The following is a 106163-nucleotide window of genomic DNA, read 5'->3' as shown; positions in this document are numbered from 1 at the left end:
GAAACTGGTTCTGCAGACCAGGATAACCCTTTTTTTTTAAAAAAAAAAAATTTATTTATTTATTATGTATACAATATTCTATATGTGTGTATGTCTGCAGACCAGAAGAGGGCAGCAGACCTCGTTACAGATGGTTGTGAGCCACCATGTGGTTGCCGGGAATTGAACTCATGGAAGAGCAGGCAATGCTCTTAACCACTGAACCATCTCTCCAGCCCCCTGACCAGGATAACCTTGAACTCAGAGATCTCTGTTTCTTGCCTCCTGTGTGCTGGGAGACATCACACCCTGCTAACCCCACTCACCTGCTGACACAGGAGAGGCCCCATCTAGTCCTCACGGCCACCAGTCAGTGGCAGAGCCAGCACAGAAATACCGGGCATCCTTCCCAAGTCCAGAACTCGTGATGTGTAAACTCACAATTTGAATTCCGCTCCACTAGCCCCAACAGTAGTGCTTGGCGGTGGACAGCCCCATTCCTTTGGGAGGAATGACCCTCCATGTCGTTTCTAGGAAGTCACTTCCAGACTCTGGCACTAACAGGAAACCACATCTGAAACACTCGAGACACAGTGAGATGTGCCTGCTGCCCACAGTGCTCAGAATGGGCAAAATGCCCTGCTCAGGGTTTTCAGGTATTAGAATCCGAAGGTCTTGCCACAGTTCCTGCATGTTCTGTCTTAAGAGGTGTCCCCATATTCTGCTTGCCAAGGCCCAGAGTTACCAGATCTTTTCTATCAACCACTCCCCTACCTCCGTTCCATCAGGTGGCAGGGTCCTGAGGCTACAAACCTGCAGTCGGTTTGGGAGCCATTAGCATCATTCTCCTCTAAGGCCCACTAGTGAGCCAGAATTGAGAAACTGTTCACTGTTTAGGGAAACACTGCTTCATGAGTCACCTCTTGCCGTTGCCCCCAGAAGACCTCAGATGCCAACACAGTCAGACCTCATTCTATGTAGAGGCTGTCCCTGTCTTAGGATGTCAGCAGGTCCCATTGTCGATTCCCCTTCACATTCCTGGAAAACAAGAGGCCAACCAACCTCCCACTTCCCCCTCTCCTTCCATTGGCAATTTAAAATGGGGAGCAAATAGAGCCATCACCTGCTTGCCAGAGATTGTGCTGGGCACTCCCTCACCCCAAATGACTTCCCAATAGCCCTGACTGCTGTGCCTAGGTGCTCCCAGGACTAAAAGCTAAGCCTCTGGCAGGAGAGCCACCTAGCACACAGGCGTGCACCTACAAACTGGCTGACAGCAAGCAACGGAACAAAGGCACAACCATGTAACTATGGTGACAGTGAGCAATGTACAACCATGTAACTATGGTGACAGTGAGCAATGTAGAGCAGCCAAGGATCACCAGGACCTGAGGTCCTGATTCAGAGACCTTGAGTATGAGGAGTGGAAGAGCGGGGGAGCCGGCTCATAGGTGAAGTGTCTGCTGTACATGAAGGTTTGAGTTTGAATTCCTGCCACCTAAATAAAAGCCAGGCATAGTGGTTCGGGCCTGTGACTTCAGGGTGGGAAGCGGGTGCTGGGGACAGATCCTCTGAGCTCACTGGCCAGCCACCTTATCCAAGAGGTGAATTCCAGATCCAATGAGAGACCCTGCCTCAAAAAAGAGGTTAGAGAACAAAAGGAAGACACCTACTTCCAGCCTCTGTATATGTGTGAATGAGCACAGACCCATAACACTAACAGACAACTTTAAAAAGTGAATCACTCCCAATAAAGGTGGGTCTCTGTGAGTTCAAGGCCAGCCTGGTACACACAGCAAATTCCAGACTGCCAGGGTTATATAGTGAGGTCGTCAAAAATAACCCAAAACAAGAGCAGTAACAGAGGAGTGGGGCTGGGAATGGGGAGCATGTTCGCCATCCCAACACCTGAAAAGTGAGAGCAGAAGGAATTAAAGTCAGACCGAGCTACACTGAATTGGAGGCCAGTCTGGGATACAGGAGACCCTGTCTCAAAATCAAACAAGAACTGAGAAGTGGCTTAGCAGGTAAAAGTGGAACCCACCCACATGGTGGAAGGATTGCACCACCTCCTGCAAGCTGTCTTCTGTCACATATGTACGGTGACCCGCCCCAATAAAATATGTAAATCAATAAATTAATAACATGTACAAAAAGTGGGTAGTGTGCCTACACACCCAGCCGCCGGGGGTGGGGCATGCTTGCTGTCAGGAACTTGGAGTGATAGAGCCAGTCTGCATTATAGAGAGACCTCTTCCCAAATAAAATTGGACAAGGCTCACACCTGTAATCCCCGTACTTGATGCAGGTGGATTACCTTGAGTTAGAAGTCTGGGTTATGGTGTGGGATTCTGTCTCAATAAAATTAACTGACCAACCAAACAGCCAAATAGATGAGTCACTGTGGAGCTGATAACTGGAGTCCTAGGCAGGGCGGGGGGGGGGGGGGAGTAGCCTCTGGGTTCTAGGAAATAAAATCCAAGTAGCTCCAGGCGGGGACAGTCAGGGAGATGGGCAGGGTCATGGGCCAGGAACAAGAAGCTGCGAATGGCAAGTGATGGGGGGGGGGGTCTTACATTTTTCCATTTTATTTTTAATTAAGTGTGTATGTTGGGGTGGGGAGAGTGGAATACACGAGTGAAGGCTCTTGACGAGACTAGAAGAGGGCATTGGATCCCCTGGAACAGGACAGGTTGTGAGCTGCCTACGCGGATGCAGGGAAACTGAGCACTGGCCCTCTGCAGGAGCAATATACTCCAATAGGAAAGTGTCCAAGACCTGCCCAGTTGCTGCAGAGATGGCTTCTGTTGCAGCTTTCACAGCTGCAGGTGACAATCCAGTGTCTCGGGAGAAGAGAATGAAGTGCCAGGTTCTTGGCAGTGACACTAAATGGTCCAGAATGAAACCCAAATTCCAGTGGGCGCTCTCCCTGACCCCTGGTCACTCATCTGACTGCTTTAGTTGGGCCAGATAACCACAATCCTGTCCTCACCAATGCCAGAAAAGTGGTAGTTGTGTGTGTGTGCGCACACACACACACGTGCACTCATTTGTGTGTGGGTGTGAGTGGGTGTATGCACATGGGGGGGCACCCTCAACACTAACAGAATTGGAGTTTTTCTTCCTCTTATTTTTGGTTTTTAGAGACAGGGTTTCTCTGTGGAACAGCCCCAGCTATCCTGGAACTAGCTCTCTAGACAGGCTACCCTAGAACTCACAGAGATCCACCTGCCTCTGCCTCCCGAGTGCTGCAATTAAAGGCGAGTACTACCACCTGGCTTTCGTTCTTTTCTTTCTTTTCCTTCCTGCCTTCTTTCCTTCCTTCCTTTCTTCCTTTTTCTTTCTCTTTTCCTTTTCTTGTTGTTTTGTTTTTTTTTGAGACAGGGTTTCTCTGTGTAGCTCTTGCTGTTCTGGAACTCACTCTGTAGCCCAGGCTAGCCTTGAGTTTGGAGATCCACCTGCCTCAGCCTCTTGAGAGCTGGTATTAAAGCATGAGCCACAAGGCCCAGCTTGTCTCAGGTCAACTTTAAAGAGTGGTTTTCAGCCAGGTGGGCGTGGCAGTGCACATCTTTAATCCCAGCACTCAGGAGGCAGAGGCAGGTGGATCTCTGTGAGTTCAAGGCCAGCCTGGTCTATAGAGTGAGTTCCAGGACAGCCAGGGCTGCACAGAGAAACCCTATCTTGAAAAACAGAACAAACAAAAAGGGTGGTTCTCTTTCCACGTAGTGGGTTCCAGAGATCAAACTCAGGTTGTAAGGTTTGGTAGCAAGCACCCTTGGCCAATGAGCCGTCTCATTGGCTCCAACCTCTTTTTTTTTTTTTTTTTAAAGATTTATTTATTTATTATGGGTACAGTATTCTAAGTATTCTGTCTGCATATATGCCTACAGGCCAGAAGAGGGCACCAGACCTCATGACAGATGGTTGTGAGCCACCATGTGGTTGCTGGGAATTGAACTCAGGACCTTTGGAAGAGCAGGTAATGCTCTTAACCTCTGAGCCATCTCTCCAGCCCTGGCTCCAACCTCTTAATTTCTGACTTAATCCCATTGTGGTTGAGAACAAGAGTGTCTGATTTCTCTCCTTTGACATGCATGGGGATTTGCTTAAGGCCTACTATATGGACTGGCCAGAGAGTGTTCCACATGTGCCTGAGAAAGACGTGTTGTCCTTTGGAGTGTTCTTCAGAATCCTTGAGTCCAGCTGGTTTGCAGAAGTCGGGCTTTCTTCCTTGTGGTTAGTCTGTTCACCACTGAGTACGGGATGTTGAAGTTCTCCAACTAGCATAGAAAATTGTGTAGTTTTCCTTCAAGCTTGTTAGACTCCCTGTATCCGGACTGTCCTTGGGAACATACCTGCTTTTATCTTCTGATTGGCTGGCTTCTAGACTGTTAAAAAATATCCTTGTTCCTAGTTAGAAACAAGATGTCCTTGTCCCTCCTTAGCATTTCTGTCTTGTACTTAGAATAGTTACCCTAGCTCTCCCCATACGTTCTCACATGGTTTCTTATTCTAAACTTCCATTTTCAAATTTTATTCTATTTATTGCTTTTACCAAATTATCTCACAGAATCGACTTAATAAATAAAAGATTTATTTTTGCATCACACGTTCAAGGGAGTTTCGATCCATCTTGGGGAGAACACATTGTTGCTGGACGAGGACAGGAAGATCCTGCTGGAATGAGGGCAGTATGACCTTCAAAGGTTTGCTCTTGCGACCTACTTCTGCCAGCCAGACCCACAGACTTCAAAATAGTGCTACGAGGGAGTTGGGGACAATTGAGGTCACCATCTGAGCCTATCGGGGGGACAGTTTAGATTCAAATCATAAACCAGGCATGGTGGCACACATGTGTAGTTCCCAGCACTCAGGAGGCTGAGACAGGAGGATTGTCATAGTTTGAGACTAGCTTGGTCTACACTGCGACTTCCGGGTCAGCCAGGGTTAAACAGTGAGACCCTGACTAAAACAAAACAACAACCAGAAACAAAACTTTGCTGTAATGTAGATCTGTCCCCTACCTATCCCTTCATGCAGTTAGAGTCCTACAGATCATACCTTCATGGACAAGTTTTGCAATTATTGCTTTGTGCAGTGAGTTTTTTTTCTTTTTCAAGAGTTTCTCTGTGTAGACCAGACTGGCTTCAAACCCAGAGATCCACCTGCCTCTGTCTCCCCAGCACTGGGATTAGTATGTGCGCCACACTGCCCAGCTGTGCTTCTCTTATCTAGAAATGTCTTCGTTTGACTGTGAGGAGGGGTCCCACCCTCCCCTACTCCACCCCAACCATACTGTGTGTCTTTTCCTGGCTCCATAGCTCATTAATGGGGCGACCTCGGCATGGTACACCCTGTCCCATGCCTTGGTTTTCTCACATCCAGACAGGACCTAATGACAGCCCTGAGCTTGATGGCTGCAGGTGGGATCTAGGCAAAGCTCTCAAGGGGGGTTCTGAGCTCTCTCAAGTAGCAGCAGCCACAGAGCTATCCTGAGGGTTACATATATGAGAAAATGGCCAAGTCCCACACTGTCCTTTGGTAATGCTACTGGGTCTGAGATGCCTACGGTGGCAGCTGGCTAAGTCTCCTGGCTGTAGTACCTGAGGCCACTCTGAAGGCTTGAAAAACAGGGGCCTCTGCAGATGCTGCTCTGTGGGAGTCTGGAGGCCTCTTGCTGATGTAGGGATGGAGGTGTAGGGGCAACACCACCCACTTTGTGTGACTGTCTCTGCCCATACCAGTCTCCTAAGACACAAGAAGCCACCAGAGAGGAGGCTTCCTCTACCCTGTCACTCACCCTGGCCACCCTTCTTGCAGGGACATGAACCTCACCTGTCTCCATCCCAGAGCTGTTATGTCCCTTTCCCCATCTGAAACAAGTGAGACTCTGGTTCACGCCCAAGAAAGGCCATTTATTTCCAAGATATAGACTGTACTTTGAAGACAGGGCTTTCAGAAGCAGGAATCTTAGTTATCGCCTAGAGAGGTGAGTGTCAGGGACACAGTAGGAGGAGCCATGCAGATGTAGGGGCTTTATCCAACACTGTTACAACACTTTTTAAAATGAGCAAAACATCTTTAAAAATCCTTATAAATTCTTTATAATATGTTACACATTAGAGACAATATTTACAGTAAAAGGGAGAGGGGGAGACTTTACAGCAAACCTTTGCATAAACCAAAGAGATTGAGGAAGGACTTGGGCAGCAGGGCTGGCAACCCCACTGGGACTTCCCTGGAATGAGTGAGGACCGGTGGAGGCAGGACAGGTGCTCCAAGGTTTATTTACAATGTGGGGGTGGGAAGCTGGATCCCACCCATCCTGCAGGAATAGCCCAGCTGAGACCCTAGAAATCAACAGGTTCTTCCTGCCGGTTCCCCTAGAAGGAGAAGGGGGGTCTGCATGCTGAGCCATGGAAGCAAGATCAAAAGGAGGAAGACGCCAGATCCTGGACACTCCAAAAAACTGGGGAGCAGGCAGGTCCGCAGGTCAAAGAATTTAGAGGGGTGACTAAGATTGGCAAAGGGTGTGAGGAGTGACTTGGTGGTTGTGGGGTTCAGTCCTGCCTCTGGAAGCGGCCTCAACTCAGCCTTGGGCTCTGACAAGATAGGGATAAGGTGCCTGTGTACACCAAAAGCAGGGCCCTGGCTGGGGGACAAGTGGGGAGATGAAGGGGTTGGGGCAGAAGTGGCGACTGGAAACACCTTTGCACAGTGACTAACACACACTCACACACACACAAGCCCCCTCTCCCATGGACACCCAACCCTATACAACCGCTCCCCAGGCATTCATCTTCCCCTAATTGGGGTGGGAGGAAGGCAGAGGACAGAGGCAAAAATCCAGCCTGTAGATTTCCTTCAGTATGAAGCTTGGGCGGTCCGCCCACACTCCATTCTCAACAAGGGTCCCTAAGTGGACTCACGGAAATGGGCCACTCAGTCCTTTATCCAAGGGACATGAACCCCAGCAGCCCCTTCCCTCTCCTGAAGACTCCCCCATCTGCCCATCACATCAAACTCCAGCCGGCGGCACCAGCACGGCCCTATCTCCCCACTCGATACCCGGATAGGGAAGGGTGTCACAGACACTGGTGGAGGCGGGCGGCAGTCGAGCGGCGCGTGGGCAGTCCCTGTAGGTTCCCTAGGTCTCCCGATGGCAGCGAGGCGGCGGATGAAGCCCGTGCCTTGGTAGACTCCAGGCTGCTGAGGCCAGAGTCCTTGTTGTCGCTGTGCGGTCGAGCGCCGGCTGGCTCCGGGGCGCCCCCTCCGCCCAGCTCCTTCCACTCGTTGAAGTTGAGGTCGGTCAGCGGGCTCTGCACCACCACCGTGTGGCGGCGCCAGCTGCTCCGGCGGCGCCGGGTCTCAGGCGACAGCGGGCGCCGAAGCCGCACCGCCAGCATGTCGTCGGCGGTGCCGCGGAGACGCAGCCGCAGGGCTTCCACGCGCGAGGGTCGTGATCCGAGCGCCGAGGCGGCCGCTGGGGGCCGCAGCGACTCCTGGCTGCTGGACGACGCCGAGCCCAGCGGCTCGGGACCGCGGGGACCCGCCCGGGCCGTGCCCGCGCCCGGACTCTCTCCATCCGCGCGGCTGCGAGACAGGCGACGGCGCGCCAGCGTGTCGCACGGCATAAGATGGTGTGAGCTGAAGGACGGCCGGCGCGCCAGACGCCCCCCGGGGCCCGCGCTGCCCTCCGTGTCCGTCTCCACGTGGCTCAGCTCGCTGCGCTCGTCGTCCGCCTCGTCGCCCGCGCCCGCGCGCCGCCCGCCGGTGCCCGAGCACACGCTTCGGTCCATGGTGGACAGGGTGGAGTAGCCCGAGACGATGGAGCGCGTGTCCGCCGCGGGCCGCTCGTCGGGTGCCGTCGGGGGGCTGAGGCGACCCGGGACCTCCACAGCTGTAGGGCCCGGCAGCTGCTCCTCGGGTGGCTCCTGCGTCCCCGCCGCAGCCTTGTGTGCCTCCTGCTCGGAGTCATCATCGGTGCTGCTGCCCAGGCCCCGCGCCTCCCGCCGCTTTTTCCTTTTGCGGTTGACCGCAGAGATGAAGGAGATCGCCAGCATCTCCCGGGCGTAAGGCTCTTTCTTGGGAACCAACGAACCCTGTGAGAGGAGACAAGGAGGGTAAGGAAGGACTCATCCATCACCTTGCACATTCCTACTCCCCTCCCAAAACGATGGCATCCAATGAGCCATGTCCAAAACAAACCAGTCCCCCACACCAGTAGGCCAAAAGTTTCCCATCCACTCGGTGACTCTGGAGTGTCATCATCACCTAAGGATCACCACCGCGCGCTCCTATCCATAACTCGGCATCATCTCTGATCTGGGAGCTGGCGGGAGTCTTCTCCAGCCACTTCCAGATAAATTCTTCAGACATACAAGTGACAGTCCTTGACAGTGTCTGGTATGGGATCCCCGGTATAAATGCTAATGCTTCGGGCATACTACTCCTCAGCTGGTCTTTCCTTGGTCACAAGCATCTACCCTTCTCCCTCTCCACTCATCCCACTTGAGAAGCCTTCCTCTCCAGGGTAGCACCCTGGTCATATCTCCCTTGTCACCTGTCAATCCCCAGCCCTGAATTAACTCAATGACTTCTGTGTTGTTCTTGCTGACCTCACTCCACAGACCAGGCTGGCTTAGAACTCAGAGATCTCCTCCTGCCTCTGCCTCTCCAGTGTCGGGATTAAAGGCATGTGCCATCATGCCCAGCTTCCAATTCTTGATTTCCCTTTTCATTTGTATTTATCTTTTTATTTTTAATTGTGTGTGTGTGTGTGCGTGTACAGCGTGCACAGCTGAGCGCAGGGGCTTGAGGCCAGAGGCAGGCGTCGTCCTGGAGCTGGACCTGTGGGTGTTTGCTGGCCCCACAATATTGCTCTTTCCAGATTCTTTTTCTTAATTTTTTTTTTTTTTAGATTTGTTCGTTTTCTGTGTTTGAGTGTTCTGCCTGTGTGTGTATGTGAACCATCCATGTCTATTGCTGTAGAGGTCAGAGGAAAGCACTGCATCCCCTGGGTCTGGAGTTACAGTGGGAGCTGCCATGTGGTTGCTGGGAATTAAACCCCGGTCCTCTGCAAGCGTAGCCAGTGCTCTAAACCACTGAGCAGTCTCCCCAGCCCGGCTCTCCCACACCCTACTCCAGCTCTCGCTTCTTTAGACGCACATGCTCACAAAGAGCACCGGAGTGCTTAGACAGCGGCGGCAATAGGCCACCGTGGTTGGGTATTTTAAACACAGACATCCACGGCAACAGGAGGAAGCGCTGAGAACTGAACTTCCGCTTCAGCGGACAGGGAAATCACCAGCCACAGCCTCCACACAAGGGCTCTGATTGGGGCCTGGCGGGGCATGGGCGCTGAGCCTCAATGTTTGCTGCAGGAGTTTTGAGCATACCTTCTGGAACAAGACTACATAGCTGTCTCTGGATTTATTCATTCGTTTATTTCTTTATTATATAGGTGCTTTGCCTGAATGCACATCTGTACAACTCAAGGGGGCATCGAATTCCATTACAGATGGTTGTGAGCCACCATGTGGTTGCTGGGAATTGAACTCAGGACCTCCGGAAGAGCAGCCAGTGCTCTTAACCTCTGAGTCATTTCTCCGGCCCTGTCATCTGATTTTTGAAGGGGTCTCTGACTGAGAGTGTGAGGAGAGAAACTCTCTTTCCAGTGTTTGTGATTTCCATGTGGCCAGATAATTTTCCCTTGCAGCTTTGGATGGGCCACGGGGCTAAGGAACCTGTGGTGAAATGGGATAAGGCCACGCTGGATCAGACAGACCCGCTGGGGACCAGGGGGTCTTGGGCAGGTTACTGCAGACTGTATGGAGAGGAGTGAGGGGCCATCCAAGAAGTAAAAAGGGACCCTTCCCTCAAACATGAACTTCTAATGTTAAACTAGCATGCTTAGCTGAGCTTGTGGTGCCAGTGCACTCCAGTAAGGAAGAGCCGAAAGGGAGGAGCCACCGGAGTGTGACTGTAAGTTTGGCCGGGTGTGGATCCACATGAGTGTCCTGCCCCTGGCCTGAGGGAAAGGCTAGGACAATGGCTGTGACAGGACCAGAACTCTTCTGTCCCATTAGAAGCCTCTGAAAAACCTGCTGCATGAAAGAAGACAGAGCAGGCCACCCTGCGGCCTCCGTACACTGCTGTGTGACTACCCCAGCATTGCTTTGGGGAACACAGCTGACAATCACTGGCCTGGATTTCAGAGTCAGAGGCTGGCAATGGTAAGTCTCAGCACTCAGCAGATGTAGCCCCTACCCTTGGGAACTCAAGGCTGGCTGGGGGCCTAGGCCTTGATGCTGCAGACACAGGTTCCTGGGGCCTCTTCTTTTCTCTCCTTTTAAAGATTTGTTTATTTATTATGTATCAGTGTTCTACCTGCAAGTATGCCTGACCACCAGAAGAGGGCACCAGGTCTCACTATAGATGGCTGTGAGCTGTGGGCCACCATATGGTGCTGGGAATTGAAACTCAGGTCCTCTGGAGAAGCAGTCAGTGCTCTTAACCACTGAGCCAGCTTTCCACCTCCTAGGCTCCTTGTATCCTTAGCATTCAGTACAGTGAGGCCATATAGGGGAGGTTCGGCTGAGATCTGAGGCATGACTCAATGACTATCCCTGTATCTGGAGACACTGGCAGCCTTAGATATTGGGGGATGCGGGTATCACATATGGGGTTGAGTATTCCCGCCTCTTCTACCTCCTGGAAGAGCTTCTGAAGAATTTGTAGTAGTTTTGTGTGTGTGCGTGTTTCTTTTTTATAATTTATTTTTTATTTTATGTGTAATATGCAAGTATGTTCAACATTGAGTGCAGTGCCCAAAGAGACATCAGATCTCCCAGGACTGGAGTCACAGGCAGTTGTGAGATGCCATGTGGGTTCTGGGAACCAAACCCAGGTCCTCTGCAAGAGCAGTCAGTACTTTTAATCTCTGAGACAATCTCTCTCCAACCCCTGAGGTAGTATTTCTATGTAAGCACTTAAATAACATTCTTTTAGATTTATTTTTATTTTTGAGTGTGTGGGTATATGTGTGCACACGTGCACATAAGAATAGGTGTGTGTGTTTACATGGGCATGCATTCAGGCCAAAAGAGGGTGCCAGATTCCCTGGAGCTGGAATTAGTGGTGATTGTGAACTATCAAATGTAAGTGCTAAAAACTGAACTCTGGTCCTCTGCAAGAGCGGTACGTGTTCAACAGCTGGGCCATCCTTCCAGTCCCCAAGTATACTTCAAATAAGTATTTATATTTTAGACAACTATAGTTCTGGGTCACTTCCTAGTGGAAATGAATTCTAAGAAACATGTCATGAAGTGATTTCATCACTGTGTGAACACTGTAGTGTGTACTTATATAAACTGGACAGTATTAATTAACCTACCACACACATAAGGCTGTAAGGGGCCACTTTCATGTATGTGGCCCACTGCTGTCTAAAATGTCACTGTGAAGTGGGAGACTTTTTGTTGTTTGAGTTTTTGTTGTTGATGTTTGCTTGTTTGTTTGTTTGAGATAGGGTTTCACTGTGTAACAGCCTTGGCTGTCCTGGGACTAGCTCTGTAGACCAGGCTGGCCTCAAACTCACAAAGATCCCTCTGACCCTGCCTCCCGAGTGCTGGGATTAAAGGCCTGTGTTACTACTGACTTTTTTTTTTAATCATATTATTGTGGTGATTTGAATAAGAATGGCTCTGTTAGCTCATGTATATTTGAATGTTAAATCATCAGGAAGTGGCATTATTTGAAAGGATTAGAAGGATTAAGAGGTGTGGCCTTGTTAGAGTACCTGTGTCACTGAGGGTGGGTTTCCAAAGCCCATACCAGAGTTTCTCTCTTTCTGCCTGTGGATCAGGACACAATTCTTAGCTACTGTTCCAGTGTCTGTCTACATGCAGCCATGCTCCCTGCCACGGTGATAATGGACTAAACTTTTTTTTTTTTCGAGACAGGGTTTCTCTGTAGCTTTTTTTTGGTGCTGGTTCCGGAACTAGCTCTTGTAGACCAGGTTGGCCTCGGACTCCCAGAGATCTGCCTGCCTCTGCCTCCCGAGTGCTAGGATTAAAGGCGTGCACCACCACCGCCCGGCTTGGACTAAACTTTTGAGACTGTAAGCCAGCCCCCAGTTGAATGCTTTCTCTTATAATAGTTGCCTTGGTCATAATGTCTCTTCACAGCAATGGAACAGAGACAAAGACAACTATTTTATATAACTAAGATTCTATAAAGTTGGACAAATAGATGAATTATTTAAAAATTAAAAAATAAGCCAGGTGAAATGGCACACACCTGTAATGCCACTACTTAGGAAAAAGGAAGGAATTTGGACTATATAGAGAGATCCTGTCTCAAAAATGAATGAATGAATAATTTGACAGGTAAAGGAAGTTGCCACCAAGCCCGAGGACCTGAGTTCAATCCCCCAGGACCCACATAGTGAAAGACAATAACTCATTTTCAAAAGTTGCCCTCTGGCCAGATGATGGTGGTACATGCCTTTGTCACAGAACTCGGGACAGGTGGATCTCTATGAGTTTTGGGCCAGCCTACTCTACAGAACAAGTTCCAGGACAGGCTCCAAAGCTACAGAGAAACCCTGTCTTGAACCCCCCACCAAAAAAAAAAAAAAAGCTGTCCTCTGACCTACACACACACACACACACACACACACACACGATGGCATGTACATTGGAATACTCAAGTGTGCATTGGAATACTTAGTGTCTGTGTGGTCTGTACTGATGTCCCCGTGTTAGTGTCTGTGTGGTCTGTACTGATGTCCCCATGTTAGTGTCTGTGTGGTCTATACTGATGTCCCCGTGTTAGTGTCTGTGTGGTCTGTATTGATGTCCCCGTGTTAGTGTCTGTGTGTGTGGTCTGTACTGATGTCCCTATGTTAATAATGTCTGTGTGGTCTGTACTGATGTCCCTGTGTTAGTGTCTGTGTGGTCTTTAGAAACACTTGTGTCATCCTTAGCACTGGTAATTTATGCCATCTCTTATTCTGTCAGTCTGGTGACAAGTCTATCAATTTTACTGATTTTTACCCACAGAGACAGTTTGTAGTTTCATTGATTTTTCTTAATTGTTTTCAATTTCACTCATTTGTCTTCTTTCCTTTCTTTTCCTCTGTTAAGCCCTTCCAGATAGCCTTTTTTTTTTTTTTTTTTTTTTGGGTTTGGTTTTGCTATGAAGGCCTGGCTTATCTGGAATTCAGCATGTAGCCCAGGCTGTACCTACCAAGTGGTGGAATTACAGGTATGAGCCACCACATTCAGCTTCCCCTAGAAACCCTAAATCATGTTTATCACAGCAGATACTTGCTGTTACTTCTTTTTACAGAGAAGGAAGCTGCAAATATAAAGAATTACCCCAACATCCTAAAACTAAGTGGCAAAGCTAGGACTCAGACCCAGGATTTTCTACCCCTAGAGTCTGTTCTGAGGATACACTGCCTCTCAGCTATCCAACTCCAAGGGCAGCCCTTCTTCTACAGCGGACACCCCTCCAAGCACCACTAAGGTCGATGTCTCGGATTCCCCTGGACACTCAGTATTTCCCACTTTCCTTCACATGGGACCCTCAACTTCCCCTGAGTTCAACTACCATTCTAATTCTCTTGACCAAAACAAAGTGTCCAGGCAGAACACATTTAGGAAGCCTCGGCACTAACCTTGGACTTGGCTGAACTACAGGTGGTGGAATCTGTTGACAGAAGAAAGAAAACTGGATGTTAGATCAGGAAGGATAAGCGGGGTCATATGAACACATTTTCCTTGTCTCAAAAGTTCAGGGATGAAGGTGTTCTCCCTAGGCCCTAAGAGGGCCATTGTTCCTGCTGGCATTTTCTATGGGATGGCCCAGAGCACAAGGTGATGTTAGCCACCACTTCTTTAGAGGCAGGAAGTGACATCAAGCTGTGGACCACTGAGTCTTCACTTGCCCAGGGTTAAGGACAAAGGGGGCTTTTCTTTGGTCTTGGCTCCCCTCCCCTCCCCCTCCTGCCCCGTGACTCTGAAGCACTGGAGAGAAAATGCCAGTACCGGATGCAGTCCACAGAAATCACAGCGGTGCAACATAGCACATCACAGATACTCTGGAGAACATGGAGACCACACAGTGCAGAGAGAGGTGTGCACCCCACCCCCACCACATGAGAGAAGAAGGGACCACACTAAGTGATCACGTAAAAGAGCAGAAATGAGGTGGATAAGACACAGGGGGGCAGTGGACTGGTGATAGAGCCAACATCAACCTGCCCTTAAGGGGCATGGTCCCTTTTAAAACCAGTCAAAACCGGTACATCTGAGGGACTAGAGTCCCACTCTTTAGTGTCTCCAGATGGAGAAGGAACCAGATAACAAGACCAGGCAGTGTCCTCTCCATGCTGGAGAGGGAGCAGGTTGGCTCAAAGGCCTGGGACGAGCAAGTGCAGTTAATCCACACTCTCTGGCAGGCAGGTTAGAGGCCCCTCCCCAGCCCCCTCCCCAGCAAATGGTGAGAAGAGCAAGAATGGCGGACCACACTCAACACACATGGGGCAGGCGGCAGCAGGTGATTAGAAGAGACAGGGGGCTCTTCCCCAACCCACCCCCAGACGGTATCTCATAACTAGGGCTGCTGCGGGCAAGAACTGGACATGCCAGGGCAGAATAGTCAGACATGAGAAGAGCTGGTGGCTGGGACCAAGAAAAAAGGAGCCATTCATTTGCCTCTGGGCACAGAAGCCACCCGCCTCTGGAACAGGACTTCCAGCATCAGCGTCCAGGGCTGACCTAAAGTAGGAGCTGTCATTTTAGAATGGCATCTGGGGGTGGTATCGCTGGTCCCGGCAGAGGCGGGGTCCACAGACAAGGTTCCCTCATCTTGGTCAACCTGAAGTGCTTGCTCTGCACAGGGAAGGCCACAGAGCTGGGGGCTGGGAAGGCAAGCTAGCCATCTGGTGGCAGGGCAAGGGGTCCTGGCTTCCTTCCAAGAAGAGAACACAGGGATAGGAGGAGGCAGGATGGGGCCATGGGTAAATCGTGGACCAGTACCACCAGCTGCTGCGAAGCTGGGGTGCTCACTGCTGGGGACGTGTCTACCACTCGGGCCTGCCCTGCCTTCTTATAATCACCCGCCACTGTTAGTGACTGAGGCCGCGACACCGCACTGTACCCTTTAAATCTCCAACAGGTCCGCTGGAGGAGGAGGGCAGGAGAAGAAGAGGGAAGGGAGGATGGAGGAGGTGGGAGGAGATTGAAAGGAGAAGAGGAGGGAGGGACAAGGTGCAAGGAGAGAAGGAAGAGAAATTAAAAAGAGGAATCTGCACCCAGAATAAAGCCCTCAGCTGCGGAAACCAAAGGCATAGGAGAGGACCAGAGAAGACGGTCAAGCACAGCCCCGCCCAGTCCTGGGGATGCTGAACACACAGCTGGATTTTTCCAGAGAGCAAGAAAGCCCACTATGGCCGATCTTGGGGTACGGCCAGGCCAGGTGCCTGGGGAAGGGAAGATAAACATCTACCAGGCATTTGGGACCCTCAGGAAGGCAGAGCCCCCCATCTCTCCCCTCCCAGGTCCCTGTACTCACCTGAGCCTGGATCACTGGGGGGCATTGTCCTGCCAATGTTAGGCAAGAGGTACTCGATGTTGGGCACTGACTGTGGCTCCTTGTCATCAACAGGGGTCTGCAACAGGAGAGGGGGTCAGCCAGGAGTCTCACAGATGGCTAGCCCTCAGGCTCCTCACAACATGGTGGGCTGTCTCCTCAATGGGAGCATCCTGAGACTAGATCTGAGGTGCTGTTGGGTGCCACCCCACCAGGACAGAACCCTAAAGGCTCCCTCAGCTGAGAACAAGGGCCTCGTCTCTCCCATCAGACTGGGTATGCTACATGCTACATAGTGGGTCTCCTCGGAGTTTGATCTGTATCCCCCAACACACCGCTGCTCCTGAAGGGAAGGATTGTCTCCTCGGTCACACTGCAGGCGCCTAGGGCTAAGGATTCTCCTCTGCTTCAATCTTTTTTTTTTTTTTAATTTTATTTTTATTTTAACCTTTTTATATGTCTGGGTAGTCTGACTGTATGTATATGTGTGCACCAGATACCACTGGAACTGGAGTACAGACAGATGGCTATGGGACTCCGGCCTGGGTCCTCTAGGAGAGAACCAAGTAATTTTAACCAATGTGTCATTTCTCCAGCCCCATTTTATTTATTTATTTATTTATTTATTTATTTATTTATTCTTGAGACAGGATTTCTTTGTGTAGCCTTGGCTGTCCTTTAATTAGCTCCTGTAACCACAAAGGCCTTGAACTCACAGAGATCTGCCTGCTTCTGACTCCCAAGTGCTGGTATTAAATCTATGCACCATCACCAGCTGCCTCTTTTACTTTTAACTGCATGATTATCTGTGTCTGAGTGTGGGCTTGTGCACTTGAGTTTAGTGTCCATGGAGGTTGGGGGTGTGTGTGGGGGTGCATCAGAAGTTCTAGAATTGTAGGTGGTTGTGAGAACTGAATGTAGGTGCTGGAAACCACATTTGGGTCCTCTGCAGGAACAGTGGGTGTCCTTAACCTCTGAGCCATCTCTCCACTGCCACACCCACACCCACCCTTCAGAAAAAGGGGTCACCTTAGACCATACCCCACCCCTCCTCTCATCACTTACTCTCTCTCCTTTGTCCTCGTCATCACTGAAGAACCAGTCTGACTGCAGAAGAGACAAAGGACAGGGGTGGAATTAGCGTGGGGAGAGGGAAGATGGGGCTCCTCAACCTTCGGGCCAAAGGACTCACAGTCCTGATGGTGACCCCTCCTAAGTCCTAGGAGAAAGGGTTCAGACAGCTCCACAGCTAGGAGAAAACCTTAGGGGAAGACAAAGTGGGACCACCATGTGGGAGAGAAACAGACCAGAGCTAGGCAGAGCCCACCACAAGCAGGTTACAGGTTTTTCACAAATTGGTCCTGGGTGCCTCACTATGGTATATGCCCCCAGAGCCAGCTGGGACCCCTGGGCGACAGCGCCCTCTAGTGGACAGTAGGTGGACTGACAGTGTGGGGACGCCACCTCGTAGCTGGAGCTGAGCCTGTTAGGGCAGCATTTCCCACCATTGGACCCTGGCTCCATAGTGACACCTGGGGCAGCACACTCCATCCAGTGAAGGAAAATACCTGGAAACAGGTCTTAGCTTCCCCCAGGACAGACAGGCAAGAGCTTTCTAAAAAATGCCAAATACACTGAGCCTTGTGGCTCATGCCTGGAGGGAGCTGGGGCTAGAGACTTGGGTTCAAGGGCAGCCCAGGCTACGATGTGAATTCCAGTCTGGCCTGGATACAGAAGTCCTGGTCAAACAAAACAAAATGGGTTAAAAGATAAAGCTGAAAAATCCTAGATTTTATAATCCAGAGGCTCAGACTACTTAGAAATGACCGAGTTACATGGACCTTCCAGCAGCAGAATATGAGAGAAATCAAATAACATTTCCTATCTGTGCTGAAGGAATACCATTTTGAGACCAGAATTTCTAGTTCTTATTATTTTTTTTTTGTTTTGTTTTGTTAAGACTGGATTTATCTGTGTAGCCCTGGCTACACTGAGATCTGTCAGCCTTTGCTTCCCAAGTGCCGGGATTAAAAGTGTGCACCACCACTACCTTATTGAAACCAGACACTATATCCTGCTAAACTCTCATTTAAAATTAAGGGCAAACCCAAGCATACTGGTACATACCTACAATCCAGTACTAGGGAGGCAGAGGCAGGAGGATTGCCACAAGTTTGAGGCCAGGCTCATGAGGCAAACTAGGACTACATGAGACCTTGTCTCAAAAAAAAAAAATTGTAGCATATATGTTTTTATTTTTTGAGGCAAGGTATCATGTAACCCCAACTTGCCTTGAACCTCTGATCTCTCTGCCTCCACCTCCCAAGTGAGATTATAGGTGTGAACCACCACACCTGGCTCTAAGATATCTTAAAATATTTTGCCAGGTGGTGGTGGTGCATGCCTTTAATCACAGCACTCTGGAGGCAGAGGCAGGTGGATCTCTGTAAATTTGAGGCCAGCTTGGTCTACAGAGCTAGGTTCAGGACAGTCAGGGGTACACAGAGAAACTCTGTATTGAAAACCAATGTGCGTGTGTGTGTGTGTGTGTGTGTGTGTAAAGGACAATTGGGGACTGCAGAGACGGCTCTGTAGATAAAGTGCTTGTGGCACAAGAATGAACGAAGAACAGAGCTTAGATCCCAGCACCTAAGTAAAACAGGCAGGCACTGGAAAGCAAAGACGGTGGATATGAGGGCTTTGCTAACCAGCCAGTCTCGCTGACACAGTGTTATTAATAATAATATGGAAAGCGGCAGAGGAATATACTGTATGTCTGCCAACTTCTGGTCTCCAGATGTGCACACATAAGGCAACTGCATCAGCACATACAGATAACAAGTCATAGTCCTGCAGGAGACTAGAAAAATCCAAGCAGGGGCTAGAGAGGTGGCTCAGAGGTTAAGAGCACTGGCTGCTCTTCCAGAGGTCCTGAGTTCAATTCGCAGCAGGCTCACAACCATCTGTAATGAGATCTAGTGCCCTCTTCTGGCCTGCAGGCATACATGCAGACAGAACAAAATAAATCTTTAATGGAAAAAAAAAAAAAAGAAAAATCCAAGCAGGGGTTGGAGAGATGCTCAGTGGTTAAAAGCACTGGCTGTGCTTCACAAGGCTGACCATCTGCTCTAACTCCAGTTCAAGAGAATCTGGTGACCTCTTCTGGCCTCTGAAGGCACTGCAACACTCATGGGTACACCGACACTCCTGCAGGTAAACACCATACATGTAAAATATTAAAATATACATGTAAAAATATTGATTCCTTTAGCAACTCAATAGACAAATCTGAACTGGTCAACATATTTGGAACCTTGCCCTCGGCCATTAGAGAAAATAAATTCTGAAACATACACAAATCATTCAAAAGTCAAGCCCTCCCTGGGCCACCGTGGGATGCCAGTGGCTCTTTGGCCACAGTCCCTGGCCTCCCCCACATGGAGTAAAGTGAGAACTAGCGATGGTGGTGTTCTGTCTGTGCGCTAACAATGCTCGCCTGAGGAGCAGAGTGCGGAGCTGGTCACTAGATAGCCAAAGAGGCCGGGCAGCACTCGAGAGGCAGAGGGATCTCGGTGAGTTCAAGGCCACCTTGGGCCACCTGAGATTGAACCAATCTAAAAGAGAAACCAAGTCAGGCAGTGGTGGCTCACGTCTCCAATCCCAGTACTTGGAGTCACAGGCCTTTAAGCCCAGAACTAGGAAGGTGGAGACAGGAAGAGATATGGCTGGGCGGAGAGAGGAATATAAGGCGGGAGGAGACAGGAACTGAAGGATACCCCATTTGGTCTGAGGACTTCCCCTTAGCACTGGGAGTATCACTGGGGGAGCCTTAAAAGGTAGAAGACAGGCATCCACCTATGCAGATCTCTGCATCACGGTTACCTCCCATACCCCCAACACATCTGGGAGATCCCCCACCCTACGGGTCTCAAGAAGGCTAGAAAAATCTGCCCATCCTACAGGCGGCAGCCCCCGGCACACACAGAAGGGAGGCCACTAAAGTGAAGCCATGCTCTGGCAAGAGTTTGTCCAACACAGATCCGACACCAGCATAAACCACCTGCCCAGTACAGAAAACCAGGAAGTGCTCAGGCACCTCAGTTTTTCTTTTTACCCCTTTTGTGCTCCTTACCACACTCCTCATCCCCCACTCTTTAAAAAACAAACAAACAAACAAACAGAACCAAAAATTGAAACACAAAGTCAAAACACTACTAAAAACATAGGAGAGAGGAAAACAACAAAGGGAAAAGAAGAAAGGACAAAGAACTCATAGTAAAAAGGAAATGTGCAAACAAAATTAGAAGAATGTACGACAAAAAGATAACAGCATTATTTTTAAACATAGTGAAGTCTAAACACAGCCGCAAGTGCAGTCGGAGAAGGGGGGTGGGGGGCAGCAGCACCCTGGCTACCGCCCAGTTCACAGCTCCCTTGCAGAGGCAGTGAACTCAGAAATCTGTTCTCATGCTGAAAAGAAGACATCTTGCCTGAAAAAAGTCTTGGGAGAGGGCCTAGGGTGGCGGCTCAGCCCTCCGAGAGAACAAAGCAGCGGATTCACTGCAAGCCTGAGGCCAGCCTGCTCTGTACCGCCAGGATACACAGCAAGACCCTGGCTTTTTGTTTGCTTGTTTGGTTGGCTGCTTTTGGTTTTGGTTTTTCAAGACAGGGTTTCTCTGTGTAACCCTGGCTGTCCTGGAACTCAATGTAGACCAGCCTGGCCTCAAACTCAGAGATTTGCTTGCCTCTATCTCCCGAGTGCTGGGATTAAAGATGCGTGACCACTGCCCGGCTTCTAGCATGGTGCGACACTGTTGTTGTTGTTGTTTTTATAGTCGTTTGTTTTCTCTTCTCTGAGTAGAGCTGGGGACTGAGCCCTCAAGAGTGGGCTGCTCAATAGGCAGATCTCCAAATAACACAGCAAGTGACGTCCAAACCGCAGAACAGAAAGAAACCAAGAAACAACGGAAAAGTTGCCAAGCCACTCTTCCCAAATCAGAGATTCTGGAACAGGGCTGGAGAGATGGCTCAGTGGTGGACGGCACTTGCTGTTCTTGCAGAGGATCCGGGTTCAGTTCCCAGCACCAACATGACTCACACCTCTGTAGTTCTAGTTCCAGAAGCTCCTTCTGCAGGCATGTGGTGCACATACATACATGCACACAAAACATACACAAAACATATATGTGTGTATGCATTCAGACATATGAATGAGATAACATATATGTGTGTATGCATTCAGACATATGAATGAGATAACATATGTGTGTATGCATTCAGACATATGAATGAGATACTGTGATAGTAAAATGCTAGATGAAGATTTCAAAAGTTTACTAGTACAAATAATCAATATTGAAAGAAGATGAATAACAGGCAGATAAATTAAATTTAGGATCTGGTGAGAAAAGTCAGCAAAGTAGAAGAAAAGATCAGCCCCCAAAAAAAACAGATTTGGGGAAAAAATAGAAATCTTGGAAATGAAAAATTCAGTGACTTGGGGCTGGAGAGATGGCTCAGAGGTTAAGAGCACTGCCTGCTCTTCCAAAGGTCCCTGAGTTCAATTCCCGGCAACAACATAGTGGCTCACAACCATCTGTAATGAGGTCTGGTGCCCTCTTCTGGCCTGCAGGCATACACACAGACAAAATATTTTTAAAAATTCAGCGACTCTAATAAAAATACACAGAAGGAAGCGCGCGGACAGACTTAATGCAGCAGAGAAGGGTGTCAGCAATGGAAGAGGTGCTACCTAGTTTTATGCGAACAGATACAAACTGGAAGGACTCTCAACTGAGAAAATGCCTACACAAGATTGGTCTATAGGCAAATCTGTTGGGCATTTTTTTGATGAATGATTGATGTGGGAAGGCATAGCCCATTTCTATAAGAAAGCAGTGGTTAAGAGCACTGGCTGCTCTCCCAGAGGTCCTGAGTTCAACTCCCAACAACCACATGGTGGCTCACTACCATCGGTAATAAGATCTGGTGCCCTCTTCTGGCATGCTGGTTACATGGAGTACAGAATACTGTATACATTATAAATAAATAAGTCTTTTCAAAGAAGAAAGAAAGAAAGAAAGAAAGAAAGAAAGAAAGAAAGAAAGAAAGAAAGAAAGAAAGAAAGTCTGAAATCCGGCAGTGGTGGTACACACCTTTAATCACAGCACTCAGGAGGCAGAGGCAGGCAGATCTCTATGATCTATGATCTATAGAGCAAGTTCCAGTACAGGTTCAAAACAAACAAACAAACAAACAAACAAACAAACAAAAAAGAAAAGAAAAGAAAAGAAATAAAGAAAGCAGACTGAGCAGGCCATGGGAGCAAGCCAGTAAGCAGCTTCCTACATGGCCTCTGCTTCAGCTCCCGCTTTGACTTCCTACCATGATGGACTGGAAGTGGGAATGTCAGCACAGCGAGCCCTTTCCTCCCCAGGTTGGTCATGGTGCTTCATCAGAGCAACTAAGACAGAGGGCACGGTGGACAAATACAACAGCCTAACAATAGAGAAAAAACGTGAGCACGACCACAACGGCCAGGAACTCTGTCTCAGTCACAGGACAGAGGGAACCGAGGTTAAAGTAAAGGCATTCAGACTCTCTTCTATGAATATAACAGAAAATTAGATCTAGAGAACAAATGGACACCCAAAGAGAACCCCAAGCAAGCGTGAAGGCAGATCACAGGTGGAGTGTGAAGATAAACAGAAGCACTCCTATCCACCATAGGGCAATGTGGACACAGCTACACACAAAGGCTCTCAGCTAGCCAGAGCCAGCAGAGCACGGGACTGTGTATGCCAAACCTGAGAAGTACGGAAATAACTGCGAGCCAGGGCCCAGAAGAGACTGACAGAAACCTGAGCACCAACGAGGGCAGTTCTTGACAAAGGAAGCCAGCACTGTAGGAGCTGTTACCAGATTCCTCCATCTTGAGAACGCACCAAAGAGTAAATCTTATGAGGAAGAAGAGATAGACAAAGGTCCAGCGATAAACCTGAAAACTCCTTAATACTACTGGGGAGAAAAGGACAAACAATACCCAAGCTGCCAAATGACAGGCGTTAAGTAAATAACACTTGGTTGTAGTCTTTCATGTACATGATCTCAGACCATCAATAAAGAGACACAGATTAGCTGGCTGGATTTAAAAAAAAAAAAAAGACCTAGTTATCTGTTTCCAAGAAACATACACTTCACCAGCACAGACAGAGCCAAAGGATGGAAGTCAGTGTGCAAGCAAACGGGAGCTGAGAACACACGGGTGCACCAATTCTAGTATATGCTAAGTAAACTTCAAAACAGACTTAGAAGAAATAAAGAATGGGTACACACAGTGAAAGGTACAGGCTGGGCATATGAATCCGTAGGCAGCGCTAATCTAGCAAGCACAGGCTCTGAACTCATTGCTCAGCATGGAAAAAAGCCACCTTTATTCTACTACTGATAAAAATGGTCTGAGCTGAGGATGCAGCTCACTTGGCACTGCTTGCTGGTTTGGTGTCATCCTGGCTATAGAGTGAATTTGAGAGTAGCCTGGGCTACATTTCCAAGGGTTTCAACACTCTTCTGACCTCATGGGTGCACAGATATGCATGCAGGCATAACACCCATACACACACACAAAAAAAAAATTAATTAAAAATGATAGTCTAGCCAGGCAGTAGTGATGTATACCTTAAATCCCAGCACGTGGGAGGCAGAGGCAGGTAGATCTCTGTGACTTCGAGGCCAGCTCTGGTCTACAAGAGCTAGTTCCAGGACAGGCTCCAAAGCTACAGAGAAACCCTGTCTCGAAAAAAAAATTATAGCCAAGCAGTGGTGGCACACACCTTTAATCCCAGCATTCAGGAGGCAGAGGCAGGCGGATCTCTGTGAGTTCGAGGCCAGCCTGATCTACAAGAGCTAGTTCCAGGACAGGTTCCAAAACTACAGAGAAACCCTGTCTCGAAAAAACAAAACAGCAATAATAAATATTCACTAAAAATAAGATGTCAGGAAAACGGCTCAGTTGGTTAAGCTGCTTGCCATGCGGGCCTAATAACCTGAGTTCAATCCATGGAAGCCACATAAAGAGGGAAAGAAGGGAACTGACGCTGCAAAATAGCACTCTGACCTCCACACACGTGCACGCGCCGCGCGCGCACACACACACACACTCACACACAAGCAGTAATATTTTTCTAATTTAAACAGATCTCAGCTAGGCAGTGGTGGTGCACACCTTTAATCCCAGCACTAGGAAGGTGGAGTCAGGATCTCTGTGAGTTCAAGGCCAGCCTGGTCTACAGAGCAAGTGCCAGGACAGGCTACACACAGAAAGCATGTCTTGAAAAAACAAAACAAGGGATGGAGAGATGGCTCAGAGGTTAAGAGCACTGACTGCTCTTCTGGAGGTCCTGAGTTCAATTTCCCAGCAACCACTGGCCTGTAGGCAGACATACAGGCAGAATATTGTACACACAATAAATCTTAAAAAAAAATCAAATTAAAAAAATAAAAAGCAAAACAACAACAAAAAGCAGATCTCAGATAATCATCTAATGACACGCCTCAAGGTCTTACACAAGCAAGAATAAGCCACACACCAAGCAGGAGATGCCAACGAATGAAGTAGAGACTAAAAGAATAAAGGGATCGAACAATTAAAAAGCTGGTTCTGTGAAAAGAAAAATTAGCCTGGTATGGATTACACCTGTAACCCCACCTCCTTTGGGAGGTGGGAACAAGAGAATCAAGACTTCAAGGCTAGGGGTTGAAGAGATGGCTCAGCAGTTTAAGAGCACTGGCGGCTCTTCCTTCCAGAGGACCCGGGTTCAATTCCCAGTACTCACATGGCAGCTCACAACTGTTTGTAATTCCAGTTCTAGGGGAACCAACACCCTCACACAGAATATATACAGGCACAACACCAGTGTACATTAAATAAATAAATCTTAAAAAAAAAAAAAAAAAGAGTTCAAAGCTAGCCCTAGTCATATAACCTGGGCTACATAATGCCCTCCTTAGGGGTGAGAGGGAAGTAGAATTTACACAATTAGAGGAAACTAGAAGAGCATTGGGAATACCTTTGAAAACTTATATTCAAACAAACTGGGAAGCCAAAAGATGGTACAAACAGACCCATAAGAACAATCAGATTGAAGAGACAATTGTCAAGCACTCCTGAAACCGTTCCCCAATAGAAAGGGGAGAGTTCTGCTGACGTCACCTATCCTGACACCAAAATGAGGCAAAGATCCAGCAGAGAAGACAACCACAGACCAGGCTCCCCAATGAGCAGACACAAAAGTTCTCAACAAAATACTTACAAGCCAAACTCCAGACTGCATTAAGATCACACACCATGGCCGGGCGGTGGTGGCGCACGCCTTTAATCCCAGCACTCGGGAGGCAGAGACAGGCGGATCTCTGTGAGTTCGAGACCAGCCTGGTCTACAAGAGCTAGTTCCAGGACAGGCTCCAAAACCACAGAGAAACCCTGTCTCAAAAAACCAAAAAAAAAAAAAAAAAAAAAAAAGATCACACACCATGGCCAAGATGGTTTCATATAGGTGTGCAAGGTTCAACATGTGGAAATCAAGAAATGTAATACGACGTGTAAATATATATTACAGAGAAAATGATGTGATCACCTCAATAGACGCAGAGGAGGCCTCTAACGAAGTTCAAGATCCTTCGTGACCAAAGCACAGAACAAACTATCAACATAAGGAACACATATCAACACGGTAAGTCCGTATGTTACAGAGACAACCTTATACTACATGAGAAAAGCTGAAAGTTCCCCCATAACATCAGGAATGCGATGGAGTGGCCATTTTCATCCTTCTCATTCAATACAAAGGTTCAAGTTTTCATCTGAGCAGTGAAAGAAAGAGACGAAAGGATGCAAACATGAACGGGAGATGTCAGTCTTCCTACTTACAGACAACACGAGCCTATGCTTAGAACCCCCAAAAGACTCCACCAGACAACTCATGGATCCAGCGAACACTTGTAGCAAATAACAAAATCAACAGACAAAAATCAAGAAAATCAAGTCATTCTATATACCAGAAACAAACTTGCTGAGAGGAAACCAAAAAAAAAAAAATTCACAACAGCAAACTAAATAAAATAAGAAAACTAAATCACCAAAAAACAAACAAACAAACAAACAAAAAACCCAAAACCAATCCTAGGAGAGCCAGTGAGATGATTCAGAGGGTGCGGTCCCAGGGACCCAGCTGGTGGCGGAGAGGGCTGACCCCTGTGCGCTCTCTTCTAACCTCTATAAGCACGCAGTGGCACACACGCCATCCCCTGCCCTGACACACACAAGTAACAATAAACAAAAGAATAAGTAAACAAATGAAAAAATATTGGGGGAAAAACACCCTAGGAATTGGAGCCCGTGAGATGGCACAGGTGCCTGCTACCAAGCCTGACAACTTGGGTCCCACACGGTGGAAAGAGAGGGCAGATTCCTTCAAGCTGTCCTCTGCCTTCTGTACACACATGCTGTGGCACATGTGTGCCCACTGCACACACATGCGTGTGCAAACACACACAATTTTCTAGAAAGAGAACAAAATTCACATAGAGAAAACCGAAAATACCCAACTAAAGGCCATTAAGTGTACTGAAATCAGTCAGGTGGCAGTGGGGCACACCTTTAATCCCAGCACTCGGGAGGCAGAGGCAGGCGGATCTATGTGAGTTCGAGGCCAGCCTGGTCTAGAGTGAGTTCCAGGACAGCCAGGGCTACACAAGGAAACCCTGTCCTGAAAAACAAACAAGCCAAAAACCAAAACAAAACAAACAAAATGTGCTGAAATTATTGTCAAGCACAGTGTCCCAGCCTAGTCCTTCCTCTGCATTGGACTTCCTCACAGTCTAAGGAACATACAACATAAAGTGTATTACAAATTGCTGCAAATGTGGAACGGGGAGAAAACTGCCAAGTGCAATTGGGAGCTGGAAATAGGCCTTGCCCTGCCACTGCGGCTGTTCTCAAACTCTATGAAGTCCAGGCAGGCTGCGCTTCCTGCCTGGCACAGGCAAATTTTCTATTGTCACAACTGATGAGACAGCCTGGCACTGAGGGCTAGGGGCCAGCATTGGTGTCAAATACCTCCCAAGACACAGGAGGGCGCAGTCAGGGCTGTGGCTCAGTGCTAGAAGATTGGCCTAGGGCTCCCCAGGCCCTGGACGCCAACCCTAACAGGAAAAAGAAAAAAACGCCAAAGCTGTGAAGTGGTGGGGTCCCCCACCGTGGGCGCTGGATGCCAGCCACCAGTCAACTTGGGGGACACAGTGACTTCCGCCAAGTGCCTGGGCCTACACTCCTTTCTGCTCAGCACGGTCTTGTTCCCACATCACTCTCCACCCTTTACCTTATGAAGTCTGGTTTGGATGCCTGGGGACTCCTCCCTGCGGCCGCCCTAGGCGTCCCTTTGTGACAGGAACCCCTGTTGGAAGCCATTTGGGCTGAAATCCCAGGAGTTAATGTTACCAATGGTCATTGTCTGGCCAGGCCTGACTGGTCTCTATAACCTACCCCTGCTGGTTCTACCACCCCTGTAGAGAAGCCCCTGGACTCTTAGGTGGGCAGCCTGGGGCTGCAGAGGGTGGCACCTACTCAGTGTTAAAGATGTCCCCAGGCCTTGGAGGCTGAGAAGCGAAGGTCTCCATCTCAGCTCTCTGTCAGAAATGAATCCCTGAGTGGAAAGCCCAGGCTGCTCAGCCTCAGCCACTCACTCACTGCTGACTCATTCAGCTTAGTAAACACAGCGTGTTCACCACACACACCCTGGGCTAGGCACTGAGACAGACAGGCACACCTGTAACACCCCCACCCCCCAGGACCAGACACGGCCTCTGGGAAAACTGACTTGGTAAGGGCCTGCTCTCTCTCAAGGCTGCTGGTCCAGTCCTGCGATGACCACAGACCTCAGGCCTAGCAGCTTCTCCAGAAACCACACAGGCAGAAGCCCTCCTTCCCAACCATGGCTTCACTTATGGGAGCCTCTTGGGATCCTGGTGCTTGAGAACAAAACCCGACAGGAGATATTGGTACTGCCAGCAATTTTATCATCCAGGGGACGGGTCCCATGCTGGGTGGAGAACAGGCACCAATGCTCCCTTCTGCAGCCATGGCCCTGACTGGGCGGAGGCGGAGGGGGGAGTAAAGGACGGATGAGCTGGCAAGAGAATCAACATGATCCACTGTTGCCTCCGCTTCCTGTCACTCCCTGCCCTGAAGCTGCCTTCTGTGCAGTTGGCCCTGGCAGGGAGGAGAGGCGATAGGGAGGGGGGCACAGGCTTGAGCAGGTGGACACGTCTGAAATCCTAGAGACGCCATCTTTTGGTGTGTGACCTTCTGTCAGTCAGCATCTCTCTGCATCCCGATTTCCTCATCTATAAAGTGGGGGTAACGGGGCTTCCTTCCTTGGACCAATGGCTACCCTTACTCCCTCTGCAGAAGAAGACTCTGGGTCCACACTTTGTGGCTATCACAGATTGGTAAGTAGAAAATCTTTTGATTTATAAAATCATCCCTGAGCCCCTGGAAGAAGGAACTGCCTTTTGGGAGAGAGCTTCAGAAGAGAGAGGCCTCTATCACTCTCTGTTGGCCACTATGGTTTCTTCATCCTTCCCAGACAAAAGCAAGAACCTAGCACAGGGGTTCTCAACCTATGGGGCACAAGCCTTTCATGGGGGTGGTCACCTAAGACCAACAGGAAACACACATACTCACATTATGATTCATAACACTAGCAAAATTATAGTTATGAAGAAATAACAGAAATAATTTTATAGTTGGGGGTCACCACAACACAGGAACTGTATTAAAGAGTTGCAGCGTTAGGAAGGCTAGACCAGTGACCTAGAATACAGGGGCTCCTTGGCCCCTGCAGGAGTCAGAAGGAAGGGGAAGCAGTGGCTTGCACCAGAGCACCATGGAGGATGAGGCCTTGGTTTCTACTCCATTCCCCATACCATCTGTGACCCCTGACCCAAGAGTCTGTGGGTTTTGGAGCCCAGATCTCCTGACACTCAAATCACATACTTGTGTGCCCAGTTCTGCAGGCTACCTCTACTGGATCAACCTCCTGAGGACCCTCTGCAGCCAGCCTCCAGCCCCGTGTTCCTCCCTGACTCTCCTTCCGCTCTTGTTCCCCTGCTAAGGACTTGGATGCACTGCTATTTGGCCGTAGTGGCAGCCTGTCACGGCTGAAGACCGTGCACCCCCCCACAGTATCCTCTCAGGCTGCAGGTGCTGTTACAAGCATCCTGGGGCACCCAGGCTAGGCTAGGCACTCAGGCTTCAATCTTACGACGGGCACTTACATGCTGGATCAGTGTCTCCACGATTTTGTAGCGGTCTGGCATGTGTGTCACCATGTCTGCCATGTTGTCTTCAGATGTCCTTACCAACGTTGGCCCGAAGACCAGAGCCAGGTTCCGGGGCTCCATCTGGGTTGGGGAGGGGAAAAAATCCCAGGATCATCACTTTGAGCATGCTCACCAGTACCCTCACTCTGCCTTCACTCCACCATCCCCAACCCTGACGTGTCCCTAGATTAGGGGCTGAATATCCCACGCGGGCACAGAGAGTTTTGTCAAGTAACGTGTAAGGCAGATGTTTAACATCTTCCATTTCCAGGCCTGGCAGCCATGATCAGTGCCCACCTCACACACACCCGGGGCAGCTATGGAGGCCAGAGAGAGCAGTGGGAGTCCTGGAGTGGGAGGCATGCTGGAGATTCTAGCGTCGGTTAGAATAAAGAGGAACCCATCATGCCTCTCTTTTTCTCCACTGCAGAACCAAAAGACAGAAAGAACTGGATGAGAAGGTATTGGAGCCGGATCAGAGGACAGATGCTACCTTGCAGGGGACTGCGGCTCTTGGCCTCTACATGGCCCTCAGCAGCTCAGGCGCTGGTTCTGAGGGAATAGCACTGGCCCTGCTGCAGGCTGGGCACCGGCCTGCTGTGGTAGAAGTGGAACAGCCTTGGGAAGAGGGAGGCCTTAATGGGTCCCAAATCACGCTGAGGAAGCGCGAATCCCATGCACCCTGTGCTTCCAGACTCCACCAGGGAGCTACACACACCTTGTTTTTCTCTGAGTGGTCAGCAATGGTCTTGAGATGGCCCACAAGGAATTTAAGCGTTTCATAGTAGTGTCCTGGGAGATCCCGAATCTAGGGGACAGGAGGAGGAAAAAGGGACGAGGCTGTGGCGATCTCTCCCATTCAACCTCCCACCACGCTCCGAAGAGACTCCCACTGCCACAGTGCAGGGAGCTGGAATCCACTTTCCAACTCCCTTCCTTGGTACAGATGGGGAAACTGAGGCTCTCAGTGCAGGAAGCCTCTGGGGGGATGGCACCAGGCTGCCCTCCCGTCCAACGGGGTTTCCGTCCTCACCAGCTTCCGCAGAGTCTTCATCCTCTCTCTTGAGTCTTCTATCCGATTGGCCTCGATGAAGTCATTGTATTTGTCTGGAACACAGGAGAGATCCTCAGTGGTGGGAGGCAGTCCCTCCCCCACTCAGGAGCGCTAGAGTCCCAGCCAGGGGGGAAGGCATTGCTGCAGCCTGAGTGTTTGTGTGGGAAGGCCAGAGCAAAGGCCTCATCTTCAGGCCAAGGATCGCAGGGCTCAGTAGATCAGAACAAAGGAGAAGGGCCTTCAGACACCTCGCCTGCCTCAACAGTCCCCGATCCCTAGGTTCCCAAGCATGTACCAGGGAACTTCAGTACTGCAGGTAATAAACCCTTTTTCCCATGCTCCTTAGGGCTGCAGCTTCCATCAGGTTATTTTGGATGCAACTTCCAGCAAATAGGACTTTAGCATGCCCAGGCCCCAGTACCATCCCCAACACCCCAACACATAAAACACAGTCCATCCAGATGAGTCATGCACAAGGACTGACAAGGATATGTTTTGGGACTGGGGACATGGCTCAGGGGGAAGTGCCATCACGAGGACCAGGATTTTGGATGCACAGCACCACATAAAAAGCTTACTGTGGTGGGGCTGGAGAGATGGGTCAGAGGTTTAGAGCACTGGCTGCTCTTCCAGAGGTCCTGAGTTCAATTCCCAGCACCCACATGGCAGCTCACAACTGTCTATAATGGAATCTGATGCCCTCTTCTGGTGTATAAGAATGCATGCAGACAAAGCACCCATATTCATAAAATTAAACAAACAAACAACAAAAAAAGTTTGTCGTGGTAGCACGCCTCGTCATCCCAATACTGGGGAAGGAGCCAGGAGGAGTCCTGGAGCTCACTGGCCAGTCAGTCTAGCTAACTGCCAAGTCCCGGACTCGATGAGAGACCCTGTCTCTGAAAATAAGGTGTAGAGTGATATAGGACAACACCGGATGTCAGTGCTGGCTTCAAGATGTGCTCACGGGGCAGTGAGAAGAACTGCGATTCCCCTACAGGACAAAGGCCGTGGGGAGGCATGCAGCACGCAGGCCTGGGACCAGTGAGAGAATGCCCTCACCTCATACAACGCAAGCTAGCTTAGCTGTATGACAAAGACTAATATGTAAATCAAAATCAAAGGTGAGGGCCTATGAAGTGGCTCTGTGGTAAAGGTGCTTGCTGCCAAGTCTAACAACCTGAGTTAAACTCCCGGGTCCCACATAGTGGAAAGCGAAAATTAAATCCTCCACGCTGTCCTCTGACCTCAACACAAATAACTAGGCATGTTTGTGTACTACTTCCCCATACTAAATACATAAATAAATGTAATCATATTTTTATATTTTTATATGTTGGCTCATGCCTATAATCTCAACACTCAGGAGCCTGAGGAAGGAAGATTTCCCTAAATCTGAGACCAGCCTCAATTAGAGTAAGACTCTATCTCAAGATGGGCAGTGGTGGTGGTGCACACCTTTAATCCCAGCACTTGGGAGGCAGAGGCAGGCGGATCTCTGTGAGTTCGAGACCAGCCTGGTCTACAAGAGCTAGTTCCAGGACAGGCTCCAAAACTACAGAGAAACCCTGTCTCAAAAAACCAAAAAAAAAAAAAAAAAAAAAAAAAAAAAATCTGTTCCCACAAATCAAGAGAAAAAAGATAGATCAATAGAAATGAAGGTGCAGAGAATGAAGTACCAATTACAGAGGGAATGGAAAGAGGCTGACCCTCCTAGTGACGAGGGCAACACCGAACAAGATACCATCCCCTACTGATCAGCAGAAGCTTCACACTCTAATAAAGCTGGGGCTGTCGTCCAGGGGTAGAGTGCAAGGCCCTGCATTTGACGCCCAGACTGCAAAAAAGGAAAATACTAAACAAGGTGTGGTGGACCTGCCTGTATTTCCACATACCCAGGAGGCTGAGGTAAGAGACAATCAGACATTCAAAGCCAATCTGAGTAACTTATTGTTGTCTCAAAGGAAACGATAAGGGATGAAGAGATGGCTGCTCTTACAGAGGACCCAAGTTCTATCCCCAGCACCCACTTTGTAACTTCAGTTCCAGGGGATCTAGAGCCCTCTTCGAACCTCCTCAGGCACCAGGCACATACACACGTACAGGCAAACACCCATATATGTAAAATAAATGAATAAACCAATAGAAAAGAAAAGTAAAATAAAGTAAGAAGACTCATGAGATGGCTCAGTGGGTAAAACATCTGCTGCCAAGTCTGAATACCCGAGTTCAATCCCTGAGACTGACAGGTTGGAAGCAGAGAACCAACACCTGCGAAGTTGTCCTCCGACCTCCACATGTGGCACGTGCACACCTGCCCCACATCCCAAAAAAGAAATAAAATGTAAAAATAAAGCAACAAAATTGAATAAAACTCTTCTGAAAACTATATCACCAATGCGCTTGCTTGTGGTAAGAATGAGAGTGTGAACCTGGCCTCCCCGTGTACAGTTCACAGCAGCTCTCGCAGGGAGACACTGGCCCCACCACTCCATGTCTAAGCATCCACTACAGAACAGATCCAGTCTTGTGAGGACGGATTCAAGGAAGGTTCAAAGGTCATCTAAATACCCACCAGTAAAGGAGCGACTAGAAGAAGCACAGGCTGGAGACTTATTTTTATTTTATGTGTATAAGTGTTTTGCCTGCATGTATGTCTGGACACCACGTGTGCACCTGGTGCTCAGGGAGGCCAGAGGAGAAAACTGAATCCCCTGGAAGTGGACTATAGATGGTTGTGAGCCACTATGTAGGTTTTAGGAATCAAACTGGGGTCCTCCGGAAGAGCAACAAGTGCTCTTACCTTTTGAGCCGTCTCTCCAGCCCTGAGAACTGGCTACTGTTCAGAACAACTCAACAGTAAACCCACAGCCTGTCCACACTGGCTCCGCAGATACAAACATGTGTCTCTTTCCTATTCTGTGTTGGGGAACACCATGCCAGTGGCTTGAAATAAGTCCCAGCAAGATTATTTACACCATGGAAATTGGAAAATGCAACAAAACTGGAACTTTTTCTCCTTTTTTCTCACCCACCAGCACACCACTTAATGAAACCCACCCAGTCCACCCCGTGTTGGCCAGGTGTCTCACTCATAGCATAAAGGTCAGGAAAGTAACACAGCAGCATGGTAGAATTGGTTTGTCTGTCTGATTTTGGTTTTGAGTTTTGAAACAGGGTCTCTCTACACAGCCCGGGCTGTCCTGGAACTATGTAGACCAGGCTGGCCTCAAACTCACAGAGATCCACCTGCCTTTGTCTTCTGAGGGCTGGGACTAAAGGTGTGTGCCACCAAGCCTACTTTGTGGTTTTGTTTTTGAGGCAGGCTTCTGTTTTATAGGTTCTATGTAGCGAGGCTAGCCTTAAAAGCATCATTCCCCTGCCCCAGGCTCCCGAGTGCTGGGGTTAAAGGCATGCTCTGCTCTATCCACTCAAGCAGCTAATAACATGCAGCTGAGTACATGGGCTAGAGACAGGTTTATGGCCAGAAGCCGAGGAGGAATCCTGGCTGTGTCACTTACAGGCTGGGTAACCTTAGCAAGTCACTTTCCTTCTCTGAGCCCCCCTGTCTTGGCCCAGGAAGGAGTCTGATAATAGCCCTATCTGGGGGACTGTTACAGGGAGCAGTGCTGGCTATAATAAAAACTCAGAGGGTAGCCATGACCTCAGGAGGAAGAACGGAGCGACAGAACTGACATACAGCTGCACAGACTCCATGTTTTACATGCACAAATATCTTTGGTGTTTTAAAAAATATAATAAAAATAAATACATATAAAGTAAAACTCAAAATTAAAACCAACAACCAAGAGTGAGGAGAGAGGGAGAGAGTATGCGTTCGGCAGGGGTGGTGAGGAATGGATGGATGGTGTGTCCTCTCTCTCACCTCCCCTCTGCCCGCTACTCACCATCAGTGAAGAGCGGCTCCGGCAGCTTGCGGAAGAAAGCCTTGAGCAGGCTGCTGATCACGTTGAGGTCCTGCCAGCGCTAAGGAAGATCAGAGAGATCAGGACACATGCGTGCTCATCCCAGGAGCCACGGCCCCATGTCCCATACCAGGCCTAGGGGTAGCCAGGTCACCCCAGTGCCCAGGCCTCCATGCATGTCCAGAACACAACCTTGACTCCAGTTAGCCCAGTGGGTTCAATACTGCCTACCACAAAAAGCAAAAGGACCCAAATTTGGGGGGCAGAAATGAGGGAAGCTACCCCACATAAGAGTGCCCTGGACATCTCCAGTATATCTACAAGTGCCAGGGTCAGTCCTGCCTCCAGATGCTCTCCATCCAGCTAAGTTTGACCCTTTACACCCACAGACTAAGTGCCCACAGCACAGGCCTCACATACTGCCCCCTTCCTATGTGTGCCTACTACCCACAGACTAAGTGCCCCTTCCTATCCTGGGCCCTTCTGCACATCTGCCTCCACTGCACTCTCCACCTCTGCCCTTCACAGGATTGGCCCCTCACCCTGCCTCACTCCCAAAGTCCAAGCAGCCACGGATGCTGCCACCCAGCCATCGGCCTCACACTCCGACTTTCTCCTGGGTGCTTGTTTTGTCTGTTTCCTTGTTTGTCATTATCTCCTGGGAGGCTGTGCTCTGTGACAGGCAGGGATCCAAATGTCCTAAGTGACGGTTGATTTTGTCCCCCAGGAGTGTATCTGGCAGTATCTGGGTTCTTTTTCTATTTTCATATGCATGTATATACATGTATGTGTGTGGGAGGGTACATGTTCATGTATGTGGAGGCTTGATTCTCTATTGCTCTTCCACTTTATTCAATGAAGCAGGGTCTTTTAATCAAACTCACACCTTTAATTCCAGCACTAGGGAGGTAGAGGCAGGCAGATCTCTGAGTTTAAGGCCAACCTGGTCTACAGAGTGAGTTCCAGGACAGTCAGGGCTACACAGAGAAACACTATCCCCCCACAAAGAAAGAAAAACAAAACAAAACACACATACATCAATACATAATTTGTCCAAATGGCCACTGAGCTTGAGTACAGAAACTGCTCTACTAGAGAAGAAACCACAAGGCACAAGGCCATTCTGTCCACCAGGGGGCACCAACATGCCGTAGCTAGGAGGAGCTAGGCTTAGCTACTCTGCTGGGAACCACTCAGAAAAGAAGTGCCTAGAAAGCCAGGGAACGTGGTCAGCAGGAGACACAATGCTATGCACACTCATCACAAAGAGCCGCAGCCTAGTTCAGACAGTCCCCAGCATCACTCTCCCCGGGCCCCACACAGAGCCCTGACTTCCTGCACACTCCGAAGCAGCTTGTGCGAGTAATGCCTGCTACCAAACAGCAGAGCCAGCACACTGGACAAGCCCGCTTGACCCCGGCTCAGGCCAGCCGTCCCTCCGACTCTGCCCCTATTCTCCCTGGCTAAGTGAACTGACTGGCTTCACTGCAGGCGGACCCCGTGGAGTAGCTCCTACGCCTCTCTCCATTCCGACCTCCTCCTGGCCCTGGGGGCTGAGCGCTTCTCATCTCCCAGCTGCCAAACCTGAGACCCCTCAGCTCAGCCTTGGTCTCCTGTGACAGTATCTGCTCCCAGCCCCGCTTCCTAAGAACCCTGTCCTGCCCTTCCAAGCTGGTGTCAGTCTGCCTTTTCCCAGACAGCAGCCCCTTGGTTCCAGGCTGTCACATGACCCCACTTAGTCAGGGGCTGAGGATGCTGTCAACCCATAGAGGTGAGGTACCATCACGCCAAACCCAGTGGGGCCACACTCTTGACTCGTTCCCCACTTCAGCCCCTCTTCAAGCCACCCTCTGCCTCATGCAGCCACCAGCTCTCCCTTCTGGTCTCTCTGCCCTGCCTTCCCTTCCGTCCTCTTGCTGCCTCCACTTACCCAGGGCCCACTTCCTGACCTTCATGGACCCCAACACTTCAGGGTTCTCTTCCCTCCCCCTCCACTCACAGCTGCCACTAAGCCTCGGCATCTCATACTCTCGGCTGTGCTTCCCCGGGGTAAGGCACCAAAAGCTCCCCGCTGCCCACTGGCTCCAGGTCAAAGGGTCCAGGAACCCATCACATGTCCTGGGCCTTAGTGTTCCCACCCCCAAAGAAGATGTATCCACATTCTGTCCAACCCTCAAACCCCTCCATGAGTTTTGAACAACGTTGTCACTCCCTACTAGGGCTACCCCCTGGCTGTCCTACACATTCAGGACTCTGCCCCTGCTCCAGCCTCAGCAGTTTCTCCCTTGATGGCAGACCACTCTTCTTTGTCCTGGATATCTATTTGTCTTCTCTTCCCATCACAAAGACACAAATACTCTGGGCCACCGGGTCTATGGATGCTTTACTTGGCAGATTTATGGCTTCTACCCAACGCTTCTTTGGTCAAATAAATTCTTACATAGAAATCCAGGGTGGGCTCGTGAGAGATGGCTCAACAGGATAAGATACTGGCTGCCAAGCCTGATGACCTGAGCCCAATCCCCAGGCCCCACATGGTGGACGGAGGAACCCAACTCCCAGAGCTGCCCTCTGCCCTCTGTGCGTGTGCCATGGCACACACCGCGCATGTGGGCCCCTCAACAAATAAATCAATAGATGTGAAAAAACTCAAGATAAGATTCAGAACAAAGTAGGGTGACCCCTGTCCTAGCAAAGGAAGCGGGTCTTGGCCTGCGTGTGGCTCCTCAAAGCTCCTCTGGAAACCCTCGGACTCAGCAATCACTTGGGAACTGCCAGCCATGCTACAAGCTCTTTGGTGTGACATCACCACCTCTAGAGGCTGCTCCCAGCTTCAGCCTCCCTTTCCAGGCTACGGCCTTGGTGGCTGGCCACCCTGAGAGCATGACACATCCCTTCCCCCAGGCGAGGGCTCTGCGGGCCTCAGTGGCCTATGGACTCCAGCCAGCACCCCATTTTTTGCCTAGCCTGGTGCTAGAGGACTGTTGAGGTGGGAGGCAGGATGAGGAGTGAGGGGGAGACATTTGATTGCGGGACCTAAAATGTGCACTGGTCGGCATTCTTGGAAGTTTAATTCTCAGCAAGTGTTCAGTCTCCCTCTGCCCGTACCTGACTTTAACTGAGTGAACTCAGCCATCCTAAGTGTTCATGTAAAACTGTCATCCAGCCAGGAGGACAGCTGCCCTGCCGGTGGCACAAATCTATAGTCTTAACACTTGGAAGCCAGAGGCAGAAAGATCAACCTGGGTTACAGAGAAGACTGGAGAAAAACAAACAAACAAACAAAAATACCTGCCTCTGTCTCAGTACCCATCAGCCCAGGGCTTCATTCCTTTTTGGGCCATCCTTGGGGAGATGCCACTAAGGCTGACTGACCAGGCAGGTTTTCTCCTGCCATCTGGACACTCTGGCCCAAGGACGAGCATATAGTAGCGTGCGGTGAGTGCAACATGACAGTCCCCGGACCTCTGCTAACAGCCGTGCCACACCTGCCACACCCACCTCGTCCTGCAGGTTGATGTCACTAGGCCCACGGTTGAGCTGCTCCTGCAGGCTAGACACCACTGCGTTGTTGCCAGGTACCCGGTAAATGCCAGTGGATTCTAACCCCCGTGCCTCCACAATACGACAACAGGCAGCCACGATCAGGGGGACACGCTGTGGGCACAGACAGGGCAGAGGAGTTAGGGCTATTGGAGGAGCTGATGTGGGGACAGCGCAGAGGCCAGGGCTGCTGTAAGGACACAGAAGGAGACGAAGCCCTTCCTGCCTCCCTTCTAAGGGTCAGAACTAGTGTGACCATTTCATCACTGACTGAGAAGGTACAAGCCAGGGTGGGTCTCAGTTCAGGTGGGCCCTCTGCAGGACTTGGGGATCTCCTCTTTGAGATGGCCATCAGGTTGTATGTAGGAGGAATGGCTGGTGCCATACTCCGACAGCTCTGGGTCCCTGGCACTGCCTTCCATGTACTGCCTACTGCTAGCACTGCAGGGACCCACCTGGTTCTCAGTGGCAGGCTGGCACTCCTCCAACCGGATCCCAAATGCCCTTGGGGCAGCCTTCTTGTTCTTCTTGATAATGTTGATACCCCAGGGGGTTCTGGGAGCTGCAGCACTGTCTTCTGGGATGAACAGTAGCAAAGAGAACTCGAATCAGCTGGAGGAGTCCAGAGGGTCGCTCACATTCAAAGCCACATACACACACTAGGACTCGGGGACTTTATCAAAGAACTAGAGGTTGAAAATTACATCCAGCGAGAGATGGTTTAAAAGATAAGGTTCTTAGTCCCCAGGAAGATGATGGCTTTGAAAAGGTTGTTGGTGGCCTTAAGGACCCACCCATGAAGTGGCAGTGTGTTGTATATTTTGGCATGATCAAAAGAAATGCTTTCTTTAAAAAAAAAAAAAAAAAAAAAAAAAGCTTTTAAAATTTAAAAAATTCTATGAGATTAAGGTCAATCTCAGCCACAAAGTGAGTCCCAGGACAGCTAAGACTGTTACACAGAGAAGCCCTGTCTCAAAAAACTAGAAGAAAAAAAAATCACAAAAACACATCACCATGGCTGGGAAAGAAAGAAAGAAAGAGAGAGAGAGAGAGAGAGAGAGAGAGAGAGAGAGAGAGAGAGAGAGAGAGAGAGAGGCTGGAGAGATGGCTCAGAGGTTGGGAGCATGGACTGCTCTTCCTGAGGTCCTGAGTTCAGTTCCCGGTGACCACATGGTGGCTCACAACCATCTGTGGTGAGATCTTGTGCCCTCTTCTGGCCTGCAGGCAGACATGGAGGCTGAACACTGTGTACATAATGAATAAATAAAATCTTTGAAAGAAAGAAAGAAAGAAAGAAAGAAAGAAAGAAAGAAAGAAAGAAAGAAAAGAGGAAAGGAAGGAAATTATGTGTGTAAGTGTGGATGTGTGGGTGTGTGAGTTTGTGGGTGTGTGAATATGTACAAGTGTACGAGTGCAGGTGCCCATAGATGTCAGAAATGTTGACTCTCCCGAAACTGGAGCTACAGGTAGTTATGAATTCTGGGAACCCAACTCAGGCCCTCTGGAGGAGCAGGAAGTGCTCTTACCCACTGAGCCATCTCTCCAGCCCAGGAAATGCTTCCCAGTAGCCCAGAGTATAAAGATGGACGCTACCTGCAGAATGACCCTCTCATTCCCAAAGGACACAAACAGACACCAGAGGCCCATCCAACAAGGATGCTGTGGAAGGCAACTGGGATCCAGTGTCTGAAACCCTGAGGCTACAGACCCTCGTCTGTAGGGCACACACTGCCTGCACAAACACACACAATGCACCCTGCCCTCCTACCCTTGCTTCCTGCAGGCTGGTCCTGAGTCCTGAGGCCGCGGACTGCAGTCTGCTTGAGGAATTCAGACTTGAGGCCTCCCAGGCCCCGAGAGCCTTTAGGGGAGGAATCGGCTTTGGGCCCAGAGCTATGGCTGCAGAGAGAAAAATGAAGGGGGGGTGTCTTCATTTGGGGTGACCCAGCATGCCATTCTCACTGGCCTCCACCCCCTCCCACTAGAGACAATTCCCCCAGGCCTGTCTGAGGACTAGAGCTCTGGGAGCCTGTAGGATTCCCTCCCCACGGACGGCCCCCAGAGAACAGGCCTCACCTCACTTTTCGATAATCATTAAGCTTCTTGCTGATCAGAGCTTGATTGGCACAGCCGGGGTCCTGCAACGAGGGAGGAGAGAAGCCACATCAGTGCCCAGAGCCACCTCCACCGGGGCTCCTCCCTGGCCCCTGCCTCAGCCTTGCCTCACCCCACCAGGTGGACATTATAGACCCTGGATGGACAAAGGCCAGGGCTGGACATCCTGGGCAGCTGTGTGACTTTGGGTAAGCCACCTAACATCTCTGAGCCTCAGTCACCTCAGCAATAAGCACAGCGGGGTAGACAAAGCAGCCCCGTGTAGTGTTCCTCTCAGGTCCGCCAGGTATGCAGGGCACAACCAAGACGGGTGGCTACTACAGTAACTAAGGAGAAATTTGGCCAGGTCTCCAGAACAGGGGACCCAGGATCCTCAAGTAGGGAGGACCCCAACAGTGAAAGGGCTTGTCCTTAGAAAGAGAGCTGGCCGGGTACCACCTGGGCGGAGCCTAGGCACACCACTCTTGGTGGATGCAACCCCCCAAGCCCAGGACTGTGTCTTCCTCTGCACAGGTATGACAAATGACTTCTGGGCAGATCAGACCAGCAGGAACCATCAGTGACTCCCAAGAGATGCCATTTCTTTTTTTTTTTTTTTTTTTTAAGCTGTCTCCAAATCCCCACCAAATAACTTAGCTTAACCCCTGCCCGCCTGCTGCCAAAGGCTAAGCCTAAGCCTCTGGGTAAGGTCAGTGTGACTGTCCCCAGACTTAGTATATCTGGACACGACAGCTCATTCTACAACACGGTCCATGGGAGATTGTCCACTGTCCGTCCAGAGGCTACGGCTGGCCTGGAGCTGACCTCTCTGAGCCAGAGCTTGCCCAAGGCAGTCCCCACAATAACAGTAATTACTGTGTGACTGCAACTGTTATTGTGTCTGCTGGTCCCTGGACCCTGAGGATGCCAGCTGCCCTGCTGCCACTGTGTGTGTCCGTCCTCACACCCAAACCCAGGTAGGCCGTGCCAAGGTGGACTTTTAATAGCTCTGTTTTTTAGAAGAGGGAGTGAGGCTCAGAGTGGCCACCCCAGGTCATAGCAGCTGAGAGGAGACCTGCCCTGCCCTGCCCCTGCCTTGCCCTGGTGGCCCGATGGGCATACGCCCAGGGCCTCACCTCGCCCTCGGCCCTGCTGTTCTCCCGGATCGCTCTGATCCAGCCCAGCATGTCATCCCGATCCTCAGCCTGAAAGAGATATTCACAGAAGTCAGCGGTGGTCAGCCGGAACACGTGCCTCCTCTTGGTCTCGCTGTAGGAGATGTCCACCAGGCAGGAGCCGATGCAGACGGGCGCTGCCTCGTCCTCACCTGCGCCGGCCGCCGCAGCCCCCGCAGCCGCCGGCCCGGGCTCCCTCCGCTCCTTGCTCAACGAGAGCGAGCGTGCCCGCAGCACAGCATAGACACGCTTCCACTGGCGCAGGCCGCCGCCCGCTTTCTGCAGGGAGACATGGGTGGGAGAGACAGGGCAATGATGAGAGCAAGGCCTGCCACGGGTCTGCCCAAGGCTGAGCAGCAGTAGACCATGGATCACAGAGGAGACAGAACCTAGCCCACCCCACCCCACCACCACACCTGTAGTTCTTTCTTACCCAGGGAGACATGATGGAAGGGAGTGGTGTGCTTAACAGGTAGTAGCTAAGGACGGCATTGACCATGTGCCTATCCAGACAGCACCCACAGGATGGTACTGACCATACACCTATCCAGACAGCACCCACAGGATGGCACTGACCATACACTTATCCAGACAGCACCCACAGGATGGCATTAATCATCCGCCTATCCAGACAGCACCCACAGGACAGTACTGACTATACGCCTATCCAGACAGCACCCCACAGGACGGTACTGACCATACGCCTATCCAGACAGCACCCCACAGGACAGTACTGACCATACACCTATCCAGACAGCACCCACAGGACGGTACTGACCATACGCCTATCCAGACAGCACCCCACAGGACGGTACTGACCATACGCCTATCCAGACAGCACCCCACAGGACAGTACTGACCATACACCTATCCAGACAGCACCCACAGGACGGTACTGACCATACGCCTATCCAGACAGCACCCCACAGGACGGTACTGACCATACGCCTATCCAGACAGCACCCACAGGACAGTACTGACTATACACCTATCCAGACAGCACCCACAGGACGGCACTCACCATCTGCCTATCCAGACAGCACCCCACAGCGAAGCATCAGTCCTGGCTCAACAGACCACAGAGAGCAAGAAGGAAACCTGCCTGGCACAATGACCTCAGAGCTTTGTCCTGAGCTCCCCTCACCCTGCACACCTCCTGCAGGGACACCAGGCACACCTGTGGCTTTAAACAATCAACTGCTGATGGCAACTCCCAACTGTACAGTGTCGGCCTGCAGTAGGCACCAGTCCAAGCTTGAATGGCTTATAGCCGGCTCAGCAACAACCCCCTCCCCAATTTGCATGTCACATGGGTAGGCCCCATGCTCCTCACGCACTGTAGTGCAAGCACTGCAAGTGGCTTTGCCCTCAAACCTGTTTTCCACCCGCGTGTCACCTTTCTCAGCTCAGTCCATCCACCCAGTTGCCTGAAACCTGGGAGTTGCCCTTGACAACCAGCTCATCAGAAATCAACTCTCCTGCTTTCGGAGTGTCATCTGTCCCCACCTGGTACCACTTGCCCGCCTCAGTGACTCCTCTCACCTGGACAACAGCAGCAACCTTCCTAGCCCCCCGGCCTTGGCCTTCCAGGAGGCTGCCCTACCATCATTTCTACAGTGAGCTTGCCTCTCCTTCGGGTAGCCCCTTGAACCAAACAGAATGTCCTGAGGTCCCATTGTGACCTCTCAAAATCATCTCCCTGCTTCCTCGGTCTGTCAAGCCACCGGGCCTTTGCCTCCCAGCGCCTGGCCACAGGCTTCTGCTCTCAGGGCCTGTGCACTAGCTCGTCTTCTCCTGCAGCCTATCTTCTCTCCCCCGGCCCGTTTCTTATTTATTTTATATGGGTGGGGAAATTGGGGTGTGCCGTGGCATGCCAGCAAAGGTCAAAGGACAACTTGCGCGACCGAGAGTCCTCCCTCCACCATGCGGGTCCCAGGGATGAAGCGCAGGCTCGGCAGGAAGCGCCCTCACCTGCTGGGCCAGCTAGTCGTCTCACCCCGTTTTGTCTTCTCTGCTGTGTTAGAAACTGTACATGTCGGGTTAAGCCTTTCACACTGAGCCAGATTCCCCAGCCCTTAGCCCTGGCTGTCCGAGAACTCTGCTCTGGTTGTCCCGAACTTGCTCCATAGACCAGGCTGGCCTCAATCTAAGGGATCGGCCTGCCTCTGCCTCCCAAGTGCTGGACTAAAGGCGTGGGCCGCCATACCCAGATGTACTTGAATTCCTAATCTTCATTCCTCGGACTCCCAAGTGTTCAGCGTCTCTCACTTTATGTGGCTTCCTCCTTCACCTGACCCTTCCAAGTCACCAGCATCAGCGGCCTGATAGATGCCTCTGACTACGTGATGTCCTGCAGATAGCCCCGTAATCTCAGGTTCCGGCTGTGAGTTTCTTGGGTGCATGGCAAGCTGCTGGCACAGGTGCTCCAACCCCAGGGCGGGGTGGAAGCCAAATGTTCATTAGCTAATATTGAGTATGCCCTGTGTCCTGATGGTGGGGGCTCCCGGGCCCTCTAGAGAGCAGGCCTGAAGCAGCCATGCCCAGCTTCCCTTAGGGTAGATCCCAATGCATGGGCCTAGTGTACCATCACAGAGCTGCTGGGCCAAGAGAGTGCCAACTGGAGCAACCCTAATACCAATGTAATAAATTAGACTCCTGTTCCAAGAGAATGACCATGTTATTAGCATGAGGTGGCCCCAAGGGCCCCTTTGAAACCAAACCAGCTGGATAAGCCTGAATAAGTCAAGTCTCTTCCTGGTATTAATGTCACTGCTAACAAACACTGAGAGTGAAGCGGCAAGTGTCCATGGCCATGTCCCTCAACTTTGACCCTGGCATAAGGAATAGCACAAGCAAGTGCCCATCCTCTGCCTGGCCACTGGCAGTCACTAAAGCAGGCAGAGTGTGGGAGAGGGAGGCGTAGATGACATGTGGTAACAAAACAGGACCCCAGACAGACCCAGGGTCTGCAGCTGACTCCAGAACCCTTTAGTCCCTAGGCATGGCACCAGGTAAACAAATAACACTGGGTTCTGGCCAGCAAGAGAGTGGGAGGAAGCCCCTACACTTCACAACTAATCGTGAGCCAAAAAGCCAGTGTCTTCCCTGCTCAGAAAACACTGAAGCTGGGGCCAAGCTCCCTGGGAAAAATGTCAGTAAGACACTTCTCTACCACAGGCCCAGAGGATATTTCCACACCGTGCTCTGCGTGCACAGCCCACCCAGCCCCCCGCCCCTCCTAGTTCACCCCTTCTGGAGTGACCCCCACCTTCTGAGCTCTTTTTTGTTTCCTAGCCAGTCTCACCTCCCAGACCTCACTTTCTGTCAAGATGCAGTGGTGGGGCTGGTCTTTAATGCCAGCACTGGAGAGGCAGAGGCAGATGGAGCTGAGTTCTAGGCCAGCCTGGTCTACAGAGCAAGTTCCAGGACAGCCAGGGCCACAGAGAAACCTTTCGAAAAAACAAAGGACTGCCTGGTCTTCGCCTCCCTGTACCTAAGGCATTAGGCACTCAGGCCACCTGGTGGACTGAGTTGACCTTCAGCTGGGCCTCCCTGTATGCCATACCTACATGCTTCCATTCACAGGACCTCAGCCAGAGTGTGGAGGGTCACAGGGCTTCCTCTTCCCAAGTCTGGTCCTCAAGTGGCCACAAACTGAAGCGGGTATGCCTCCCGCCAGCCAAGTCAAGTGTGCCTCCCACCAGCCAAGTCAGGAAGTCAGGGACCTCAACCTATTTTCTATCGTCCTCGGCCCCAGAGGCCATCGGCCAACCTTCTCTCTAAAATCTCTGACAGACAGCCCTTGGTCCAGTCCCAGGACCGTGGTCACATAAACAACAGTCTAGTCTCCTGTGTCACACATCACGGGACAGGGAAGTTCCAAGGTATCAAGCCCCCACTCCACCTTCTACCATGTGCTCTGGGCTCTTCAGGCAGCCTGGCTCCAGGCACTCTCCTCTGAGCTTCCCTTCAGCCCTTAGTGAGGGAGTTTCCCCCAGGATACTCTTCTTCCACCCACTCCCTCTCTACTACAGACTCCCACAGCTTCAGGTCACAGCCTCCCAGACATGCTGAACCCCACCCTGCTAAGCCTCTAAATTCCCTGTGCTGACAGTGGGTGCACCTGTCACTGAGGAGCAATTAGCACTTTCTCTGTGGTCATCAACCCCAAGAGGGCAGGAAGAGGCAAGCTGTTTCCCGCACCTAAGTCCCTAGAAGCTCAACAGACCCTCAGGAGCCAGAGACCTTGTGTCTGTGAACTCCAGTGCTCCCCGGCCTCCACTTCTGCCCTCTTGACTCATCTTACAGCTCGGGGAAGTTAAGGTGACTCCTAAAGTCATCCACAGCAGCAGTGTGTAGGAATTCAAAGTCTGGCTACTTCAAAGCTTGTGCTTTCCAGGTACCGCCCTAGAGGTGTCCCTCCTATAGGTTCCATGGATTAAAAACTCAGAGAAAAACCGTGCATTTGTACTAAGGGGTACGGACTTTTCCCCTCCGCATTTCATAAACAGCCCACTGTAACAGCTATTTACACGGCATTATATAGTATGAGGCAGCATAAGCCATCTAGAGATGACTTACAGTGCGGGAGGATGGCGTCAGCTGCATGCAGATACTAATTTGCTTTATATAAGGGACTTGAGCCTCCATGGATGTCTGGTACCCACGGGGGCTTCTGGAGTCATCCCCCCTAAATATCGTAGGATGCCTGTAATGGCAGTGAGGCAGAAGAACAACCCCAAGTGTCAAGCTCTGATAACTCCAGCCCCACTTTCCCCTGACTCTATCTGCAATGATAGGAATGGAGCCCAGGCCCTTCCATAGGCCAGGAAAGAGTTCTGTAAGCACAGCCCATAAGAAACACTGTGTGTGTGTGTGTGTGTGTGTGTGTGTGTGTGTGTGTGTGTGTGTGTTGTGACTAAGGCTTAAAACCAGGCCCTAATGCCTGCTACGCAAACATTCTACCAATAATCTATATTCCCAGCACTTGTTTCAAAATTTATTTACTTATTTAATTTTTTGTTTTTAGAGGCAGGGTTTCTCTGTGTAGCCTTCAATGTTCTTAAACTTAATCTGTAGACCAGACTGGCCTCAAACTCAGAAATCCACCTGCCTTTGCCTCCCACGTGCTGGGATTAAACATGTGCACCACCACAGCCTAGGCACATTTTATTTTGAGACAGAATTTTAGTAAGTTGCCCAGGCTGGTACTGAACTCACTCTGTAGCCTAAAAGGTCATGAACCCTCTATCCTCCTGTCTCAGCCTCCCAAACAGCTTGGATTGCAGACCCATCTCACCTTGCCCAGTACAGTACACCCTTTGTTCAGATCATGTCTTTCAATGCCTAGCAGGCAGTTAGGAAAGGCATTAGTCAGCTCGCCTTACAGACAGAGTCACAAGCACAAGGGAGAGAGCCCGCAGAGAAACAGGCCATGCCATCAAGAACCATCCTGCCTCCTTTTCCTCCCGCTCCCCAGCTCAGGGCCCCTAGCCTGGGACTTAAGTTCAGGCCTGGCAGATCAGGGCCCCACCTTCTTTTCGGATCCCCCTGCCCACCTCCTCCCCGAATCCCACAGGCCCTTGACTCTCACCTGGATCCTGTGGTGGCTTCTAAATGGTCTTCTTACTCCAAGCATCCCTCACTAACTCACCTCAGGAAGATACATGAGCATCTGAAAGCTCTAACACTGCTAAGGGTTTCAGTTGCCCTTAAGCTAAGTCTATACCCTGAAGACCTCAAAGGGCCCTGAAAAAATGGACTCTGTTTCCTTCTTGGGCCTCAGCATCACCCTGGCCTTGCTCCTTTACCATAAGCCTTGATGGCCATTCAGGGTCATTGAAAAATGGTTTGGTCAGGATTCCAACATAGCTTGCTTCCACAGTCAGGAGTGCCTCTGTTACCCTCCTTCTCAGAGGTTTGGTAATTCCCCTCTCTCCAAGTTCATCCTGGCAGCCATATAACCTTGAGTCCTCAGGCTACAGACTAAGGTGGGTTTTTTGTTTGTTTGTTTGTTTGTTTCTGACTCTAGAGAATACAGGGCAGGTATAAGAGAACCTGGAAAGTCCTGTGAGAGCCACCTTCCATCCGCCTGGCCCTCCTTCCCAGACCACCATACCTTCCCCTTCTTGGTGAGGATCTGCTTATAATACAACCAGCCTTCTCTCCTGATGTCACTGAAGGTCGCATCTGAGAGGTCAGAGGTTGAGTGTCGCTTAGAGGGGGCATCAACATCTTCAGAGGTGCCCCAGCTATCTAGAGACTGTAGGGAGAAAACAGAAGGCAATTTAGGGCTCCCATAGTACCGGCATCTCAGGAACCCCATGGACTACACAGGCCACACAGGCCTGGCGTTTGTCTGTGCTGTACTCTGATGTACTGTGTGACCTCATGGGCCTTGCTTGTCCTCTCTGGACCATTTGTGTTGAGGTCATGAGACCTCATGAAGAAGGCAGGAAGGAGGAAAGGGTCTGATCTGCCAGGAGAATGCTTGCCTCCCCACGCTGGAAAAGCCAACCCGGGCCTTCCCTCAGTTTTACAGCCTTGAAGGAATTGAGGAAACAGGGGAAGCCATTGTGGCAATAAGGAGTTAAGTAAACAGGGGAAGTGGGACATCAACAAAGACCACAGTGATGGGACAGGTAGTCAAGCCCACCAGGAGTTAAACAGGAAGTGATGTGTCAACAGGAATCCAGCCTCAGAGCTGGCACATCCAGGGAGAGTTCAGTAAGCTGAGGAAGTGATAAAGAGGAGCCAGGCGGCCATGGCCGTTGTCTTTAAGGTGCTAAAAGACATGTGCATGATGCACGCAAGGAAAGTGCACAGAGAGACGGACAGGAAGCAGCAGCTGTGGGGGTGTGGTTCAGAGCAAGTCTCAGGGGGCCCTACAGAAGCACAACTGTGGCACAGGGTTCCTAGCACTCAGGAGGCTGAGGCAGGAAGGCCACAAGCTGGAGGCCAGTCTGGACTCAAACCCTGTCTTCAAGGTCTACCAAGACCCTGTCCTAAGAAGACCAAGGGCTGGAGAGACGGCTCCATGGTTAAGAGCACTGGCTCAAATGCACACACATTTTGCTGGCTTACCCCATCGGTGAAAAAGCTCCGCAGCATCCGTAGGCTGGGGACCCGGTTGGGAAGGCGCCTGGGAAGCAAAGACCCAAGATGAGGGCTGTGGGTGGCCCTCATTCTCATCACCCACCCGAACCCATGGCCCAACCTAAGAGAACAGAAACTATCCCACCCCAGACAGGCAGGGCCTCACCGGAGCACTCGGCCCTCATCCCGGAAGGTGTTGAGTCCGTCATCACAGGACTTGGAACGCTCTGTGGTGATGGCCAGAAGGTAGGAGGAGCGGCGGCCTGCCTTGATGCTGCCTGAAAAGGTGCCCATACAAGGCCTCAGGATTAGCTAGAAGTAGGTTGGGAGCTATTCTAGGAGCCCTCCCTTCTGGTTGGGGTCAGGAGTGGGATCTCCCATGGGGTCCCAGAAGAAGCAAAAACCACCTGGAAGCAAACCAACATTGGCCAGGAAGACACACAGGGACCAGGCAGCAGGGGAGGGGCTGGTACAGGGTAGAGATACTCACTGCAGTCCTGGGAGTAATGACGGCTGAGGGCAAAGGTGAAGGTTGGTGAGGATGGGCTGGTGCCCAGGACAGGGGCTGAGTTCATAGCACTGGAGACCACCGCAGAGGCAGGGACATGCTTGGCTTGGAGGTCAATGCTGGGGCTGGTGGGCTCATCTGCCAGCAGAGGGAGGAAGGTGTGAAGGACACAGGCTGCTTCAATACCCCAGTCTCATCAGGCTTTGGCAAACAAGCTGCAAACCCTTCAGCTCCTCTTGACTAGGGCATTTCTGGCAACATGCCCACTCCCCACGGGGCCAACCCACCAGAATGTGGCAGGGAAGTACCTCCTCTTAGCAGGGGCTGAGCCACCCCCTTTGGAGCGGGTCCCTATAACACAGACAGCACTCTAGCAGACTGGTGGCTGGGGACAAGCACTGTGTCATCCCCATAGACGGGAGCACCTAACAGTGGCTCGGCCGGAATGTACTGAAACAGGGTTGTATCCCCACTGCAGGCTGCTGATGGCTTCACACCATCCTATTTGAACTTCTTCCTCAATTCCCAGGCCTGCTCAGCTCCAAACTCAGTCCCAGGTCTTAGGCCCAACATCACCATCTTACACTCCAGGCTTTCTCTAAAGCCCCCAGCCCAGCCCAGCCTGCACCCTCACAGCCCTAACCCTTTTCTTATTCTTTCTGCACTCCCAAGCCCAGAGAGCTGGGGATCACCCTAGCCTCGCTGCCTTCTCCCTCTCCCATTCTACAGACAGCCACCACAGCCTCCTCTGTTCTTCGGGTGAAATCCAAGCTTGGCCCTGGACGGGAAAGGACCACATGGCCCGGAAGAGCACTCTGCCTCTCTCTGCAGGCTCTACACGGTGCCATCTTTCTCTTTGAACACTCTTCCTCCATCTACCTCGAATCCTTCTTAATCAATTTTTTTTCAATATTCCCAGTGCTGACCACACCCATTTAGGCCATGGAGCCCTTCTCCATCCACAGAGCCTGTCCCTGTACTTTCTGTCTGCCCATCCACTCCCCCAGGGAAGTCAGAAGCCTCGCACAGTGCCTGATGTAAGTATTTGTTGGAGGAATGTAGGACAAGTGGGAAAAACAAAGAATGAAAGACACAAAGGGTGGAAGGAAGGAAAGAGGAAAGTTAAGAATGACGAATGAATGAACAAGGAAGGCAAAAAGGAAAGAGGAAGGATGGACGAAGGGAGGGAGGAAAGAAAAGCTGGACTGGAAGATGAATGGAAGTGGGAAGAATGGTCAAACCCAGATGATCCCATCGGCACAGCCGAGTCACGGGCACAGTAGACAGATAGTGGGGACACAAAAGGACAGAGACGGGGATCCGTAGCCAGCTGCTCGGAACACCACTCACCAATGAAGGGGATAGAAGCCAGAGAGTCTTCTGTAGTGGTCAAAGGGGCCACTTTCCTGCCTGGGCGTTCCCCTCTGGCCTCTGGCTCTGGGGACTCATCACCAAAACCAAGGTTCATCTGTCTTGCAGGGGTCAGCTGGACCTTGCGACCCGTTGGAGGCTTCTGCCTCAGGACCACCTCATCACGGTGATCCTCTGCAGGAGGCTCCAGGGTTCGGGTGCTAGGTTCTGGCCGGACGACTCTAGGTGGTTCAGAGGCCTCCGGTGGGAATGGTGCAGGAGATTGGGCCAAGTTGAAGGAGGGAAGTCCTCCAAAAGGTGAGTCCCGGAAGGAAAGCGCATGCAGGAGACCAGTCCGGCGCTGGAATGACGGGCTATAGCTCCGATACCCAATGTACCCGATGTCATCCAGACCCTGCAGGCCAGATGAAGGAGGGGCCTGGGGCCCTGACAGGTCCCGAGAAGGACAAGCAGAGGTGCGGGCAGATGGACGCTGGGGAGCCCAACCACAGCGTTCAAGGCGAGGTGACACCAGTGCTCCTGGCCCCAGTGCTTCAGCAGAGCGGGTAGCCCGACTCAGGTAATCGTCTGAGCGAGCTCGGTGCCAACCCTCCTGGCCCAGCTGGCTCAAGGCATCCTGGGAAGTGGAGCAGGGCCATGGGTGGTGGGTAGTCACATCCTCCAGCCGGTCCTGGGAGGCACTGCGGGCCCGTGGTGGCATGGCTGGGCACCGTCTCTCCCCCGCCCTGCGGGGTATTTGATTTGACAGCCAGTGTGACAGAGCCTGCTGGCACTCCAGTCTGCTGGGAAGCACCCGGCTGCCGGGCTCTGGGAAGGCACGGGGCGTCCGGGACTCTGAAGGGAGGTGGGGAAAGGCACCAGGGCTTGGGCGGGGCTGGCTCATCCCCAGTAAAGAGTTGTCCAGGTGGGCACGGGTGGCAGATGGGACACAGGCCCCTGGGTCACTCCAGGCAGCAGGACTCCGGGGATCCGTGGGTAGTGCTGAGACAGGCTCAGGCACCATAGTGGCCCAGGCAGAGGCCCGGGCTGGCGGGGCATAGGTCTTCCGTGGGTAGCAGAGTGGAGGTGGTTCTGGGATGCTGCAGGCCTCTCCAGAATACGGCTCGTTGCCCTTCAGGTAGGCATCCTGGGAGTAGGCCTGGCCAGAAACAGAGGCATAGAAGCATGACCAGACTGGACTCAGAAGAGAAATGAGACAGCCCTAAAATACCAAAGTCCTCAGCACGGAATGGAAGGGAGATGATTAAGTAAGGGCACCCTGAGGAGATGAGGGTATGCTCCAGGGAGAGTCCTGAGGAAGGACAAAGAAATAAGAATCTCTCTCTCTCTCTCTCTCTCTCTCTCTCTCTCTCTCTCTCGAAATAGATTTCTCTAAGACTTATAACAAGGACAGCCTTTAGCCACAAACATTCCAGCATCTGCTCGCTAGGGTCCTCCCCCATCCTGTCCTCCACCGCCTACTGTTCCTTTACGCCCAGCGATGCCCACAGCCTCTGGAGTGCTGGGGAAATAGACAGAAAACTGCCAAGGTGGAAGGAAAGAGTAGAAAGCTGGCTAAGGGGTGTGTCCAAGGAGAGGTGGTCTGAGGGTGGGCAGAGGCTGGAAGAGCCCACTGCCCCTTCAATATAGGGTGGTGTAAGCCGGGGCCCAGGGCTTGAGCCTTGGGGTGAAGAACATGACCGTCTCTTGTTCCCCAGAACCGGGCTTAGAGAAGGGGCTGGACGGACTAAGGGGCCCTGGGCCACCTCGGGCCACCCCTAGGCCTAGAATTTGGCACTGGCTGCTAAAGCTGACGCTGCATTGCTGAGGAGTGACAGGGCTGGCGCCCAGGCTCAGCCAAAAAAGGAGGCAGCCCCCCAGGGACAGCAGTCTTGTGTCCCTGACCCAGCCCAGCACTAGATGAGCTGAGGGGGCTGTCTCAGGATGTAGAAGCAAAGGGTGGGAGGGTGAGCCAGACACACACACATACTACACAATCACAGACAGACAGCAAGATACACACCCTAACACACACAGCACACACAATGAGATACACAAATAACTACCCCTCCAGTCCCAAACACAAACATCATGTGACAAGGACCAGCTAACCACACCCCCGAACACTCGGCCCCTCCAGCCTGGCATACTGGGCCAGCAACACATACCTCTCCCTCCTGCCATCCCGCTGGCTCCCGAAGCTCCTAGCATCACGGTGGCGGAGGCAGCATCCCGCCAACCCGTGCCTGCTACCCTGCTGCCTCCCACCACAGCCCCTGCCCTGCTGGTTTGGGTCCCTCAGTCTCCTCAGTTAGCCCTCCCTGAGGCTCCCCCTCTCCACCATCGGCTCTCTGTCGGCTGCCTGGCGGTAGGAGGAGGGAGGATGGGTGTGGAGGGGACTTGCCGCGTCGGTGGTGGCGTCAGCAACTGCCGCCGCCCGATTGGCCTCCAGCCTTGGCTCCCAACCACAGGAATGCTTGGGCCCCACCCTCCGGCTGCCTGGAGATGGCAGGGTAGTGGAAGCTCCCAGATGTTGACATCTGGGGCTGGCAGCCCACTTGGGTTTAGGTCTGGCAGAATTCAAGGCTGCTGCCCTTGCCACCCCTTTGATCTGAGAGCTGGACTGAGCCAGGGTACCCCAGGGTCATGTCTTGCTACTCTCTCATAGTGGCCTTGCCTCAAGTCTGGCATACAGGCAAACTCTTTAAGATTGGGGTAAGCCATCCCCTCCAGTCTTTCCTCTTCATCTCCAGGAAGACCAATGGGACATTTGAGGTCAGGAATGGAGGTTCCCAGGGAGGCATCATGCCAAGTGTGGCCCTGTCATTACAGTGACACAGTCACAGCCAAAGCCAGCACAACAGCTACGAGCCTCTGGGGCTTGGCCCTCAGCCATCCTCTGAGGGGCAGTGACCTAAGGAGCAAGTAAGCTGGCATCTGGGTAGGATTCATCAGACCAAGAACAGGGCACGAGGCAAAGGGGAGGGAGTGTTCCAGCCTCCAGACACAGGGCTTTGGGTTTGTCTCACACAATACATGTGTGGCATCCTCCACATCATGTTCTGAGCGTGCTGAGGCGCTGGGGGTGATGGGTTCAGAGTTTAGATCCCCATGGGCCTGAACTTAGGATCCTGCAATATCACTAAGCACAGGTACCTGAGAAGGGCTGCCGCACGCTGAGGCAGCTGCGGGCAGCACTGCAATAACACGCCAGTGTGTGTCTACATCACGGCACCTCAGAATCCAGATGGGTGCGGCGTCTGTGTTACAAGCCCAAGGTGCAAGTCAGACTGCTGTGAGATCTTGCTGTGTGCTGCACAGGCACTGTGGTACACTGACACGGAGGGGAAGCCATGGCGACACTGAGACAGAGGGTCTGTTCGCCTGGGCCTGCAATGCGTGTGCGTCTTATATGGAGCTGAGTCATACCATGCTATGGATAAGTGTCCTGCTCTGTACGAAGCGGCGTCTGTGACTGTGGGATGTACTGAAGAATGCTCTTTGGTGTGTGCATCTGCAGAGCCGTGCTCGCTCAGGCCAAGTGGGCAGAGGGTACAGGGAGCAGGCGCCTCTCACAGGAGCAAATAAGAACATGCCAGGCTGGCAGGGCCCGCTGAGCCACCCTCTCGGATACCCTGGCAGGAATCCTGCCTACCAAGGCCAGCACCTCCTGTTTCCCTAGCACAGAGCAGCCCTGAGTGAAGCAACAAGCGGCCCCAGCCCAGGGATGGGCCTGGAAACCCCAGTTGAGCAATGTCAGGCTATTTCCTTCTCTTCTCTCCCACTGGGGCCCTCCATGCAGACAGAGGGACTCACCAACTGGAGGATGTCCTCATCCTTGGTCATGATGGAGAGCTCCAGGGTGTCATCACTGCAGAGACAGGAGAGAGTCAGCCCGGAGGCAGCGGGGGTCTGGGGGAGAGGGATCCAACTGCAGGGCCCAGGTTGGGGAAGGAAGAAGGTGGGCGGCTCACCTGTTCTGGATCAGACCTATGACTTGGGAGTATGTCTTCCCAATGACGCTCTCCCCATTCACCTTCACCAGCCGGTCTCCTAGGGACAAGGAATGGGACCACATGTCAGAGTCCAAAGCAGGGGTTGGAGGCTACCCCTGGACCAAGCAAGAATGACAGTGAGAGGAGAGGAACTTCCTCGGCGGCGTCTTGGTTCAAGATCCCCAACCCAGTGAGAAGGAAAGGGAGGGAGCCCCAGAGGAGTGGGCAGGCTTACCTGTGCGAAGCCCTGCCCTATGGGCGGGGCCACCATCCTTCACATTCTTCACAAAGATGGTGTCCATGGGCTCCAGGCGGTGCCGGGGGGAGGGTCCTGGTGGGCATCAGCCAGGTTAGCTGGGCGTGACTGCTGAAGGCCACACCCATGTATAGCTATACATACAGGGGACACACTCAGGATGATCACACACAGACACAAGCATGCAATGACCGCACTTCCACAGGACCTATGCCCACAGCCACACAAGGTCCCACAGCAGGAGAAGGACACCACCAAGGACACATGAGGAGCTGCCCACAGCCATGAGCTGAGACCCTCTTCTGTACTAGAAGCCATGCCACACAATATGTACACACAGCCCTTGCCCTTCCAGAGTTCTGTCACACAGACGTCACAAACAATGCATAAGACACGGGGAAGGGTGCCATACAGGAGGTCCCCTATGGGGTTGACAGCATGGCTCGGGGAAAGGCATCTGCATGGTCTAAATTCAGTCCCTGAAACCCATATAAAGGTGGAAGCAGAGAGCTAACGCCACCAAGTCATCCTCTGATCTCCACACACTAGTCACGGTACATGCTTACTCCAGCATTATCCCGGGCACACACACTGATAATCCTCAAAAAGAGGCCCTAATCTGGACTGGAGAGGTGGGTCAGAGGGTAAGAGCACAGGCTGCTCTGGTATGGGGTCTGGGTTTGGTTCCCAGCATACACGTGGCAGCTCACAACTGCTTGTGACTTGTGTTCCAGGGCATCTGGTGCCCTCGTCTAACATACGTGGGCTCCTGCACATACATGGTGCACAAAGAGACATATACCCAGGCACATACAAACATAAAATACTCTTTTAAATGCACTTGATTTTTTTAAATTTGAATTTTTTTAGAAGATTTTTATTTATTATGTATATAGGTTTCTTCCTTCATGTATCCTGCAGTACAGAAGAGGACACCAGATCTTATTACAGATGGTTGTGAGCCACCATGTGGTTGCTGGGAATTGAACTCAGGACCTCTGGAAGAGCAGCCAGTGCTCTATTCATCTGAGCCATCTCTCCAGCCACCAATTTGAATTCTTTTTAAAAAGGTACAAGCTTGGTGAGACCTCACATGTATGGAGAGAGGACGTATCACAGGACCAGAGAGAAACCCAATATTCTCCCACTCTTCTTCCTTCTCCTCGGTCAAGGGCTCCAGGCAGAACTATGAGAACCCTGGGATGCTGGGATGAGCACAGGATGGATACTAACTCCATCACTTGCCAACAAGATTCCGTCACTGAAGCCTGTGCTAGGACAGTGGGCTCCTTCTCCTCCAGTGGCGTGGGGACTCAGGAGGATCATGTCCCCGTGGCTGCCCACAGGCAGAGGCAAGGCAGTGGCACGAGGACCAAGGAGGATTGTGTCCCCACGGTGCCCACAGACAGAAGCAGGGCAGGAGAGCTACCTGTCTGGGAAGGTCCGCTTTAACACTTAGGGAGCTCGAGAGCCAGCAAAGGACTCTTAAGATAACAAAGGTGGGCCAGGCAGTGAAGACACACTCTTTAATACCAACAATTGGGAGGCAGAGGCAGGCCAATCTCTCTGAATACAAGGCCAGCCTGGTCTACCAGAGAGAGTCCAGAACAGCCAAGCCTACACAGAAAAACCCTGATTCAAAAAACAAACAAACAAAAAGATAGCAAAGGTAACAGTAAGGCAAGTTAGGCTCACATTGAAGACATGCCTTAGAGTCCCACTATTCCTTTCAGGACCTCACTGTCCACTGTCTCCACCCACAAGATAAACCCATGCTCAGTACACCCCAACCCTGATGCGCAGATCCTGCAGCCTTAACCTAGACTTTGTTCTAAGAGAAAGTAGAGGGAGGGTGGGACCAGATGGGGATCTGTCACTCAGAGTACTCAGTATCAGATGGCTGTGGGAGGGACAGGCCCATAGGAAGACAACCACGAGAGGGGAAAATGGGGAGGAGAACAGAGAGTGAGGAGATGCCTGGAGCTAGCCTAGCCAGAAACCAAGAGGAGAAAGACTAGAGGTGTGGACAAGAAGAGGGTGGGGCCCACTGGAGTGCGGGAGAGAACTGAAGCCCTGCCCCACCCTGGCTCCACCCTCTTACCTCCTCCTCCTCCTCGGCCTCGGCCTCCATTCTCTTCCTCCTGCAGGAAACAGAGAGATGGGTGTGGCACCTGTTCAGCCCCCAGCAGCAGCAGCAGCAGCAGCAGCAGCAGCAGCAGCAGCAGCAGCAGCAGCATCCTGCTGAGATCCCCACTCTAACCCTTGTCTCCTTCCAACCAGCCAACGGCAAGAAGACTAGAGAGCTGTCAGAGTCCGGCTCAGAACCATGTCCACTGGATATATACACCCTATTCTCAGACGTGCCAGTCCCACCGCACTAGCATCCCAGGCTTCCAAGAACATCCAATCTACCAGGGATTCATGCCCTCTTCCCCTAGGGAGAAGGTCCCTTGTAACCCAAGGGAGGAGGTCCCCAACACACATGCAGAGGACCCAGGAGGACAAAGATAAGTAGCCTGACGAGTGTAAACAGGGCTATCTCTCTCAGAGAATGTGCTGGGAGGTCCGATTAGCAAGGGGGAGGGGTGCACACTTAGGGCTGGATATGCTGAGCTAACACCAGCAAGTGGAGAAGTCAGACTAAGCCATTCTGGTCTGAAAGGAAAGAAAAAGAGGCCAGGAAAGGTTCTTTGATAAGCAGAAGTGGGTGTCAGGCAAGGCGCAGGATTCTTGAAGCTACCTACAAGGGTGAGGGGGAGCTGCTAGGAGGGCCAGGGGTCCATCCCGGTGAGGGTACTGGTTATTGGAGAAGAACCAGAAGAACAGAGACAGGTTGAGCCAGTGGTGTTACATCTGAGTTGACAGGACATTCATGGTCACATTGTCCAGCCATTCAGCAGCTGGACCAAACTCAGGACTCACTGGCGGCCCAGTCAGGTCAAGGTGCACCAGGAAGATTGCTGGGTGCTGCTGGATTTCCCATGGGAGGTGCATGCCCACTGATGGCGCCGACAGCATGGACAGCGGGTGGCAGAGGCAAACAGGTGCATCTGGACAGCTAAGCTCACTGCAGGCTCCCTCCTACTGCCTCAGGATGAGAACATCTCTCAATCCAGGGCAGGTTCTAGAAAGGGAGGGAGCAATCCTGGCTTGTCTTGGCCCAGAGTTGGCCAGTGACCCATGAGAAAGTGAGCCCAAAATGCGAGAACACAGCCTTTGTCACTGCCACTCCTCCACAGTGTCCTAAGAGAAAGTGGCAGGAGCTAGAAAGAAGGAAGGGTAGGACCAGGGGTTCCAGGAGCGAAGGGGCTGGTGCCCTTGGTCACCCGAGGCTTAGGCATAGCCACAGCCAATGACAGTGATGATCCTAGTATCAAAGATTCATTCATATACATGTGAAAGCCACACAGCATGTGTCATACAGACAGCACACCACGGCCTGCAGACACAACACACACCGATGCAAGCAGGCACACTAGGTGCAGAGACATACAGGGAAAATGCTTTGGTTGTGTGGCAGGTGGGGTCAAGGCACCCAAGCAATAATCCCCCAGCAGTTGTGCAGGCTGATCCAGCCCTGAGGGAAGGAGAGAGAGGGGTTCATGGACTCTACTAGAAATTTGTCTCCTCTGCAGGAAGGGAGGTTGGGAGCCCCACTGCTGCCTAGCTACCCTCCTGTCTTCCACACCCTTTGTTTTCAGGGACTCTCTCTCCAGTTGGTGGCCTTGTGAGAAGTTCTGGCTCTATGATTCAGAGTCTGAGGCATCTGTATTAGGGATGGAAAAGCTCTTAGGGGTCAAGGCAAAGCAGCCTTCAGGAGAAACTGAGTCAGAGGGTGGTGGGATGGCTCTAAATCCAGTGACCAAATTCACAACAACACAGGACTGAGTTAGGACTAAGACCCGGGGGCCCTTGGACCCCTCCCCCAGGACTCTTTCCAGCAAATAAGGGGGGGGTCCCTGAAGAGATGACCCAGGTCAAGAGCCAGTGGACAAGTGAACAAGGAGCCCATTACCCAAAATGATCATTCCCTTTCCAGAGACCGTGTGTGTGTGTCTCTGTGTGTGTGTGTGTGTCTGTGTGTCACACAGACACATGCAGCTCTGCACATACTGACTTCTCACCTCTGCACCCCCTGGCAAGACCCAGTCCAGAAAAGTTAGGGAGTTTGTCCACAGTCACGGAGCAAGAGTCTTGGGCTCAGCGGATACTGAGTACTGCCTCCTTAAAGCTCCCCTCTTACTGTGGCTCTGAATGAGCCAGGCCGTACCCGCAGGGACTCCTCTGACAGGTAGCTAGGATAGGCCAACTAGCTCCTCTCTCCCATGGAGCTCCCCCCTCCCACACAGTGGCCAGGCACTGGCAAGCTGACGTACCCTCAGGCTGTAGTGCACGGCTGACTCGGGTGGGTACACAATGAAGTGACGCAGGGTGAAACCAAAGCCATCCTGGAGATTCTTGCGCAGCAGCAGTGTCCTCGGCCCCTGCCAGGGGAGGGGCCGTCCAGAAGAGCACCCATCTCGTGGGCCCAGTGGAAGCTGCAGGAGCAAAGGGAAACAGATTGAATGAGCATCGTGTAGCCTATGCTCATGGCTCTGCACCTGCCGCCAGCTGCCCAGAGCCTAGGACCTGACAGGACCACCAACATCTACAGCCACAAGGGCCCAGATACCTTCGGGGTCCTAACCCCTTCACCGTTCCCCTCGTCTCTCACTCTTCGAAGCCTGACAGCTTCCTCCCTCTGAGCTTTCCCTTCATTCTCCTCACGGCACCATTGCCTCCCTGGAAATTGAGCCAGGACACACTTACTGTGTGCCAGGCACTGCACACACAGTTTTTTTGCACAGAAAGTTGTGTGTACAACTTGCACATCCCCACACATACATCGACATGCATGAATACACTCACACACACAACTTATGTAGACAGAACATAACATAACACAGGAACACAAACAAATAAGTACACATAAGCCAGACAGTGGTGGCACATGCCTGTAACCCTAGCACTCACGAGGCAGAAGCAGGTGGATCTCTGAGTTCAAGGCCAGCCTCGTCTACAGAGTGAGTTCCAGGACAGCCAAGGCTACATAGAGAAACTAACTCCGTCCCAAAAAAACAATAAATAAATAAATAAATAAATAAATAAATAAATAAATAAATAAATAATAAAAGTAAAAAGAACAGATGTGCACACGGGCAGACTCACAGAACCATATGTAGGCACCATGCAGGAACACTGGCAGGGCAAAGGTATGTAAACCAGTCTTGTATCCACACGGCGCAGAGAGAGCCACATGTCTGCATGCACTGGCACACACATGCACTCTCCAACAGCATGGGATCAAAAGCCCCAACTGGACATCAGGCACTAAAGGGACTTGCTGACATTGCAAAGCTCAGCCCAAAGGCTAGGCTGGTTCACCAGGAAGGCCAATGGGAGATACTGCCCTCCGTCCATCCTGCCAGAATGCTTGGGATTCCCCTAGATGACAAGGCAGGTCATCCAAAGAAAAGAGCTGAGAGGGCCCATCCAGGACCACATCTGGGGCAGGAGGCAAGGGGTGACGGAAAGAGAAGACTGTCTTGAATGTCTCTGGACATTGAGATAAACAGAGTAACTAACAAGTATGAGATGGATCGTGCATGCAGAGAGGATGGCAGGAAAGACAGGTCCCGGGGGACAGGCCATAAGAAAAGCAAGGAAGCCTTCAACAAAGCCCCGGATCCCCACAGCCGCTGGGCAGCTGAGCTAGCTAGCACTTGCCCCTGCCCTCAGGAAGCTGCCCTTCTGCTAGCTAAGAGACACGTCTGGGAAACTGTCCTCCCCTGGTCTACAGAGGGAGAGAGAGCACGTGATGTGCACAGCCAGGAGGCTTAGCTGCCATCAAGCAGGTTTAGGGGAAAGAGCAGAGTCTAGAATCTCAATAAATAAAAGGGAAACGAGACAGATACAGTAGTGTCTGCGGACTGTAGTCTCGGGGAACGCCAGGTGGAGGACACAAATCAGCTAAGTAAGAGCCCAGAAAAGGAGACATTCCATAGCCTGAAAAAAACAGGTTAGGTCCTGAACTCTCCATCCCCAGAAGGGTCCAAGCAAGACCTAGACTACTCCTGGTCCCAGTCCTTAGCAGGGACCCAATGATGTCCCCTCAGTTCCTTCCCCTTGTGGTCACACCCTGGCCTCTTCTAGAGCCCTACATTCACATTCACGGGGTCCCAGGAACCTGAAGAACATTCATGGAAATTCCTTGAGCTTCGAACACACCCCTCCCTGATTTCCCTGATATGGAAAGATGATCTCATGGGTCCCCAGTGCCTCTCCCACAGAAATCCCTGCTCCCCCACTAGTGTGGGCTGCCCTCCTTCGCACTCCCACCCAGGCTCAGAGCTGAGGGTGTTTGCAGGGCCCATTGTTTTGCTGGTGCCCTGGATTAAGGTTTAAGCCACCAGCTGCCCCAGTGATGAGAAGCGGCTGGGACAGGTCTCCACATGTTCCCCTCCCCTCCCCCTACACACACATCCTGCCTAGAGCTGCCAGCTGCCTGGGGGTGCCACTCCCTGAGGGGACCTGCTTATAATCCAGGACAGTGGGTATGCCTTCCTCCCACTGGCCTCTCCTCATCCCAGGACAACAGCTCCCCCTTCTCACTTATCTAGGCCTCTCCACTCACTCTCTTCTTTCCAGATCCTGTCTCCCACTCCTTCCAATTCAATTACTCTCTTGAGAATGTCAGTCACCCCACCACCACCACCACCATATCCCTATCAGAGGAGACTCCACAGATGCAGTCAGGGACGCTCTTTCAGACTTAGCCTCACGCTAACCTTTCATGCAGGTTTCTTTCTTTTTTTTTTTTTAATATTTATTTACTTATTATGTATACAACATTCTGTCTGTGTGTACCGCTAACCTTTCATGCAGGTTTCTTTCTTTTTAAAAAAAAAATATTTATTTACTTATTATGTATACAACATTCTGTCTGTGTGTATGCTTGTAGGCCAGAAGAGGACACCAGACCTCATTACAGATGGTTGTGAGCCACCATGTGGTTGCTGGAAATTGAACTCGGGACCTTTGGAAGAGCAAGCAATGCTCTTAACCTCTGAGCCATCTCTCCAGCCCTCATGCAGGTTTCTGCTTCTCCCCTCTGACCTGGGACAACACTGAGTCTAGCTCTCCTCTTGAGGGCTTGAGGGCGGGAGAGGTGTAAGGTACAGAAACAGACCAGCATTGAGAACTAGAGGGACAGTGAAGTGCACCTCTACTTCCTGACACAGGCACACAGACAGGGGACAGAGAGGTGCCTTGGCATCGTTAATTAAGCCCTCCTGACTGGAATCTATTTGTAAACACTCTCACCCTCTTGTCTGAAAACAAAGAGACATCCAGAAACATCAGCTGTAGTTAAAGAAGGGCCAACAGCCCAGGGAACAAATCAGGCAGAAGGGGACATTTGATGGATTGGCTACATCTGTATGACACCCCCTCATCCCACCCCAGCATAAAGAGGTCATAGCAGAGAACACTGTACTGAGACTGGGCACGGCGCCCACTGTGACTCACGCCTACCAGCCCGGCAGATCCCCGAACATCAGAAACACTGCCCCCAGTCGGGCCACTGCCTGCCCTGGGAATCATCAAATGTTTGCTGGGGGGCCATTCTGCCACCTCAACTTCCTCTGGCCACTAGGAAACCCTATTGCCTCTGTGTCAGCGTCCCTGCTGATAGGAAAGAAGATAGGAGAACAGAGTGGCACCGACTGTTGGGGTTAGTGATCCAGTGCCTAGCTCTCACTGGGTCTCTGCCAGCCTAGATTCCTAGATATGCTAGCCAGCGACTCCTCCAGTCATCAGCCCCCTTTCCACCCTTCCACTGCCTGTGAACTAGGAGGGCTGAGTCCACAAGTGCCATTACCCAGACTCCAGGTTCCATCCAGAGCCCTTGGGAAAAAGCTCCCACGCAAACGCTGCCACCTCATCCTGACTCTCACCCTGCTCATACACACACACACACCACTTGCAAGGATGTCGTCTGGGAATGAAGGATGCTCTCAGCTCGAAAGTGGGTAACCCTAGCACCCACAGTCTTTGAAATCCAGCTCCCGCCCGGCTCCAAAGCTGTTGCTCACCCTGGCCGGACGCAGCCCGAGTGCTCGGCGGTCGCTGTGGCTCAGACAGGGCAGCCAGAGGCAGCGCGGCTCCGGGGCGCTGCAGTCCACACCGACGGCGCGCTCCCAGCGCCAGCCCCCGACGCCCGCACGCTCCACGCGCCACACGGCGCTGCCCAGTAACGCGGCCTGCGGGGACCCCCGAGCGCGGCCACTATCGTGGCCCCAGCACGCACTGGGCCTGGCCTCTGGAGCGGGACGTGCCGTGCGGGACTCCGCGGCTCGGCGCCCGGCGGGGGACGTCCTCGGACCCCCGCGCGGCAGGCGGAGCCCAGGAGTACCAGTCCGCCCCCCAGAGCCGCGGGCTCGAGGCCCAGAGGCCCCGAGGGGGCGACTGGCCCGCGCGGACGGCGGCAGGACTGCTGGAGCGGGGCCGCGCCTCCCGCGCCGCCCGGGTGAAGGCGCCCGCCAGAACCCGGCTGGGACACGCCGGCAAGTCGCTGGGACAGACGCCTCCCCCTCCGGGGCGGCCCCGGCGCTGCGCCAGCCCACCCTCCGCCCCACGCCAGAGGCTTCGAGCGGTCTCTGCTCAGGCACAGCACACACCGACCACACCATGAAAACACAAGGACTCACACTATCGGGTGATCACACTATGGGCCCACTGGCTTCACATTCCTGCAGAAACATGTACTAGCTGTGTGCCTCACTGCACCTTCTCCACTTGTCCCCAGGAGACACACTGTACTCACAGACTCTCAGTGTGGTTATTACACCTTTGGACATCCTCCCAGGCAAACATCCCTACCCCCTGGGGAACACATACAAGCACAGCCCCTGAAGATATGCCGGACCCTTTCAGACCCCACAGAGATGCCCACTAAACCACATACAAGGCTGGCGACAAGGACACTACTCAGATGTGCTTGCCTCAGGACGCTGTGCTCTTCAAGTGGGACACGTACCGCCAGCCCAGAGCCCTCATGCCACAGAGACCCCACTCCAATCTCCCCAAGGAAGCTTGTTCACTCCTTTTCCCCAGGACCCATGCCCATAAACCAGGTGTCACCAAGCTGTCCACTCTCCCTCTGCCCCCTCCAGACTATGAGTGGGATGGGAAACCGGCTGATCCCAGACACCTCTCTCTCCCCTTTTCTGGCTCTCCAGGTCCCATCCTTTCCCCCAGCAGGGGCAGGGCAGGCAATGGCCCTGGGTGGTATGTGTTCTCCACTGTCACTCATACCCTGAGTTCCTGAAGGCATCTGTTACGACAACCACCATGACAGGACAGTCTATGCACAGAGAGTCTATAGATAGACATAGACATATAGATAGGGCCGGGCGGCGGTGGCGCACGCCTTTAATCCCAGCACTCGGGAGGCAGAGGCAGGCAGATCTCTGTGAGTTCGAGACCAGCCTGGTCTACAAGAGCTAGTGCCAGGACAGGCTCCAAAACCACAGAGAAACCCTGTCTCAAAAAAAAAAAAAAAAAAAGACATAATAGATAGTCTATGCCCGGCAGAAGGGGACACAAGCCCAGAGCCCATCTAAGAGGGAGAACCACAGGGCTGGGCTACTTTCAAGCACTCATTTGGCCAGTCACTGTCCTCACTTGCCAGGAAGGCGGTCCATGTGAGAGTAGCTCCAGGAGGGCACAGAAGAGGACCACAGAGAGAGGGAGTGGGTGGGCAGGATGGAGGGAAGGAAGAACACAAGAGGAAGGGTGAGGGTGAGGCCCAGGGTGGGGGGACCGGGTCAGCCAGGGAATGGGTTTGTTCTTCTGTTTCCTGTTTGCTGCTTGTGGGGCCCATACAGGAGCTGGACCCCCACCTCCACCCTGCGGAAGCCCAACGGGAAGAGACAGGCTGCCGTGAGCTGAGTCAGGACTCCGGGAGAGCAGGAAGGGACCAGTCAGGGACAGTGGGACTGAGTCTGCATTTCTCCCACTGGGTGACTAGAAAATCAAGAATTCTGCATCTGACCAAGTCCTGCTCTGCCCCCCTTGTCACTTCCTCCCAAGGGCCATACCTTCCTAGACCAGGTGGTCACCCCACCAAGATGTCCTCATCCACTTTGACTCTGGAGCCAAAATAGAGAAAAGACACAAAGATGTCCTTGACTCCATTAGGCCTCCTCAATAAGTCTTCCCAGCTGCCTAAGGGCCACCTTACATAACCCTAGCTGTCCTGGAACTTGAGATATAGACCAGGATGGCCCCAATCTGCCTGTCTCTGCTTTTGCCACCTATGCCAGACTTTTTCCCTTTTTTATTTATGTGTTGATGAGGACATACATGCCACCTCCCTAGGAGGTCAGAGGAAAATCTCCAGTGTTGGCCTTTGCAATCCACGTTGTGGCTTCTACATAGACCGGGAGGGTTGGAGTCTAGATCTCAGACCTGTGTGGCTAGCACCTTCCTGTCATGCTGCAAGCAGGTCTTACGTTTAAGCAAAGAGATTCTTCATTCTTCAACCCCATGGGCCTCTCCTGGCTGACCAATAATGAGTGTTTGATTGAGACTTGGAGGGGCCTGAGAGCTATAGGGAGGGCAGAGGATGCGAAACTGTTCAGGCTTACACAGACCTGGAAAGAGACCAGAATCTCCAGCGTCCACTTCTGTCTTCTAACCTGGCAGATGCAGAGAGACAGAAAGAGAAGGGGGCAGGGCACGTGTAGTGCACACAGTAGGGCCTCAAAGGTGGGCCACAGCTCGAAATGATCTGCTAGGCCTGGGGAGCCAGCTCCCTCCGGTTTCCTCTGGGAAAGGAATGTGGGGTGGGCCCCAGAGCCCAAGGGGGAGGGGCAAGCCTGGGAAATACCAGGCGTTGCTGAGATTCTATTCCAAGCCTTCCTGCCCAGTGTGTCCTCCCCCCACACCCTGCCCGCTTCCTCCCCCACTGCCGGAATCACGCACGGGCCAGCCCCTCCCAGACCCCTAAGTGGCTCAGCTGGCAAAATCTATTCCACTTATCTTCCTAAGGATCCCTGCCCAGGGGGTTCAGGACAGACCCCCTAAGGAAGGGCACCCAGAATTCTAAAAAGTACTTCTAATTGTGGTCCTTCTCTAAGTGCTAGATATCCATGATGGCTTTTTTTTGGGGGGGGGGGATGGGCAGGATATTGCTATGTGGCTCTGTTGGCATAGAACTCTGAATACAGGCTGGCCTTGAACTCACAGTAATTCCTCTGCCTCAGCCTCCAGAACATTGGGATTACAGGCATTTATAACCACTCCTGGCTCTGACAGAGTTCTTAATACTTTTTTTTGTTCTTTGGTTTGGAGACAGGATTTCAAGGCTGGCCTTGAACTCGCTGTGTGGCTGAGGGTGACCTTGAACTCCTGAGTCTCTGCCTTCACCTTTCAAAGTACTGGGATTACAGATGTGTACCACCATCATACCTGGCTCTCATTTTTTAAAAAAGACTTATTTTTGAATTATGTGTGTGTGCACTGTGCATGTGAGTACAGATCCCCAGAGGACTGGAGAGGGCACTGGCTCCCCTGGAACTGAATACAGACGGTTGTAAGACATCCACACGGGTGTTAGGAACCAAACTCAAGTCCTCTTGCTAAAGAGAATCTGTTCTTGGTCACTGAGCCATCTCTCCAGATCTCACCCACACACACACTTTTTTTGAGGCAGGGTCTCAATGTATGGCCGTAACTGGCTTGGAACTCATTTTTGTACAGTAAGCTAGTGTTGAATTCATAGAGATCCACCTGCCTCTGCCTTCCAACTACCACCATGCCTACCTCCTACCCCCGCCCTTTGTGCCATTTTTTAACTATAATGATACTCAAGAGGGCGAGGATAGAGAAAGGGAAGCCCTCACTCTTGTGTCACCAGAGCTGTGGTCCAGGGTCTGACCCCACCCCCAGATCCCTCTTTACTACCTCTGGGTTATCCATTCAACTACCCCACCCAGGGCGCCAAGGGCCAGCGTGAGATCCCTTGTAAGCTTAAGGCACACACAGCTCCTGCCAGCAGGGCCTTTCCATCAGGAATGTCTCCCAGCTCTTGAAGCCTCCAGGGTCCCGCAGCAGCAGACTCAGACCCAGCCAGCTGCTCTCACTGCCGCAGGTCAGGTAGTCCCCACACACAAAGGTGACATGGGGGAGGGGCTGGACTTCTGAGAGGGGCAGTGATGGGCTCCCAAGCTAGCCCATGGGGTGGGGGGGGTTCAAGAGCAGAGGAAAGGAAGCCTGCATAGTCTAAGCCTGGTCACCAGGAACCAGGGAAAGGGAGCTGTCCCGCAGCCCAAGGGTCAGGGACAGAAGGAGGGAAGCTGATAGCGTTGTGGAGCCTGCAACTCAACTCAGGAAGCCGGGGGACAGGGCTCAAGGTCAGCCCCGCCTGCTCTTCCTTCCTTTGCTTACTCAGCGCCTCCTCCCAGACCTTAGGTCCCACACCGCAGGTGACCAAGGGCCCCCACCCCCAGAGAATCATCCATCTGGTCTGTCACACCACCATACACAGACTCAAAGCCACCCACAACCTCACAGACAGGGACAAATCCACAGTCGGGGCTCTCCTAGGCGTGTGCGCACGTGATAAACAATGCCGGCCCACTGGCCTAGTCTCCTCCCTCCAGGGCAGTGCCTCCTGGGCCTCCTCCACCCTTTAGCCCCATTCGCATCCCAGTTCCCAGCTTCAATAGAGCAGAGGCCCCTCCTGACATGTCCTAACAGGCCAAGTTGACAAGCAGGCCAGGCGAGCTGCAGCTCCCAGCCCCTCCACTGACACATTACCACCTCCAGAAGCTTGGAGCTTGGGACCCTGTGCTGCTCCAGGCAGCTAGAATGAGGTGATTCAAAAGGTCTTCCCCACCTATGCTGTCCTTCCCAGACTACTGGGCCCAGGGCTGGGATGGTCTGTGGGCACACCATCCCTGTACCTCTCAAAGTGGGTCACAGCCAAGGCAGAGGAAGGCTGGGGCAGGGGGCAGGGAAGCATGATCCATGCCAGACAGCCAATCTGTCCAGGAGGGACAGGGACAATCCCAGTCAGGCACATGAGCCTGGTATCTTTTATTTATTTATTTATTTATTTATTTATTTATTATGTATACAATGTTCTGTCTATGTGTATCTCTGCAGGCCAGAAGAGGGCACCAGACCTCATTACAGATGGTTGTGAGCCACCATGTGGTTGCTGGGAATTGAACTCAGGACCTTTGGAAGAGCAGGCAATGCTCTTAACCACTGAGCCATCTCTCCAGCCCCTGAGCCTGGTATCTTCAGTGATAAAACGGAGGTGGATAGAAACTTTCATCCAAAGAATGTTGAGAAAATTAAGTCAACTACAGAAAGTCTTAGCTGGGTGTAATAATACATACCTGTAACCTCAACACTGGGAAAGCAGGAGGACAGTTTGGGGATAGTCTGAGCTATACAGTGAATTCAGGCCACACATGCCTACACAGTGAGACAATTTCAAAAAAGCAAAACATAGAGTCTCAGTAGGGGCCCAGAGCACATAGTAGGGCCCAGAGCACACAGTAGGAGTTTGAAAATTCAGGTTTGATAACAAGACATGTAGACACTCAGCTAAGTTTGCACAAACATAGTGGCACTGCATACATTCTCAGACATGGGCACTCCCCTGCACACAGTGGCACCACAGCCCCTCCCACAGCTGACCATTCCTGCCTTTTTGTTGCTGTCCTAGAATTCGCTCTGTAGACCAGGTTGGCCTCGAACTCACAGAGATCCACCTGCCTCTGCCTCCCGAATGCTGGGATTAAAGATGTGCATCCCTTCCCTCCCCCACCAACCCAGGCTTTTATGGGCTGAGAAACATTGCCTTCCCTCAGAGGGGAAGAGAGACCCACAGACCTGGTTTCTAGGCCCTTTGGGAATGGGCAACATGAATACCCAAGTGGAGGCTGCTCCCAGCAGATGAGGACCATGGAAAAGGTGCCAGGCTGGCAGAACTACCACCAAGCGGGAGAGCTGTTACCAGCCTTGGTGACGCCAAAGGACAGAGGCCCAAAGACAAAGTCTGTGCTCATGGTGGGAAATGAGCACTTATAACAGAGGGTGAGCCTGGAGTCAGCCACAAAGTAAACACCCGGGCCATTGCCAAGGCAACCACAGGCAGTGTGGGACAGGGCCACACAGTCCCCTCCGCCCAGATGCCCCTGAGCTATCTGAGGTCTTCTGGGTGTCCTCTCAGGCTATGCCTCCTCAAATCAAACCCAAAGAATGAGGGCCTGTTGCCTCACAGCAATGCTGGGCTTTCTGGAAGACCTGGCCAGCATCTGTCTGTCCCAAGAGACAGGAGAAAGAGACTGCCTCAGGGTATCATGACAGCCTCCCTAAGAACCAGGACCACTGTTTTTCAGAAATGGATTTGCTCTGGAGAGCCTTTGTCCAGGGTAGACTTTCAGAAACTTCTAGGCAGGAGTGAGAACTCAGTAAAGCGCCCGCCCTGCAGGTATGAGGACCTGAGTTCAAGCCCAGTATGTGCATCTGATCCCAGCGCTGGGGAAGGCAGGACAAATGGACCCCTGGGTTTCACCGGCCAGCCAGTCCAGCCTACTGTTCAGCTCTAGGAAAATGAGAGGTCCTGTCTCAAAAACAAAACCAAACAAACAAACAAACAAAAAAAGGTCTAAGGCTGGAGAGAGGGGTGGCTCAGGGGTTAAGAGCACTGGCTGCTCCTGCAAAGACTGCAGTTCAACTCCCAGCACCCACATGCAGCTCATAACCCCAGGTCCAACTCAGGATCCCATGTCCTCTTCCGGCATCCACAGTCCCCAGGCACACATTAGTTGCACATACTAATGCATATGAAATAAGCTGTCCAGGAACTCACTATGTAGACATAGGCAGGCTGGCCTCAAACTCGGAGATTTGCCTGCCTCTTCCTCTCTAGTACCAGAACTAACAGGGTGCATCACCATACCCGGCAAATAAATAAACCTTTCAAAATAAAACAATTTAAAAAAGCAACCAGGTGTACAGTGGTCAAGGAATGGCAGCCAAAGCTGTCTTCTAAACTCTGCACAAATGCATACAAACGAGTGCCTAGACACACATGCACACGCACACACATGCACACTTTATGACTGGAATGTTAACCTAGCATTCAAGAGGTAAAAACGGGGGGATCAGAAGTTCAAGTTCATCCTCAAATACATGGTAAGTTTGAGGCCAACTTCTGGTACTTGAGACTATGAGAGTGGGCAAGGGAGGGAGAGGATTATTTGGATCTTAAGAAAGAATGTGGGGGAACTGAAATAGAGGGAATATATATATATATATCTTCTATATTACATACATATCATGTGTTATTTAATATATATAATATATACATATATATAATGCATCTGACGTGGAGAAGAGTATGGAACTTCATACACATGTTCTCAACAGCATTCTTGGCCAAGGCATGATAGCATATGACATTTTAATCACAGTACTTGAGGAGCAGAGACAGGCAGTTCTCTGAGTTCAAAACCAGCCTGGTGTACATTGTGAGTTCCAAGTCAGCTGAGGCTGCATAGCAAGACTTAGTCTTTTTTTTTTTTTTTTTTTTTTTTTTTTTTTTTTTTTTTTTTTGGTTTTTCGAGACAGGGTTTCTCTGTGGTTTTGAAGCCTGTCCCGGAACTAGCTCTTGTAGACCAGGCTGGCCTCGAACTCCCAGAGATCTGCCTGCCTCTGCCTCCCAAGTGCTGGGATTAAAGGCGTGTGCCACCACTGCCTGGCGCAAGACTTAGTCTTAATAAAATAAAACAAAGAACATCTGTATTCTTCATAATAGCCAAAAGGTGAAAGTGATCCAAGCACCCGTCTACAGATAAGTGAGTTAACCATACAGCACATGAATGTGATAAGATACAGTATATCAAGCTAGGTGGTGGTGGCACAGGCCTTTATCCCAGCACTCAGGAGGCAGAGACAGGAGGATCTCTGAGTTCGAGGTTAACCTGTTCTACAGAGAAAGTTCCAGAACAGCCAGGGTTACACAGAGAAACCCTGGTCAAAAAAAAAAAAAGATATAATAGATCAACCCAGAGGAATATTACCCAGTCTGCAAAAGAAATGGACTTCTGATGCAGTAATCACAGGGACACGCCTTAAAGACACGCTGAGTGAACTAAGCCAGACACACAGAGATTCGTAGGGAGTGCATTTATATGTCATGCTTAGATTCCCAGAGACAGAAAGGAGAATGGTGGCCTAGCCTCCGGAGAGACGAGAAACTTGCTGCTTCAATGATTGCAGAGTTATAGTTTGAGGTGGTGGTGACAATGTCTGTGTGACTAATGTCACAGAGCTATACATTCAAAAATGGAGAGATAGCTCAGCAGTTAAGAGAACTCACTGCTCTTCCAGATGACCCATGTTTGGTTCCCAACACCCACATCAGGTGAACTCCAGCGCTAGCTAGGACTGACACCTCTGGCCTTGATGGGCACATGCACTCACATGTACAAGTCTACACCCCACACAGACACACAGACATGGTTTGTTGTTGGTTTGGTTTGGTTTTGTTTTTTTGAGATAGGGTTTCTCTATGTAGCTTTGGAGCCTATCCTGGAACTCTCTCTGTAGACCAGGAAAGCCTCGAACTCACACAGATTCTCCTGCCTCTGTCTTCTGAGTGCTGGGATTAAAGGTGTGCGCCACCACCACCTAACGGGGGAGGGTGGCAGTCAATAGCAGCTGGTATGAATTACCAGCCTAGGATGCTGCATACACCTGTCCTAGAAGGGCCCCTAGCCTAGCTGAACCCGGCCTGGATAACCTTGGTTCTGAGGGACCTGGAGTTCCAGTCCGCATCTTCCTAGGACTGCTGCTATCCACTTTGGGGTCCTAGAGAGTCTCACACAGGGAAGCTCCTGGGCTGTCAGGAACCCTGACACACACAAAAAGTCCCTGCTATTCACGGGATCCTTTCCATTGGAAACAGAACGGCCTCTAACACTCTTCCCAGCCTTGCCCTACGCAGAGGTGGTGGGACTACTGAAGAGTTCTCTGGCTCAGTGTGAGACTCTGTCTGAGATCTAACCTTATAGAGGACACCCAGTCTGTGCTAAGCCCCAGTGAGCCTACAACCACCTGGAACACCCACACAAGGGTGTGCCCACATGGGCTCATCCCTGTCTCTGCAGGCTCCCAGGATCCTGACTACACACTGCTGTCAGTGCCTCAGCCAGCAGAGCCCCCTGCTGGCCCCTGCCGGCCACATCATGTCATCTCACTTGGAAATGAAAGGGACAGGTGTCATTCCAGTGGCCTGTCCCCCACCCTGCATTCTCCAGGATTCTCAGTCCCAATTGGCCGAGGCAAAACCCCTCTCTCCCTCAAAACAAAACAAAACAAAAAACTACAGGAGAAAAGTCAAATTGTGTAAAATCCTGAAGCCTCCCTCTGGTCCAGGAGTACCAAGGAGGTCTAGTTCCCTCCCCTGAAGAGACTCCAGTCATTCAGGAAGACAGGAACTGCCTGAAGTAACTCTTCTTCAAAGTCCTCACACCTATTCTCTTACTGGACAGTTCATTTGAGACAGACTGGAAACCCAGTGTGAGCCACCCTTCTGTGACCCCCCCGTTCTTCCTGTTGTCCCTACCACTTGAACAGAGACAAGACAACAGGTGCACTCACTGGTTTCTTTGAGAGCTGACAGACAGCTCAACTCCAGTCCAGCTAAGACCACATTCCCTCAGAAGGCAGGTTTCAGCAGATTCCTAGCCTCTCCCCCAGGGCATGTGGGGTTCTCTGCAGGAAGAGGCTCTTAGCCTCACCTCTGAAACCACCCATCCTACCTTAGCCCTGTCCAGACTACCTCTGCATTCCTCTGTACCCTGGCCCTGCGTCTGAGCAGAACCTCTCCCTGGTCTAGCCTATGCTGCAGCCCAGGTAACCCGGGGAGCTGAGGGGACGACAGGTTTGTAATGTCAAGTGCCCTCCACTTGCTGACTATGCCGGAGTTGGGAGAGTGTCTAGGTTGGGACCCTTGGTCGGAAAGGGACAGAGGGCATCTCTTATGTTCAGACCGTTGCCCTCAGTTGCCCCAGCTGCCCTCAGCCATGGAACCAAAAGCACAGCAGAAGCAGATGACAGGCCCTCTACACACACAGCACTGTGAACCTTAGTGGTGTCACCCATTCTCCCTGACCCAGGCCACAGCTGGATAGAGAATTCTACACTCACCCAGGGGACACTGGGGGGAGGTGGACAGAAGGCTGGGAGAAAGACCTACGTCCACGCCAGCACTCAGGAAGGGACACATTTAGCCCCGGCATCCATCTTGGCCCTTTTCTAGGTAACATCAAAGTTGTCAATCAAGTTCACACGGGCTTTCTTTGCTCGGCAGTTATTGGGAAGGCATTCTAGGAACAGATAGGTAGAAGGTATCATCCACCCCACCCAGCCTCCCACCCACCATTCGGGTGGACCCTGCCACCCAACGCCAGTGAGTCAGCCCACTTTCCACCCACACCCACTCTGGGCTACTGAGTCTCCCTCTGGGAGGTCAGTCTAGGCGATAATATTTTGGCCACCAGGCCCTGGAGGACACACCTCCAGCCTCCACACACACCACACTCCCTTCCCTGTGCTCCAATCACCCCCTCCCCCGTCTCTGGCCTCCTTCCAGTTTCTGTGAGCACCCTGCATGCACCCTTCCAGCCCCTGGGCCACTGCAACACACTGTTTTTGGAAGGTTCTCTTGCCTTCAGCCCCCTTCCTGTTTCCCCAGCCCTCACTCCTACCTCACCTTGGAGCTCCCAGCATTAACGTCTGGTAAAACAGCAGCTCCAGGTAGCTCAGCTGGTAAAGGAACTTGCAACCGAGACTAAGGACCTGAGTTTAACCCCTGTGACCCCCAAGTTACCCTCTGGCTTTCATGTGTCCTTCCACTCCACACAAAATAAAAATAAAGCTTTTTTTTTTTTTTTTTTTTTTAAGTCACTTCACACACATACTGCCCTGTGCTCAATGCCTGCTCTCTGGGCACCCTCTCGGGCATATATATATATATATATATATATATATATATATATATATATATTTTTTTTTTTTTTTTTTTTTCTTTTTCGAGACAGGGTTTCTCTGTGGTTTTGGAGCCTGTCCTGGAACTAGCTCTTGTAGACCAAGCTGGTCTTGAACTCACAGAGATCCTCCTGCCTCTGCCTCCCGAGTGCTGGAATTAAAGGCGTGCGCCACCACCACCCGGCTTCGGGCTTATATGTTTATGAGGCTATTTTGACCTGTATCCTCCCTTAGCCGTGAGTCCTGGGAGACCAGGGCTGTGTCTGCTTTGAAGGGACAGCATGTGGTCCAGGCGGGGAACAGCGTGATGTTTCTAATGGGGGGGGGGTGCTCTCACTGCCTGGTTGTGGTAGCTCACGCCTTTAATCCTAGCACTTGGGAGACAGAGACAATTGGATCTTTGTGAGTTCCAGGCCAGCCTGGTCTATAAAGTGAGTTCCAGACTAGCCAGGGCTACACAGAGAGACCTGTGTCAAACAAACAAAGAATGCTGTCACCACTGGGGTGGCTACCCCCTCCCTTGAGGGCCTACCTGGGAAAGAGGCTGCTTCATTTCTTTCTGTGGTTTGTTCTGAGATGGGGTTCCATGTAGCCCAGATTAGCTTTAAACTATGTAGTAGCCAAGAATGACTTTAAACTTCTGGTCCTCATGCCTCTAGCCCTCAAGTATTGGGGGAGGAGGAATACAGGCTTTTGCTACCACACCCATACTTCAACTTTTTGTTCTTTCTTGGTGGGAACCATATCCAAAAGTGGGAGCACTGGAAGACAGGGCTAAGGGGGCAGGACACACATGGATAGACAGGCAATCCACTTCATACTCTGGAGCCATGCCTTGTCCTGACATTCGGTGCTCCAACCACCAGCCCTCCTCACGGGTCTCAAACATGCTAGACACAGCACTAGACCATCTCTCCCACAGTCCTGTCTTCTTCCCAAGACCTCTGACTGGCCTCCCCATCCTCAGATGTCAACCTGGCAGCTGAGGGGATGGACCCAGGTGCCACAGTGTGTCAGATTCCTGCTAGGTACATCTTCCTTGGCAGGTCAAGCCTAGGCTCTTGGTCACCTCATCTCATGCCTCATCACTACCAATCTCTCCCGCTAGGCCCAGAACAAAGGGACATCGGCTGTGGGGCCTTACGTGCACAGGCTACCAGGAGGCAGCTGAGACATCAGATAACTGTAGAAAGGGCTGAAGGGATAAGGAGGGAGAGCAGGGGAGGAGGGGAAAAGGGAAGGCAGAGGGGTGGTCCAGCCAGACGTGAGGAGCGACAAATATGCGAAGTACGCCTGCCCCGCAGCTATGAATAGTGCAGCCAGCCTGCCAGTCGGGTCGCAGCCCCCGCCCCGCCCCCACGGAACAAACGGCACCGGGCCTGAAACGAGGTGAGCGCCCAAGGGGCCGAAGCGGCTCCTGCTGACGGCTGAGCCCCGAACATGATAGGCGTGGTCATGCAAATAAAAACAAGAGGTACCTCTGATTGGTGGGTCCCTGCCTATCGGAAGCTTGCGCGGAACGGTCACTCTGCCCAAGGCAGCGCCCATTAGCTGTAGCAACTGCGTTTCCCAAGCCTATAGGCCCCTTAGGGTTATCATCAGTCACCAGTCACCTCAATGATGCCACAGGGCCGCGGGAGACCTCCTCGTTCCTATCCTTGCCCAAATAAGGCTCTGCCTCCTCGGGACGCCATCCCTCGCTACCTTAGCCCCAGGTCAGCCACGCTTTCTTGGAGTTTACAAGTCTGAGCTCACAAACAGCTGAGCAGTTAGGAAATGACATCTGAACCAGTCCCTGCCCCAAAGCTACGCACGTTGTTAAGCTTAAGGACAGGACAGTCCTGCTCCCTGTTTGTCCCCAAACAATTCAATTTCAGAGACTAAGACAATGGAAAGGTTATCACCAAGCGGAGCTCTGGGTGGAGGGGTTGGCACAATAAATAAGGATCAGAAAACCAGGGGCTCAGTCTCCACGGTATAACCCTGGCTTCATCCTTTTCCTCTCGAAGCCTCCACCTCTTCATCTGTGAGGGGTCCTGCAGAGTCGACTGAATGTCTGACATCTAGGAGGCTCAGCAGTTTTTAGCTCAGCAAGGCCCAAAGGATTTGCAAAATTAAAAGCAGTCCGATTTTATAAAGATCAAAGAGGTAGACATGCATTAAACAAAGCAGATGTGGACACAGGGTTCAAAAAAAATGTCTAGGGGCTGGAGAGATGGCTCAGAGGTTAGGAGCACTGACTGCTCTTCCAGAGGTCCTGAGTTCAATTCCCAGCAACCACATGATGGCTCACAACCATCTGTAATGAGATCTGGTGCCCTCTTCTGGTGTGTGGGAAGCAGAATGTTGTACACATAATAAATAAATAATTTTAAAAAAAAATGTCTAAGCAGGGAATGCATGTATCCCAGAATTGAGGATGGGTGTGGGGACATGGATCACGGAAAACTCAAGGCTTGGGAAACATATCAAGATCCAGGAAAGCCGGGCGGTGGTGGCGCACGCCTTTAATCCCAGCACTTGGGAGGCAGAGGCAGGCGGATCTCTGTGAGTTCGAGACCAGCCTGGTCTACAAGAGCTAGTTCCAGGACAGGCTCCAAAACCACAGAGAAACCCTGTCTCGAAAAACCAAAAAAAAAAAAAAAAAAAAAGATCCAGGAAAGCTTGGATAACTTAGTGAGACTCTGTTTCAAAAAACAAAAACAACAGACTGGAGAGATAGCTCAGTGATTAAGAGCACTGCCTGTTCTTCCAAAGGACCTGGGTTCGATTCCTAGGACCCATATGGCAGCTCACAACCACATGGAATTCCAGTTCCAAGGGATCCAGGTTCCCTCTTCTGACCTCCTCAGCCACCACAGACATACTTGCAGACAAAACACCTACTTGCATGTATAAATAAAATAATTTTTAAAATCACACTAGCACCTAAATAAATTAAGACACAAATATGAGCTCAAGTCCCAGAACCCACAAGGTAGAAGTTGAGAACTGCCTGACTTCCACTTATGTTCTGTGGCACCCACGCGCACACACACACACACACACACACAAAGTGTATAAACATACACATAGTATATATATATATATATATATATATATATATATATATATATTACACCTGTCCTGTGGTCACTGCCATATTGCCTAACACAAAGATGCGTGGGAGGAGCTGGGTGTGGTGGCACAGGCCTTTAATCCTGGCACTCAAGAAGGAGAGGCAAGAGGATGTCCCTATGAGTCTGAGGCTAGCCTGGTCTACACATTGAGTTCCAGGACGGCCTGGGGAAGATGTCACCACTCATGTTTGGCTGCAGCATGGTTTGTTCTGCATGGGATCAGGAAACTCAAGGTTCTTTCTTCTATCCTTTTTTTCTTTTCTTTTTCTTTTTTCTTTTCTTTTTTTTTTTTTTTTTTTTTTGTTGTTGTTTTGTTAGACAAGGCTTCTCTGTGTAGCCCTGGCTATCTTGGAACTCGCTCTGCAGACCAGGCTGGCCTCAAACTCAGAGATCTGCTTGTCTCTGCCTCCTGAGTGCTAGAATTAAAGACCTGTGCCACCACCTCCTGACCATTCCTGGGTTCTATCAGCAAACACAGGCTTCTCCATTAAGTTTCGAGAGGGATTCACCAAGGCGAGGTTTACCAATGCTAGACATTTAGTGTGGGACAACCCAGCAGAATTCAGGACTTGTCCATCAACAGATAGTTAGAAAGTGAAACAAACTGGTATTCACACCCATGCTCTGAATCTCACTCAGGCTGTAAGTGTGTACATGTTTTCTGGAGCCATTGGCAGGGATGTCTTCCCCTCCCAGTCCTCCTTGGACTCCGGGACAACCGCTCTGGAGTAGGTGAGCCTATGCTGGGCTGTAGGAGGTGATTGCCCATGCCTTTTTGGGTCAGGCAATATAGGATTTGGTTTTGTTTTGTTTTTATAATAAATATACAATTGCGTAGTGGTGGCCTTTGAACATCCTCCCAGCAGAGGCATTTTACTAAGTTCTCACTTAGGACTGGAGCTAGGACTCATTTACTGAAATTCTTGCATAGTGTGTGCAAAGCCTTGGGTTAGGTTCCCAGCAGGGCACAAACTGGCACGGCGCTATGTTCCAGGAACCCCAGCACTTGGGAGGTGGAGGCAGAAGACCACAAGCTCAAGGCCATCCTTGGCTACCTGGGATATGCTGGACTCTGTGTCAAAGAAATAGTAATAATAATTTTCAGGGCTGGGGAGATGGCGCAGAAGTTAAGAGCATTGACTACTCTTCCAGAGAACTGAGGTTTGATTCCCAGAAGCCACATGGTGGCTCACAACCATCTGTAACTTCAGTTCCAAGTGATCAGACACCCTCTTCTGACCTCAGGCAGCAGGCACACACATGGTACACAGACACACATACAAGTAAAACACCCATAGACATTGCATTTTTAAAAAGTTAAAATAAATTTTTTTCACCTGTTTGCTGGGGAGATGACTCTGCTGGATAAGAGCATCTGCTCTGTAGGCATAAGGACCTGATTTCAAATCCCTAGCAATTATGCTTAAAAAAAAGAAAAGCCAGGTCCAGCCATCGGTATCTGAAACCCAGCACTACAGAGGGCACTGACGGAAGAGTTCCTGGTCACCAGTCTAGCTCCAAGTTCAGTAAGAGATCCTGTCTCAAGGGCATAATTGAGAAAGTGATGGAGCAGGACAACACGGTTTCCTCTGGCCTCCTTAGGAGCACCCCACATATGCATACAGATCACACATATGTAACTCACAGGAAAGAAGGGGAGGACACACTGCAAACACACACATACACACACACACACATGCATGTAGATCACACATCCAGGAAGAAGGAAGAGAGGAGTAGGGGGAGAACAGAGGAAAGGAAGACACTCGCTCGTATCTACATGTATATAGATCATGCATATGTAACACACAGGAAGGGAGAGGAGGAGGAGGGGAGGACACACCACACACATTCACACACACATAGATCATACATATGAAACACACGAAAGGAAGAAGAGGGGGAGGAGGAAGGGAAGAAGGGGAGAACACACACCCACATCTACATGTGCAAATACATCACACACACATGCATATATATCACATATATGTAACACACAAGGGAAGGGGAGAGGGAGAAGGGGAGGGAAGACACACCCATGTCTATATGTGCATATACACACACGCACACACACAGGAGGAAGAGGAGGAAAAGAAAAGATTGCTCAGCTTAGGAGCTGGAGCTACAGGTTGGTGGAAAGGCCCTTCATCTAAACCACAGGTTTGGAATGAGATGAGCAAAACCAAGTTAGTCTCATCACAAACCAGTTTTTTTTTTTTTTTTTTTTTTTTTTTTGGTTTTGGTTTTTCGAGACAGGGTCTCTCTGTGGCTTTGGAGCCTGTCCTGGAACTAGCTCTGTAGACCAGGCTGGTCTCGAACTCACAGAGATCCACCTGCCTCTGCCTCCCGAGTGCTGGGATTAAAGGCGTGCGCCACCACCGCCCGGCACAAACCAGTTTTTTTTTTTTGTTTTTTTTTTTTTTTGGATTTTTTGAGACAGGGTTTCTCTGTGGTTTTGGAGCCTGTCCTGGAACTAGCTCTTGTAGACCAGGCTGGTCTCGAACTCACAGAGATCCGCCTGCCTCTGCCTCCCGAGTGCTGGGATTAAAGGCGTGCGCCACCACCGCCCGGCACAAACCAGTTTTAAGTAAGTCCCATGGCAACCTTACCAGCAACTGTTTTCATCTTTTTTTTTTTTTTTTAGATAAGGTCTCACCGTGCAGCCCTGGCTGACCTGGAACTCTCTATGTAGATCAAACTACTCTTGAATTCACAAAGATCCACCTGCCCCTGCCTCCAAATGCTGGGATTAAAGATATGAACTACTACTGAGCACGCCTTTAATCCCAGCAATGGGAGGCAGAGGCAGGGGATTCCTGTGAGTCTGAGGCCAGCCTGGTCTACAGAGTGACCTCCAGGACACCCAGGGCTACACAGAAAAACCCTATCTCAATAAATAAATAAATACATAAATAAATACTTTTAAAGCAATAAAAACACTAAAGATGGATGTTCAGCCAGGCAGTGGTGGTGCACGCCTTTAATCCTAGCACTCAGGAGGCAGAGACGGGTGGATCTCTGTGAGTTCGAGGCCAGCCTGGTTTACAGAGCAAGTTCCAAGACATACTCCAAAGCTACAGAGAAACCCTGTCTCGAAAGAAAAAAAAAAAAAAAAAGACAGATGTTCAAGGGCCACTATGAGGTGCCTGGATTTTTGCAGATTCAAAAGTGAGCTCCTGTGAGGGTAATGATCTGTGACTCCAGCACCCAAGAGGCTACACAGATTCTGCAAAAAGGCTGAAATAAGTAAATAAATAAAAACACCACGCAAAGTCACCCAGGATCCAAACTGAAAACTGGGTCTTTCTAAATTGGTAACGCGTGTATGTCATCCACCTTGCCTTTAGTCCCCCTTTCTGGGTCTGCTCCACACTGTGCCTTTGGTCTGCCAGGGTCTTCTTTAACACTGGTGTTTTAGGCATGGGGGCCGTGGGAAAATTCCAGACTGGCAGGTAATGGAGATGGGAATCTCACAAGCCATGTTTATAAAATTTTAGTGGAGTCATTTTGTCTGGCTTTTGGGCAATAGAAAAAGCAGACAAGGAACCCCTTGAGGGCAGGGCTGTGTGGAGCCCTGGGTGCTTACAAGTAATGATCACCCACAAAATGAAAGCTGGTTTGCTTGAAGATCTGGCCACTGCCCAATTTTTCCCAAGCATTGAGCCTCCTATGCTGCCCCAGGCTGTAGTCATGGGGGGAGGGCAAGAGGAGCACCATGCCAGCCATGCCTGGGAATGCCCTTGGCAGTGCCAGGTCATGCCCGGTCCCTCAGATAAGCCCTAGCACTGAGGGACCTGGGCCTCTGGGTCCCAATGCAGAAGGCAAAGGCTGCAGGAGAGGAAGGGAAGTGACTCTCTCACCAGCCTGGGTGACCAACCCCACTGCTCCCCTCTTGTACACCTGCTCACCCTCAGCTGTCCCCACGACTCCCCCAGGTGCAGCAAGGCGCAGGGGCCCAGGGCCAAGGCCTCATTAGAGCTAATGAGAGCTCAGCCATGTAGATGCCAGCTCGAGATACAGGGAGCAACAAAGAGGGCCCCATCCCCTCTGGGAGAGGAACCCGAGACCACACCTCCAGAAGACTCCTCAAGTCCAAGTGAGGACAGTTCATGCCAGTGACGACACTTTCAGAACTGCGTCACAGGGCAGTTTCAGTGTGAGACCATCACGGCAAGCTTACACCGTCTAACCCTGACAGGTTACTAGGCACTGTGACCTGCTGGGTTCTCTGCATGTACTCCAGTCCCTTGTTGAGCTATCACTATGCCTCCTGTGGGTACAGAATCAGTGTGCAAGGAGAGGTGGCATAGCATCAGGGTGGGGCAGGGAGCTTACCTGGCTGGATGGGGTACCCTGCCCACTGCTCTGCCCAACACTCAGAGTGCAGTTTACCCACTTGAGAACCCTACTCCTTTACCTGGATGGCATCTTTTCTCTTCCTTCCACTCTTTTTCATTCTTTCTTTTTTCTTTTTTTTTTTTAAATATTTATTTATTATGTATACAATATTCTGTCTATGTGTATGTCTGCAGGCCAGAAGAGGGCACCAGACCTCATTACAGATGGTTGTGAGCCACCATGTGGTTGCTGGGAATTGAACTCAGGACCTTTGGAAGAGCAGGCGATGCTCTTAACCACTGAGCTATCTCTCCAGCCCTCTTTTTTCTTTTTTAAGTTAAACCAGGCACGATGGCACAAGCCTTGAATCCAGTACTTGAAGCAGATGTCTGTGAGTTCGAGGCCTCACAGGGATGGAGCCGAGGATAGTACTGAACTCCAGTCTCCTGCATCTACCTCCTGGGTTCTGGGATCCAGGCGTGCATGATCACACCCAGTTTGTGCAGCTCTGCGTGGACTGAACTCAGGGTTTTGTTCACTAGGCAAGCACTCTGTCGCTGAGCTAGCCCTTTTAGCTTTCGTTTTAATTTCAAGACAATGTCTCAAGTAAGTTGCTCAGGTAGGCCTTGAATTTGTGATCCTTCCGGCCTCAGCCTCCTGTGTCACCAGACCAGTTCTTGTTAGTTCTATCTCCCTCTCTGCCTCTAGTCTTCTTACCCTGCCTTTTCTTTAGGCCTCAATTTCCCTAAAGGAAAGATGAGACAGGAAAGGGTACCTTCTCTAACTGGCTGCTCCTCTCCTCCCTTCTGCCCTCCACTGCACGGAACCACAACTGACCCTCATTGATAAGGAGAATGCTGGTGAAGCACAGGGGGCTCCGCCCAGAGGTGGGGGGTCTTTGCCTAGAGGTGGGGGTCTCTGCTCAGAGATGGGGGTCTCCACTCAGTGATGGGGGTTTCTGCTTAGTGGTGGGAGTCTCTTCTCAGAGGTGGGGATCTCTGCTCAGAGGTGGGGGTCCTTCAGCCTTCTAGAGGCTCTAAGGAGCGGGGTGGGAGGTGGGGGAAGGGGTCCCTGTGGCCCAGATCCCCACCACCTCTCCATGTGCTCCAGGTCCTGCACTCCCGCCCTGGTCTCCCAAGTGGTTCTCACACCAGTGGCAGGAATGAACAAGGAAGAAGATAGAGCTGGATTGGGAGCCCAGTTTTGACAGAATCAGACTGCTGACTGAAAGAAGCCGGGCAACCCATAGAAGGAACTCTGCCCTTCCCTGAACTGACACCCCCTGCTTGTCACCGAGACCCCTAGTTCTTGTCCTCCCACATGGCTCCTACATGTCCCCTAGCCCACCACATTCCTGGGGCCCACAGGCTTCCTGCCCTATGTCCATGACACAGAGGCCAGCAAGTCCTTTGCCCGGTCTCTCTCTGTCCGAGCTCTCTCTCTTCCCAGAAATACAGGCTGAGCTTTGAAAGGGTCACTTCAAAGGGGACAGTCTATGGAGAACCCAGTCAGACCCAGGGCCGTCTCCTCTGCCAGATTCCTGGCAGCTGTCAACAAAGGCTCCACTGTTTTCCCTGGCCCCCAGACGCCCCCAAAAGCACTGAGCATAAGACTTTCTTTCCCCAGTTCCACTCCTACAGGCCAGCCTCTTGCTTAGGGAGCAGCTGAGGCCCCTGCTACATGAGAGGCTGTGTTAGTGGACCAGGGAACTCTCCCCCTTCCTTGGCACTCAAATCCAGGATGATCAGGTAGCCTCCAGGACCAGTGGCCCAGTCCCTCCCTGCTCCTTGGTCACCCAGTCTTTCTGGCTCTGCAGGGGCCTCCTGCCTTCTCCAGCCCACTTTACACTCATAATAGGCCTTGCAGGTGACTTCTAGGCAGTCTGTCAGGGATACCTGGCCTCCGTGGAGCCACTTAGCCACAATCACAGTGGCAGCCTTTAATTCTTCTTCCGACCAGGCATCTTGGCCCCCATCTTAGTCTCCAGTGTGCCTGAGTCCAGGAAACAGTTCCTTTAAAACTAACACAACATAGATCTCCAAGCAGGGCCCCCAGGGGGTTCTGGGCTGACCTTTACCTCAATGCCAGAATTATCACTAGTCCGCATCACTGTCCACCAGGGCTTGGATACCTCCAGAGATGGAGACCTCACTACTTCCATAGAAGCTCACTTCCTCTTCAGATAACTCTGACCAGAAGTGCTTGCTTTGTTTGTTAATGATGGTGTCTTATGTAGCCCAGGATAACCTCAAATGCATTATATAGCTAAGGATGATCTTGAATTTCTGATCCTCTTGTCCCCACCTCCCAGGTGCTGCGATTACAAGCCTACACCACCATGGCTGATCAGTGCAGTGCTAGGGATCGAACCCAGGGCCTGTGCATGCTAGGCAAGTGCTCTACCATCTCAGCTCCATCTCAGATCCTTTGCTTGGGGTCTCACCCTATAGCCCAGCCTGCTCTGGAATTCACAGTGTAACCAGCCAGCGCTGACTCTGAACTGGTGGCAAGCCTTCTGCCTCCTATCACCAGAGCTTGAGTCACTATTTGCCTCACAACGGCTGCTGCCAATGGAGACTGGCCTGGCTCCCCTCACTCGGGCCTCTCAGTAAGGCTGATGGATTATATCTGAGGTAAGAATGGAAGTCAAGAGCTAGGGTTTGGCTCAGTCACAAATTGTGTGCCTAGCTCATGTAAGCTTCACAGTGAAGCCTCAAGTCCACATGAAAGAGAAAATGGAAGCTAGTGTCCAAAGCCACACAGTAAAGATGGGGCAGAGTTAAAATGGGAACTAGGAAGGGTAAGGCCCAACCCATACACTCAACTACAGGGTGTTCCAGGCTCCCAAGAGCCTATAGGGGCATCCCAGGCCCAGGCCCAGGCCCCAGGCCCTCATCTTCCAGGGCCGGTCTGCTGGGTCAGAAGGTAGAACGCCAAATATCTCCCAGTATGCAGGTCCCTGTGAGCAGATGAAGCTGTAGCCCGCGGGTCTGACTGACTAGTCCTAATTCAGACCAGGAAAAGAAGAACAGAAAGGAAGGGTGACCCAGCAGCCCAGGTATGTGAGGGTCAAAGGAAGCGGGATGTCCCTGGGCCTAAGGTTTAGGACAGATGTGGCCTGGAAACCCAACACCTGTTGCTTGAGAGATAAATGGTTGATAACAGCCAGGCTGGATGATAGAGAACTATAATCCCAGGGCTGGCGCACAAGGATGGACATTTAAGGCCTAATGTGGCTACAGAGAGAACTCAAGGCCAGCCTCCTTAACGTAGCAAGATTCTGTCTTAAAAAGTAAAGGGGCTAGAGACATGGTTTAGTAGTTCAGAGTACCAGCTGCTCTTCCCAAGGATCTGGGTTTGATTCACAAGCTTCGATAATTCCATTTCCAGAGGATCTGACACTATCTTCTGACCTCTGCAGGCACCAGGTCCAAATGAGGTGCACAGACATAGATGCAGGCAAAACACCCATACACATAAAATAATAAAGGAATTTAAAAAAAAAGTGTCAGGCTGGGCGGTGGTGGTGCACGCCTTTAATCCTAGCACTAGGGAGGCAGAGGCAGGCAGATCACTGTGAGTTTGAGGCCAGCCTCAAACAGAGCTAGTTCAAGACAGGCCTCAAGGCTACAGAGGAAACCCTGTCTCGGAAAAACCAAAAAAAAAAAAAAAAGGATAGTAATGGGCAGCAATGGGCAGGACATAGGACATAGGCAGCGCACCCTGGTATCAATCCTGAGCACTAAAAATGAAAGCATAATAATATAAAGTTAACATCTAATACAGGCCAGGTTCCAGACACACTCAGACCACTGTCCAACTTCCAACTTGACAAAAACAAACTTCCTGCTGCCTGAGCTCACCTCCTTAGGGCTAACAGAGACCTTTCTCACCTGCCTGTTTCTCAGCACCTTCCCCTCAGAACTCTGGGAAATGAAGAGCCAAATGAAAGCAAGAGAAGCCAGGAGCTTTGGCAGCAGTGGCACCTGGTAGCCTTGGAAGACAGTAGTGACAGGAAGCGGTCAGAGAGTTCCCTTCCTCACTAGGCTTAGCTCAGGCACTGGGTTCAGACAACACAGCACTACCGTCAGGTTGTCTTCCTGAGACCCTGACCCCAACTCTGTGCAAAGGACAGGTCCCAGAATTCTGTGGGTTTGTCACACACTGTCTCAGCATCCATGAATCCAGTTAGTCAGTCAGCCAGGCAACAAATATTCTCCGAGCTCTGGCTAGCTGCCAGACTGTGTGGTAACAAGCTTGACACTTTTAGGCCATTGGAATGAGGTTAAGAGCACGGTCAGTTCCTTAGCTCTGTCACTCGCGCGTGCGACCGAAGGAGGTCATGGGATCTCTGTCAGCTGGGACAGCAATAACACACCTGCCCAGTAAGGACAGCAATAACACACCTGCCCAGTAAGGACAGCAATAACACACCTGCCCAGCATTAAACACCATGGAGAGATTTGATATTATTCTCTTGTCTTTGAATAACTCTAGTCTGACGGGGAGACTAACGAGCCTCCCATCTCAATGCCAGGGAGAGTTAGGCCCTGGTCACACTGGGAGACCAGTGGGGGAGGCTTCTGGCTTGCACTCCACAAACATTTACGGAGGGCTGCCCTGTGCCAGGCACTGGGGACACAGATGAACAAGACACATTGTCCACTCATCCCTGTCACACCCCCAGGACTCAGTCCCAGAGGCTGGTGGGATGGGGAGGGGGGACACAGCACCAAGGACAGAACCCCTGGGAGCTTGGGGCTCAGAGGGCCTAAATCCTCATCTGCCATTCACAGTCTGAGCGGCATGACACATTCGGGCATCCTTCTCCTCTTTAGCGTGAGATGTTGAACAAGATGGGCCCTTTGGTTTTGACCACTCTGACAGGTATTGAATAGCCCCCCTCCCAAGGGCTCTAACTCTACCCATGCCCAAAGCCAAGACCATCTGGGCTGATGTCTCCCTGAGATGGTGGAGAAGACACTCTCCCGGTACAGCCTGGCACTGCCCTGCTGACACACTGGCATCATTTCATGAGAAACAGGGGGCTAGATCTGAAGGCGGGTTGTTTGGGGGCGGTGAGCGTGGGGAGAGGCAGTGCCAACTCCCACAGGCCCTATTCATGGCAGAGTCCGGGTGGCAGAGCAGGATAATGGAGACCAGGCTTTGTCTAAATCCCTGACCAAGCCAATCCCTCACCTCTGAACCCCTGCAGCCAGCAGAGCGGGACCAAGACCACTAGACGAAGGGGAGAATGCCAGACAGAGGACTGTCACAGGCCTGCAGTGCTGGGGCCAGCCTGGGGGGTGGGGAGGGAGACTGAAGAGCACGGAATGGATGCCCCACCCACAAACACTGAGGGACACCTGAGGCTGCGCCACCCTGATGACCAGCAAGGACAAGCAAGCAAGCTCCAATTCAGCAGAAGGATTTGATGTGGACGCTACTAAATGGGCACAGATTCAAAGGAGAGTGGTGGCCGGGCAGTGAGGACCAGCCATGACTCTAGAACCGGTGGCCCCTTTCTCTCGACTCTTGTTCTCTCTCTCTTTAAACAAATAAATAAATAAGATCTTTTTAAAGATTTATTTATTACATATACAGTGTTCTGCCTGCATGCCAGAAGATGCATGAGCCACCATGTGGGTGCTAGGAATTGAACTCAGGACCTTTGGGAGAGCAGCCAGTGCTCTTAACCTCTGAGCCATCTGACTCTGCTCTTTACAAACAATGTAGCTTTGGTCACACCATTAGATCCCTCTGCCCCAGTGTCCTCAACTGTAAGATGGGACAGTGACAGTACCAAACTCGATGTGATACTGTAACAATTAAACGAATGAGACCGGGTAGTGGTGGCACACGCCTTTAATCCCAGCACTCGGGAGGCAGAGGCAGGCGGATCTCTGTGAGTTCGAGACCAGCCTGGTCTACAAGAGCTAGTTCCAGGACAGGCTCCAAAACCACAGAGAAACCCTGTCTCGAAAAAAAAAAAACAAAAAAAACAAAAAAAAAAAGAATGAGTTATATAAATCCTGACCCAGAGGAACTGCTAACAAATCTCAGCTATCACCCAGGATGCTGAGATAGACAAAGTCAGCCTGGGCTACATAGCAAGAGATTCTAGATCAAAATATATATATATATAAATTTCTAGCACTAATGTCTATGCTCATTTAAATATATTTGCATGTTCTCTGGACCCTCTAGCTATCTGCATTGGAATCCAGCACCACAGGAGCCCACCTACTGAAGGCTACATCCCTGTACCATGCTCCAGGCTGCTCTGGGGTGCTGCAGCTCACAAACCCGTCCCTGGAAGTTCTACTGAATAACTAGCCCCAACCTCTCACCCCAACACAGTCCAGTCATCTGCTCTGTAGTCTATCTTTTATACTATTATTATTGTCATCATTATTATTTGTGTGTGTGTGGTTTTTTGAGATAGGGTTTCTCTGTGTGTCCTGGTATCTACTTTGTAGAATAGGCTGGTCTTGAACTCACAGAGATCCGCCTGCCTCTGCCTCCTGAATGCTAGGATTAAAGGCATGAGCTACCACACCCAGCTGTAGTCTGCCTTTTAACTCTACACAAGGAGTTTCAAAGTAGGGCTGGAGACATGGTTCAGCTGTTGAAGGCTAGGCTCACAACCAAAAGTATAAGAGTTCAGTCCCCAGCTCCCACTGTTCTCTCTCCAGCCACAAAGAAAGGGGGGGGTGTCAAAGTATCTTTGCAATGAGAGATGAAGCAACCCACTGCCCACTCCCACACTGCCCTGCTTTGTAATACCACACCCTCCCTCACTCCTACTCCCAACTATGCCAAATCACTGCATCCTTTTGTCATGAGTTCAGGGTTGCCCTGAGAGGACACAGCAGGCCTCATCCACACAACCCACACAAAAGGGTTTTTCCCCGGGTCCAGTTCCCTCAGCTTCAGCTGGGAACCACACAACAGTGCTGCTCCACCCCAGCAATACACAAGCTTTCTTCCTAGTAACTCACCTCCAAGTTTTATTCCATGCCCTAACCACCACCGGAACTCAGCTGCCAACCCAGCAATGCCTCCACACCTTTAGGTCAGACCCTCTCTGAAAATAAGCACTGACAGTGCCAGGCACGGCACCATGCACCTCTAACCCCAGCGCTCCAGAGGCAGAGACAAGGGGATGAATCTCTGAGTTCCTGGTCAACCTGGGCTACAGAGCAAGTTCCAGGACAGCCAGACCTACAGAGGGAGACCCTGTCTGGACAAAACAAAAAATAAAACAAGCACTAACACTCTTACTACACAGTACCAGAGGGCATTGGGACCGGGAGTCTAGCATTGCAGGGAGGGAATCCACTGCTCTCCTTGAAAGGGGAAGGTAGGGCCTAGGACACAGGGCTTGGAGTTCCCAGCCCTCTGGGGGTGGATCCAACCACATGTGGGCAATGGGAGAAAGCCTGGACCAAGGCTGGGGGCCTTTGAGCCAAGTTTGCAGGCCAAATGAATGGTTCTGCAATGGAGATTCAAATCTCCTGCCATCAGCGCTGGCCACTTTGGAAAATGGGGCTGTTGCCCTGGCAGAGGGGAGAACCACACGGGATCAAAGGCTACCCACTAGTAGCCCACAGGGGGATATGGGTGGAGGCAATAGGGGTCAGGGATGAAGTATCTGCAGTTTGTGGTGGGAGGAGAATCCGAAAGCCTCAAGCCTAATGGCCTCAACTCCAGTGTCCCGGTTGTGTGTCGTGTCCGTCCGTCCGTCCCCCCCCCCCCCCCCCCGTCTATCCTGAATTTCAAGTTTATAATTAGGAAACACACTTTGGCTGTAGGGAGGGGTAGAGAAGCCAGAGAAGCCGACTGAGGGAGAATGTAACACGTCCAGTTCAGACATCAGAGTCTCCTAAAGAGTTTGCAAAGTACATGCCCGCGGGACCAACACCCCGAGGACAGGAGCCCGCTGGAGTGTCAAAAGAGGGTGAAGCTCAGTTCTAGCCTTGACCCTCAAACTGGACCCCAGGGATGTCTTTTCCAAATTCAGGAAAACTACTGACCAGGCAGTGTTCAGTCCTTCGGTTTGCACTGCCACTGCGAGCTGGAAGAGCAGGGTGGGGGTGAACGCACGGAACCGGCAGCCACAGACTCCAAGGCAGGGGACTGACCCTGTTGGGAAGGTGAGGGCCCCTCCCCAGCCTCAGCAGCTGGCAGATGAAAGAACCCAAGCAAAGCAGCCCAGCGCTGAGTAATGCCCCTGGCACCCCGCTCCCGGACCCACCCACAGCCGGAGCGGGCAGAAGGGAGGGCCGGGCAGTGCTGGGGTCCCAGTCCCGAGCCCAGCATCCCACAACGCAGTACCAGGCGGAGGGGGCCAGCCGAGGACGTCCCGCCCCAGGACCCCTCCCCCACGCCCTGTGGCTCCAGCTGTGCGGGGGCCTCGCCAACGGAAAACGAAAACTCGGGCAGAGGAAACGGCGGCGGGCGCCCCGCCTGAAAATCCTGGACAAAAGGCGCGCGGGCCTCCCACTCCCGCTGCCCGGCCGCCCAGGGCCTGGCACCACCACCACCGACTTGGGTGGCCCCGGCCCGGTACCCCGGGCCCGTCGGGGTCCCAGCGCGACGGCCCTCTTCTAGTCCCAGCCTAGCGCGGCTGTCCCTCCTGCCGCTCCCCAGCGGGACACCAAGCTCCTGCAGTGGTGCCCATCGACGGCGGCGCAGTGACCCCAGCCCGGACGTTGACCCTGGTCCCGCCCCAGCCTGGCCCGGGTCCTGAGCCCTCACCTGGGGTGGCCGGGGCTCCGGACGCGGCGGGATCCCGACCAGGCAGAAAGCGACTCCATTCATCGGGCCGCAGTGGAGGCTCTGCGGCCAGGGCACGGTTGGGGGCACGGGCCGGGGCCCAGGGGTTGGAGGGGTGGGGACCGGGAGCAGAGGGGCGGGGCCAGAGGGGCGGGCTCTTGTGTGTTCCTGCCCACCTACTCCCGCCCCGCCCCACGAGCCACGCTTCAGAACCGGCCCAGCCTATGGCCTTTCCACGTGCTGAGCAGAAAAGTAAAGGAAAGCAAAACAGGGATGTACACGGACCATGGAGCCAAGGGTCAGAAACAAACCTGGTCCACAGACAAGGTCTCAGGGAAGCTTCTGGAGAGAGGGCCTGCACGGGACCGGCCCAGACGGATGTTGAACGGTGAGCACAAAAAGAGGATGCGGGCACTGAACTCAGTAACAGCACAAGGAACGGCAGCTAGAGAGGGACAGAAACGGATCCCGAGGTCCAGAAAGCTGTGAGTGGTGGAGACAGAATGGAACGGCCTCATCTCATACAGGGACAGACGGACAAGGCTTGCAGCGGAGACCCTTAGGGTCTCATGGAAATTGAGACACATTAGATGTGGTGTGATGTGTGGGTTCCCCCTCCATTTGGAAAAGACCCCTCCCAGGAAGAGGAGATGGTACCACGTGGCAGCAGAGTCAGGACTGGAAGGGAATTCTGACAGACGTCTCGGGCACTAGGTGCCCACCGCAGCGCTGTGTCCCAGACCTCTGGTCCTGCAAGGATGGGCTCTCAAGGCAGCCATCCTAGGAGACACTCCCACCTCCCAGCTACCCTTCCTGCTCCACTGGGAGCTAGGCCTAAAGAGACACTCCTGGCCTGAGCCAGCCACTTACTTCCCAGTCCTCCAACGGAATCCCACCCTGTTCCCCCAGCTCACAGGCCCCCACAAGATCCAGTGAGAACCAGTACCTCAGGCCTTCACTGAGCTGGGAAGTTCTTTTTCTACCTAAATCTCATCTGTCCTCTTCCTCCAGTCTATATTGGCCTCTTTCTGAGCCTTCTTACAGGATTTTCGTTTGCGGGTCTTTCTCTTTCTTCTTTTATAGAATATGTAGACTTGACCAGCCTGGAACTCCTATGTAAACCAGGCTGATCTCTATCTCACAGAAATCCACCTGCCTCAGCCCTCTGAGTGCTGGGATGAAAAAGCCCTGTTTTGGGTTTTCTCTGGTATGACTTGGTTTGATATTTTTTTTTTTTTTTTTTTTTTGGTTTTTCGAGATAGGGTTTCTCTGTGGCTTTGGAGCCTGTCCTGGAACTAGCTCTTGTAGACCAGGCTGGTCTCGAACTCACAGAGATCCGCCTACCTCTGCCTCCCAAGTGCTGGGATTAAAGGCGTGCGCCACCACCGCGCGGCTTGGTTTGATATTTTTAAGACAGGGGACTGACTGCAGAGTGGCACTGAACCGTATCCCTCAGTTTCCTGAGTATTATTATCATAAGCCACCACGTCTGGCTCCTTGCAATTTTAAAGGCTTCTATATCCTTTTCCCAGATTATGAGGTAGGAAAAAAAAGCAGATATCCCCAAGAAATAGTCATTGAGCCAGGCGGTGGTGGCGCACGCCTTTAATCCCAGCACTCGGGAGGCAGAGGCAGGCGGATCTCTGTGAGTTCGAGACCAGCCTGGTCTACAAGAGCTAGTTCCAGGACAGGCTCCAAAACCACAGAGAAACCCTGTCTCGAAAAACCAAAAAAAAAAAAAAAAAAGAAATAGTCATTGATTTCAGGGAAGGCAGGCAAAGCAGAAAGAATAAGTATCCTCCAAAGACACCCTCCCTGAGCCGGGAGACCTCATAAGAATGTTGGCTTTACCACTACCACCACCACCAGGACAGACCCAAGTCGGGCTGTGGCAAGGAGGACGTCCCTCCTCCTGACAGCCCGAAGGCCACTGATAGGCACTCAAAAGTATTCTCCTGTAGTGGCCTAACTTCTTTCAGCCCACCAAGGTCAGAAGCCAGAATTACCCCTTCCTCCTAAAATGTCCCTAATTGTCTGTCATTGTCACAATGCCTGGATCTTCTCCATTTCAACAGAGTACCAGTTCCTGCCCCTTCTGCCTGTCGCTCCAGTGTTGCAAGACGTGTTGCCCCTCTGGCACACGGGTTCTTTCCTCCCAGAACAAAAAGTTGTCTCCATAAGGAGAGCAGATTTGAGCTGAGGCTGTGGGGGCAGGGAGGAGGGTGGTGGCCCCTGGGGTGCCCCTGGTTCACGTTTTCCAGAGCCTGATGCCCTCAGAGCCTACAGGAGATTGTAAGAGGAAATGAGCTCACGCTGACCGGCAGGCCAATTCCTCCCTCCACAATGCACAGCACGAACCTCCTCCACCCCCTCCCACTTCCCAGAAAGTACACTGTCCCCCACCCTGCTGCTCCTCCCACCTCTTCCTGCACCTTGACCTGCACCTCCCTCGCCTGCCAGTCATTCCTATCCATCTCTCCGGCCTTCTTCTCCTAACCCCCATACACACCACCACCACCACCACCACCACCACCACACACACACACACACACACACACTCTCTGTCTATTGACATCCGGGTTCCCCATCCTCTGTCTCTGTGTGACTCTATCTGCACATCCTACCATCTGCCCCAGGAACCACTTTCTTCCTTGTAGGATTTTACTATGGGTTTGGGACAAGCGTGCTCTCGCTGAGTTGATGATGACCCTCGTGGGGGATCCCCTTCACAAGTCCAGTCATGGCTACTGACTCAGTTCTACCACAGGAAGCAGGGGACTGCAAGGGTGTGGCAGGTGGCCCTGGGGATATAGGAACCAGGCCCTGTTTCTTCCCTTCAGTGACTTGATCTTCCTCACCCATGATTCTATGGTGAGACCCCTGAGCAGCCATGGAAGGCTAGAGAAACAGGACAACTGCCTATAAGAGCTGCCTCTGTCTGGATCTGTGGGCTTTGTAGCTGAGCAGACCTGGATGAGGGGAACAGAGAAGGAGGCTAGCTGGGGAGCAGGCTCCTCAAGGACAAAGGCAGGGAGGGTTCTGGTGGTGTGTGGGCAGGAAGTGTGGAGGGATGAGGAAGGGGACAGGAGGGAGTGAGAGTCGTGAGAGCCACGGCTCAGGCACTGGCTCAGGCCTGGCAGAGACACGAGGTACTGGTGTGTTTTGTTCCCTCAGGCACACAGTGAGGACAGGAACCAGAGAGTAAAAAAGCAGGTTAGCATTGTGGGGTGAGCAACAAATATCAGAGGCTTTGGGACTAGGGGAAGGGAAAGGCGATGGAAGAATCTACAACAATTTCAAGGTTTATGTAGGATGGTCCTAGGAAAGTGAACAGGTCAGGTACTAGATCGTGAGATAATGCTTCAGTTAAAGTTATGAAGGCTTTGCCATGCATAGAATTTACTATTTTGTTTAATGGACAAGGAAACTAGGGTTCAACCAACTTAAATACTTGTGTGGTTTTGTTTTGTTTTGGTTTTTCGAGACAGGGTTTCTCTGTAGCTTTGGCGCCTGTCCTGGAACTAGCTCTTGTAGACCAGGCTGGCCTCGAACTCACAGAGATCCGCCTGCCTCTGCCTCCCGAGTGCTGGGATTAAAGGCGTGCGCCACCACCACCTGGTGAGTCCACACACTTAATCCACACTCAGTGAAATAGTCACTGGCCGCTTAAATCACGGGTCTGGTCGCTACTCAGAAGACAGGCTTGAGCTAGGACGTCTGGAGAGATGGGAAGCAGCTGAAGAGTCTCTGGAGAGAGTAAGGAATGGGTGACGTGAAGGACAGAACCTGGAGGAACAGCAGCCTTTAGGGACAGGCAGAAGAGACACACAAGTAAGTGGCATTGTATGGGGCAGAATGGACTCCTGGTAGATTAGTGGGAGCCAATGGGGGTCAAACTATGCATATGGGCAGAGCTAAGGAGAGGCTGTGAAACTGGGCAGAAAGGTGGCGTGAGGTGGGGCAGGGCAGACCAGGCCACTTGACAATCCAGGTGAGCCTTGGGCGAGGCTGATGCTTGAGTGGGAAGATGAGAAAAATCAGATGAGAACAGGTACCTGAGAAGGCCTGAGGAACAGGGAGGCTGAGCCGGGCATGGTGGCTCATGTCTGTGATCTCAGCATTTGGGAGGCTGAGGCAGGAGGATCACAAGTCAGAAGTCACTGTGGTCTAGACAGCGAGTTTGAGGATAGCCTGGGCTACATAATCAGACCCTGTCTTCAAAAAACAGAGTTGAGTGGAGGAGCTGGAGAGATGGCTACACAGTTAAAAGTGCCCACTGCTTTTGCACGAGATCCAGGTTTGGTTCCTAGCACCCACATAGCAGCTCATAACCCCCTGTAACTCTAGTTTCAGGGGTTCAGCATTCTTTTTTGGCCTCGGTGGGTAACAGATACAAATGTGGTACACATACATATACCCAGCTAAACACTCATCCATCTAAGATACAAATAACTAGCTGGGTGTAGTGGTGCACACTTTTAATCCCAGCATTCGGGGGGCAGAGGCAGGTGAGTTTCTGTGAGCTGGAGGCCAGTCTGGTCTACAGAGTGAGTTCCAGAGCAGTTAGAGCTGTTACACAGAGAAACCCTATCTCAATAATAAATAAATAAATAAATAAATAAATAAATAAATAAATAAATATTTAAAACGTTTATTTTAAGGGTGACTAGAGAAATGGCTCAGCAGCTAAGAGCGGTGGCTCTTATAAAGGACCCAGACTCAGTTCCCAGCACCCACATGGTGGCTCACAACCACCTACAAGTATAGTTCAAAGGGATCCAATGCACTTTTCTGAGCTCCACAGGGACCGGGCACACTTGTAGTGCACAGACATACATATAGGTAAAATACCCACATGCATAAAATAAATATATCTTTAGAACATTGTTGTGGTTTTTATATAGGGCCAAGCAAAATGGTGCAGCAAGTTAAAACAACTTGCCTCCAAGGCTAATGTCTGAGTTCAGCCCCCAGAATCCTCATGGTGAAAAGCCAGAACAAACTTCTTTTGACCTCCACATGTGCACGGTGGCAGGCGTACAGGCATGTGCACACAAACAGACACACAAAAATCAATCAATAAATGTTTTGTTAAAAACCAACAATAATATTTGAAGGCTGGAGCGATGGCCCAGTGGTTAAGAGCGCTGGCTGCTCTTCCAGAGGACTCAGGTTCGGTTCCCAGCATCCACATGGTGGTTCACAAGCATCCATAACTCCAGATCCTGGGGACGGAACAGCCTCTTCTGGCCTTCACTGGCACCATGCACACACGTGGCACCCAGATACACATGCAGGCAAAGCACCAGTTCACATGAAATGTAATTAAAAGATAAACCAAGCATTTGAAAACGTGTCTGGGAAAGAGACTGAGGACATACGGGAGGAAGCTGAGTGGATGGAAGAAAAGCATCCCCAGGACTGGACAGAGACCAGGAGGACCACACAGGAAGGGCCGTGGAATCCTCAGTGTTGGCCTGGTCCTGAGTTGGCAAGAAGTTTAAGAGTGTCATTGAGGGAGGTCTGAGATGAGATGCCTAGTCCTGTTCACTAGGCAGTTGTCTGACTTCGAGGACAAGTACATTCTCTGAGCTTCCACCCCACCCTTGAAGATCAATCAGAAAGGCCTTCTCTCTCCTCTCTGTGAATGGACAGGCATGGAGGCTCACATTTAACATCAGAGTTGAAGCTCCCTGGAGCTGTAAGGAGAACACAGGTTCTCTTCCATTGAAAACATCCAAAATTCCTTGGTGTGGAAGTATACACCTTCAATCCCAGCACCGGGGAGGCAGAAGCCAGAAGCTCTGTGTGAGTTCTGAGCCATCCTGGTCTACATTGCTTGTTCCATCCTGCAGAGCTAGTTAACATCCGCGAGTTAGTCATACAGTGCAGAGTCCAGCCTGTTCTCCCCAGGCTAAGGAGCTGGCTGCAAACTGTGCCCCACTGCCACAGAGGACAGGGCCATATATACCCCAGGAGAAGGCCAGAGGATTGGGTACAAGTGTGGAGGCTGGAACTCAGTTGGTAGACTGGTCCCCTAGCACACACCAAGTCCTGGATTCCATCCTCAGAACCGGGAGAGGTAGTGCCTACCTAGAACCGCTGTATACGGGCTGCCCGTGCACGCTTCAGCACTGCCAGGGCGTACATTTCCCTCTGTAATCCCAGCTCTGGGGAAGTGGAGAGGGGCAGACATTCAAGGTCATCCCCAACCACACATATGGAGTTATAGGCCAACCTGAGCTACATGAGAACTTATTTTTAGGAAAAAAAAATAGAATGCGGTTTTTGCTGAAGTTATATTGCTTTTACACTCTAGTAAAGCCAATACCCTGTAAACTGAGCTGGGTGTGGTGACATATACCTGTAATCCAACACACAGGAGCCTGATATAGGAGGTTTGCCATCAGCTCAAGGCTAGTCTAGGCTACATGGAAAGTACCGGGGCAGCCTTGGTTACATAACAACACCTTGTTTCAAAAAAAAAAAAATGTTAAGAGGCTACCCCACTTGGGCCACCATACGTTAGGAATTGTCTGTAAAATGATGGATTAAAGGGTCAAAGGGTCATGAACTTGGCCTCTGCAGCAGGCCTTCCAATAAAGGAAAATGAGTGCCCCCTGGTGGAAGAAGGAGGAAGAGCAGGATTAGACAGGAGAACTGGTCTTGGCAACCCTGGCTTTCAGCTCCTAGATCCTCTGAAGTCTCCCAGAGGGAACCCGGTTCTCTCTACAGTTTGCATCTCCAAAGCGCATGGTATAATGTGCAATGGAGTGGTGGGGACAGTCTGATGAAATAGATGGCTTGTTCTCGAGGAACCCGTACTCTAGGGAAGGGAGGGAGACGGACCCACAAGGATACTCTGGGATGGTACTGCGATGGAGGCCAGGGACTGAGAAAAGAAGGCAATGGTCTTGGGGGCTAGCTTAGACTCTTGAAGGCCCCTGAGTGGCCAAGGACTGAAGAAGGTGGGAGTGGTGGGATGCAAGCTCTGGCAAACCCACGAGCCTACTCTGCACACTCACACCCTTGGGTTTGTTTGCTTTGCTTGAGACAATCTCACTACATAGCCTTAGCTGGCCTGGAACTTGCGAGATAGGCTAGGGCTGACCTCAAAATGACAGAGATCTGTCTGCCTCTGCCTCCTGGGTTCTGGGATTAAAGGCAGAAAACATCACAAAGAATTTGGGGGGGGGGTCTTTTATTAAGGCAAGAGTTTCTCTGTGTAGCCCTTGTTGTCCTGGAACTTGTTCTGTAGACTTGGTCTGTTTGATGCTGGCCTCGAACTCACAGAGATCTGCCTGCCTCTGCCTACAGAGTGCTGGGATCAAAAATGTGTACCACCACCGCCCGGCTATTACAAAGAGTGTCAGTGGGGAAACTATTCATTCCAAAAGATGCCAGTCCCTACTTGATCCCTGCTGCCAGGCCCCTATGGCAGAAAGCCTGACAGGCCTTGGGAAGGGAGGCTAAAGATCTCTGGTTAGTTTAGGGCTAAGGCATTAGGGTCTTCCAAATAGCTGGGGCCCCTCACCTAGCAACCCCTGGGCAGCTGGCTGGGGGCTGCAGTTTCCCTGAGCTGGCAGCAGTCACAGGAAGGCTGGGCATGTGTCACTGCAGGAGGTGATAACCCTGCTCCATCAGAACTGGCTGACTGCTATGGGGTGGCACAAAGAGATGAGGCCTTGGGTGGGGTCTCTGCCCTACAACGGGGTCCTAACTGTGGGTTGTCAGCCAGGGGAGCCCCTGGGCCATGGACTGAGGGACTGAGCATGCGTACGAAGCTAAATGATGATTCACAGAGATGGTGGTACCTGCTAGGAGGGCTTTGGAACACCAAGATGGAGGGGAAAGGGACTGACCTATGTTGAGCGCTGATGATGGCTCACAGTCTTTCTAATCTAATTTCGTTTAACCCCATGAGAACACTGGAAGATGAATATAATTAGGCCCACTGTGTGAATGAGGAAACAGGCTTAGAGAGGTTAAGTAATTTATCCGGGCTTTCCCAGTTCAGATTCGGGACTCAAGCAAGGTCTGATGGTAACTCCTGGCTCTCTGCTCTAGGGCACTGTGGGGGCTGAGGGGTAGCAGGTCAGCCTAGGAGGGTGTTTCACTCTCAGGCTGCCCTCCTGGAAGGGTAGAGGAGCAAAGAGAGTAGAAGGGAGGAGGACAAGGAAAAAGGAAAGAGGGGAGGGGAGGGGAGAGGAGGAAGGGGTGGGTGGCTCCCACCTCCCCCTGGAAGCTCTGGAAATCCCCAGCAGCTGCCCCTCTCTCCTTTGTCTGGCCCTCAGCCAGCCCTGGGTGGAGAGAGGGGAGTCCAATGGGGAGGAAAGGGGGCGGAGCTGGAAACAAGATTGGGGGAACCTGGCAAATCCAGCCCCTGGGAGAGATTCCAGACAGGCTCCCCTTTAGGAAACCCTTCATGCCAGAATCCACACATACCAAGCAGACACACAGGGAGGGTCTTGCACTATAAACGGATTCTCTGCTTTATAAGAGGACTCAGCACATGGAAAACTTAAAATAGGAGCTGCTGCAGCTCTGGTTTCAGAAACACCCCTTACAAGCCATGCTTCCGGTGGCTTTGAACACCGGTCACTGGCAGAGAAGCAGGCAGGGCTCTGGGTATAGGATACCCCAAGGTCTTAGACATGTTAAGCCGGACTCTGCTCGCACAAATCCCCCCACACCACACCCATCATAAGAGTGAGCTCACATTTGGAAGGCCATGGGCTGAGTAGCCTTACTCTTCTACATAGCTGGCAACTCTCACGGCAGCCTGGAGACTGCCAGAGCAGCGCTCTGTAGAGCCAGGCCAGAAGTCCCATGGCCTGAAGCCAGGCTCACATGTACCCTCCTGTAGCAACTACCACTAGGGAACCCAGTCACACCGTGATACAGAGAGAGAGAGAGAGAGAGAGAGAGAGAGAGAGAGAGAGAGAGAGGAGAAAGAAAAGGAAGAGGAGAAGAAAAGAAAGCCCAATGTCCTGTTGTTCTGTTCTACTCTCTGGGAGGGAGGGCAATGGGCTTGGTAAGGCCTGTCCTTTGAGAAAGGGAAGAGTCTGATACCAGAATAAGAGGATGTAGCTCTAGAAGCAAAAGTCACTTGGAGGAGTACTTGGGTGGGGACAGTAGGGGACAGGAACAGTGGCCCTAGACTTCTTGCCTAAAAAAAGAAAGAAAGAAAGAAAGAAAGAAAGAAAGAAAGGAAGGAAGAAAGAAAGCTGGGTGTGGTGGCGCACGCCTTTAATCCCAGCACTCGGGAGGCAGAGGCAGGTGGATCTCTGTGAGTTCGAGGCCAGCCTGGTCTACAAGAGCTAGTTCCAACAAAGCTACACAGAGAAACCCTGTCTTCAAAGACCAAAAACATGGAGGTGAAATTCACGTGACATAAAACTGACACTAAAATTAAAGAATTCAGCCGCCTTTAGCAAGGCCCCTGACTTTTTAGTGCGCCCATCAGTACTCAGCAGTAAGAAATGAAGAGTGGTGTCCCTTCCCCCTACCAGACCTACTGCTTGGGGAGCTACCACTGGCCATTTAAATTAATGGCCAAGATGCCAAACAGGCCTGGAGACTGGAGTAGCCCATGACCCGGCCCCAAACCTCACAGCCCAGCCCAGGAAAGAAATCTGGAGCACTCAATGCCTCCCAACCTTCCAGAATCTAGGTTCATCCATCTGGTGACTCTCCACCATCATGGGCAGCCCGTGCCTGAACCTCTCTGTAACAGTGGAGGGACCCGAGCTCAGTGGGAGAGGTCGGATTTTAAGAGGTTAAGCAGCCTAAAGCAGCCTAGAGCAGGAAAAAGATGGTTATGTGGACAGGTTCAGCACTTCCAGAAACACCTAATGACGGAAAAGCCAACTCCACCACTCCAAACCCCACCCAAGGACCTCACACAAGCAGTATCCTTGGGAGCATGGAGGACACTTCACCTCCATCCATTGCTGCCCCTCTGAAAGCCAGAGCTGTGAGCCAAAATCTGCCGTCGCCCCCCCCCTCCCCCGTCACTGACCTGACTGGCCAGGCTCTCTGAGGTTTGCAGAGCTAACAGAGTGATAGCTCTATCAGGGAGCCTTTCCCTGGCCACTGCCTCTAGCCCATACCCTCAGTGCCCAGCCAGAAACCTGGGTAAGAGGCAAGCAGCCGCCCACCTGGCCAGAGCTGCAGTGCTGCATTTGGGGCGCATGTGGCGAGACTCCTAGCCCACCCCTTCCTCTCATTGCCGTGAAATGGTGGCAGCAGTTGCTGCAGCTGCTGTAACTGGGAGAAGAGGCAGACAGGCTGGGAGAAGTCCCTTGACACGTAGGGGGGAAGGGCCGCTGTATCTTGAAGTCCCACTGGAGGGTGGAGACCTGGGGGACAACGGAGTTGTGTGGCCACCCCTCCGTTCTGCAGAGCCCGCGTCCCCTCAGGCCTAGGTTTAGCGAGCAGGGGCTGGGGGCTTGCCTTCCCGACTGAAGATGGGGGCTTCTAAATGTGTGTGTGTGGAGGGGTGTAGAGTGCACCCTCTGCTCGTGCCTCCCTGGCTATCAGCGATGGGGGAGTGCCCCCGAGACCGCGCGTGTGCTTGTTGGAATCAGCTCGGTGTCGTACGGCCCCATCCCTTTCCTTCAGCTCGGCCCCGCCCAGAGCCCCCGCGCCCGCACCCCTCCCTCGTAGTCCGGCCATCACTCCGGCCTCGCCCACCCTCGCCGGGTCACCGCGCCCGCAGCCCTGGTTCTCAGACACGCGCCCGTACCCGACATCCGCTGACCTGCTCCATGCTGCGACCGCTATGCTGTCCTCCGTGCGCTGGCCCCAGAGGGCGCAGGGGGCGGCGGCCCCTCCATGTACCCCGGCCCGGCAGCTGCACCCGGCGACCACGAGCCACGCCAGGAGCGCCTGGACTCCGCCGCCCGAGCCCACCCCGCCGCGGGCTCCGCCCCGCCGCAGGCTCCGCCCCTCCGCGGGCTCCGCTATCTCCCCCGGCCCGGGTGGGGGCCGCGCTCCACGAGCTCACACTTCACACACGCAGACACCGGCCACCAGCTGCGCGAAGTCTCACACTCTATCACACACACTGTGCATCCCAGGGCCTCACACATCCAGGGGCTCCTCCTGCCTCCACCCGCAGTGCTGCCTGTCCTGGGATCTTGTCCGTGGAGAGAAGACTCCGGCTCTAGGGGAAGACCCTTGTCACTTTCTTGAGGCTAGCCAAATCGAGAGGGCCCCACCTCTCCTTTCACAGGCTCCAGAAAGAAGCTTGGACAAGGGAACCAAGAGGCTTGTGACAGAGTTGATCCGATGGCCCAAATGGCAATGGGCCACTTCAGAGATTGAGAGCCAGCAGATATACCCACGAAGTGCTGAACACAGGGAGGCACTGTGCCACTCCACAGGGCAATGGCGGTGAGAACAGGCAGTTGGCAGAGGTGATTCCTTGTTGCCTAGGTTCAGCCTTTCTGTAAACGCGCCCTGGGGGTTTTTGCCTCGGCATGGGGGTGGGGAACAGGGATGGATGGAGATTCCTGTCGCCCACCCAGCATGCCATGTCCCAGCCATGAGCCAAACCAGAGGATGACCTAACCCACTACCAAGAAGGGACTTTTGGATCCCACATGATGAGAGTATAAGGTTCACCAACCCTGATGAAGGCCAAGAACGTGCCCAAGCGACTTCTCTCTGTGGCAACCCAAAACAAGGTGTTCCTTGACACAGACAAAGCAGGACCAAACTGAGAGGGACATTACATGAATAGGCGTAAATGAGGTGGGCGTTCTGCCCCAGGGCAAGAGTGGAATCCAGAGGGGACAGGGGAGCCAATTCACCTGCTCTGGATTGGGCAGTGGGATTCCCGCCATTCACGTGCAGGAGCGGCTGCTGACGTCCACGCCGGTGTCCAGGCTGGCAAGACACTGGCCCCACATTTCATACCCAGTCTCTCTGTCAGGCACCAGAGGGTGAGCAAGAAGGGAGTGGGAAGCTGAAATAGAGTTAAGATCTCAGCCTACCAGACAAAGGGGGCTTTATAGACTGGGTGTGGGGGGAGCTTAGGGGGCAGGGAGACCCAATTAAGCACCCAGATGGTTTCTTTGGTATTGAAGTTGGACTCGCCAGCCCCTCCCATGCCTCCATACTGCGGGGCATCGGGAGGTTTGCTCTGAGGGTAGCAGCAGAGTTCCAGAGTTCCCTTATCCTTGGCTGGCCCTGGCACCACCCACACTCTCCCCACCCAGCTGACTGTGAACTCTCTGCTTCACCGCCATGTCCTCTAGGTGGCCTCATGGCCCCTGTCTGCTACCCAAGGGCCCTGCTGACTGCCTGAGGAGGGAGGGCAGTCTTGGGTGGTGTCACAAGGCTATGGGGTCAATGGACCCTTTGTCCCTTTATATTAAGTCTCTCTTGGACTAAAAAGATAGGAGTGCCAGCAAGTAAGCATGTTCCCGTCCCCCGACTGGCCTCTTCCAGACCCTGGAGGAGCTGGACTCTGGTTGCAGAGGCCAGACCGTATTCTTTGCCATTGGTGTCCCTCTAATTCTCCTTCAACGACCAGAAAATGAAAGCGGGGTGTCTCTAGTCACCCACTTCCAAGCTACTGAAATAACCTCTGCTTGGCCAGGACTTTGCAAGATCTATCCCTAAAGACCTTGGTTCTGGCCAAATTCATGGTGACTTTTTTTTTTAATATTTATTTATTTATTTATTTATTTATTTATTTATTTATTGTGTATATACTATTCTGTCTGTGTGTATGCCCGAAGGCCAGAAGAGGGCACCAGACCCCATTACAGATGGTTGTGAGCCATCATGTGGTTGCTGGGAATTGAACTCAGGACCTTTGGAAGAGCAGGCAGTGCTCTTAACCTCTGAGCCATCTCTCCAGCCCCAATTCATGGTGATTTTACTGTAAAACCCCAATGTCAAATTATCAAATGCTCCAAAGTGGGATGTGGTGGCATATACCTTTAATCTTAGCATTAGGGAGACAGATGCAGGCTGATCTCTGAGTTTGAAGCCAGCCTGGTCTACAGAGCAAGTTCCAGGACACCCTGGGCTACAAAGATGAAACCTTGTCCCAGGGAAAAACAAACAAAACACACTCCAAACAATAGATTTACAAGTAGAGTCCTTACAGAGAGGAGTGGTACCATCCGCCATCTCTGCCCAGCCTTTGGGCATTACATGCATCCCCAGTAAAAGCCCATATACCTATCTTACCTGGTTCGGGACCTGGACATGCTCCTACCTTTTGGCACCCTGTCTAAGTAAGAGTCTGCAGCAACTGCACCACCTGAGGGGTAGAGCAGTGGGGACAGGATTGGCACAGCCTGGTCACCTGTTATGAAGCTTAGTTCTTTTCTCAGATTAAAAGACAAGCAGACATTCTTGCCTCCTAATGAGTGTGTTGGCCCCTCCAATACACTCCCTTCAGCTTCCTTATATTTTTAGACAAAGTCTCCCTTGTAACCCTGACTGGCCTTAAACTCAGTACAGAGCTCAGGCTGGTCTTGAACCCATGGAACCCCCCCTCTTGCAGCTCTCTCCCAACTGCTAAGATTGCAGGTATGAATCCCTACTGCCAACTCCAAGCCTCCCTTTAAAGAAAATGTTTAGTTCCGGTCAGCATAGAATTTTCCAGCCGTCTCTTGGTGAAGTCTGTCAAAAGCCAAACAGACCAAGACTCAAGTCCAAGGTCTACCTGAGGGACCCTGTGGTCTTGGCAAGTATTCTCACATCTCTGCACTCCAACGGAAAACAGGGGCAGAAAAGATCACAGAGAACATGGGCAGAAAGCACTGGGTGCCACGAACGAGCCGCGTGCACACACACTTCGTACTTCCTACAGGGGTTGAATTAATTCAGCTTGTGTTATTTTTAGCTGTAGAAGCAGGAGACTGTTTCTGACCTTGTCATTCAGTTCTGATAGTCTGTATCCTGCTATGCCACCTGGTGTTTCTTTTGGGGGGGACCACAGTGATACAGCCTAGTCTGCCTTCCTCCCTCTAATGGGGCATTGAGAACCCTGAGGTGAGAAAGGAGGGTGGCCCAGGAGGGAGTGGAAAGGAGGAGAGGGAAGCGGTCCTCCTGCACCTGCTTCTTTGAGAACAAAGCCAAGCATGATGCAATCTGGCCGGGTGCAGCTGAGGCTGCCAGGCCTGGAGAGGGAGAGTGGGTGTCAATTAGGAAAGGTGGCGGGCACCCGAGTGTACACAGGTGTCCCTGGACGCCTTACTCGGGATTCACAGCCGGTCACGAGGCCTCTTCAGAGGACTCCTGTCTGGATCCCTCCTGAAGCTCCTCCCCCAGGGTCTGGTCCCTCCCCCAAATTCTTGCAGCAGCTTTCTGGGCGTGAGCCTGACATGATGCAATGAAAATCTCAGCTCAAGCAGCCTTCTCCCCTAGGCGAGGTCTAGACAGGAGACCCAGGAGTAGTACAGGCCCGATTGGCCTTCCCCAGCAGGCCTCGGAGTGCCTGTTGTCCCTTGTCATCTTAGAGAAAAAGGGACGTATCCTCTAGAGGAGGTGGGGGGAGAGAGGCTGGGGGAAACTCAAGGACCTGCACGAAACAGCACATATTTAGAGAATCACACAGAATTCTAGGATGACACCAAGCCGGGCAGGAGTCCCACCTGTCACTAGCCATCGTCAAGCCAGCCGAAGGGGGACAGGCACCCACCAATGTGGGGTTGTTGGCCTCAGCTCTGCACATGGCGAGAAAACATGGCTCTCTCTGCATCTCAAAAAGGTTTTTTTTTTTTTTTTTTTTTTTTTTCCCTCACGTATGACCAGGCGGAGGATGCCGGAGAAGCCAGAGTCCCCGACTGGCCAAGACGAAATCTGGCCGCAGAAGAGGATTGTGAATTTGTGAATATTTATCCCGGCCTCACCCACTATACCAGCCTGGCTCAGAGCAGCCACTAGGTGGCAGGAAAAGCTCGAAGGCTCATCTAGCTCCGTCCACACCGATCCTTGGCCCCAGAGCTCCCAGAACCAGGCGAAGTTCCTGTCCTAGGTCCAGCAGCCGCCCTCGGAATTCCTTTCCCTGTTGAAGGTTCACTGCCCAGTTCAGTTTGGCCAACCCTAGCCCGACTGTTACAGGTTAACAGAGAAGGGCGTGCCCGTGCCCGTGCCCGAGCCCTGTCCTGATCACGCTTCTCTCCAACCACCTGGGGGAGATTCAGCCTGGCGTCAGGCAGGTTCAGTAGCTGGCAGTGGGATTACAGCCCAGTGCTCCTGCCCAGCCTGAGACCTACCTCGACATACTCCGCTGCTCTCCTAGCCTCCTCACACATGCTGGGTTCTCCCCTAGCCAGTGAGCCTCAAACTTCTTCCAAAGTTGCTTCTTTTTCCAGTCCAGTATGGTTTCCATCCCAGCGCCCCCCCCCACTCATGGCCAGACGTGATTTCAGCCAGGAGGGCCTGTCCCTGATGCTATTCCCCCACAGTCTAAGTGTGTACTCCCTGTGTGTGTGTTGGTCAGAGGACAATTTTCAGGTCGCTTTTCTCCTTTTCATCATGTGCCTCCATATCCAAGCATTGAACGTGGGTAGCCAGCCTTGGCATCAAGTAGCCTTACCTGCTAAGCCTTCTCACAGGCCCTTATATGTGGTTTGTAGAAGAAATTTTTTATTTTTAGTTTTAGACAGGTGTTAACAGGCTTTTTCTTTTTGGGCCCACCAACCAGCTCTCAAATCATGACATGGAGACTTGTTATTAGTTATGAATGTTCAGCCTTATCTTAGTTCTTGTTAATCTGTTTCTCTTTATCTCCATTTTGCCTCAGGGCTTTTTTTTTTTTTTTTTTAAGGATTTATTATGTACAGTGTTTTGCCCACATGCCAGAAGAGGGCACCAGATCTCATTATAGATGGTTGTTAGCCACCATGTGGTTGCTGAGAATTGAACTCAGAACCTCTGGAATAGCCTGGCCATGGTGGAGCACGCCTTTAATCCCAGCATTTGGGAGGCAGAGGCAGGTGGATCTCTGTGAGTTTGAGGCTCAGCCTGGAAAAAAAAAAACTCTGGAAGAGCAGCCTGGAGTTTTTTTTTTGTTGTTGTTGTTGTTTTTAAAGATTTGTGTGTATGAATGTTTTGTCTGCACGTACGTACCAGGTGTGTCTGTTGCCCATGAAGGCCAGAAGAAGGTATCAGACCCCTGGAACTGGAGTTACAGATATTTGTGAGCCATGTGTGTGCTGGGAATTGAACTTGGATCCTCTGCAAAAAACAAGTGCTGTATCTTTCCAGCCCCTAGAAGGTTTTTTAAAGAACGGGAAGGAGGAAACAGGAGGCAAGGCCACTTGGGAAATTGCTGAAACTGTTTAGATAAAAAGGGGAATACCTGCCAGGCAGTGGTGGCACTTGCTTTTAATCCCAATGCTCTGGAGGCAGAGGCAGGCAGATCTCTGTGAGTTCAAGGCCAGCCTGGTTTACAGAGGAAGTTCCAGGACAGGCTCCAAAGCAACACAAAGAAACCCTGCCTTAGGAAAAAAAAACAAAAACAAAAAAACAAAACCTCTACCAAAGTAGAGTTTAACAATGCAAAAATACCCTCCTTCTGAATCTCTTGGGAAGGAGTCCCAATGACAATTCACTTATGAGCTTGAATGAACTCTTGAGCTTTTGACCAAACAACAAAGAAAAACAGTGGGTGCTCAGAGTCCAACTGGCACAAATATGCAGAAGAGTCATGAGGTGAGATGCTCATACTGAGATGAGGGAGGAGTCAAGAAAGATGGAGAAACTTTCCTTATGTAATCTCTACCAGGGGACATCAGCCATTATAGCAGGGGAATCTTCCACACCGCTGTGTGCAATGGACTTCTAAGTTAGGCATGTGCATGGTGAGCTCTGCCATGGGAGAGGACAGGG

The 106163-nt window shown here is 51.7% G+C and overlaps 1 protein-coding gene across 5 annotated transcripts; it reads right to left on the bottom strand.

Annotated features, from left to right (window-relative positions):
• Nucleotides 1-5883: 5883 nt before the first annotated feature.
• On the bottom strand, nt 5884-100198 carry Arhgap23 (Rho GTPase activating protein 23). Of its 5 annotated transcripts, none has more exons than XM_057774183.1 (24): nt 100066-100198; nt 58332-58493; nt 56056-56096; nt 53935-54032; nt 53679-53757; nt 53521-53575; nt 49705-50863; nt 48337-48492; nt 48013-48124; nt 47835-47892; nt 46870-47013; nt 40713-41030; nt 39559-39620; nt 39251-39381; nt 37938-38059; nt 37441-37596; nt 33922-34000; nt 29993-30066; nt 29678-29767; nt 28915-29040; nt 16645-16686; nt 15562-15658; nt 13664-13695; nt 5884-8081 (listed from the first exon to the last, which is right to left on the bottom strand). In XM_057774183.1, exons 1-24 carry the CDS (start codon nt 100072-100074, stop codon nt 7065-7067), a joined length of 4419 nt encoding a protein of 1472 aa, XP_057630166.1. In that variant the 5' UTR covers nt 100075-100198; the 3' UTR covers nt 5884-7064. The 5 variants fall into 5 exon arrangements, with proteins under 5 accessions (XP_057630166.1, XP_057630165.1, XP_057630164.1 ...); XM_057774182.1 differs by having other exon boundaries at nt 100051-100184; XM_057774181.1 differs by lacking the exon at nt 100066-100198 and adding an exon at nt 89286-89380 and having other exon boundaries at nt 53935-54030; nt 56057-56096.
• Nucleotides 100199-106163: the final 5965 nt, after the last annotated feature.

The sequence above is a fragment of the Chionomys nivalis genome, chromosome 7, assembly GCF_950005125.1.
Source record: "Chionomys nivalis chromosome 7, mChiNiv1.1, whole genome shotgun sequence".
Lineage (NCBI taxonomy): Eukaryota > Metazoa > Chordata > Mammalia > Rodentia > Cricetidae > Chionomys > Chionomys nivalis.
This window is presented reverse-complemented; position numbering and strand designations above follow the sequence as displayed.

Bases quoted from the DNA above. Each gene is read 5' to 3' on its own strand.
- Arhgap23 (XM_057774181.1), bottom strand. From the start codon at position 89,348: ATGAATGGAGTCGCTTTCTGCCTGGTCGGGATCCCGCCGCGTCCGGAG. The intron at 29,768-29,992 runs GTGAGGACGGAA...CCTGTCCCCTAG, and splicing joins TGAAGACTCTGCGGAAGCTG to ATTCGGGATCTCCCAGGACA. The intron at 8,082-13,663 runs GTTAGTGCCGAG...CTCCTCTCACAG, and splicing joins GTAGTTCAGCCAAGTCCAAG to GGTTCGTTGGTTCCCAAGAA.